General features: G+C 48.0%; 1 protein-coding gene and 1 long non-coding RNA gene across 6 annotated transcripts; both read right to left on the bottom strand.

Annotated features, from left to right (window-relative positions):
• Window positions 1–25,593: 25,593 nt before the first annotated feature.
• On the bottom strand, window positions 25,594–37,434 carry LOC119968613. Its single transcript, XR_005461153.1, has 2 exons — window positions 37,396–37,434; window positions 25,594–26,566 (listed from the first exon to the last, which is right to left on the bottom strand). It is a non-coding gene; the product is annotated as an uncharacterized LOC119968613 (long non-coding RNA).
• A 310-nt stretch (window positions 37,435–37,744) lies between these two features.
• Window positions 37,745–128,550, bottom strand: LOC119969043. Of its 5 annotated transcripts, none has more exons than XM_038802200.1 (6): window positions 128,397–128,550; window positions 117,760–118,101; window positions 66,361–66,441; window positions 64,607–64,696; window positions 61,509–61,584; window positions 37,745–38,034 (listed from the first exon to the last, which is right to left on the bottom strand). In XM_038802200.1, coding segments are annotated over exons 1-6 (639 nt in total). In that variant the 5' UTR covers window positions 128,446–128,550; the 3' UTR covers window positions 37,745–38,033. The 5 variants fall into 5 exon arrangements, with proteins under 5 accessions (XP_038658128.1, XP_038658127.1, XP_038658130.1 ...); XM_038802199.1 differs by having other exon boundaries at window positions 61,509–61,577; XM_038802202.1 differs by having other exon boundaries at window positions 117,802–118,101.
• Between the last annotated feature and the right edge of the window lie 15,629 nt (window positions 128,551–144,179).

Raw genomic sequence — 144,179 nt, 5'->3', positions numbered from 1 at the left:
CTTAATTCTCATTTTTAATCTCTGTGAATGTTTATGCATGTGGTTTATCATTTTCCTCACATTTAGTAGCTAATAATGTCACTCTTTCTTCAACTCAAGAAAGCCTGGTTAAATTGGTTCCTTTCCGAACATAAATATTGGGTTGGGAAAAGGGATCTGCAAGGAAGGGATCATGTTAAAATTAACCTTGTTGAATAACGAAAGGGAGCCAGTTCCTTCAACAACCGGTGCATAACAATTTGGGATATTCATCCAGGATAATAAATTCTGGGAACCTTACCTGGGGACTGGTCAGCAATGTGGCATTTGAGACAGTAATGAAATAACGAGAAAAACATGTTTCGAAGAAGGGCAAGAAACCCTTAAAACTGACCGAACAATGGGTGGTCAAGGTCAATGAATGTGTCTTCATATGGTATATCATACCCACCAAAATATCAGCCTCTGATGCTGTTCAATGCACCACACCCCATTACTCACCCATAAGCATGCACTGGCATGGGGCGGGATTCTCTATTTGGGAGACTATGGGCTGGATTCTCCGATTTTGCAGCTAAGTGCTGATGCAGCGTGGGAACTGTGGCATATTACAACACCAAAATTGGCGCCGAACCCCACTGATCCTGGGACCGGTGAGGGGCTAGCAGTAGCGCAAGATAAAACTCGCAGCTATCGCGCCAAAAACAGCCGGAGAATGGCCACGTCCGTGGCAGCGCGTGCACACGGCAATGGCACGCAGCTTTGGCGGACCCGACCTTCAAAATACTGCCCCACAGGACAACCCCTGGCCATCCCCAAGCCACCCCCCACCAGCCCCCCCAGCCCTCGCGGAAGCCCCCCAGCCAGCAACATGGCTCCTGGCTCACAGTCTGCGGCTGCCACACCGGGTTGCCGGCTGCTCGGAACTCGGTCCATCGGGGGTGAAGCATTGGGGGAGGGCCTTCCGATAACGAGCCAATGCCATTCCAACGCTGACGCGATGATGTAATTGCGGAGGGGGTGGAAATTGGAAAACCAGTGTCAAATCATCACCGCCCCCAATTTGGCTATCAGAAGGGATTCTCTGCCCGATCACCGATTACGAAATCGGTGTAGGGCAACGGAGAATCCCGCTGGAGGTGAATTGGAACCGATTTCCACTCCGGTTAGGCAGCGCATATCAGGAAGTAATTCAATACACCTTGCCTTGCACATTTATGCATGGCAAGGAATACCTGGGATTCCAGAGGGAATCCCACTATTTGGCCCCCATTTTGAGCGGATTGCCCAGTAGCGAGGTCCCACAGCTGGCCGCCTTCCACGCATTGCAAAACAGCCCTCTACAGCGCGGATCAGCCCATACAACCAGATTTTCTGGGTCCCCCCAAGTATGTGGGGTGACCCGACCTGCCCCCACCCAGAGACCCGCGGAATAGGGGAACCTCCAATTGGGACCCCCTGAATAAGGGGACCCCAGAGACCCCCTAACTAAAAGTAACCCCCCCCCCCCACCACACACACCACCACCACCACCACAGACCCCACAAAAAAGAGGCCCATGTCTGGATGCTAGAAACAGACAGGGTCAGTGAAAAAATTCATCAGGGCACGCACCTGCTGGCTCAGATAGAGGATCAACCATAGGCTGGATTCTCTGATTTGAGACTAAGTGCTGACGCCGGCGTGGGAACAGGGGTGTTTTATGACAGCAAAATTGGCACAACAGCTGCACCTATTCTGCAACTCTAATTGGGAAAGCACTAGAGCTACGTGGAACGCAAACATTTCCAAGCAAAATGGCGCCGGATTCGCCGGGTCCATGATTGCCGCACATGAGACTCATACGCCGCAGCTACACTTAAACGATCCATCCCTCCACAGACGCCCTCCCACACAACAAGATGGCTGGAAGGAGAAGAGTGCCACGGTTCAAGGACGCTGAGCTGAACACCCTCCTGGACGCCGTGGAGGAGAGAAGGATGACCCAGTACCCTGGACCGGGAGGAAAGCCACCAGGCACCGCCGTTCACCGTGCCTAGGTGCAGGTGGCAAAGGGGATCAGCGCCATGGGCAACGTCGTCTGGACTGGCTAAACCCCCACCCTGCCCCACATGCCAGCACCCATGCCAGCCACAATGGCCGGGTGCCTTGGTCACTGATACCATCATCTACACACCCCCTGTGCTGCATGCGTTACACCATCTAACAGTGTCATTGTTTGTGTCTGCAGGACTCCCGCCCCAGGAGAAGGCTGCACACAACCACCGCGAGCGGCCCCTCACCGTGCCCGGGCAGAGGGCTCTGGACATGGTAGGCAGCCCAGAGGAAAGGGAGGTTGCCGACGTGGAGGCTGGTGACGGGCGAGCAAGTGAGACCCCGAAAGGGAGACCCAACCAAGGGGGAAGTGCCGGGGAAGTTCTGTGGGCAGGTGGTGTTCCGTGGTGGGTGGGGGTTGCATGGTTGGGTGGTGGAGAGGTCTATTTTTATTGTTTTATATAGGGTTTAATTCAAAATGGAGTTTTAAAATGTATGTTCTGGCACCCAGTTTAGTTTATAAAAGGTTGAGGATGTTATATTCCTTGCCCCTTCTGTTTTCCCCCCTCCCAAAGTAAAATCATGATTCCTGAAGGCAGTGGCTGTGACTTCAAAGGTGAAGTCATCCGCTATATATAGAGAAGGTAGCTTATGTCCCTGAGCAGCCAGACCCTGGTTTCTTTCGGAAGTCTTGGGACAGTGGGTAGGCCTGACTGTTGCAGGATGAATACATGATGCTGGAATCTCCGTTCCGCCGCGCCAGAGTTCTAGTTCAGCACACATTGCGATGCTCCATTTCGCAGGCTGGTCAATGGGGTTTCCCATTGTGGGGCAGCCCCACGCCATCGGGAAACCCCCGGGCTTCAGGCAAAATGGAGCATCATGACGGCGGAGAATCCAGCCCATGGTGACTGCTGGGATAGTGGGCCTTTCACCACAATGAAGGCCTTGCCAGTGATTACATACCAACTGCACATTTCTGGAATAGAATCCATTATGGTCCTGCACCTCCCTCCTTTGCCATGGAGGCTTGAACATCATGTGCATTGAAGAACCCCACTCTCCTGACAAAGTCACATGTGCTCTTTGTCACGGGTGAGGGAGAAGACAATATAATTTTTTTTTTTTTAATTTAGATTACCCAATTATTTTTCCCAATTCAGGGGCAATTTAGCGTGGCCAATCTACCTACTCTGCACATTTTTGGGTTGTGGGGGCGAAACCCACGCAGACACGGGGAGAATGTACAAACTCCACACAGACAGTGACCCAGAGAAGACAATATAATAATTGGTCCATAACATTCGGGTTCTCCAGCATCGCATTTCGGAGGTACCCCTATGATATGCTGGGAACTCCTCTCGGAAGTTTCCATGTAACGGTTTACCCAGCAATTGCCCACAAATTCTAACCATCCTACAGACGTGATTTAAATCACTAACTACACATTGTTCTGCCAGTTTTACCTTGATAATTACTCTGAAAGAGTTAGAAGGAAACAAACTCTAATTCCAGACTAACTATTTAAAAAACCCAGAGCCCCCTTGTGGTGTCAAAGATTCGGGTTCGATCCCAGTCCCGGGTCACTGTCCATGTGGAGTTTGCACGTTCTCCCCATGTCTGCGTGGGTCTCACCCCCACAAGGTAGGCGAATTGGCCACACTGAATTGCCACTTAATTGGAATTTAAAAAAAAATTTAAAATCCCAGACCCGGCCTCTCACGGGCCCCACCACACCACCCCCACACTCCACACAAAACAAACCTCCCCCCAAACCCGACCACCCCCGACCTAATTCTCCCCTCCCAATGCGATCCGGTGTGACACCCCCCCCTTCCTCCTGGACTGACCTTCCTCCTGAACTGACACCTATCCTGGACTGACCCCTCCTCCCTCTCTCACAGACTGACCTCCCTCTGGGACTGACCTCTCTCCTGAACTGACAGAAGTGCTCTTGTAACTGATGGATGGGGCATTCTGTGTGGAGCCTTCCTCCATCTACTTTTCTTCCTCTTTGTGGAGTGTTCCCTCTCTGCAGCCTCTTCTCCAGCGAATGGTCATGTTGTAGATCAGGAGGCAAGGCAACCACAGCCCCCATACCTCGGCGAGCAGTACCTGGTCCTCCTCAATTTTAAGCACCAGCTCTCAGAAAAACCTCCAAAAGCACTGCACGATATTTCCACAAAATCAATCTGTCGAAGTAAATCAAAAACATCTCACCTGCTTATTGCGGCCTGGCCTTTTAAACATCACCAATGCAGTTGAACTACTTTGTTAGAGTGACAAGTGAATAAATTGAATGAACCCACTGTGGTGAATGTGATTCACACTATATATAGTTGCCAATATCACTCCATGTATATATGTTCGTTATCTACCCATTGTAAGTGCAGTTGCACTATCCGGCCACCAGGGGGAGTCGCTCTGGGAGTACGCGAGAGTTTGTACTGGGCTCCTCCCTTGGCTCTGCCCAGGACTCTTCTCCCTGGGACCGATGTATAAAGATCGGTGCCTTAGAGCCAGCCTGCCATTTCACCTGAAGTTCAACGACGAATAGGCTGGCTCTATTGTAAGTGTATTAAAGCCTCTGTTCAGATCCAACTACACATGTTCGCTGAATTGATGGCTCCATCAATTTAATACACTTAAGAAGCTGCCGAAGTAAAGCATGGAATCCGCTCTAAAACCAGGACGTCTAGAACTCGATCCGCAGGATGCAGAGGCGAAAGAAACCTTCTGCCACTGGCTGAAATGTTTTAAGGCCTACCTGGCCAAAATCAGCACCGCTGAAACTACGGAGGAACAAAAGCTCAGCCTACTGCACGCGAGGGTAAGCCACAGAATTTCTACACAACTAAATCCAGCCGGTTCCTACACCGCTGCGCAGGCGATTTTGGACAAAATGTATATTAGGCATGAACGAGGTATTTGCCCGCCATGTGTTCACGACTCGCCGACAACGGCCTACAGAAACTTTAGCTGAATTTGCAAGCGAGTTGAACAATCTCTCAAATGACTGCAATTACCAGGCCGTAACCGCGGCTGAACATAGGGAGCTTCCTGTGCGGGATGTTTTTGTAGCGGGCCTTCAATCTAGCTATGTACGCCAGAGACTATTAGAAAATGGGGCCCAGGGCTTAGAGACTACCGTAGAGGCTGCTATCACAATGGAAGTTTCCTTCCGCAGCCTCAACTCGTTTCCCGCTAACCCCGCATGGGCCCCCGACCTGAGGAACCCCCAAGCCTGTGCCACAAGGCCCTCGAGCTATCGCGCTGCCACAGCCAATCACCCTACTGTCCCAGTCAACTACTCAAGCTATCCAGCTGCTCCAGATAATTACTCAGCTCCCTCAGCCAGCTACTCAGCTCGCCAAACCAGTTATTCATCTGCTCCAGCCTGCCACTATTCAGCTCCCCAAACCAGTTATTCAACTGCTCCAGCCTGCCACTTCTGTGGACAAAGCCAGCACCCGCGGCAGCACTGCTCAGCCCGATCCGCGACCTGCAGCAGCTGCGGGAAGAAAGGCCACTATGCTAGAGCGTGCCTCGGCAGAAGGGCCCCAGCCCTCAACACCCCAACAGTCCAAAAACATCGCCCCCAGCACCAGCAGGCCCGCGGGGCCCGAAACGCTGCGGCCTACGCTCAGGCTCTGCCCCCTCCCACCACGTGCTATCTATGGGGGCCGCCATCTTGGCAAACCTCCACCATGCGGCCGGCCACGTGTGATGCATGGGGGCCACTATCTTGGACGCCATCTTCATCACCACCCTCCACGTACGGGCCCTAGCTGCATCCCCAAACTCAAACAGCTCATTGGAGGAGTACGACCTCCCCGGGCACCACATGGCCCGCAACTCAGCGCAATGTTCCTGCATCAAGCTCGCCAGAACGCAGCGGCATCTATTCGACGCCCGATCGGAAGAATTCGACTCCCCCGCGCACCCACCACGCGGCCCGCAACTCAACGCGGTCACCCTCGACCAATCTCGCCCCAAGCATCTGAGAAATTTGATGACGGAGGTCCAGATCAACGGGTACAACACGTCGTGCCTCTTCGACTCTGGGAGCACAGAGAGCTTCATACACCCAGAGCTGGTAAGACGCTGTTCCCTCCCTATTTATCCCGTCAACCAAACTATCGCCCTCGCTTCGGGCTCCCAATCCATCCAAATCCAAGGCCGCACTACAGCAACGCGAACGATTCGAGGCGCTAGCTATTTCAAATTTAAACTCTATGTCTTGCCCGACCTCTGCGCGCCACTCCTCTTAGGTTTGGATTTCCAATGTAATCTCAAGAGTCTCACCCTCAGCTTCGGCGGGCTTCTGCCCCCACTCACTATCTGCAGCCTCGCCACGCTGCGCATCACCCCCCCTCCTCTCTTCGGCAACCTCACCCCGGATTGCAAACCGGTAGCCACCCGCAGCAGGCGGTACAGCCTGCAGGATAGGGTATTTATCAGAACGGAGGTCCGAAGGCTGCTCAGTGAGGGGATAATAGAGGCCAGTAACAGTCCCTGGAGAGCTCAGGTGGTGGTCGTCAAGACCGGGGAAAAATTCCGCATGGTCGTCGATTATAGCCAGACCATCAATCGCTTTACGCTCCTAGACGCATATCCCCTCCCCAGAATTGCAGACATGGTAAACCAGGTCGCCCAATATCAGGTATTTTCCACGGTGGATCTGAAGTCTGCATACCACCAGCTCCCAATCCGCCCGGAGGACCGCCACTACACAGCGTTCGAGGCCGATGGCCGCCTCTTCCATTTCCTCCGGGTTCCCGTCGGCATCACTAATGGGGTTTCGGTGTTCCAACGAGCAATGGACCGAATGGTAGACCAGTACGGGCTGCGGGCCACGTTTCCATATCTGGAGAATGTTACCATCTGCGGCTATGACCAGTAGGACCACAACGCCAACCTCCACCGTTTTCTCCAGACGGCCCAAAAATTAAACCTTACATATAACAAGGAGAAATGCGTGTTCCGCACAAACAGACTAGCCATCCTCGGCTACGTCGTGGAGAACGGAGTCCTGGGCCCAGACCCAGACCGCATGCGCCCCCTCTTAGAACTCCCCCTCCCCCATGGCCCCAAGGCCCTCAAATGGTGCTTGGGGCTCTTTTCGTAATACGCCCAGTGGGTCCCCCAATATGCGGACAAAGCCCGCCCACTCTTTAAGGCCACACGATTTCTCCTGTCTGCTGAGGCGCGTCAGTCCTTCAGCTGCATTAGGGACGACATCGCCAAAGCAGCCATGTGGGCGGTGGATGAATCCACTCCCTTTCAGGTTGAGAGCGACGCCTCAGAGGTAGCGCTAGCAGCCACTTTAAACCAAGCAGGGCGGCCCGTTACATTTTTCTCCCGTACCCTATCCTCTTCAGAACTCCGACACTCCTCAGTCGAGAAGGAAGCACAAGCCATCGTGGAGGCTATCCGACACTGGAGGCACTACCTCGCAGGTAGGAGGTTCACCCTCATTACCGACCAACAGTCGGTCGCCTTCATGTTCGACAACTCGCAAAGGGGCAAAATTAAAAAGGATTGAACTCTCCACCTACAATTACGATATCAAATATCGACCGGGGCAGCTCAACGAGCCCTCGGATGCCCTATCCCGCGGGACATGCGCCAGCGCGCAAATCAGCCGCCTAAAAGCCATCCACGATGACCTCTGCCACCCAGGTGTCACCCGACTCGCCCACTACATCAGTGCCCGAAACCTGCCTTTCTCCAACGAGGAGGTAAAAGCGGTCACCAGGGACTGCCCGATCTGTGCGGAGTGCAAACCGCACTTCTATAGACCAGACAGGGCCCACCTGGTCAAGGCTTCTAGGCCCTTTGAATGCCTTACGATCGATTTCAAAGGGCCACTCCCCTCCACTAACAAAAACATTTACTTCCTTGACATTATTGATGAATTCTCCCGATTCCCCTTCGCCATCCCATGCCCCGATATGACCTCCCACACAGTCATTAGGGCCCTGCATAGTGTCTTCACCCTGTTCGGTTTCCCCAGCTACGTGCACAGCGACCGAGGTGCGTCCTTTATGAGTGACGAGCTGTGTCAGTACCTGCTCGACAAGAGCATCGCCTCAAGCAGGACTACCAGTTACAACCCCAGGGGGAACGGACAGGTGGAGAGGGAGAACGCGGCGGTCTGGAAGACCGTCCTACTGACCCTCAGGTCCAGGAAGCTCCAAGTTTCCCAATGGCAGGAAGTCCTCCCTGATGCGCTCCACGCAATTAGATCCCTCCTGTGTACAGCTACTAACCAAACCTCCCACGAGCGGCTCTTCATTTTTTTCAGGGGCACTACCACAGGGGTCTCACTTCCGGCATGGCTGAGGACGCCAGGCCCGGTTCTCCTAAGGAAGCACGTCAGGGCGCACAAGACCGACCCCATTGTTGAAAAGGTGCGCCTGCTTCATTCTAACCCACAGTACGCATTTGTTGAATTCCCGGACGGTCGCCAGGACACAGTATCCCTCCGGGACTTGGCAACCGCTGGATCCAGCCCCCCATCTACCCCCACCGAGGAACTCCTTTCCCTGTTCCCTATGCGGCCGCCCCCTTGCGCCCCCGATTCTTTGAGCTCACCACATCAGTCCCGAGTGCCAGCACCAGCCTGCCCCCCGCGCCCCCAGTCTCCATTCGACCAGGAGGTGTATGAGGCTCGGACAAGACTCGCCCCGGAGCTGGCAACTGTACCCCAGACCTCGACGCCCACCTAGCCACCGCAAGAGGCTGCAACCCCGGTGCTCCGCAGATCAAAACGGACAATTCGTCCACCGGTCAGACTGACTCTTTGAGCCATCACCTCCGCCGGACTTGATTTTTTTAACAGGGGGTGAATGTGGTGAATGTGATTCACACTATATATAGTTGCCAATATCACTCCATGTATATATGTTCGTTATCTACCCATTGTAAGTGCAGTTGCACTATCCGGCCACCAGGGGGAGTCGCTCTGGGAGTACGCGAGAGTTTGTTCTGGGCTCCTCCCTTGGCTCCACCCAGGACTCCTCCCCCTGGGACCGATGTATAAAGATCAGTGCCTTAGAGCCAGTCTGCCATTTCACCTGAAGTTCAACGACGAATAGGCTAGCTCTTGTAAGTGTATTAAAGTTTCTGTTCAGCTCTAACTATACGTGTTCGCTGAGTTGATGGTTCCATCACCCACTAGATCCAAGGACACCAAATCAACTGATAGGACTGCGTGGCAACATGGCCATTCAAATTGGTAGGTTTTTTATATATTCACGGCAGAGCACTTCCCAATATGAGTGCTACAGAGCCGAATTTTACACCCATAGAATCAGGAAGAAGAAGTGAACATACTATAAATGAATGGACTCCAAAGCCCATTATTCACTCATAAAACCGTTATAAAAATCAACAGAATTATCCAAAGCCTTAATAACCGCAGTTCTGACTGTGAAGCCTGCAGCAACAAATACCTATAGATCCTCTAGCTCAGGGCTCTTGCTAAAGTTTGTATTGAAGCTGACACTTGCTGGAGGCTCAACAGCATATCAGTCTAAATATCTATTATTGCCATCATTAATCCAAGTAGTGGAATTCTCCACCAGAGCTACCATCTGACACCCATTATGCAACACATATTACAACATCAACATGGGTTGAACCTTCTCTAAGAATCGGCCTTTTGAATGTAGAACATTTGAGGTTATAGATCTGTGGCTCATCAGCCACCATCAGTCAATTTTGGTTCCTCCAGACAGTTCAGCTCCTCGGCAGCCTTGCTAACCTTTTCACCATCTGTACTCTATCCCACATTCTCTCATTAGCACCAATTCATTTCAGATGAACATTATTACACTGCTGCTTGGTAGAGGCAAAATATTAATGCAATGAATCAGGCCATTATGAGGGGAGGGGTGAATGGAATCCCTGGTCTTATGGATGCTCCTCCTGGTGTTCCTAAATTTGATCTGGAGGAAAATAAAAAGAGTAAAGACTGACATGCATAATGTGATTGGTAAATGACAAAACTACTTTTTGAATAAGATGCTACAAGAGCAGACCAGAGCCTAGTGTTTCTGCAATAAATTACTCCTGACTCCCCAAAACCTGTTAACCATCTACAAGGCACAAGTCAGGTGTGTGATGGAATGCTCTCCACTTGTCTGGATCAGGGGAGCTCCAACAACATTTTGGACAAGTTGGACACCTGGGTGTGCCAGTGCATGAGTCACAGAAAGTTGGTTTACAGGTGCAACAGGTGATTAAGAAGGCAAATGGAATTTTGTCCTTCATTGCTAGAGGGATGGAGTTTAAGACTAGGGAGGTTATGTTGCAATTGTATAAGGTGTTCGTGAGGCCACACCTGGAGTATTGTGTTCAGTTTTGGTCTCCTTACTTGAGAAAGGACATACTGGCACTGGAGGGTGTGCAGAGGAGATTCATTAGGTTAATCCCAGAGCTGAAGGGGTTGGATCATGAGGAGAGGTTGAGTAGACTGGGACTGTACTCGTTGGAATTTAGAAGGATGAGGGGGGATCTTATAGAAACATTTAAAATTATGAAGGGAATAGATAGGATAGATGCGGGCAGGTTGTTTCCACTGGTGGGTGAAAGCAGAACTCGGGGACATAGCCTCAAAATAAGGGGAAGTAGATTTAGGACTGAGTTTAGGAGGAACTTCTTCACCCAAAGGGTTGTGAATCTATGGAATTCCTTGCCCAGTGAAGCAGTTGAGGCTCCTTCATTAAATGTTTTTAAGGTAAAGATAGATGGTTTTTTGAAGAATAAAGGGATTAAGGGTTATGGTGTTCGGGCCAGAAAGTGGAGCTGAGTCCACAAAAGATCAGCCATGATCTCATTGAATGGCGGAGCTGGCTCGAGGGGCCAGATGGCTTACTCCTGCTCCTAGTTCTTATGTTCTTATGGAAGAGCAACAATCCTTCACTGTCTTTAAGTTCACAAAAGCCAATCCAATAGATAGACTTTTATTCCGGACGAGCCCCCAATTATTATGGGAGCGGCGTTTTCAGAACCCCAAAATGTATCATGGAGTTCAACCAACCTCTCCCTTTAATGTATTGTTGCTTTTGAAGCACATGGCTTGGTCTCCAGGAATGGCATTACAATTATGGACACGTGGGTTTTTAATCACAAAACATTGTTTATTCCATGAATTCAACTTAACCTTTTTAAATAAACATTGGATCACTTACCACCCCTTACTTCAAAGAACCCTGAAAATAATACAACACTAAATAATCCCTCCAAATGTTCCTTCATAGAACATAGAACGATACAGCGCAGTACAGGCCCTTCGGCCCTCGATGTTGCACCGACATGGAAAAAAAACAAAAAAAAAAACTAAAGGCCATCTAACCTACACTATGCCCTTATCATCCATATGCTTATCCAATAAATGTTTAAATGCCCTCAATGTTGGCGAGTTCACTACTGTTGCAGGTAGGGCATTCCACGGCCTCACCACTCTTTGCGTAAAAAACCCACCTCTGACCTCTGTCCTATATCTATTACCCCTCAATTTAAGGCTATGTCCCCTCGTGCTAGCCACCTCCATCCGCGGGAGAAGGCTCTCGCTGTCCACCCTATCTAACCCTCTGATCATTTTGTATGCCTCTATTAAGTCACCTCTTAACCTTCTTCTCTCTAACGAAAACAACCTCAAGTCCATCAGCCTTTCCTCATAAGATTTTCCCTCCATACCAGGCAACATCCTGGTAAATCTCCTCTGCACCCGTTCCAAAGCTTCCACGTCCTTCCTATAATGAGGCGACCAGAACTGTACGCAATACTCCAAATGCGGCCGTACCAGAGTTTGGTACAGCTGCATCATGACCTCATGGCTCCGGAACTCAATCCCTCTACCAATAAAGGCCAACACACCATAGGCCTTCTTCACAACCCTATCAACCTGGGTGGCAACTTTCAGGGATCTATGTACATGGACACCGAGATCCCTCTGCTCATCCACACTACCAAGAATTTTACCATTAGCCAAATATTCCGCATTCCTGTTATTCTTTCCAAAGTGAATCACCTCACACTTCTCCACATTAAACTCCATTTGCCACCTCTCAGCCCAGCTCTGCAGCTTATCTATGTCCCTCTGTAACCTGCAACATCCTTCCGCACTGTCTACAACTCCACCGACTTTAGTGTCGTCTGCAAATTTACTCACCCATCCTTCTGCGCCCTCCTCTAGGTCATTTATAAAAATGACAAACAGCAACGGCCCCAGAACAGATCCTTGTGGTACGCCACTCGTAACTGAACTCCATTCTGAACATTTCCCATCAACTACCACTCTCTGTCTTCTTTCAACTAGCCAATTTCTGATCCACATCTCTAAATCACCCTCAATCCCCAGCCTCCGTATTTTCTGCAATAGCCGACCGTGGGGAACCTTATCAAACGCTTTACTGAAGTCCATATACACCACATCAACTGCTCTACCCTCGTCTACCTGTTCAGTCACCTTCTCAAAGAACTCGATAAGGTTTGTGAGGCATGACCTACCCTTCACAAAACCATGCTGACTATCCCTAATCATATTATTCCTATCTAGATGATTATAAATCGTATCTTTTATAATCCTCTCCAAGACTTTACCCACCACAGACGTTAGGCTCACCGGCCTATAGTTACCGGGGTTATCTCTACTCCCCTTCTTGAACAAAGGGACCACATTTGCTATCCTCCAGTCCTCTGGCACTATTCCTGTAGCCAATGATGACCTAAAAATCAAAGCCAAAGGCTCAGCAATCTCTTCCCTGGCTTCCCAGAGAATCCTAGGATAAATCCCATCCGGCCCCGGGGACTTATCTATTTTCACCTTGTCCAGAATTGCCAACACTTCTTCCCTACGCACCTCAATGCCATCTATTCTAATAGCCTGGGTCTCAGCATTCTCCTCCACAATATTATCTTTTTCTTGAGTGAATACTGACGAAAAGTATTCATTTAGTATCTCGCTTATCTCCTCAGCCTCCACACACAACTTCCCACCACTGTCCTTGACTGGCCCTACTCTTACCTTAGTCATTCTTTTATTCCTGACATACCTATAGAAAGCTTTTGGGTTTTCCTTGATCCTACCTGCCAAAGACTTCTCATGTCCCCTCCTTGCTCGTCTCAGCTCTCTCTTTAGATCCTTCCTCGCTTCCTTGTAACTATCAAGCGCCCCAACTGAAACTTCACGCCTCATCTTCACATAGGCCTCCTTCTTCCTCTTAACAAGAGATTCCACTTCTTTGGTAAACCACGGTTCCCTCGCTCGACCCCTTCCTCCCTGCCTGACTGGTACGTACTTATCAAGAACATGCAATAGCTGTTCCTTGAACAAGCTCCACATATCCAGTGTGCCCAACCCTTGCAGCCTACTTCTCCAACCAACACATCCTAAGTCATGTCTAATGGCATCATAATTGCCCTTCCCCCAGCTATAACTCTTGCCCTGCGGGGTATACTTATCCCTTTCCATCACTAACGTAAAGGTCACCGAATTGTGGTCACTGTCTCCAAAGTGTTCACCTACCTCCAGATCTAACACCTGGCCTGGTTCATTACCCAAAACCAAATCCAAAGTGGCCTCACCTCTTGTTGGCCTGTCAACATATTGTGTCAGAAAACCCTCCTGCACACATTGTACAAAGAACGACCCATCCAATGTACTCGAACTATATCTTTTCCAGTCAATATTAGGAAAGTTAAAGTCTCCCATAACAACTACCCTGTTACTTTCGCTCTTTTCCAGAATCATCTTCGCCATCCTTTCCTCTACATCTCTAGAACTATTAGGTGGCCTATAGAAAACTCCCAACAGGGTGACCTCTCCTTTCCTGTTTCTAACCTCAGCCCATACTACCTCGGAAGAAGAGTCCCCATCTTGCATCCTTTCTACCACCGTAATACTGTCCTTGACTAGCAGCGCCACACCTCCCCCTCTTTTGCCCCCTTCTCTGACCTTACTAAAGCACCTAAACCCCGGAACCTGCAACAACCATTCCTTCAAACCTCCAAAAGACTTAACACCTTTAAACAGAAACACATCAGGTTAAAGCCATTACTATTATGAGTTTAAATCACCCAAATGATTCAGAGATATTCTTTCCTGGCAGACATCACCGCAGATCCAGCTCACTGCAAACACGGACACACCCAAGCTCTTTTCCTCAAAACTGGCTTTCTCCTTTGAAACAGCTCACAGCAAACCAGCCAGGCACTTTTCAGCTGCTCTCTCTCAAACTGAAATTAAAAGTAGAAGTGAGCTCAACTCAGCTAACCCCACCCTCTGACATCACTTCAGTAATAGGAGCTGCTTCATTTCTTAAAGGCACTCTCACATGACAGCAGACACATTACCCGAACTGCAATGGCAGGTGGCAGTGCAGAATGAACAGCTGACTGTGAATGAAAGAAAACTATCTGATAAAACCCAAAATATATAATCCTGTAAAATAAAATAATGTTGGAAGATGTTTACATCAAAGCTGAATTGGAAGATTTGAAACACACAATTTAAGCTGAGTATGTACTTTTGAATATGCACAATAAAGTAAAGCCTTCAATGAACTAAAGTCTTCAATGTTCCAAATCTGAACAAACAAACTTTCATGTATGAAAGATGAGTTTGTAAGGAAAAATTAGAGCTGATGAGAACACTGGAATGTCACTTACAGAAAGTATGTGAAATGCTTAAGTAATGAAACTGTAGAAGCAAATCCAACGAAGATAGATTTTCAATTAAAGCTTGAAAAACTTCAAGCATCAGAAGTCTCCAGTAAGTATCAAGGAAATTGCGCGGAACAGGAGAAAGAATTGCTGATGTGTGGAATAGTTGCTTAAAAGCAGAATTAACAACCAAAACTGATTAACTTCTTCTGAACAACATAAAGCTCGAGGTACACAATATGGAAGAGTAAATCCAGCCTTTCAAAGCACACAAGATTCATAAAAGATTCATAAGCACAAAAAGTAAAAGAGAAGGCAGTGCTCAAAGATTGGTTAAAGTTGTGAAACAGGTGGGAACAAGAATTCCATGTTTGAAACGTAAACTTCCACATATATTGCGATGACCCACATGGCAACAGAAGAAGTGAAATAAACGTCAAGGAGATGAACACAATATTTGTCCACCCCACAAGAAATGAGTTACAATGGCAACCATGGACAAGTGCACCAGCCGAAACGACCAAGAATAAAAGAACGAAAGCACACTCAGATGGTAGAACAACATGTGCGTGTATGTTTTTTGCTGAAAGCAAAGCTGAAACTAATACTAGATCACATGACACACTTCCTTTCCACTGATGTGATGGTGCAACCCTTTAAAGGCATATTACAACAGATATGGAAGGGTCATAAGACCTCCAGACCAACTGAACCTTTGAGGTGGTGATGGACTAGTGATAATGTTGCAATAACAATGTAAATGTATAACAACAGTGTGGTTGGTTTGACTCAGTGGGCTAGACAGCTGGTTGAACAAGGCCAGCATAGAATCATAGAATTTACAGTGCAGAAGGAGGCCATTCGGCCCATCGAGTCTGCACCGGCCCTTGGAAAGAGCACCCTACTTAACCCCACACCTCCACCCTATCCCCGTAACCCAGTAACCCCAGCTAACCTTTTTTGACACAAAGGGAAATTTAGCATGGCCAATCCACCTACCCTGCACATCTTTGGACTGTGGGAGGAAACCGGAGCAGCCGGCGGAAACCCACGCACACACGGGGAGAATGTGCAGACTCCATACAGACAGTTGCCCAAGCCGGGAATCGAATGTGGGACCCTGGAGCTGCGAAACAACAGTGCTAAGCACTGTGCTACCCATCAGCAATGCGGGTTCAATTCCTGTACCGGCTAAGGTTATTCATGAAGGCCTGCCTTGCTCCTCGCCTGAGGTGTGGTGATCCTCAGGTTAAAGCACCACCAGCCAGTTCTCTCCCTCGAAAGGGAAAGAAGCATATGGTCATCTGAGACTATGGTGGCTTTACCGTATCTTACAACAACAGTTAAGACTTCATGTGAACTATAATCATTTAAAATACATTGGATAAAGACTTGGGGAAAATGTAATATAAGGACCTGGCACATATAGGATTAATGTGGGTAACTGAGTAGAGTGCCACCCACACAGTGATGTAAGCAAGCACATGACTTGTAGCCGGTCTATCGTTAGACAGAACCATGTGTACCAGCAAGCATATAGATAGCTCCTAGCTTTTATCCTTTACTGTACAATGTAAATAGTTCAAAGGGTCAATTAAGACTTCCAGTTAACCGGTGTATGATTACAGAGACATCTTCAGACCTACCAAACTGTAGCCAACACCCTATGCATTTCAAGCCCACAACCCATCCATCTTGAAGTACAAGGGAAGCAGGTTCCTGGGGAACGCCACCACCTGCAAGCTCCTTTCATGGCACACACAATCATGACTCAGAACTATATCACTGTACCTACACTGTCCCTGGCCTAAAATCCTGGAACTGCCTGTCGATGTCCCTACACCTCACCACAACAGTTTAGAAAGGTGGCTCACTACTTCTTCTCAAGGACTATTAGGGATGGACATTAGAAGCATTAGCCAGCAATGACCACATCCCATGAATGAATAAGTAAAAGAAGAAAAAAGAACATGACAGATTTTAAGCAATGGATTGGCAGGAACTGATGATAACATCTGTGATAAGGGGAGGGATTTCCTGTTGGCTGACGCCGAAATTGAGAAACGTGATTTGGCGGAGAATCAGTTTTGACGCCAAAATCGCAACAGGGGCCGTTTCACGCCAGATCGCAATTCTCCGTCGCCTCGACAGCGCGCCAATACATTCTGGAACACATGTACAGTAAACCCTGTTTGCAAATCATTAGCGGGCGAGACCTGGTGTTCTCCGTAGCCGCTGCCTCTGGTGGGGCGAATTCCCGATGGCGAGGTTCACTTGTGCTTTTAAAATTTGTGAAACAGCATTGTGACTGATGAGGGAAGGAGAGGAGGTAGGACACAGAGATGTGTGACCCAAGGCACCCGGACAAACATACTAACATGTCGGCCTTTCACCTCCTGCAGACAATGGATTTTGGAATTCAACCAGCAATGGTGGCCTTCCTCCTCGTCGCTGTAGCCCGAGGGGTTGCCCTGCAGCCGTACGACCTGAAGCTGCTTGAGCAGGAGGAAACTGCAGCAGCCGAGCATGCAGCAGCCTAGCATGCAGTAGAGGAACAGGAGGGAGTCACTCAGGATGAGGAGCCAGCCAACCAACAGGGCGAGGATGAGAAGGTGCAAAGGATGCGCCACATGAGGCCTCGTACCGGCAGCATCAGTGGTTCGAGGAGCTGCCAGACCGGGCACGGCATCGAAGATTCCGGCTGAGCAGAGAGACAGTGCCAGATAATGACACACCTGGCACTGCGGGGGAATGCGGAGGACACCTACCCCCGGAGGCAATCAAGGTGACGGTCACCCTGAAGTTTTACGTGATGGGGTCCTTTCAGGACCTTAGTGGAGACCTGTCCGGAATCTCACAGAGCTCAGTGCACAGGTGCATCCGTGCCGTCACGGAGGCCTTATATGCCCGGTCAGCACAATACATCCATTACAACGTGGACCTAGCCCACCAAGTTGTGGGGGCAGCAGAGTTTGTCACCATCGCTGACATACCCCTGTCCAGTGGGTGATCAACAGGATGCATATCCCCCTATGAGCACCTACAGATGACAGGCCGCTCTACACAAAACAAAAGGGGTTCCACTTAATGAACGTGCAGCTGATATGTGACCATCAGATGCGCATCATACATGTCTGCGCCTGATACCCGGGCAGTGTGCATGACGCCTTCATCCTGGCACACACTACAATTCCTGGGATGACCCCCCACCCTCCGGCTTGGGGGTTGGCTCTTGAGTGACATGGGGTATCCACTGCGGTTGTGGCTGATAATTCTACCCGGATGCCACAGACCAATGCCGAGACTCGCTACAATGACGCCCATCCAGCGACCAGAGGTGTGATCGAGCAACGGTTCAACCTCCTGAAGATGCGCTTCAGGTGCCTGGACCACTCCAGGATGACGCTGAAAAAGGCGCCTGCATCATGGTGGCCTGCTGCGTCATCCAAAACATTGTGAAGCAGAGAGGCAATGTGCTGAAGGAGGAGGATGAATGCCAGGCCTCATCCGATGAGGAGGATACGGGGAGGGCGAGTACTGACAGGACATAGGGCCCAGACAGGCCCAGAAGGCCGCACGATATATATGCCAGGGGCAACGCGCACTGGACGCTCTGATCGCCTCCAGGTTCACCGACTGGGAGGAGGGAATTGGCCAGGGGACGGACACCACATCCTAGCCCCACAGGGATCTGACAGAGCACCGATGCAGGTTGTGACAGTGTGAACAGGTGTTTAATGTGCACAAATAGTTACAAATACGTGCCCTAGCCCCTATAACTAAACTGTGTCCTTCACCCGTGCTGTCTTAACTGGTGTCTAACTTTCTGACCTTAAGGGTCCTAACGTTACGTCTTGGTGAAGTCCCAGATGGTATATCAGGAGTGGAGGTGCCTGCTGTGCTTCCAACACTTGAGCCTGGGTCCCTGTTTTCTGGGACGACCGGGCCTGAATGGGCCCAGCTGCTGCTCCGGTGACCCTGTTGGCATTGTACTGCCCTGTTCTATCCACTGCCCACCAAATGCGCCAGGTGCAGGAAAGGGGGAGTCTGAGTTGCTACGGTGTGCCAGCACCTCCCTTGCAGGAGTCGCTGGCATGGGCCCCATCATCTCCTCATGTCTTGGGGTGCTCGGTAGCCCCCGGGCTACTCCTTGGGACGGGGGTGCGAGTGGAGCTATCCCCTGAAGCACCCCCCTCCCCCCCAACCTGGCACTGCCAGTCCTGTAGGCCTAATCTCATCTCGATCAGGGTACGCATGCTCGCACCAAAGGAGCACAGGGAGTGGACCATCTCCATCTGGGTCTCTGTCACATCACCTATTGACTGCGCCACCACCTTCTGGACCTGTGTCACATCAGCTAGTGACTACGCCATCTACCTCTGGGGCTGGGCCACTTCCCTCTGTTTCTGCACCATGTCGACGGGTGCCTGGGTAATTCCGCTGGCGTTCCCAGCCATGGCCTGCTGTGACTGGGCTACACTCAGGAGCACCATTGCAATTTCCATGTTGTTCTGGCACATGGCTGACTGTGAGGCTGTAACCCTATCCTGGGCCTTTGCCAGCGCCCATCAGAATGCCCCAGGCCTTGTCCATCTGATCCATAGCCAAAACCCTTGCCCCCAGCGCCTCCACCATGGATGCCACCCCTGCGGTGTTGGCCTGGGTAGCATACATGTTTGGCACCACCTCCCGCTCTTGCACGTGGTTGGACTCCTTCAACTGAACCTGCAGGTACTGGATGCTCGCTGACAACCCCTCATGTAGTCCTTGACTCCGTGACTGCAACTCCATGATCGATGAGACTGTCAGTTCCAGAAGCCTGAAACCCGTCTGGACGGTAGCTAGTTCTTGGGGTTGGCAAGCCTCTGACCATCTGCCCCCTTGGGTGTTTCTACCTCCATCTGATGTATCGGAGCATTTGTGTGGCACGCACCAGAGGGTGTCCCAGGAGCTTCTTCAATAAAATGCCCAACCCAATGAATGGAATGGGAGCCAGATGTGATTTGGAAATCTGTGGCATCCCCAGACATGAGCTTCAGGTTGTCTTGGGTCATTTGTTGAGGGCTGCCATCCTGCTCTCCTCATCACTGGTCAGCACGGGGGCGGGAAGGGGGGGGTTGGGCGCCTGCTGTGCCACTGTACACAAGATGGACCCACCCCATCACCAGCAGGTCCTGCAAGACACAAGGCAAGAGGCATGGTTAGACTGCAGGCCAGAGGTCGGGGGGGGGGGGGGGGGGGGGGGGGGTTGATGTGAGTGAGGGTGGTGTGGGGTGAGGGTGGTGTCTGGGTGAGGGAGGGGGTGAGGGGGTGAGGTTGGGTGTGAGGGTGGTGCGGAGATGTTAGTGGGGGTGAGGGTGGTGTGGAGGTGAGGCTGGAGGTGAGGGTGAGGGTGGATGTGCGGGTGGCGTGGGGTGAGGGTGGTGTAGTGGTGAGGATGGGAGTGAGGGTGGGTGTGAGGGTGATCTGCGGGTGAACTTGGGGGTGAGGGTTGGGGTGAGGGTGGGGCGGAGATGTTGGTGGGGGTGAGGGTGGTCTGCGGGATTACTTGGGGGTGAGGGTGAGGGTGGGGGTGAGTGTGGGGATGAGGGTGGTGTGGGGGTGAGGGTGGTGTGGAGATGAGGGTCGGGTGAAGGTAGGTATGAGGGTGGCCTGCGGGTGAGATTGGGGGTGAGGGTATGGGTGAGTGTGGGGGTGAGGGTGGTGTGGAGGTGAGGGAGGGTGGTGTGGGGGTGAGAATAGGGGTGAGGCTGAGGGTGGTCTGCAGGTAAACTTGGGAGTGAGGGTGGGGGTGAGTGTAAGTGTGGGGATGAGGGTGGTGTGGTGGTGAGGGTGGTGTGGAGGTGAGGGTGGGTATGAGGGTGGCGTGCAGGTGAGATTGGGGGTGAGGGTGGGGGTCGGTGTGAGGATGATGGTATTGTGGGGGTGAGGGTAGCAGAGGCGGAAGCAGAAAATTACAGTGTTAGACAGTCCGGGGTGGGTAGCTGGTGGTGTCAGTGCCGTTATGGGTGCTGGCATGTATTGCAGGGTGGAGCTTCGGACTCCCTCCGGGTGGGGCTTGGGCGGGTTCAGGATGTATGGGACGTGGGTAGATGGCAGGGGCACAGTGTTGCTTACTCACGCTGAGCAGGTTGTGCAGTTTATTACGGCACTGCAGTCCTCGTGGCGCTGACAGCCTCTGCCACCTGCGCCCAGGCATGGCGAACAGCTGCCAGCCTTCTTCCCAGGCCAGGGTACAGGGTCGCTCTCCTCTCCTCCACCGCGTTCAATCGGGTCTCCAGCTCGACATCTGTGAAGTGTGGAGCTGCTCTCTCCACTGCCATCATGTTGGCTGCGATGGTGTGTGTGGGGAGTGAAGAGTGTGTATGCGGCTGCAGCTTGTCAGCCTCCTGAGTATCAATCGCGATTACACCAAACCCGGCATGGTTTCTCATTGGATTTGATTGTGTTCAACCTGGCGCCGATGCTAGGCCCTTAACAGTAGCTGAATCGATCCAGGTGTGGCACCAGTTTTGCTGTGGTGGAAATCCACTAATCCTACGCCGGTGCCAACACTTAGTCTCAGGTACGGAGAAACAAGCCGGAAGTCTTTCCGGATTAATCTATAGCTGATGTAAAGGAAAGCAAATTTTCAAACTGAATTTGTATGTATTTTAGGTGGACCCTACCTCAGAACAGAAACGGAACGAAGAAATAAAGTTGAAAAAGGAGCAGAAAAAAGTAAACCCACAATAAAACTGAACTTCCCAGCTTCTAAAGAAACCACAAATCTAACTCGGGAAATTGAAACTGAAACCTTGTTGAAAGATATGAAAGGACACAGATCAGGCCAAGCAGAATAAGCAGTTGTAGACTCACTGATGCAGCACAAACTAGCAATCTGAAGAAGACAGTCCAGATCCAGAAGCTGAGAATATGTTGCTGCAGCTGTTTCTGTTACTGGAAGACAACAGTTGTGGGCCTATCCCATCCAGACCAAGTTGAGCAGGTTCTGCAGATGTGTGCCATTTGTGGTGAAGATCGTGGGCATGGGTTAGTTGTGCGTTGCTGTCATCTGGGGATCAAATAAGCTCCAAGAAGAAGGGGAGCTAAAATTCCTTGTCAGGAAGTCAACATTTGAGGGACTTTGTGACTCATTGTGATCACTAAAACCTGAGTGGATTGCTGAGCCAATTTGTAAGCATACAAAATGGTGAGGATTAGTGGAAAGCCAGAGGATTGGGAAGCCTTTAAAAGTGAGCAGAGGACAACTAAAAAAGCAATAAGGGGGGAGAAGAGGACGTACGAGTGCAAGCTAGCTAGTAATATATAGGAAGATAGGAAGGGTTTTTTTCAATATATAAAAGGTAAGAGGCAAAAATACACATTGGACCACTGGAAAATGTGACTGGAGAAATAATAATAGGATACAAAGAAATGGCAGAGGAACTGAATAGTTACTTTACATCAGTCTTCACGGTGGAGGACGCCAGTGGGATGCCAGACTTCCGGGAGAACCAGGAGGCAGAGGTGAGTGCAGTGGCCATTACTGAGGAAAAGATTCTGGGGAAACTGAAAGGTCTAAAGGTGGATAAAATACCTGGACCGGATGGACTAAACACCAGGGTTCCAAAAGAGATAGCTGAGGAGATTGTGGAGGCATTGGTGCCGATCTTTCAGGAATCACTGGAGGCAGGAAGGGTCCCAGAGGACAGGAAAATGGCTTATGTAACACCACTGTTTAACAAAATGGAGGGAAGCAGAAGATGTGAGATTATAGGCCGGTTAGCCTGACTTTGGTCATTGGTAAGATTTTAGAGTCCATTATTAAAGATGAGATCGCGGAGTACTTGGAAGTGCATCATAAAATAGGAATGAGTCAGCACAGCTTCATCAAGGGGAGGTCATGTCTGACAAATCTGTTAGAGTTCTTTGAGGAAATAACAAGGAAGTTAGATGAAGGAGAACTAGAGGACGTGATTTATTTAGATTTCCAGAAGGCCTTTGACAAGGTGCCGCATAGGAGACTGTTAAATAAGTTAAGAGCCCATGGTGTTAAGGGTAAGATCCTAGCATGGATAGAGGATTGGCTGACTGGCAGAAGGCAGAGAAGGGGATAAAGGGGTCTTTTTCATGTGACTAGGGGTGTGCCTCAAGGGTCAGTGCTGGGACTACAGCATTTCACAATATACATTAATGATCTGTAAGAAGGAACTTAAGGCACTGTTGCTAAGTTTGTAGATGCTACAAAGATCTGTAGAGGGACAGGTAGTATTGAGGTAGTAGGCGGGGTGCAGAAGGACATGGACAGGCTAGGAGAGTGGGCAAAGAAGTGGCAGATGGAATACAATGAGGAAAAGTGTGAGGTTATGCACTTTGGAAGGAGAAATGGAGGCATAGACTATTTTCTAAATGGGGAGATGCTTAAGAAATCAGAAGCACAAAGGGACTTGGGAGTCCTTTTCACGATTCTCTTCAGGTTAACGTGCATGTTCAGTCGGCAGTTAGGTAGGCAAATGCAATGTTAGAATTCATGTCGAGAGGGATAGAATACAAGACCAGGGATGTTCTTTTGAGGCTGTATAATGTCTGGTCTGACCCCATTAAAGGGACAATCCTTTAAATCAGAGATGAGGAGGAATTTCTTCAGCCAGAGGGTGGTGAATGTGTGGAACTCTTTGCCGCAGAAGGCTGTGGAGGCCAAATCACTGAGTGCCTTTAAGACAGATAGATAGGTTTTTGATCAATAAGGGGATAAGGGGTTATGGGGAGAAGACAGGAGAATGGGGATGAGAAAAATATCAGACATGATTGAATGATGGAACAGACTTGATGGGCCGAGTGGCCTAATTCTGCTCTTATGTCTTATGGTCTTATTGTAACATCTGCCTTGGTTGCATCTGCTATTAAAGTTACAATTTATAGTTTATATTTGGCCATGATCCACCAGTTGATTCATGTTTAACTCAAATTATTTTTGAATGTTAGAGCACAGGATTGATAATATTCGTTGTTTGTTTTGTTGATTCTTGTACAGTAAAAAAAACCTCCAGATTTTAAACCGTGGAATCTTATGGCTTCATTCTTTTTGCAAATAACTGGGACTTTGATATTTTTCTATTTTGAAAAAAAAGGTTACTGACAAGATCATAACATTGCGACATACTGCAGTTTCTCCTTCCTCCACTGATTCTACCATCCACCCAGCAACAAAATGAGATCCCAGAGGGGGGATTTTCCTCCCACAGGTATGCTCTTTTAACTCAGATTGGAAACAATTTTCTTCTTCAAGAAGAAATGACTCAATATGAATGTGTTCTGTCAGCTATTCATGAGCTGTACAACACAGATGTCCAGCAAATCTTCCTTAATGGGTGAAAGTAGAAGTGAAGGATTGCATATTTATGAGACTTTTACATCTTCTGAACATGTGAGGGCATGACTCCTCAGCGGCATTTCTGGGAAGCAGGACACGGAAGAAACACTGAAAGTACAAAAGGGGAGGGGGGGGGGCAGTACTGCTCTCCATTTAACAATGAACAATGAATTATGTGAGATGATTAATACTTACTATTAATATCTACAAATCTAACCATGCTACCCCTGACACTAGATGGATCACCATTGGACCACAGGATACCTATGAACAAGAATCGACTATTACGCAGGGAATTGTAGTATTCCTCATCCCTCCCAAAAGTTTCTTTATAATGAATTTCTTTATCTTGGAGCTGAAAATATTTCTTCCTCTCTCTCGTTTGGTAGTTTGGTATTTCCCAGATGAATGCTCAAGGGAATCTTGCTGATGTAGTCATTGAAGTTGCATTAGAGTTCCCTGCCATCAAGAAATTAATCATCAATAAAGGGCCAAGTGTGCTGAAAACACACCCATAACTGTGCAAAGGATTTGAACCAGGGAAATTAGATAGGTTGGTATTAGTTTAGCACAATGCCAAATAAAGAGGACAAATGCAGCTGCAGACTCTTAGGATATGTTATAATCCACAGTATTTATACATAAGTGCCTGCGGCACAAACTCCATATGCCCGATAAAATCAACCAAAACGCTATTCTCAACACTGGCCTCAGCTTGAACTCAGCCGCCTAAATATCAACCCATTCTTCTTTTGCTATATTATTCTGCCCTATCCTAAGTAAAGTCTTAAGATACCATTGGGGTGAAAGAAACCCACTTTACTCACGCAAAGTACAAAGCTATGAAGCAGAAGAAACCAATCGTGACCTGCTGATGGATGCCACTTTATGCTCCTCAGGAGGAAGACAGTCCAGTATCTCCTAATGCACAAGTTATGGAATGGAACTGCTGAATGTCCTCTGTGCTATCTAACATGGTGCCAGTCATTTCACCCTGACAGACATCTCCATTATTAGTTCCAACTCCTGACAGACCTCTGCTTCTGGCAATTCTTTCAGCAGCTCTGGTGATTTATGTAGGAGCAAACAGCAATTTACTTCCTGAAGCCTTGGATAAAGGTTGTGTCCAACAAATCTCCTGCACCGTTAATCTAGATATTTAGACTAATGGGTGTGGAAGACATGACTATGTCCATTCAATATATTTTTCACCTCCTCCAGCCCTCCGAGAATGCCAAGATTCCCCAGCTTCGGCCTTTGGTGCATGCTGAAACCCTTTCACCACACTACACGAGGCCATGCCTTCAGCCCTCTCGGCCACTCTGAAGTTCCCTCCCTAAACCTCCTCACCTTTCCAAATCTGCCTCAACTTTTAGGACAGTCTTTAAAATCGGCCATATCATTTTTGTCTTTACTTTAGAATCAATTTTCATCCGGTTATATTCCTGTGAAGCACCTTGGGATGGTATATTACATTAAAGTGCTATGTAAATGCAAGTTGTTGTTCTAACGAAGTAAATAATGCAGTAAAATAAATCAGATAACTAAAGTTAAGCAATTGCAAATTTAATGTAACAAGATGTGGCATGATTAGGAAACCACACAGGCAGTTGCTTTAGCAGCTTGCTGAAATGGCTTCAGGCAAGACTTGGGAAATCATTATTCTCATTAGTCTGAATTTCATTGTCTTTTCTTCTGCTCATCCACAAAAGTTAACAGAAATAGATCGGAAACCCAAGCAAACATGAAGTAAACATCATTTGTGCTGTTTTTCTGGGGTTTCCATGTTTTTTCTTGTGGGAAGAATTTCTAAATTGCATCGGAAAATCTGTCAGGGCTGATTGCGCAATCAGGCAGACATGGCGAGGAGTTGGTAGGAAAATCTCAGGCCTATGGTGTGAGATTTTCTGATTATTTAAATTAAATTAGGTCATGAAGACCTGCCTTTTTCCAGGAAGTGCTTCTTGCAAGTGCTATTCCTTGACAAGTGTGTCCAATAGGTCAATGAGTCCCTCAGTATAACCATTTTGGTGTAAGAATTCTTGAGGTAACAACGCCCATGTCTCGGAGACTGGGTCAATCTGTCATTTCTGTCCCTTTTTCTGTGTTTTATGCTTCAGACAAATTTTAAGGAAAAACAGTAGATTAAGCAACTGGATAGTGATAGCAAATCTTCGTGTCTAGGTCTTGGCAGCAGCATGCCAATCTTTTTCACCAATGTTGCATGACAGTAACCACCAACAGACAACAAAGAAACCACGACAGGACTTGCAGAAGAAGTACACAGCCATTTCTTATTATTGCTTCTTTTAGTGGTCTGTTTTCTAGCTCAATTTTGCTTCTATTACCGGCTCTATAGAGAAGATTGTACATATCTGCAGCTAGGTTTACAGAAATCGTGGCGTATTCATCAGGTCATATGAGGCTATAGCATCAGAAATAAGCCAGGGAAACACAGTTTTAAGTTGCTTGTAATCCACTGTGTGTTTGTGCTTGCTAGTCTAGTAGGAAATGATGATTTCCGATCTGAAAATGCAGTGAATAACCAGATTAATCCTGGATTCAAATTAATTTGCGCTTATTGTTCATTTCAAAAATCAATCTTCGTTCTCCAGATAGTTCAAAGAATTTCAGTGAAAAGTAAAACTTGGTGGTCGTGTGAAGCAAATCAGTCGCCTGTTCTAAACACTTTAGTTTTGATGCTGTTGCCAAAGACCAGCTTCACCATTATGAATGCATTACCATAACTAAATTACATTTATATTGGAAAAAACACTTAAACTGTTTTAAACTCTGAAATAACTTGGTAATATTCTTCAGGCATTTCAAAGGTTGCCTGGCTGATTAACTGGAATTTGCATTCTGCCAAATAGAAACACTTGTGTACTTCAGTAAGTTTGGATTCCTCACAAAAAACATCAATAGAACCACATAAGTGGTGTGGAAATGTGTTTCTCATTAAGTTGGGAAGAAAATTACATGAGATGTAATTTTGTAGAATGACCATAATTCAGTCAATTTAAATTCCTGTCTTTTAAAAAGGAGGTTAGCCTTTGTTATAAAAGAATTTCAAATATTTCTAAATTTCAATTTCCATTAGGGCAACACACTTCACAAATGTTGAAGAGTGACAGGAAGGTATTGGGCTGAATCTTCAAGACTTTGAAAATGTTGGGCAATTGGCCCTATTTTCAGGTCCAGAATACGTTCACAGCCGCAATATGTCTCCTGAGCACGTTCTTACTGGAGGCAGCTAATGAAGAGAGCACTTCCAAGATTGCTATCCAGTTGGGGGTGGTGGTCAGGTTGTGGAGGCTGGAGACCAAGTTAGCAGAGAGGCAACAGGAGTGGCTATTGGCCCTCACTGTATGTGCTGTGGAAGAGTTGCTGGTGCGCATGGGATTCCGGAGAACTGGACAAAATGGAGGATTCTCCATTCAAGCGAAATGTCGGAGGCATGGCCTCCATTTCCACTCTGCAGAAACTATTCTGTACTGCGGCCTGCAGGAAATTGTAAGTAAATTACAAACCTGCCTCTGGAGGATGTCAGGCTGGCTGATTTTCATCTTATATTTAGATACATTTATTTGTCATGGAGCTCTGACCTCTTGCTCTGCGTGTACCTCTGTTACTGGATAAGCTACAGAGCTAAGGGGCAGGAGGTTTCGTGGGGATGTGAGGAAAAACATCTTTACCCAGAGGGTGATGGGTAACTCGCTGCCTGAAAGAGTGGTAGAGGCGGAGACCCTCATAACATTTAAGAAGTTTTAAGATGTGAACTTGCGATGCCAGGGCATTTGAGGCAATGATCCAAGTTCTGGAAATTGGGATTAGAATAGTTAGCTGGTTGTTTGTGACTGGTTCAGATGTGATGGGCTAGAGGGCCTTTTCTGTGCTGTATGACTCTATAATTCAATGACAGAGGGCAGAATTTAATTCTGGGCGCAAATGTAGAACCAGGGCCAGGATTCTCCCCTACCCGGCGGGGCGGGGGGTCCCGGCGTATTGGCGTGGCCTCAACCACTCCGGCGTCGGGCCTCCCCAAAGGTGCGGAATTCTCCCATTGAGGGGCTAGGCCCGCGCAGGAGTGGTTGCCGCTCCGCCGACCGGCGCAAACGGCCTTCGGTGCCCCGCCAGCTGGGGATGAAAGGCCTGGCCGGCGGAAGTCCGCGCATGCGCCGGCGGCTGCTGACATCATACCGACGCATGCGCAGGGGAGGGGGTCTCTTCTGCCGCTGCCATGGTGAAGGCCATGGTGGGGTGGAAGAAAAAGAGTGCCCCCACGGCACAGGCCCGCCCGCCGATCGGTGGGATCCCGATCGCTGGCCAGGCCACCGTGGGGGCACCCCCCGGGGTCAGATTGGCCCGCGCCCCCCCCCCCCCCCCCAAGGATCCCGGAGCCCGCCCGCGCCGCCAATCCCGCCGGCACCAGAGGTGTTTTGATTCCCACCGGCGGGAGAGGCCTGTCAGCGGCGGGACTTCGGCCCATTGCGGGCCGGAGAATTGCCGCAGGGGTCTGCCGACCGGCGGGTGGGGGGGGGGGGGGCAGCTGACCGGCGCGATTCCCACCCCCGCCGATTTCCGGGTGACAGAGAATTCGGGCCACAGCGGGGGCGGGATTGACGCCGGCAACGGGCGATTCTCTGACCCCCTGGGGGTCCACTAGTGTCTTGGGAGCTGACACAAAATCACAATGTAAATTTTACGGGTGGCACAAAGGGAATGTGTAATCACATGGTGGGTCACGCAGGAAATGCCCAAACCTGCCATCAGCTGACTAATCTGAACATCCAGGTGGCCTATAAAAGAGCCACCTGGACAAACAGGCACGCTGTGCAGACAGGGAGAATTAGGAGTCACGTGAAATTAAACAGTATTACCATCAAGCATAACAAAGCTATTCTTTATGGACTCCCAGCCTGTATTCCCTTTTCGACCTTATTGACTTAAACCTCCATCAGTTCCACTTCATGCATTGGATGCTTCTCCTGGGACCTTCATCATTAACCCTCATGAGCACAATGTTGGAGACAAGACAATACTCAGCCACAAGGTTCAACGATGCCTCCCTGAGGGTTCTCCCCTGGGCTACCCAGGAATGACAAGACGCACTCTTACCAGACGATATCAATAGAAGACCCTCCTGCCTGATGACCAAGAGACTGGACAGAGATTGGACCAAAGCAGTTGTGGGGTTCAACAGCGCGTCGGGGGCAAGTGGCACACAATGGGTCAACGACCTCCTGCCAATTTAAATGGCACAGTGGCAAAGCATCAACCGAGCTCTCATGAGGGCATAAAGCAATGCTGCTATGTGAGTGGTCATCCTCAGTACAACATGGCACATGTGGTAGTTTTCCATGAGAAAGCGATTGGGTACCAGTTTCAATGTGGGGTCAATATGTGCCAGGGGGATGCATGCAGATAAGGAGGTTAGGCATCTATTATATTTCTTTGTTGCCACAAAGAAAAAAAAACTTACGGTGGTGCCCACGTTCTGAGTTCCTGTAAATATGAAGAGAGGTTTTTTTAAAGAGATTTTGCACATACAATCAAGATGGTGATCTGCAAAGGCCACACAAACACTCCGCTGATGTCACTGCACACCACATTATGTATAACCAACAAGAATGTATTCCCAGATATGTAACACCACTCCCTCTTCACCTCTTTCGTGCAATGACAACAATTAACATTTATACAACAGATTCACTGATATAGCATTTCTATACATATATACAATTTAATAAGACAGTCTCTGTGTTGGACATCTATTCCTTTCTGGTAGAATTCGACATTCTTGAACTTGGTTACTTGCGACCTCAGAAGTGTTCTCATTCCTTTCTGAAGATGGTACTTCTTCAGTAGTTATTTCAGTATCTGTCACTGTACAGGCATTGAAATGTCCTCAGAAACAGAATCTGAACTCGTCATTGTCTCTGGTCCCTGTTCCAAAGTATTGCTCTCTAGATCTTCTAACGGTGGAACCGCTTGAGAAGTTACTGCAAACTCACTTTGTGAAGCAAATAACTGATCAGCATGACGTCGTCTAACTCTTCCATCATCCGTCTGTATGATGTATGATATTGGACCTGTCTCCTAGGCTCACAGCTGGCACCCATTTCTCGTTGGTGATGTAACTCCTAGCTAACATTCTGTCTCTTCCTGGTTCAATACTCGCTTTGTAGAGGTTTCCTCCCTCCCAGCAATTAGCGCTTGTTGTTGTCATTTGACATTCTCTGAAGTATCAGGTGGAGATAACAAATCAAACTCATAGTCCCCTTTTTGCCACGGTTCTTGCATGTATTTGATTTCTTCTAGCATTCCCCCGCTGAGTGTTTAACCTGTGTACAATGGTGACATGGTTGCAACTTTGCAGGCTTGCTCCTTGAGGTTTCCATTTTGTGGATCTTTGCTCCGCCACTATCTGTGCAACTTGTTTCACTGCAAACTCTATAGAGGTGGCAACTTGACAGCAGCATTTAGTACTAAAACACAGTAAGCAACTTCCAATGAATAGCTGCACTGTGGAATCCACAAACTAGCCTGTCTCGAAGAGTGTCATCAAGTGTTGTACCAAATTCACAATACCTAGCTAATCTTCTTAAAGACACTAGAACTGTAAAATAGTTTCACCTTCTTCCTGACCATGGTGCTGAAACCAAAACCTTTCTGAAATCAATAATGGGCTTGGAGAGAAATGCCCCTCTAAGATTTTCATTAATTCACTATTGAGATTAAGAGATGTTGCTCAATACAATCAAGATGGTGATCTGCCCAAAGCCCATATAAATACTCTGCTGACATCACTACACATCACATGATGCACAATCAGCAGCAATGTATTCCCCTTGATTTGCCACTAAACTTCTACTTTGTCCTGCAGGAGAGGTTCATTTTTAATGACAGAGGGAGGGCTAAGACGGGTGGAGGTGAGCCAGAATTGAAGGACATGATCCCATCTGAGGAGGAGGCCATGGAGGTCATCAGGGAGCAGGGTGAGCATGTTATTGCTGAGGGCAAGACAATATTTGCTAGGCAGCAGAGTGAAAATGCCTCAAACCTACCGTTGAGACATAGGCACACAAGATCAGACTTGTGAAATGGTGGTGTGCTGATAGACTGTGTTGAAGATTAATGTCTTTCTTTCTGTTTTCCACTGCAGATCCTTGCAATCTGGAGCCACGACAACATACCATAGATGATAGTCAGGCTTCCACCTCTGAGGATGCTTTCCAACAATATCCAGAGGATGCACCATCCCCTGTATCCTCCAACAGTACAGTGACAGTCATACAGCTTTCAGAGCAGTCGCATGCAGATTCATATTGTTTGAGAACATCACAGAATCATCATCATAGAATCATAGAATTTACAGTGCAGAAGGAGACCATTCGGCCCATTGGGCCTGCACCGGCCCTCACACACAGCACCCTACTGAACCCCACATATCTACCCTATCCCCGTAACCCAGTAACACCCACTTAACATTTTTTGGACACTAAGGGCAATTGAGCATGGCCAATCCACCTAACCCGCACATCTTTGGACTGTGGGAAGAAACCGGAGCACCCGGAGGAAACCCACACAGGCACGGGTTTAACGTGCAAACCCAGCCCGGAATCGAACCTGGGACCCTGGAGCTGTGAAGCAACGGTGCTAACCTCTAAGCTGCCATGCTGCCCCCGATGCTACCGTGCTGCCCCAAAATGTGCAAGCAACCTATGGAGACTTTGTCCATCAACGTTGGAGGAACTTTGGGGATCAGGGCCATGCTGAGCCTCAGGTTGATGATATTCTTTTGGTCTTGGCCACAAGAAGCCTGCTGGAGATTCATATACTGGTAGCGGAACACTTAAGCTGCCAGAGACACTGGGCAGCCTTGCATGGACAATGGAGGAGAATATCTAATCTATGAGATATACTTAGGCATGTGAGCACATGGCTTCCTCCAGATAGTAAGTATACTATGTTGGAGGAGAGGTGTGTGACAGCGACCCCTGAGGTTTCCCCTCAGTGAACTCAGTGGCCAGTCACCATCCCCTCTGCCCCAGTGCATCCAGTGGTGGGGCTGAGGATGGTGCCCCTGCACCATGCAGGAGACTGCCAGTAGGATGGAGCCCTCAAGGTTTCAGTCCACGAAAACCATCACAAACATTATTGCAGACAATGGAGCATATTGACTCAGCAACCTGTATCCACCACAGTTGTTGATGTTGGGGCCACATCAAAGCATAATAGGCGTAAGAGAGCATTTAAGAACTGATGAGGGAACAAAGGTGGCATGGTATTTACATTATATGTGTTTTATTTGATACACGTGTACATCAGTTCTTTGAGGAGGTAACAAGAAACATGGGCAAACAGGAACCTCCGAACCCAAATTGCCCTGCCCCAACAAAGACCCGTCTCCTGTGAGCTCAATTTGCATTCACAGTGATCTCCACGGACACGTCCAGTGTTACACCGCAACTACCAGCCATCCTCCAGCTTCTCAATGTCACCATCGAGGTTCTCCCTATTGGCCTTGACCCTCCCAACATCCCAACGGTGCTCTATCCCTCCCATCAATCATCCTTAAACCTCCCATCATCACCCTGAAACCAGTGTCAGTGGTCCTCGACATGCCTGGTGTGATCCTGAAGCATCCCTCCATCACTGAACTGCCCTCACTAGCATGTAACTTTCTTTCAGAAATCTTAACCTTACCTGACGATGGATCTGCCCTCCACCAAGCCTGATCTCCCCTCTGTCTGGTACAGTTGTCTACTTTAGACCTCAGAAAAGACAGATGCCACCCAATTGGCCAGAGCCTTGTTCAAGTCAGACAGCTCCACTCCTTGATCCCCCACCGCACATACCAGCCCCTCCCCCACACCATCCAGCAGCATGCCAGAATCTTGCTGTACTAGATGCCCCATCTTGGAAAAAGGGAGAAAATGGGGAAATACAGACCTGTTAGCTTGACATCAGTAGTAGGGAAAATGGTAGAATCTATTATAAAAGATATGATAACTGGACATTGAGAAAATAATGGTAGGATTGGGCAGTGTCAACATGGATAAGGGAAAGGGGAATCATGTTTGACAAACCTGTTGGAATTTTTTGAGGATGTAACTAGCAAAATAAGTAAGGAGGAACCAGTGGATGTGGTGCAATGCAATTTTAGAAGGCTTTCAATAATGTCCACCGAAGGCAAGATCCAGATTGTGAGAAGCCCCTCGTGAGATTTAACGGCCTTGTCACATCACTGAGTCAGATGTGATGAGGCCGTTTGATCGCGCCTCAACCCTTGGCGGCATGGTGGTCAGAACTGCTGCCTCACAGCTCCAAGGAATCAGGTTCGATTCCGGCCCCGGGTGACTGTGTGGAGTTTGTACTTTCGCCCCCTGTCTGTGTGGGTTTCCTCCGGGTGCACCGTTTTCCTCCCACAGTCCAAACATGTGCAGGTTAGGTGGATTGGCCATGCAAAATTATCCCTTAGTGTCCAAAAGGTTAGGTCGGCTTACGTGAATAGGGTGGAGACGTAGGCTTAAGTAGGGTGCTCTTCCCAAGGACTGGCGCAGATTCGATGGGCCAAATGACCTCCTTATGCACTGTAAATTCTATAATTCTATGTATGCAGTGTATAGTTTTGCTCTCCTTTTTGAAAAAGGATATAATTGCATTAGTAGCAGTTCAGAGAAGGTTAACTCAACTCATTATTGGGATAAAGGACTTATCTTATGAGGAAAGGTTGAACCGGATTGGTCTATATCCATTGGTGTTTAGAAGGGTGAGAGGTGAAACATGCAAGGTCTGAGAGTACTTGGTGGGTTAGACATCAGGAGGATGTTTCCATTTGTGGGGGTGACTAGAACTAGCAGGACAAAGTTTAAGAATAAGAGGTCCACGTTTAAGACTGAGGCAAGGATAATTTGTTTTCTCTCAGAGGGTTCTTAGAATGTGGAATTCTCTTCTCCAGAAAGCAGTGGAGGCTGGGTCATTGAATTTATACAAGTCAGAGTTAGACAAGTTTTTGATAGACAAGGGAGTCAAGTGTTATTAGGTGGGCGTGGGTGTGGGGTACGGCCAGATAGGTGGACTTGAGACCACAACCAGTTCAGTCATGATTTTATTGAATTCTAGAGCATGCTTGAAGGGCCGAATGGCCTACTCCTGCTCCTAAATATTATGTTCCAATGTTATGCCTGTATTTGATGCTGATATTCTTATTATGATGGGGAGATGCCGGCGTTGGACTGGGTTGAGCACAGTAAGAAGTCTTACAACACCAGGTTAAAGTCCAACAGGTTTGTTTCAAACACGAGCTTTCGGAGCACTGCTCCTTCCTCAGGTGAATGAAGAGGTATGTTCCAGAAACATTCATAGATGCCAGACAATGCTTAGAATGCGAGCATTAGCAGGTAATTAAGTCTTTACACATCAAGAGATAGGGGTAACCCTGGGTTAAAGAGGTGTGAATTGTCTCAAGCCAGGACAGTTGGTAGGATTTCGCAAGCCCAGGCCAGATAGTGAGGAATGACTGGAAGGGAACATTCCTGCCTGGTGATTGTCACGCAATGTCCGTTCATTCGTTGTCGCAGTGTCTGCATGGTCTCGCCAATGTACCACGCTTCGGGACATCCTTTCCTGCAGCATATGAGGTAGACAACATTGGCCGAGTCGCACGAATATGTACCGCGTACCTGGTGGGTGGTGTTCTCTAGTGTAATGGCACATCTTGCAGAGATTGCCATGGCAGGGTTCTGCGGTGTCGTGGTCACTGTTCTGAAGGCTGGGTAGTTTGCTGCAAACAATGGTTTGTTTGAGGTTGCGCAGTTGTTTGAAGGCAAGTAGTGGGGGTGTGGGGATGACCTTGGCAAGATGTTCACCTTCATCGATGATGTGTTGAAGGCTGTGAAGAAGATGTCGTAGTTTCTCCGCTCCGGGAAAGTACTGGACGACGAAGGGTACTCTGTCGGTTGTGTCCCGTGTTTGTCTTCTGAGGAGGTCGGTGCGGTGTTTTGCCGTGGTGTGTTGGAACTGTCGATCGATGAGTCGAGCGCCATATCCCGTTCATGTGAGGGCATCTTTCAGTGTCTGTAGATGTCTGTTACGCTCCTCCTCATCTGAGCAGATCCTGTCTATATGGAGGGCTTGTTCACAGGGGATGGCCTCTTTAATGTGTTTAGGGTGGAAGCTGGAGAAGTGGAGCATTGTGAGGTTATCCGTGGGCTTGCGGTAAAGCAAAGTGCTGAGGTGACCGTCCTTGATGGAGACGAGTGTGTCCATGTATGGCGCTCGACTCATCGATCGACAGTTCCAACTGGATCTGTAGCCTGGAGAAGCGATTTCCAGGTCAAGGAATCTGCTGAAGAGGCAGTCTTCTGGACCTAACGTGGTCCAGATACTTACACTGAACATGGCCCTGAGCTTGCACCTGGTAAGAGATTTGTCCCATTTGTTGAAGGATAACACCGGAGACCCACTGAGTGCAAAATTGCGAACAAACACCAGGTTTCCGAGCGCAAACTGTCAAACAGGCCGAGTCGAGAATGGCAATGCTCCTGCTATTCCTGATTGCGACGTACCTTTACACAAATGTCCAGAGAAATCATGCTGAGGTAGGTATGACGTCTCCGGCCCATTAGGAGCTCTGCAGGAACTACCCCAGTCACTGCATGCAGAGTGGTCCTATAACAAAGCAAAAACTGAGCCAGTCTAGTGTCCACTGACCATAAAGACTGTTTCTTGATGCCCCGTTTAAATTTGCACTGCCAATCCGTTGGAAACCGGGTGACATGGGACGGTGCAAATACTCCATCCTTGTCGCAAGCTTTGTGAGGGTCATGGAGAGTCCAGTACCAGTTTGTAGAGTCAAACACAAAGTACTTTTATTTACAATATTTACACAGCACCAGTAGTTCACTACTGGTTCCCTCTCTGTGGCCAGTACCAAACTGTCCAGTTCTATTCATACATCTGAAAGGTTAAGGATTGCCCTTCCCCGATCCCCACCCCCCTCTCCCCCCATTGGAGGATCCCATATTCCCCACGAGTAGTCATGGGCTAATCAATTGTCCACAGCCAATAGGATCCGGACACTTTTCAAGGGTATTTGCTTCAGACGCAATCATTGATCGGCATACAAATTATGCTCACAATTGGCACAGTTTTAAGAAGTGTTTTGCTCCTACATCTGATCCCCTAGATGGGAGAACTCGAATCCCCCCTCTAATACATCCTCCCGGTCCAAGCGGATGAAAGCCTTGCGCTGGAAGGAGTAGATGTGCCTGGAGGGGGGGCAACCTTCAGGCCGAGAGGGAGTGGCGCTACCTCAGAACGAACCTCTCCCAGTAGTTGGAGGTGGGAGAGAAGGAGCTTGGTAGGGAGGTAAGGAGGGACATTGGAGGGTCCACAGCCACGTAGGTCCCACCCACCACGAGCCCCTGTTCAAGGACGAGGTGAACCGCCCTCTCAGCCCTCAGGAAGAACACGACTTTCCCATACATTCGAGAGAGGCCACAATGGCTATAGAGCCAACGACCCCGGCCATTGCGCGAGCGCAGCCTCCATGGTAACGGTGGGGTGAGCGTAGCACTTTTCGCCCAGCTTTTGGGTCAGCTACCGGAAAGTTGGTGGGGCTGCAGGAACAGTGGAGGCCAAGGAGGCTACCACCCCTGCATAGGCAGCTCTGATTGGCCCTGCCACCGACGTAGGTGGAGTGGCCATCAGGGCAAGTGCCACGGCCACCCCAATGAGGGCTTTGTCGCGTTGGAATTTAATTGATGAAATAGATAGTGGGAAGGGGGTTGTCAAGGGAAAGGTGAAATGGAATGATGTACTCTCCCCCTTGGAAGGTACACAGGGGAGCAAAGCAGGAAGGGAAGAGAAGAAGGAGCACTGTTGGAGGAGGTCAGCAACACAGGAGGGTGGGGCACCGTAGATGGAATGGTGCCCAAGGAGATAAACTCCTGAGACTCCGGGTAAAGCTGGAGGGTGGGAGGATTGGGGATTTTCTGCCCAGGAGGGGGCCCAGCAAAAATAAAAACACAGTCCATGTTCCCACCCTGGGTCACCACACTGAAGTAACTGACACTGGTTTAAAGAAGTCTTTAGCCCAAGTAGGGCTCAGCAAAATACAGCCAGTGCTCCACCCTGGAATGACCACCCAATGGAACCGATCTCCTCCCTGCTGGTGTAAGGGATCTTCAGTCCGGGAGGGGCCCAGCAACCACTCAATGTCCCCGTCCTGGAACAAGCTCACCAGATGGATTGAGGAAGGCCTGACAGTTGGGAGAACTGGGCAGGGCTGGGACCTCAGCCTGGGAGGGGACCAGCAAACAAACAGTACAAAGGGGCTTTACTCCCACCTTGTTTTTGCAGCCACCTTCCTGTTTTTGTTGTTTCTCTCTCTCTCCTTCCTGCAGGCAAGTCAGCAACAGAGACAGAGAGCAGCTGCAGCCACTCAAGGTGGATTGGCCATGCTAAATTGCCCATTAATTGGAAAAAAAATGAACTGGGTACTTTAAATTTATATTTAAAAAAGAAATAAAACTGTCATACTCTGGTTCCAGCAGTAGGCGTGAAAAGCTAACTATTATACACTGTGGTAGTGTGATATAGAGGTGGCATGCACAAAACAGGACGTGTTATATTAAATATGAAATATTCTGAATTGGGCAAAATGCAGATACTGTGAATCCATCAGATTATCCAGTCATGAAATTAAGTTATTTTTAATTATCGCTTTGCAATATTTCAAATTCAAAAAATGATTTTGACATTTCAGTGGTTTTCAGTATATTCCTCAATTTAGGTTAAACAATGAGGTAAACTACCAGCTCAGGAAGATTACAAGCACAATTACTGAGAAGCTTGTTCAGATTGTTCCATCAGACAGTAACAAGAGACTGCAGAATTTCCTGTCAACGTATGCCTTCGTCATTTGTAGCATTTTGGCAAGTGGCATCATTAGAAAGATTATCGAGGATCTGCTTCACCCTTCCTTTCTGTGAAAATATAAAGTTATAACATTTAATTTTTTTGCCCACCAAATGGAAAATGTTTGCTGTTGACTAAAGACTCAGTACCACTTCATTCTCTGTATATTCCTGCACTTCACAAATAAAACACAAACTGAAACACTGGTGCAGTGAAACCGCACAGCTTCTTTTATCTACTCTATTATCATAAATGGGTTAACATGGTTATTAAAATGTTGGATAACAAAATTTCAAATGAACCTCTTAACCTCCTCAGAGCAATTTTAGCGCAAATGTTTCTGAGGACTGGTTCTATCTAGTTCTGTTACTGTCAGCTCATGTAGCTGACCTATTTTGGAGCAGCTGCATGAGTTGCTATTTCGAGAGACATGGGGCTGGGGATTCTCTGCCCCACCACCCCACATTTCTGTTTCAGCACGCCAGCGAGTTGCTCCGTTTCACTGGCTGGTCAATGGGGTTTTCCATTGTGGGGCAGCCTCACAATGTTGGGAAACCCCGGGCTACCGGAAAAATGGAGCATCCTGCCGGCGGCGAATCTAGCCCATGAAGCCCACATTGAACACCGCCAATCTGGTTAACAAACGCAGAAACTCCCGTGGAAATGGACTCCATATTCACCTGACAGGGCTGCTTAATTCATTCAAAATTACCAGAACAGACAAACCAGGCTGCACCACTGTAGCAGTCCATGATGTGGATGTGGCAAGATTCCCATCATCTGGGTCTGGGAAAGTCGGCCCAGGTTCGGGAGAAGATTAACTGCGCATCGCAGCACCAACTAATAAAGCCTTGCAACAGTAACTGGGCCACCACCCCCCCCAGTTGTACTGATGCCAAGCTGTCACCCCCACGACAATCAAATTAAAACCCAATAATCTCCTGGCGTTCAGATTGGAAAAAATGCCTGGGTTCAAGCAGATATTTAGGGCAGCATGGTAGCATGGTGGTTAGCATAAATGCTTCACAGCTCCAGGGTCCCAGGTTCAATTCCCGGCTGGGTCACTGTCTGTGCGGAGTCTGCACGTCCTCCCTGTGTGTGCGTGGGTTTCCTCCGGGTGCTCCGGTTTCCTCCCACAATCCAAAGATGTGCGGGTTAGGTGGATTGGCCATGCTAAATTGCCCTTACTGTTAAAGTAAGGTTAATTGGGGGGGGGGGGGGGGGGGGTGTACTGGTATAGGGTGGATATGTTAGGCTTTAGTAGGGGGTGATCATTGCTCGGCACAACATCGAGGGCCGAAGGGCCTGTTCTGTGCTGTACTGTTCTATGTTCTATGTTCTATATGTTCACAGGTCACAAAGGTGGGCAGGGAAGATTTAAGCTTGACCAGAACAGCTTAGCCCTACAGTTAAAAGCATTTCCATTTCCACAGTGAGATGCACTGCCCCTGCAGGTTGCCAAGATCAGCTTGACCCATGTTAACAACCTGGGTGCTAACCATCATGCAAACAGCTAAACCCTTTAATGGATACAAAATCAGGATTTGAAGAGGCAGTGAGTTCTGACATCAATATTACTATTTATGTTTGACACCAAAGGAAAATCAAAATCAAGACACATAAATAATCTTTCCTCAATAAAGACAAGTTTTGAATGGAACCAAGTCACCAAAACAATACCCATCTCACAGGAAAGGACAATGTCATTATTGATGTCCTTTTCCAAATTTAAACCTCAGAAATGAAGGGTGCGATTTACTAAAAGAAATCAGAGTCCATTCTGTGCGGGTTTTGCGCCGGGAACGATCCCGTTATTGAAAGGCCACACTCAGCACCATTTCTCAACCTCCCGAAGTGGTCCCCGGACCCTTCCAAAACCCAAACTCACCTGTAAGGGGGTCTTCGGAACCCCAAACCCCACCTCACATGTGCATGAATCTCATGACATGTAACTACCATTGGGGATCCCAAAAGAGGCCTCTCCCGGGATCTACCAACCACACCCAATCCCAATTCTGGCAGGATGCGGCCATTAAATCGCGCCCAAAGTAAGGATATCACACTGCCCCTGCGAACTGTGTGTTAACTTACCAGTGTGAATGAGAGAATAAATGTGGATCTATTTACTTTATTGTTTGCTTTTGCAAGACCACATGAAAAAAAATGAAATAGAATTCATTGTTTGCCAGAGAGCGAAAGTATTGTGATATCAATATGACATGGACCGCGATCTTCCTGGCCTGATCACGGCAGACACAAATCTCGTTATGGCTGCTAAATTGAGAGAGGGCCAAAATGGAATTTTCACTGGGGAGATCTCAGAATGAGATCTTCCCCATCCCCCGCCAGCGATGTAATCAGGTTCATGCCCAGCGAGAACCTGATTACCATCAATTAGAATGAATTGAAATATTGAAATGTGCATAAATGCATGAATGCTGTTTTTTCAGGAGCATCCAATGTTCCCCTTCGCCGGTGTATTGGCACGCTAATGAGAGTCACTCCTGCTGTCCAACAGTTGCAATGTCCACACCAGGGGTGCAGAGGCCAGTATAGCTGGGTGGTTAGGTGCATGGCTCTTGCACCTTGGCAGTGCCAGGTTGGTACTTCCAAATTGGCACTGACAAGGGGGGGTGCTGGGGAGTGGGGTGACAATTTGGGAGAATGTTGACGATGATGGATGGTAGTGGGGGGGGGGAGATTGCGTAGCCACCTGAGTTGGCCACTTCCCAAGTTAAAATGGAGAAACACAAGAAACGCAGGGAAAATTGGACAATCCCAGAGAAACAAGCAGTTTGCAGACTTTTCCTGTGTATGCATATTAATGAGCGATTCCCGGGCATAATAGTAACAATCAAAGGTGATCGAAGTAAAGCTAGACTCCTCGGCGGCAGCAGGAGTACAAGACAAAAGAAGCAACCGGGCACCCAAGGACCGTCCAGCGATCGGGAAACAGTCCCAGTATTGGGGAATTCAAACCAATCAATTGGTATGGGATCCAATCGATTGGAAGTAAGCTCGGGGTGCGCCCAAAAGGGCGCGAAGCCCCTGAGGACTATAAGATAGAGCCCCAAGGTCAGTTCGCTCTCTTAGCCGGCCCTCCCAGCAGAACATCTTAGCGGCTCTCGAAGAACTTGACCGTAAGAAGGAGAGGCCTGGCCAACTGCTGCACCATCAAGTAAGTGTCCAGTCAACCCACGCTACGAGATAGATGCTCCTGACCCCTAAGTCCATACCAGCTGGAAGCCTGCAGACTCAGGGTCGGGCAAGAGGCCATTGTTCCCTGACCCAGCGGGTTCCCTTATCCTGATAAATATTGGCCTGTTAGTGGTAGGAATAGCCTAGTCTTTTAGTATTGTACGCATGAGTAGCGATTAACTGTGTATTAATAAACGTGTTTTGATTTGAACTTACTAATTGGTGTATTGAGTCATTGATCTGAACTTGAACTTGAACCTCGTGGTGGTATCATAAGGATACCTGGCGACTCTAGAGCTAGTAATAAAACAGAGCCAATTGAGTGTAAAGCGCACTCACCAGAACGAGCAACATTTAGTGGCGACTCCGCCGGGACTCGACTAGAGGTGGCACCCCCACTCCGAGAGAACCCAGCAATTTGAAATTAGAAATCCAATTGGGAACAGAAACAATCACAAGTGTTCAAGCAGTTCTGATCAATCCTGATAATTCGGAAGTGTGTTTTTGCATGCGTAACTAAAAGGGTTATATGGTAAAACTGATAGATTTTTGTTGCGAAAAACTGTCGGGAGTTTATATTCCGGAAAATAGCGAAAGCCGTACCCGTGTCTATAGCACCGCCTTAGTATCCCTCGTTCTAAATTTAAAGAGAGCACAGATAGGAAAGATGGCCATGCAGGCTATGGAACGCCTCATGAACCCTCAAGAGTTTGTGGTCGCAGCGACCAGCAGAGTAGGACAGTGTCCCATTTGGGAAGTCGAGATCAGAAAGTACCTCAAAGGGAAGAAATGGCCCCTTTGGAGCAGATTCTGTTCAAATGAGGAAACAGGTCCCGGGAGTATAGGACATACTTGGTGGGAGAACCTGAGTGAGATTCACAAAAAGAGTTTAGGGAAAGCTCGTAAGCCGATGGCAATCGTGTCCTGTTTGGCACAATTGCGAGGCACAGAGGAGGTCGTTCGGACGCTCCGCGCAGAGTTAGAGGAAAGAAATAGGATGAGTAAGGTTGATGTCAGCGATGTAGAGAGAGAGAATATTGAATTGAGATGGAGGTTAGCAGCAAAAGACGTAGAGGTGGATGATGCCAAGAGGGCACACCAGTCTTGTCTGGCGCACTTAAGCAGCTCCCAGACCCAGTATGAAAAGGCCTATCAGGACATGCAATGCACAGTCTTGATAAGAGAGGGAACCAAGAAGCAGGTAGAGGCATTGCAGAAGCAATGCAGCGACTTAAAGGCAGCTTTAAGAGCACTCCATGCTGCCATCACAGAGCAGAGGCAAAGCTCAGTGGACCACGTGAAATGCCGGAAGCAGGTTGCAGAACTGCAGTCTCTGCTTTCCGTACAGAATGGGTTCCAAAGCACCTTTGGGACACAGTTAGATGAGGAAAACGGCCCCGATTGGCAGGTATTCAATGAAACTGCACAGAGATACGTTCAGGGAACATGTGCGCAAGAGAAACCGCAGAAGAGGAAAGCACCCCAATCCCCCACAGAGCAGATAGCACCAGCACCCATGAATCCAGTCACCACCCAACGCAAAGCATCCTCAGACGGCGCACCAGATTTCACTTATACCACCCCCTTAACCGTGACCCAATTACGGGACGCGTGCGACAAAATCACACCGTTCCTCCCCACCGCAGACCCCCACCAATTCTTCGCCAGAGTAAAGCAACAGACGACCATGTACGGCCTGGATGAGCGAGAGCAAGTGAAGCTCACGGTTTTAAGTTTAGACCCTTCAGTAGTAGCAGCCCTTCCAGACCCACAGAACATCGGAGGAGGCACCGTAAAAGAGATGCACACAGTGATCCTCAATGCGATCGGATATAATAGAGGTGACCCCGTAAAAGGGCTGAACAAGTGCAGGCAGAAAAAGACAGAACACCCCAAAGTGTTTGTTGGACACCTGTGGATCCATTTCACAGCAGTGTTTGGAAATTTAGACCGCGCCCATTTGTCCCCAGACAACATGGCAAAATGGACCCGCACCCTTATCTCCCATGCCACAGAGGCAGGACAGAAAGCATGCATGAATTATGACCCCTCAGAAGACGCCCACAATGAGAAATGTGTATTAAAAAGGTTGTCCCACGCTTGGGAGTAATCTGTGTGTAGCAAACCCACGTTTAAGAAGCCCGAGGAGGCACAGGCAGAGGCAGACATTCAGGCAGTCAGAGCGCACCAAAACCCCGCCTGGGTGAATGAAGGAAAGAACAACCCCCCACAAAAGCCACAGGAATGTTACAACTGTGGACAATTAGGTCATTTTGCACGAGAGTGCAACGCCCCGCAGAAATCACAGAGAGGCCAACAGACAGGCACTCTGAACAGAAATAGGACAAAGCCTATTCATAGTGTCAGCACCCGTTCAGACTAAGGAGACATGAACGGCACGGACTGACGGTGTTCGGGCTCCCCCACTTGGGTCTGTGACACCCTTTGGAATACGTCCTAACGACCGGTAGTCACAGCAAAGATACGGGACAGCCCATTGAATTTCTCTGGGACACAGGAGGGTCCCGCACGATCATAAATTCCTCCAATATGTTTCAAAAGGACACGTGGCCCACTACAGCCACAATCACCCTCAGCGGCTTTACAGGCCACTCACAGCAGTGACACATCACAGCCCCTATACCCGTTCAGCTAGGGAACATTACCACCAAACACCCCGTTGTTTTAGTAGATCTGCCCCACACAGCAGAACACATTCTAGGCATTGATTTTATGAACACACACAACCTGTCATTTGATCCAGTGAATCAATGTGTCTGGAGGATGGCAAGGTCAGAAAGAGCCCCCGCAATGCTCACAGTAGGTGAGTACGCAAACAGGATTAGCGCAGTCGGAGAGTATTGCTTTGATCCGACCACGCTCAGCACGGACAAACAGGTTAAGGCAGTTTTGCAAAAGAACAGATCAGCATTTGCCAGTCACAGGCATGACTGCGGCAGAATGTCTGGACCGGTTCAAATGACAGGACCTGACCCTAGACCCTAACGGCAATATGGATTTCCCCAAGAGGCAGAGGGAGAAATCACGAAAGTTATCGACAGCTTATGAAAAATGAAATGAAAATCTCTGATTGTCACGAGTAGGCTTCAATGAAGTTACTGTGAAAAGCCCCTAGTGGCCACATACCGGCGCCTGTCCGGGGATGCTGGTACGGGAATCGAACCATGCTGCTGGCCTGCTTGGTCTGCTTTAAAAGCCAGAGATTTAGCCCAGTGAGCTAAACCAGCCCCTAGAGCAGGGTGTACTTAGATCAGTAGCCTCTACTAATAATGCCCCAATTTGGCCAGTGAGAAAGCCCGGTGGATCATGGCGACTGACCATCGATTATTGGGAACTCAATAAAGTCACCCCCACAGTAGCCCCCACGGTAGCCACAAGTCCCGAGACCATGCTCAAACAGGGACTCAACTCACAATACTTTACGGTTTTGGATATCAGTAACAGCTTCTGGTCCATTCCATTGGCAAAGGTGTGCGAGTACAAATTTGCCTTCACATTTAAAGGTCAGCAGTACACGTGGACATGCCTTCCACAAGGATTCCACAACTCCCCCTCCATTTTCCACCGACAGCTGGCAAATGGTTTGTCAAACTTTTCTCGCCCCGATTGTCTGGTCCAGTATGTGGATGACCTATTACTGCAGACAGACACCAAGGCAGAGCACATCACGCTTCTGTCTGAACTCCTGGAACTCCTACAGACAATTGGTTCTAAAGTTAACCCCAAGAAGGCCCAAAGTTTGGACGAGAAGATGATATATTTGGGAATAATTATCACACATGGTAAACGTGAGATCGAGCATAAAAGGATTGACTCGATTGCTAAATTGCCCCTTTCCCAGAATGTTTCAGCCCTCCGGTCGTTTTTAGGACTGGTTGGCTACCGTCGGAACCACATTGACAGTTTTGCTACCAAAGCAGCCCCCCTCTCAGACCTCCTGAAGAAAAGAGCCCCTTGGGAATGGCTTCCGCAGCATACGGATGCTGTGGACGATTTAAAAAGAGCCCTTATCGCAGTCCCCGCACTCCAAGTTCCAGACCCACTTTCCCCCTATGCTATTGAGGTAGCAAGCACAGACCGCATCCTTTCGGCCGTGCTCCTTCAGGAACAGCACAAGGAGCTAAGACCAGTGGCTTATGCCTCCAGAACCTTAGGTCCTGTGGAGCAAGGATTTTCAGCCTGTGAAAGGCACCTACTCGCAGTTTTCTGGGCAGTGCAGTATTTTTCCTACATAACCGGATTGAACCTCATCACGATTCTGACCGAACACATCCCCACACAGCTTTTGTTAGACGGACGACTAAAGGACGGAACTGTTAGTCAAATTAGAGCAGCTAGATGGACCCTTCTTTTGCAGGGACGGGACATCCCTGTAAAAAGGACAAAGACTCACACTTTTTTGGCAGATAATCTCCAGTACCCAGGCACCCCCCATGAATGTGAAATCATCTCCCCACTTAATAACACAGGCCCCTTTATCGCAAAGACACCCCCCAGAAAGATAGGAAGTTCACCCCAAAGCCCCACGCACACAGACACGTGCGCACCCTTAAGGATTTATGTGGATGGTTCGTCCACCATTTTAAACGGACAGCGCATTACAGGATGTGGCATCTATGTTGAGGATGCGCACTAGATGAGATTGCATTGAAATTACCAGGTCACTTAGGCGCGCAGGCAGCAGAGCTCGCGACTATTGCGTACATTGTTGAGCACCCAGATTCCTTCCCCAGCCCGGCAGACATTTACTCAGATAGCCTTTATGTCATAACAGCCTTATGGAATTCCTACCCCTGTGGAAAGCAGGAGGTTTTGTTTCCGCAGACGGTAAACCCCTTCCTTCAGCCCCATTGCTCCGCCACATTTTAGAGAAAGCGAAAGATAGGACTTTTGGAATAATTAAAGGAAGAAGTCACCACCGTTCATCCCCCCCTGGAAATGTGAAAGCCGACGCACTGGCTAAGGCAGGTTCCAGACATGGACATTTTTGGAATCCCCCCGAAAGCGCCCCAGTGAGTGCAGTTCAGGTCTCGCAAACTAATATTGAAGATTTAGTACAGGCCCAGAAGCAGGACAGCAATCTCAGGGAGATTTTAAACAGAAAATTCCCAGCCCCATTTGATAGGTTCAAGAATGCACTAACCACACATGATGGTGTGGTTCTCAAAGACACCCTTTATGTGGTTCCTGAACAGGACAGGAATCAACTAATTTCTTTGTTCCATGATGGTCATGGACACCAGGGAATTGACCCCACTACAGCCCACCTGAGACAGCTCTGTTGGTGGCCACATCTGAAAGAAGACGTTACCCATTACATAGAGAATTGCCTTATCTGTGCCTAGAATAATCCGGACAGATATTCCAAGAAAGCGCAGCTTAGCCACACCCGCCCCGTTAATGGCCCCTGGACTAACCTCCAAATTGATTTTATAGGACCATTGCCCCCTTGCAGGGATGGTTATAAATATGTCTTAATTGTGATAGACACTTTCACGAAATCGGTAGATGCATTCCCATCTAGGACCAAATAGAGAAACAGAGCTAGATTTACCAGCTCCGAGATTGATACTCGGGAAGCTGACAAGCTGCAGCAGCACATACACATTTTGTTTGCCACACACACACTCATGCCAGCCAACAAGATGGCATTGGGAATGCTAGAGCATGCCCATACATCGGATGGGTCAGCTGGGATCAGAGGTTACTGGGTTGGGGGGGGGGGGGGGGGTGGCCTGGGGCAGACAACCAAATGACCTGCAGTCCTAAGTTCACAGTGGGAAAGTCAGTGGCGTGCACAGCTGCATGGCTGCCTCGCAGGTCGCGGCCATGGTGTTCTGTGCCCAACCACCCCGACCTCAGAACCCAGTTCTCTGTTACTTACCCTGGCCCTGGCAGAAGCCCGTGGCCAGCGGCATGACTGTCAGCAAATTGTGGTGATGTTGGACACTTTCCATACCTCCTCTCTCTCCTTCAGCAGCCACAGCACCTGTTTCATGATTTTTAAAAGCACAAGTGAACCTCATCATCGGGAATTCGACCCAGTGGAGGCAGACAATTACGGAGCCACGGACAATCCTGGGTCGGGCCCGCTGATGATATGCCAAGGGTGTTCCCGTACCAGCCTCCCCGAAAAGGCGCCGGAATGTGGCGACGAGGGGCTTTTCACAGTAACTTCATTTGAAGCCTACTTTTGACAATAAGCAATTTTCATTTTCATTTTTCATTACTGTACGTGCGTCTGGAATGCATTGACGCCGCTGTCGAGGCAACGGAGAATTGTGATTTGGCGTGACATCAGCACCCGCCACGATTTAGGTGTCGGAACTGATTCTCCGCCCAATTGCATTTCCCGATTCCGGCATCAGCCAACGGAAAATCCTGCCCATTCAATTTCAGTCAGAAGCTGGCACTCTGCCATTTTTGGGGGAAATTCCATGAAAGGTAATTGAAAACTGTTTCAGTTTCAGAAAACCGATCAAAACTTTTTTTTTGTTGCTATTTTTAAGATCGTCCTTCTGCTGAACTGAAAAGATGGCTACCACAACATGACCAAAGTATTAGTCCTTTGTTGCAGAACTACCAACAGGTTATACAAAAACAAAATAATCTTCCTCTCATCATCATGGAATTTCACACCCAATTGTAAGAATATTTCAAACAGGAAACCAGGGGATTCACAAATCAAAACCCGTTCGGCTAAATTCACCACACCCTCGCGCCGAAATCGTGGCTGGGGAGTACGCTGCACCGCCTGGGACCTATCTGGGGCCATTGCCAGAGGCCCGCTCCACCATTCTTGACCCCCGACCGGTCGAAGTCCTGACAGCATGAAACTAATGTGTTCTAGCCGGTTGGGATACTCGCATAGCTCTGGTCGGGGACGAGCTAAGGTCAGGCACCCGGTAAATGCTTATGCGGGCATTGAGGGTCGGGCGCACGGGTGGGGGGCAGTTTCCTTTTTTGGGTCAAGCTGCTGGAGACCACTGTTGTGCGCATGCGCGGCCTCCGGCCCGGAAGTGCTGGGCCCCATTTCTGCAGCAAAAGCTGCGAGATCTATTCCGGGTTCCTGCTAGCCCCTGCAGGGCTAGGAATTTGTGTCCCTTTGATGCCAGTTTTTCTGGCGTAAAACACGACCATTTTGATGCCAGCGTGGCGACTTAGTCCCAATAATGGAGAATCCAACCCGTTATTTCTGCTGAGACTCATCTGACACCTGGAACTTTCCAAATCCATTTCAAAAGAGGACTCTTGAGGGGACAATGGTTGTTACTTGCACCTTGATAAGCTTACCCCTCTAGCGGAGCCTGAGGGTCTGTCTGGAAAATGGCTTCCCAACGGAAGAAAACTCAATATGGATGGTGACTCTTTCAAAAGCTAATGACTGGGACATTATCAATCCTGAAATAAAGCCAGCCACAAAAAATGGATAAGGATCCCTTTTGACATCATTGTGAAGAAAGAACCTCACATGACTCAAGTGACCGTTTAAAATATCTATGTGCCTTTGAGAACTGCTGCTTTAACACCAACCAAAAAGAACTCCAGCAACTCCCGGCTAAGAAAATGACCAACAACCGTATCTTATTGCCTCAAAGCCTGTTCTATTTTCAAAGTCTCTGCTCATTGCCTACCAAGTGGTCTAAGCACATAAACATCATTGTGCTGCATTGTCATTCATTTCAAGGACTTTTGTGTTGTTGTCTTCAACCAGAAACTCATCTGACTAAACTTCGCCATGAAGGAAACAGTCTGGGCTTTGACTTCTTGGGTTCTAGAAATATTAAGTTCACTGGCTATTTAATTGTTGTTACCGATATTTGTAAATCTTCCTTTCCTATACCCCCATCATTATATATGTGTGTAGCCTTCTGAGTTAATCATAGCATGGCTTTTCTGCTGGTGATTGTTAATTGAGTCACACAAACTGAGGGATTGTGGAAACATATCACAGCCGACATTAAAAATAATTTTTAAAATCTCCGCTGACACACAGGGAGAGGATACAGAAATTCAGTTCTTCTCTCTCTCTCATCCATAACAGAATAAATAATGTTGCTGAAATTCTTAGTCAATAGATCGTGCCAATATTTGAGATAATCCTGCGGAGTTCTATGGACAAACATTTGAACCAGAAGGGATTCATTTTCAACTTGCCTTTCAGGCGTAAAGCTAACATTACTGATCTTTTACCTGTTGCAGAAACCTCCCGGTCTTCATCTCCATGGAGAATATCAATTTGTGCATTAGCTAATTATTATTTTATTTTAACCAATGGGTCAATTTTATTAGTCCACTGAGAATGCCAAGGTAAAATTGTATAGTATAGATATTTGACTTCTTCCATGTAAACGGTTAATTGTGTGGTGTGAAATTTCCTGTAATTTACTAGGAAGCTTCAATTTGCACCTAAATAAAATAAGAGTTCTGAAGCAATTTATTATAATTTCAATTCCAACCGAATCGATTAAAGTTCAACTTTGACAGGCAGTACATACAGGGGCTGATGCTTCTGTTCATTTAAGTCAATACCCCGGATTTCTGTGGAGTCAGCTCAAGCCAGGAGGCCTTTCAAAGTGGCAGGCAGAACCCAATTCTAGGGTTCCTGCCCTCATTCCCTTTTCCTGCAATTTTTGACAAAGCAATATAAGGTTGCAGTTAGTAAGCCTGCACGCAGCACTCCTGCCTTTGCAGGCTCCATTGTGGGGGTGAGCATTTTGATAGAATCAGACCCATTCTCTAAGCAGGCATGGGGCATGGGAGTCTTGAACCATGGGGAAGCTCTAGTTCTCAGTTGGGAACAAAAAACAACCAGACATTCTGCAGAGTCTTTGAATACATTGTCCCAATTACTTTTGTATAAAGCTGCAAGTCACTCACAGCCATTTGTAGTATCAATGATAACACCTTGGGCTGGATTCACCATTTTAAAATCTAAGTGTAGAGGATCTGCGGCATTTTACTTGAAAAAAATCGGTCCGCTCCCTCACTGATTTTGTGACCGATGAGGGGCTCGTATCTGTGCCGTGTAAAATTCCTGGCTTCCACGATATAAACGGCCGGCGAATGGCCGGGTCCATGGATCTGACCTGCCAGATAGTGCCACCCCAGCCTGCAGCATGGCTCCCACACGACTGTGGCAACGCTGGACACAGTCCACGTCCGCCATGCCGGTTTCTGACCACTGAGACCACACATCAAATGCGCAGTCGGGAACTCGGCCCATTGGTGACGGATTATCGGAGAGGGCCTTCAGGTGACGTGCTAAGGCCATCCCAACGGCGTGCAGTTTGCGATGTCGCTTTTTCGGAGGGGGAGGAACATACAAAACCTGCGTCACACAGGCACCGTCCCCGATTTTGGGGTCAAAAGGGATTCTCCGCCCGATCTCCGATTGCGAAATCGGCGTTGGGGAACAGTGAATCCCGCACATTTTATTCACTTCACACTTCTTAACCTTGTGTAAATAACATGCAGAAATTGAATTACATTCTTCAGAGAAAGGTCAGGTAATAAAGATGCTAATCAAACAAAACTAACATTTCCATGCAGGTTCTGTCAACAGTTCATACTGGGCTGAGTGCATTAGCCTTTCTCGGAGCTTACCCGAGCATCCAAAATGAGGCCATCTGACAATAGTATTAAGAGAGGAGAGCATTTTCAACTTTTAAGAGATTGGGTGAGCACGGTGGCACAGTGGTTAGTACTTCTGTCTCACAACGCCAGGGACCGAGTTCGATTCCGACCTCAGGTGACTGTGTAGAGTTTGCACATTCTCCAGTTGTCTGCGCTGATTTCCTCCGGGTGCTCTGGTTTCCTCCCAGAATCCAAAAATGTGCAGTTAGGTGGATTGGCCATGTTAAATTGCCCCTAAGTGTCCAAAGCTTAGGTGGGGTTACAGGGATGTGGCTGTGAATTGGGCCTAGGTAGGGCACACATTCGGAGGGTCGGTGCAGTCTCGGTCGGCCAAATGGCCTCCTTCAGCACTGTAGGGATTCTATGATCCTCGGAGCAGATTTTTAAAGAGGATATTTTCAAAACCCCTTTGCTTACTGTGGCTAATGGTTCTTTGTTTCTCCTCATAGTGGATATTGAAGCAGTCAGTATGGTGGATGAACGGGGGAATTGGCGGGCATGGGCATATAGGGGCATTAGGGAGAAAAGGAGCAATAACGTTACATACTTTGAGGGGGCATGGGTGATATAGTGTGTGAGTTGTGTCAGGAGAAGGGAGAGGGTTTAAGGGCCTGACAGTCATAATTACAACTGGGCTGGCGTCCCAGTGGATGAAGGCGGACGTTCTAACCTACTGGCCTCGATATCTGCTTGCCTCTGTGGCCACTTTGGGCCTACCTCTGGAAATGCCAAGGCTGACACCATCCTACTCCCGCCTCCCTGAATTGAATTTGTTGTGGGTGGGTGGCGGTCTCCTAAATAGAGACGGATGTTTGGAGTCAGAAACTTTCCTGACTCATGCTTTCCATCTGCTTCACTAAAATCTGGCACACTGTGTCTAAAATGCTGTTTGATCCACGGCTATTCAGTTTACACTTCTCTCAAAGTCTTGTTGGTTGATCCACAATTGTGCTGTTTTCCAGCCTTGAACGTAAATGTGAATAACTCAGTTGGCCTGTCAAGGAAAGGGGAGCAATCCTCGTAAATAAGGAGGTGCGAAATGCATGTGCCTGGTGTGCTAGGAACGGAAATAATTAGTTTAAAGCAGATAATACCAATCAGCCCCCGCAACGTGAAATCTGTCTCAGATAAACCATCCACTTCAGGAACCTCTCCCCCTCTGTTCAGTATCAAAAAACATGGGGTGCATGAGACCCGTCCTGACTGATTGAAGGGAACTGTAGACAGAAGACAGGCAAAGAACTGCTCAATTCACTGTATTTTGTCCTCATTCCTGACTTGAGGACTGTGCACCAATAGGAAACCTAATGATGACTATGCACCAATAGCCCACCACCACCAACTCCACAGACCATCTGCCACTTGCTGCGAAGAGGAGAATGAAACTGGCAGTTCAAATCTGCAAGTTGTCAGATGAAGACTCCCAAGAGGGATTGTCACCTGATCCTGCAAGCTCTTTGGGGTGATGGGTAATTGCATAGAGGAACTGGCAGTTAATTTGACTAAAGGAAATTGAATTACAGCATCACAGAATTTAAGGATTAGCATGGTACACAGCAAAATAAATGTATGGACAAGAATGAAGATTGCAAAGTGGCATGGTGACAAGGTAGGTAACAGAAACAGGTTTGGAGTACAAGGCAAACAGTAAGACAGGCAGCAATAGCAGGAATACAGGAACATCGGAAAGTAATCAAGGTTCCTTTAGTTACTTCTTATAGTACAATAAACTGTTGACTAACAATCCCGGTCAATTAGTCCGTAGCGTTTTAAGAAATGATGGGAGGAAAACGCCAGTGACAGATCACTTCAGGAACCATGGTCCAAACTTTATCCATTTGTGACAAACCAATAAGAACTCTGATTTTGCAATTTGGTTCATTTTGATCAAATTCTGGAAGACCAGAATCAATGAGTTGGCTGCCCATGTTCACAGCACTAAATCAACTCTGTTGACTTGGTGCCTGGAAAATTGGACTATGTCTTTTATTAGTTTATATTCCTGTTGTTGGGACAAGGAAGCTGGATTTTGCCATCAATTGTAAGGAGCTGCCTCCTGGATGCCATTCTCCTGAAATCGAAACAAACAGACAGCAGGACAAAAGCAACAAAGGCAAAATCACAGCATATAAAAACTAGCATGAGACTAATTTATGATACTTACCAAGGTAGTATAAAGGCACTGGAGCTGAGCCCTTTCTGAACATTCAAAGGAACAACGCACATAGCACATTCAGTCCTGCCACAGATTTGTTGAATCCCCAACAGACTAAGCAAACATCTTAACAAGCATAACACTGGAATTTGTTGTTTTTCCTGTGGCTTCAGATTTCAGAATGTTCTTAGCTACTCAAAGAACCCGTTCCACAGGAGAACAAAGCAGTATTTACATCAGCTCTTTTCAAAGTGGCACATTATGTTGGCAAAGCTAAAAGACCCCTCAAGGTACAAACCAAGGGATACATCTGCTATGTTAAACATGAAAAGAGAGAATGTCTGCCTCAGACATGCTTCACATTCAAAGCACAACCTTTCACGGGAACCACAAAGCTAATAACACTGTGATACAGTGACAAACAAAAATGATAATTCAAATCTAAGGAACTGACTTAGGCTGAAACAGAGAGAACAGCCACAAGTTTGAATCCATTTTAAACTGCACTCTGACTATGTAAAAAAAGGCTCTTGAAAATCACAAGTAGGCTTCAAATGAAGTTACTGTGAAAAGCCCCTAGTCGCCACATTAGAACTTAGAACAGTACAGCACAGAACAGGCCCTTCGGCCCTCGATGTTGTGCCGAGCAATGATCACCCTACTTAAACCCACGTAACCCGTATAACCCAACAATCCCCCCCATTAACCTTACACTACGGGCAATTTAGCATGGCCAATCCACCTAACCCGCACATCTTTGGACTGTGGGAGGAAACTGGAGCACCCGGAGGAAACCCACGCACACACAGGGAGGACGTGCAGACTCCACACAGACAGTGACCCAGCCGGGAATCGAACCTGGGACCCTGGAGCTGTGAAGCATTGATGCTAACCACCATGCTACATTCCGGCGCCTGTTTGGGGAGGCTGGTTCAGGGAGGCTGGCTCTTGATGTAGATCAGGGTGCAAATGATACTCAACATTCAATGATGAACCACAAATAATCACTCTAATTTGGTTTAATGTTTTAAGTTTAATTTGTGATTATTTGTTTGTTTCCTGCAGTATCCTTTTAAGGGGCTGCACCAAATTTGTCCCTCAGTATATTTGATTTAGTTTAATTGATTATTTGATTGATTCAAGATAGGAATAATCGCTCTGACTTTCAGCTCACATCAAAATGTGAGACACCTACATTCTGGAAAGGTGGTAATGGTGACTATATGTGTTCTAGTCCTCCTGATACGGGGAACTTGATAACTCTAGGTAAACTCTGATTGTTGTCATTTACATTACAAGTTCTCTCACTGTCAATTTTCTCAGCATCTGTGGATGAAGAAGCAAAGATTATGGACCAAATTTAATAGTGAAAAGTTGGTCAAAACCATGACCATTTCCATGAGCCCTGATGTAAATAAATGGCAAACAGACAATCTGCAGCCTGCTATCATGTTACTGTGCCTTTGAAAGTGAAGGGCCCATCTGTCCATAACATGGACAGCAGCTCTTCAGTCCCAGAAGGGTTACAGGGTGTGTTAGCCCTCCTATTAAATGCCCTCTTGATTGAACAGCTCAGATGGACCCAGTGTGACTGATTCTGATACATTCGCCATGGGAGTGGCATTATTCCCGTGAAAAAAACAATTTTTTTCAAGCATCTAACAATTCCAGTCTAGATCGCGCCAATGGGGCTGGGAGCATCATGCCCAATTTGCCCAACCTGGGCGTCATATGCAAATGCAGTGGCTCAATTAAAATGGCACTGACCAAAGCACTTTGGAATCCTTTTACTGTCATAGAGTTTTACAGTGCAGAAAAAGACCCTTTGGCCCATCGTGTCTGGGCTGGCCATCAAACACCAATCTATTCTCGTCCCATTTTCCGGCACTTGGTCCATAACCTTATATGCTGTGGAGTTTCAAGTGCTCATCTAAATATTTCTTAAATGTTGTGAGGGTTCCCACCTCTGCCACCCTTTTAAGCAGCAAGTTCCAGATTCCCACCATCCTGTGGGTGAAAAAGGTTTTCCTCAAATCCCCTCCAAACCTCCTGCTCCTTATCTTAAATCTATGCCCTCTGGTTATTCATCCCTCTACTAAGGGGAAAGGATTCGTCCTATCTACCCTATCTATATCACTCATAGTTTTTACACCTCGATCAGCCTTCTCTGCTCTTAGGAGAACAACCCCAATCTAATCACCCTCTCTTCATAGCTGAAACACGCGAGCCCAGGCTACAACCTGGTGAAACTCCTCTGCACCCTCTCTAATACAATTACTTCCTTCCTATAGCGTGGGGAGCAGAACTGCACACAGTACTCTAGCTGTGGCATAATGTGTGGTCTATTCAATTCCATGATAACCTCCCTGTCCTTACTGTTAGCACACTGGGCAGTAAGAAAACAGTTCACATTTACAATAAAGGGTAGGCGAGAATGCAGGTGACAGAGGGAGAGAGAAAGAAAAATTACAAATTAAGAGATTTCTTGCTATACAAACCAAATGTTGATATTTAGTGAATAACTCATATGTGCAACAAGTTTCGCTTGGACTAAAGGACATGAGATTTGAAGCAACCAGTCCAAATATAATTTCCAGCATGTATGGTGGATCAGCCAATAACAGAGTTCACAGGAGGTATCTGATATCACATACACCAAGAAAGGATTATCAATTTTGTCTCCCAGGAGGCTACCACCCTCCCATAGGCCGAAGAGGCTCACATCGCCATTAGAGTTAGTTAGATCAGATTGTATGACTTCCTGGAATCATTGATAAAGCTGTGAACATATCAGTAATATGCTCAACTAATTGGTCTTTTAGGTAAGAAGGTTTAGGGGGAGGCAGTGGCATAGTGGTATAGATCCGGGTTTCAGTCCCACCATGTCAGATGTGAAATTTGAATCCAATACAAATCTGGAATTAAAAGTCTATTGGTGACCATGAAACCATTGTCACTTGTCAGAAAAAAAAAACCCCATTTCGTTCACGAATGTCCTTTAGGGAAGGAAATCTGACATCTTTACCCGATCTTGTGACTAAATGGGAGTTCCGGTCCACAGCAATGTGGTTGAGTCTGAAATGGAGGACAATAAATGCTGGCCCAGCCAGCGACACCCACATCCCATAAACTGAATTTTTAAAACAATCATAGAATCGAAGAACACTTACAGCACAGAAGGCCATTCAGCCTCCCATGCCTGCGTTGGCTCTCAGGAGGAGGAATTCACCCACAGTCAATCCCCACTTTCTCCTTGTTCACTTGCTCAATCTTACTTTTCAGCTATTAATCCAATTCCCTTTCGGATGCCTCAATTGAACCCGCCTCTATCACACTGTCAGCAAATCCTAACCACTCTCTGCAGAAAAATATTTTTCCACATATTGCCATTGCTTCTTTTGCCGATCATCTTAAATCTGTGCCCTCATGTTCTCCAACAGTTTCTCTCTCTCTACTCTGTCCAGACGCTTCATGATTTTGAACACATCTATCAAATCTCCTCTGAATATTCTCGTCTCCAAAAAGAACAGTCCCAACTTGTCTAATTCATCCACATAACAGAAATTCCTTATCCCTGGAGCCATTCTCATTAACAGTTGGCATCATAGCTAGCACACAGGCAGATGGTTGTGGTTGTCGGAGGTCAATCACGTCAGCCCCAGGCATTGCTGCAGGAGTTCCTCAGGGTAGTGTCCTCGTCCCAACCATCTTCAATTGCTTCATCAATGATCTTCCCACTATAAGGTCAGAAGTGGGGGTGTTCACTTATGATTAAATAATGCTCAGCATCCTTTGTGACTCCTCAGATCCTGAAGCATACTGTGTTCATATGTAGCAAGACCTGGGAAACATTCAGGCTTGAGCTGATAAAGTGGTAAGTAACAGTCACACCACATAAGTGCCAGGCAATTACCATTTCCAACAATAATCTAAACATCTCCCCTTTTCATTCAAAGGCATTACCATCATTGAATCCCCCACTATCAACAACCTGGGGGTTACCATGGACCAGAAATTGAACTGGACCGGCCATATAAATACTGTGGCTACCAAGGAGGTGAAAAGCTGGAAATTCTGCAGAGAGAAACTCACCTTCTGACTCCCCAAAGTCTGTCTACCATCTACAAAACACAAGTCAGCAGCATGATGGAATACACTCCACCTTACTGGATGAGTGCAGCTCCAACAACACGCAACACCATCCAGAATGAAGTATCCTATCCACATCCACTCCCTCTATCATTGATACACAGTGGCAACAGTTTATACCATCTATGATATGCATTGCAGCAACTCATCAAGGTCCCTTTGATAGTACCTTCCAAACACACAACCTGCACCACCGAGAAGTACAAGGGCAGCAGATGCCTGGGAACAATGCCAAACTGGGATCCTGGCAGTGCTCCTGCCAGTTCCACTTGAGCACCTTGGCAGTGCCAGGCTGGCACACAGGTGGCACTGGCAGGGTGCAAGGATGACACTGCCAGGATACCAGACTGGCAGTTTCAGGGTGCCCAAGTGGTACTAGCATACCACCCTGCCCAAAGGGCATGCACCTCTGATCCCCTGGGAGACCCCCAGTAGTGCGGTTCCTTCTGGTACCAGTTGTGCTGAATGGCGCTCTACCAAGGTCTCCAAGGTGAAGGGGCTAGATCCCTACACCTCAGTTACCTCAGGAATCTGCACATTAAAGTGAGACTAGCTGTCTTGCTCCAATATATGCAGGTTTGCTAAAAAGTGATCCTGCCTACAATGTGTGGGATTTACATTGCAACATCTCATGAGATCGCGTTAGATCTCATGAAGATTTGCGAGCCAGGTAGATCCCGGGAACGGGGTCACCTGGCTTTTGTCAGCCATGCTGCGCTACGGCAAGCTGCTTTTTGGGTTCAGCATGGCCATTGGATCGCACCCATAGTCACTTTTATGGGCCCCGGGGAGTTTCTCACCGGATTAGCCCACACATTAGTGGCTAAAATCTCCATTCCTGAGACTAAGTGTGGACGCCGGGGCAGGATTTGGGGATTTCTACGAAAGCAAAATTGGCGTTGAACCTGGACTGATTCAGGGCCTATGTAGGGGCTAGCACCGGCGACACTTGGAAAAACAGTGCGGGATTCGCCGGGTATGTGATTGACACTTGGGAGGCTGACAAACTGCAGCCGCATATACACACTTCACTTCCCACATACACTCATCCCAGCCAACAAGATGACACTGGTTGTGCTGGAATACATCTATACAGCTGATGGGTTGGCTGGGGCCAGGGGGCATCTGGAAGGGTGGCCTGGGGGGGGATACTTATACGACCTGCGGCCCTAGCTTCACAGTGGACTGTCAGCGGCGTGCACAGCTGCATGGCTGCCTCTCCAGCTGCAGCAATGGCGTACCATACCTGAACTCTACGACCCCACAGCACACCTCCTTGGCCACTCCACGCTACTCCCTGGCACTGGTCAAAGCCCACCAGCCAGCAGCACAACTGTCAGCAAAGTATGGCGATGTTGGACCCTTTCCGTACTCTCTCCCTCCCTCAGTAGCCATGGCGCCGGTTTCACGATTTTGAAAAGCACAAGTGAACCATGCCATCGGGAACTCAGCCCATCGGAGGTGAAGAATTGTGTAGGCCCCGGAGAATACCGGGTCAGGCCCATTAATGATATGCAAATTGTATTTGCTGTATGTGCGTTCTGGACCACATTGATGCCGCTTTTGAGGTGACGGAAAATTGCGATTTTGCGTCAAATCGGTGCCCGCCGCGATTTTCATGTCGGAACCTATTCTCTGCCAAATTGCGTTTCCCAATTTCAGCGTCATCCAACGGAGAATCTCACCCGAGAATTTTTTTTTAGCACTGGGAAGCTGAATGGGGTTGCATTCTCTGTTTCAGGGACTATGCCCCCACACCATCGTGAAAACTGTGGGACGGAATTCTCTGATAATGGGGCTATGTCCCCACGCCGGTGCGAAAACAAGCAGGGATCAGAGTGATTCTCCTACCCGAGAGAGGCAAGCAGGGCCCCGGAGTGCTCCTTGCAGCTCCGGCTGCTAATACGGGGCCCTGCGGTTCCGGCCGGGGTCGCGCATGCGTGAGGCGGCGGCCTGCAGCGTTGGCCCCGCGCAACATGATGGACTCACACCGCGGACAATCCCCGACAATACAGGCTCACCCCAGATTGCGTGGACCCGCCGATCAGTGGCCCCCGATTGCGAGCTTGGCCATCCTGGAGGCCCGCCCTGGTGACGGATCCCCCTGCCCCCCCACCAGGGTGGCCACGTATTGAGTCCACAGCCGCCACTCCGAATGCCCACCGGATGGAACTATAAGTGAACCACCCCGGCAGGAACTTGGCCAGTTACTGGCAGAGAATCGCCGCGGGTGACTCTTTCAATGGCCCCCTACAGGCTCCATGTTGACCGCACGCACACGATTGGCGGCGAATCTCTGGTGCCCAGAATCAAAAGGCCACAGATTCACAGTCTTGCAGGAGGCTAACGGAGCCGTCGCGCAGCTTGCGTCTCCAGCTGTCGCAACGGCCTCCGCACATCCGGGTCAGAGGCCGCCAACACGGCCACCAACGGCCACGCTGTGGTCCATTGCAGCTTCAAACCGCGGACCTGGACTGTGGTAATAGTGCCCCTGATTGGCAACAAGCCAGACCCGGACTGCCCGCACAAGAAAAGCCCAGTCCCAAATGAGGGCCACCCTGCCCTCTGATCGGCCCGCTTTGTGTGGGCGCTGACTGAGTCTGCAGCCGCCTCGCGAGTATCCCAAACGGCAGAACTACATTAGAAATATGCCATCGGGAATTCGGCCAGTCGGGGATGAAGAATAGCGGGGCGGGCCTAAAGCAATGGCCTCAGGTGGTGGATACACGGCGCGGCGTACTCCCCAGGTACGGTGCTTTTCGGGGGGCAGAGAATCGCGGAAGCGGTGCCAGTCCCGATTTCATGCATGAAACTAGATTCTCTGCCCCTCACTGAACGCGATTTCAGCGTCGGGGTGTGGTGAATCCAGCCCCAGACCGTCATTTTGAAAGGGTGCCCCTATTTCTAAGTGAGCTTGTGGTCCCACACGAGTCACCACCCCCCCAACCTCCCAGGGGCCCCTACTTATCTGCCATGCACCCTCGGGCCCTGACCCTTGGTATGCCACCCTCGCACATGGGCACCCTTGGACTGCCAACCTGGCACCCAGGTAATGATTCCTGCCAGCTTGGCAGTGCCATTTGGACACCCTGGCAATGCCAGGTGGCAGTATGAAGGTACCAACTGGGCAGTGCCAAGGTGCTTGTGTTCCAGCGGTAGGGACAGGAAACCAGCCTGCACTATCCCTGGCCACCCAGGGGTCTCCAATAACCAGGGCGAACCCCCAGGTACCTTTCCACCTTGTCAAAGTTTGTGTGGACCAGTACTGAACGATGCCAGGCTGCAGACCTCCTGGGGAGGCTGCTAGACCCTGGGAGGCCAGTAGATATTGGGGAAGCATGCCTCAGTAGCTTTAAACCAAATTTAGCCGCGCACCATTTGGTCACGCCTCTTTTGGGCGTGCTTCAGATTCCGACGCTTTGTGGAACTTGGGTCGGTCCTGCGAGGCGTGATGGCTGCTGGTTAGCCAGCGTGAGGTGTCTCTCACGATCTATCAGTCATATCGCGCTCTCGCTCGTGTGCGATGCGTCCATAAAATCACCCCAATGTCTGCTTATCAATATGTTAATCATGGGCTGGATTCTCCCCTATCCGGCGGGGCGGGGGGTCCCGGCGGGATGGAGTGACGTAAACCACTCCGGCGTCGGGCCGCCCCAAAGGTGCAGAATCCTCCGCACCTTTAGGGGCCAAGCCCTCACCTTTAGGGTCTAGGCCCGTGCCGGGGTGGTTGGCATGCCGCCGGCTGGCGGGAAAGGCCTTTGGCACCACGCGGAAGTCCACGCATGCACGGGAGCATCAGCGACTGCTGATGTCATCCCCGCGCATGCTCGGGAGGGTCACTCACCAGCCATCGCCGAGTTTGATGCCCGACGTGGAAGCAAAAGAGTGCCCCCACGGCACAGGCCTGCCCGCGGATCGGTGGGCCCCCCTAGGACCCCGGAGCCCTGGTCCCGCTGGTAAATACCTTGTTTAATGCACGTGGGCGGGACCAGCATGACAGCAGCGGGACTTCGGCCCATCGTGGGCCGGAGAATCGCCGGGGTGGGGCCCGCCGACAGGCGCGGCGCGATTCCCGTCCCTGCCGAATATCCGGTGCCCAGCGGGGGGTCGGAGAATCCAGCCCCATGTCTCTTTTATTTCTACATGAAAATTAAGTTTAATTCTTTGAGGCATTGCAACAAGAATTATAAATTTCCAATAATATATCTATTCCTGATCTGTTCACTCTGGAGGCTCTTTAGACATGGACTTCACTGCTGCTGAAGTCCAAAGCATTTTATCCATTGTTACCAACTAATTCACATTGCCCTTCTGACCTTTAACTTACAGTAATCTCACTCCAACATCCAATTACAAAATCATCTCATAAAGTGAAATACTTACCAGACACCTCTTGGGTTTTTCCAATTACCATAAATTGGATAGGACGTAGACTGGTTTGACAATGAAGTTCTATTTTCTTCCAAGAAAAAAACAAAACTAGTATATTACCAACACACTGTAAAAAGCAGGTCATTACTGAACACAATGTAAAGTCTTAATTTAGTTAAGGTTACCCTTCACCAATGTACAATGCACATTTTACAGATAGTTAATATAACATTGCATTCAATGAAAAAGAAAATTAAGGGAGGTATACAAGGCGGATGGCCTATTTACTTACATTCATATTGCAATACCAACCATATCCCATATGGTCAGAACATTTAAGAACAGAAGAACATTTGTAAGACTTACTATTCAAGCTACTCTTAATTAAATTTTCCTAAAAGGTGACCAAATACATGTAAAGTTTTCAAGAAAGCAAATGTGTTTCTTGACAGTGTGCCGTTCACTGACAACAGGATTCTATTCTCCCACTACTTGTTAGCGCAATTCCCATTGAAGCCACGCCATACTGCCAGGAAACTCATGGGCAGGGATGCGTTGCCGGCGGGAAAAGTGAATCGCAACGGCTGGAGAATTTCGGCTATGGTCTCACTGAAATGATTTTCTCCCATGTGTTCCATTCATGCAATTATTTAATATAAAAAAGTAAAATTTGCTCCAAAGTAAATCATTACTTCACCCATTCATAGTGTAGCCGTGCCTGTTTTCCAAAGTTAAAATAATCTTCTTAAATTTAAATCTCAATGTGCACTAGATGTTTCTGAGGAGCCATTTTACCACACCAACAACACGTATTGGCTGGATACTTTTCAGATGATTTTACGCCATTGATGTTTTAGCTCAGATTTTGGAGGCCTGTATCGATGAATCAGATCCTTATTCCAGAAGGTAGACAATTAGACCGTTCTGGGTCTATGATTCTGCCAAATAAATAATGCAGCATAGAATCATAGAATTTACAGTGCAGAAGGAGGCCCATCGAGTCTGCACCGGCCCTTGGAAAGGGAGCACTCTACCTAAACCCACACCTCTACCCTATCCCCACACATCCATCCTATCCCCGTAACCAAACCTAACCTTTTTTGGACACCTAGGTAAATTTAGCATAGCCAATCCACCTAACCTGCACATGTTTGGACTGTGGAACTGGAGCACCCGAGGGAACCCACATAGACTTGGGGAGAATGTGCAGACTCCGCACAGGCAGTGACCCAAGCCGGGAATCGAACCTGGGGCCCTGGAGCTGTGAAGCAACTGTGCTACTGTGCTAATACATTGATCAAGAGCTCCCTGGAATCTGAACTAAGCAGTGCTACTACAACTGTGGTTTTAGTGTTGGATGCAGTGAAGACGTTCCTACATGCACAATCGCACCCATTCTTTTATTTTCATTGTTATTGATGGATATTTAGTTAAACTTAATAAGGACATTTAAATCAATATCTTATGGTGTTTTAATCATTGCAAAGACTTATATCATGCTGGCTCCCAAATTCCACGAAACAAATCTTAGCTAAGTCAAGGGATTCTGGGCGGGATTCTCCGACCTGGCGGGAGGTCGGAGAATCGGCGAGGGGTGGCGTGAATCCTGCCCCCGCCGGCCACCAAATTCTCCGGCGCCAGAGATTCGTCAGGGGTGGGAATCGCGTTGCGCCTGTCGGCGGCCGCTCGCAGCGCCCCCTCCCCCCCGGCGATTCTCCGACCCACGATGGACCGAAGTCCCGCTCGTTCTATGCAGGTCCCGCCGGCGTAATTTGGACTAGGTCCCTTACCGGTGGGACACGGCGGCGCGGGCGGGCTCCGGTGTCCTGGGGATGGGCGCCCCAAGGTGGCCTAGCCCGCGATCGGGGCCCAACATTCCGCGAGCGGGCCTGTGCCGTGGGGGCACTCTTTTCCTACATGCCAGCCATGTAAGCCTCCGCGATGGCCGGCGCGAAGGACTCGCACCAGCCGGCGGATTCCCTTCGGCCCCGGCTGGCGGGGTGCAAAAGGCCTTGCACGCCGGCCGGCAGGGCACAAACCACTCTGGTGCCGGCCTATTCCCTGAAGGTGCGGAGGATTCTGCACCTTTTGGGCGGCCCGACGCCGGAGTGGTTCACGCCACTCCGTCCCGCCGGGACCCCTGTCCCGCCGGGTACGGGAGAATCCTGCCCTCTCTTCCTCTGCCATTTGTCAGTGTGATTTCGCATTGAAATATTCATCCATTGTATTAACATGAATCTTGTCTTTTACTAATATGCATTACTCTATGTTAAAGCACACTTAAATACTCTCATTGTCACTTTACTAAATCATATTGATTGTGGACATTTTATTCACTTTAAGTCACAGAGAAAAACTAGCCCTAGTGGTGGCATTGAATGTTTAAGATGGTGGACCACGTGTAATCAACCTGAGGTTAAGGTTAAAGTCAAATGGGGAAAGATTTCTTGTGTTGTTTTTCCATTAGCAACATCAGAAACAAAGGGGGAAGGTTTTATACAGCGTTTATTTCTGCATCAGAAAGACAAGGGGTCAAGATTTTGTAAGAAATAGTGATCAGAGGCAAACTTTCCACTCTGTCTACAGTTTATAACGCATAGGAGATCATCCACTATGATTTACTATATTAAAAGCAGAGCAAATTTTTGCTCTTTCCTGGGAAAGCATAGCAAGAGTTTTGGCCTGGAAATATCTGGTGATGGTACAGGATTTTTGTTCTTCACCATGTAAGTTATTTCTATAATATTAATTGTGATTTTCATTTGATGGAGAAATCTTCTCTGATGGTGTCCAAAATGGAACCATTCCATTACGTTTCAAGAAATGTCTAACCCCATTTAATACCAAAATTAACTACATTCTTTTCCAGAAAAGTACATTTGCAAAAAGATATGTTTGGATGTTTTCCTTATAGTGTCACTTTAAGGAAATTTCAAAGTTAAGCCCATATTCTCTAACTACCTGCTGCCTATAACTTTAAGGCAAAACTCACAGGAACAAATGACAATGAGACATTTGCGACTAAGAAATACAACTCAACTGTTAATATTTAGAAATATTTTATCAAATAAATCAGTGCATTTCTCTTTTATAGAACTTCACTTGCTTACCTGACAATGTTGCTTTTCCAGTTAATTTTCTTACAATCCAAATAATCAGAACAAGTATTATCACTCCAAATATTGGTCCAATGATTGACACTGTCATTATAGATAACATATACAACAATAATGAATAATACTCCTTATTTATCAATTAACATTCAAAACTCACTTCAGGAAGGAAACCTTATTCAAAAACTTAGCTTTAATAATTAGTTTGTCATATATTCCTGATCTATAATTAAGAGCTTCTTCAAAATGGTTTCCTAATGTAATAAAATGTATCACGAGTGTTCATGGTTGCTAGGTAAAATGTTAGTAGTGTCTCTAATGTAAAATAATCTATTATTGAATGCCTGAAAACTATTCTTGAAAGACCAAAGATGAGGGATGTAGGCCTGCAATACAGGAAGCAATTACAGTTCTAACTGTTTATGACAGAAGATAATGAAGTAAAGCTCCCTTGAGTATAATTGTTTATGTGATCATTATGTCAATGTGTGTAAGTAAGTTTTGAATGCTCAATACCACAGGCTATATAAAGCTTGGTGCAGTCAGGCCTGTGGGTAGGCTGACTAGCAGGGAAGCAGGAAGAATTGGTTGGGAAGTCTGGAGCCTGAAACCACAGCAGATCTGACTTCACACTTCAACATTATTTTTCCCCCTGCTTTTCAGCCCCATAGTCTGGAACTGGTTCCTCTGTTGCAGAAATAAATAGAGTTCTGTCCTTTTCTGCTATAAATTAATATATTCAAAATATATTAAAATACGCTCAATTATGCAAATAAGTAGAGGACGCAGTTAGGAATAAGGGAGAATTTATTTTGCATCTGCTGGTTTGGTTTTTAAATATTTGTAGTTGGTAATAATTTTTAAAATTAAATAACTTTCATGAATGTAATTTTAAACTTCTGATTTGACCAATTAAATTAGGCAATGCAGCACTTAAATAACTTTCGGCCCTGATCGGGCTGATATCTTGAATTGCAATGATATGACTGACAGAAAATAAATGGTTTAACATATTTCTATCATGTGGCCGTAATCTTCATGCATCTGCTCAAAAACAGGTGGGCATAATTAATGTCGACCATGATTTTGGGGCCTCACGGTAGCATGGTGGTTAGCATCAATGCTTCACAGCTCCAGAGTCCCAGGTTCGATTCCCGGCTGGGTCACTGTCTGTGTGGAGTCTGCACGTCCTCCCCGTGTGTGTGTGGGTTTCCTCCGGGTGCTCCGGTTTCCTCCCACAGTCCAAAGATGTGCGGGTTAGGTGGATTGACCATGCTAAATTGCCCGTAGTGCAAGGTTAATGGGGGGATTGTTGGGTTACGGGTATACGGGTTACGTGGGTTTAAGTAGGGTGATCATGGCTCGGCACAACATCGAGGGCCGAAGGGCCTGTTCTGTGCTGTACTGTTCTATGTTCTATGTTCTAACTCCCAGAAGCGGCAGTGTAAGTTGAGAGCTGGTAGAATGTTCCCCAGATATTCCATTTCCATCGATTCAGGTACTATATGGAAAAGTAAGGTAAACCTCGTGAAAATCTAGGCTTGGGCACAGACTCAAAATCAGAATCTCATCCAACATTGCAAAAGCTTCCAAAACAGCCAGATTTATTTTTCCAGACCTCTTTTGTCTGGTTGGCCCCAAAAATGTAAAAAATATGTTACAGCGACAATAAATGAAACCAAAATATCTGTCTGACGGTTCATGAATCACACTGAAAGGAAAATAAACCTTAAACATATGTATAGCATTACCTGAAATATATATTATTGTTCTTGAGTGATTGACTTCTACATTCGGTTGGTTTATTTCAAAAGTCTCTTCCTTTTTGGATTCTAAAATATATCAAGAATGAACAAAAGTGTAGTTGTGAAGTTCGCATCAAAATCTCTTTAGTCATTGTATCATGAGAGAACGGTAACTGAGAAAGAAAAAGGAAAGAAGAAAATGCTCAGTTCCATCTTCACACACGAGGAATGAGCTAAAAAAAATCACTCTAATTTGGGGGGAAAGTATAGACTTTTTTATCCTGTTTATTTTTGTTCAACCACAGACTGTGACATTTTGTTTCTTTAAAATTGTTTTCCTGTCATCAGAGCCATCAGACTGTCATCAGCCTTTCCTCATCTATTACATTGTGGCGTTGTGATCTAATAAACAAAAAACACCCGCTATGTTTTTTCTCTGACAGAGGTTCATGAATTCAGCATTTGAAGCACAGCCTGTTCCACACAACAGGGATATGTGCCATCTGAAAGTTCACCATCAAGGAATTCTGCTACCATATATGTAAAGCGTTGCTTTTCTTATGCTAGGCAATAAACATGAGGGTCAAGGGAGCTGTACCCTAGCATGGGTCAATGTCTTGCAAAAGAAGCTTGTAGGCTATGACCTTGATCTTACACCACTTGTATATGTTGCCTACCATTTTGCAACAGAAATGTGGGTTACACATGTTGACAATTGTGGATTCCTGTAGGGACTTCAAATTGTTGGAAGATGTACATAGTTTGGTAGGTCTCATAAAGACATTCTGAGTCTTGTAGAATTTACCACTAAATGTTTATTAACTACTTGTACTTATATATGCATGTGTGCAATGTCTAACTATGGAGCTGTTGCCATGCTTACCTCTACACATGTCTCTGTCCAGTACAAGATTGCTCCCTAGACTCAGGTCATGTGCTCTTTTATTTCACACTGTGGACACTAGTGTACCCAGTCCCACTTTAATCCTTTCTATGCTCGACCTTTATGCTACAGAAATTGAGATATATAACATCTAAAATTGTTTGTATCCCAGTAGGATATTTATTGGAAAAATCTGTACGAAATCCCATAAAAAGTAATTTATTTTAGAAAATGAACATTTGCATATTGTTGCAAAACAATGTCGGGTTGAAATGACTGCAGTTGGTTCATCCTATGGATTGCCATAAGACTGAGCTTCATATCAGCAATGTAGATATCATAGACATTTTCTAACCTCTAAAAAATTAGTTTGGGCATGATTCATGATTAAACCATGCTTGTTCATTGCGTTGAAAGAGGCATGGTAAATTGGTGCTGCCTGCTCATTTAAATGGTGGCAGTGTTAACCTAGTGCTCCTTGCACTGTGCACTGGCTACAACATCAGCAATGGCTGGGCGGCATGTGGCTCAGTGGTTAGCTGCGGCGCTGAGGACCCGGGTTTGAATCCCGGCCCTGGGTCACTGTCCATGTGGAGTTTTCACATTCTCCCCATGTGTGGGTTTCACCTTCACAAGCCAAAGATATGCATGTTAGGTGGATTGTCCATGTTAAATTGTCCCTTATTGGGAAAAGAAAATCATTGGGTACTCTAAATTTATTAAAAAATAACCATCAGCAATGGCTTGCCATTGCGGGCGGCTAGCACTAAAACGTCACCTGAAGCTCTGAAAGGGGTGATGGGTTCTGGCTGCAAAGGGGTGGGAGTTTTTTCAAATGTCAATCTTGGCCATGTTACTTTGAGCAATTGCTGAACATGCGAGAGAACAAGCACCCATGGTTTTCAAACATGCATTGGATGTCTTTGTGGAAGAAGTGGAAAGGAGAGGCATCCTGCATTTCTAGGAGAGCAAAGGAGGAAATGGGAACAGGTAAGGGCAGGAATCAATGCCAGGTGTATTGTTACAAGAAAATAGATGCACGTCTAATGATCTGATATGTATTGTCCAAGACAGTAATTTCAATCCTCAAATTAGATTTTACACAAGCTACATCATAAACTTCATTTGTCGCTCAATTCGCAATATCCTCATTACTCACCTACTAGCAATTCCTTATCAACCAGTACTCAAACTTTCAGTTCGCATGGCTTACCTTAGCCTCTAATTCTTAGCATAGCTGTAAACCTCATATGCATAACTCACAGTTCACACACTGGCAGCTAGTCACCATGACAACCACATCACTCAAACATATTGCAGGACATTCACTGACACAGTTTTCTCTTTCTTGCATGAGAAGCTGACACATAACATGAGGCAGATACAAACAAGCAGCAGAGGAGGGCAAGCCTAACTGCCCATAGAGGAGACAGTGCTGCCCATCATAGGAAGGAGCATTACTGGCCCTGTAGACACTGGCAAGGCAGGAGGAATTGATGAAGAAAACATCTAGCACACCTAATCCTTCTTCTCTCATTGTGCGTCTCCTTCATCTCACAATTCCTTCTCACTCACAAGTTGTAGATGATGTAATCATGCACTTTCTACTTTCTCCTCTCGCCACATCATTACCCTTGTCCCTTTGTCATTTCAGATGCCCAAAAACTGAAACCTTTCCAGTCAGTGGAGGAAGAGGAAACAGACATTGAAAATGAAGAAACTCTGGCACTTAAATCTGCATTCACCTACTAGTCTGGGACTGCACAGTAGCTCCGTTGCTGAAAAGTCAGGCAAGGGTTTTGATGAACCAGGTTTCAGAATGCTTGGTGTGCTGGAAAACCTGCCAGAAAGTATGTACTGGTTGTCAAGGTGCATGTTGGAGTCCAACACAAATTTGACATTGGACTTTGCACAGAGATTGAAGCTCAACCTTTCCAGAATAGAAGATAATCCCACCATCAGAACAGTTGTGGAACCAATCATGATGGATTGTGTGACGGTTGATGTTGCATCTTCCATTGCACAGCTTCCATAAAAGTTGAACTACCGTACATGAGGGCAGCACTGTGGCCCAGTGGTTAGTACCGCTGCCTCACGGTGCCTAGGACCCTGGTTCGATCCCAGCCCTGGGTCAATGTCCGTGTGGAGTTTGCACATTCGCCCCATGTCTGCGTGGGTTTCGCCCCCACAACCCAAGGTGTGGAGGATAGGTGGATTGGCCACCCTTTGGACAAAATGAAATACCAAGAACTACTTTAAGTGAAGCTCAAACTACTAACATCATGTGAGAATGCTGCCGTTGGACTGATGTGGGCACAGTAAGAAGTCCGACAATACCAGGTTAAAGTCCAACAGGTTTGTTTGGAATCACTAGCTTTCGGAGCACTGCTCCTTCCTCAGGTGACTCAGTGGGGGGGGGGGGGGGGGGGGGGGGAGTGATGGGGAGGGTGCCTGCCGGGGAGGAGGGGGGGGGCGGGGAGGGCGAGTGATGCGGAGGATGCGTGCCAGGGAGGAGGGGGGGTTGGGAGGGCGAGAGATGAGGAGGGTGCATGCCGGGGAGGAGGGGAGGGGGTTGGGGAGGATGCGTGCCGGGGAGAAGAGGGGGGGCCGGGGAGGGCGAGTAAAGGGGAGGGTGCCCGCCTGGCCAGGTGCCAGCTGGCAACAGTCGCGACCATGCAGCCCATGGTACCTGGCTGCGGAGTGGGGGGGAAGGTATGGGCAATGATGACATGTTGTCTATCCCTCCTGTCCCGGCCCCTAACCCCCTGCAGGCTGTTATATTTGGTCATCACCCAGCGATGTTGGCCGACATGGCGGGAGCGGCACTTCTACATGTTGCCCTGGTTGCTGGAGGAGGAGCGTGCCAGGGAGGCGGCAGAGGCTGCCGCAGAGGGACGTGCCACAGAGAGGCAGGTGGCAGCCGTCCAGGCTGGAGGGCCGCCCGCCCGAGATGCCTGATGAGGCCCTGTGTGTACCAGCCCAGCTCGTTGTACCAGGACCTCACGGACCGGGCAAGCAGGAGGAGACTCAGGATGAGCTGGGAGACCGTCGCCCATATCTGCCATCTCGTGGCACTGGGGGAGGACACCCTCTCCCCGTGGCCATCAAGGTTACGGTGGCCCTGAACCTTTATGCCACGGGTCATTCCAGTCACCAAGTGCGGACCTGTCCGGTATGGTGCTATGCATCACTGTAAATACACAAGGGGTTAATGTAAATACACTACAACTAAGTAAACACTAGATAGAGCACCAGAGACGTCATGACATGCAGACATACAGCTAATGAACACATAGAATAGGACACGACCAATGAGCTGTCAAGACACCCAGAGGTGACACGACCAAAAGGGGGCATTACACAACCCATATAAAAGGACAGGCATCCATGCCCTGGCTCTTTCCACAGGTGACACTTAGAGAGTATGACAGGGGCAGATCAGTAGCATCACACCCACCACGTGGCTTAGAGCAGACTGGTTAGTTAGACTGAGTTACTATAGCAAGATTAGCAGGAGAGTCGAACTCAAGTAGGAGAATTGTTAACTGTTCAATACATGTGTCAAACCTATCTCTAAGTCTGAACCTTCCTTTGTCAGAGCATACATCAAGGAAGCAGCTTATGCTAAATGAAGAAGCATAACATAACATCCAGTATCTCGCAGACATCGGCGCACTGGTGCATCCATGCAGTGACAGACGCCCTGCTTGCCATTGCGGTCCGGTATATTCAGTTCCCTGTGGACCGCGCCCACCAGGATGCCCGGGCAGCGGGATTCGCTGCCGTGGCCAGGATGCCCATGATCCAGGGGGCGATCGATGGGAAGCACGTCGCCGTGCGGATAACAGAGCCGTGTTCATGAATAGGAAGGGGGCCTACTCCATCAATGTCCAGGTGGTCTGTGACCACCGCATGAGGATCCTGCACGTCTGCGCCCGGTACCCAGGCAGTGTACATGACTCATTTGTGTTGGCGCAATCTTTCATCCCCACCGTGTTCGAGGGACGCCCACCCCCCGGCAACATAGCCCAGCAGAGGGACGATGGGCTGGAGGAGGAGGAGGGGGGGAGCAGCAAGACGAGGCACAGACCTCCCCAGATGAGGAGGATGGGGCCAATGTTCAGGATAGATGGTCTGTACATGGACAGGATGCTGCCCACTGTTACTGGCTAGGCCAGCAGGCACGGGGCAGGCTGATAGCCACCCGGTTCACAGACTAGGTGGGTGTGGGAATCGTCGAGTATGGGCACAGACTGCACACTACGGCAGCAGCCGACCACCCTCCCCCTCACCCCACCCACCGACCGCCAACCACCCTCACCCCACCCACCCAACACCAACCACCCTCATCCCACCCGCATGCGCACCATCCCTCCATTGCACATCATCCTGCGGCACAACGGGCCGGGCTCACACGGTCGCTGGTGGAAGCGTGTCTATTGCAGCCCATGAAGGATGATGACAACCCGCTCTGCGATAAGCTCTGGGTTCTACATCGTTGGACAATGTCCGACCCATGGCCACAGTACCACCCTCCATCCGGACTGTCCCTGCATGCGGCCATGACACTGCAGTGCACGGTCCCGTTGTCTGCCGGGGGGGTGGCAAGGGTAACCCGCAGGGAGGGAGGGCACACTCACCTGAGGCCGACGTTCTATCACCCCTCACACACTGGCGCTCACCTCACACTGCACCCCCGCATGAACCGGACAGAGCTTCAGTGGGTGTGAAAGTGATTTTAATAACAAACAGTTCATACATGTGCCCTAGCCCCTATAACCATCATGTGCCCTGCACTCATGCACACAACATATGGGCATATGGGGAAGAGGTATTTGGGGGAAGGGGGATATGGGGGAGGGGGAAGGGGGAAACGGGCTAGCAGGCAGTGGGGGGTCTCATTTGGTGGTGCGTCCCCGACCTCTGTATCCGCAACCTCCCGGTCCTCGGGTCCGCCTGTAAGGTCCATGGCCCTCTCTTCATGGATGGTGAGTGGTCGCAGTTCAGGTGGATCCCCTCCGGTCCTCTCACGCTCCTGGTTGTTGTGAGCGCTCTTCTCCTGTGGGGGGGGGGGGGGTGGGATGGTGGCAGGGATAAAGGACAACAGTGAAAGGCAGACATATACATTTGGACCAGCAGTTGTGTGTGTGTTGGCAGAGGTTCACAACCCATCCTGCCACTGTAGCCTGCATGGGTGGGTGCAGCCTGTTAGTTGCATCTAGGGCTGTGGCAGCCATCGGGGGTGGGGGTACTCATCCTGGCTGCCCTGACAAGGTCATTGACCTTCTTGTGACACTGGACACCTGTCCTTGCTGTTACAGCCATGGCACTGACGGCCTCTGCCACCTCCCTCCACAGGCGCCGACTGAGGCGTGGTGTGATCCTGTGGCCGTGTCCGGGGTACAGGGCCTCCCTCCTCTGCTCCACTGCGTTCAGCAGCGCCTCGATGTCCCGCTCTGGAACCGCGGCGCTGCGCAGCGGGCGGCCATTTTGAAGGTTCTCCCGGGGAGAACTTTTGTGCTGCGATGTCGTGCGCGTCCGTGACGGGTGACGCCGTCGCGAATGACGTCATGCCACTGCTAGCCAATTCCCAGCTGGAGAATTTACAACGTTCTGGGTTGCCCCGATGCCGGAGTGTTATGCGCCGTTTTTGCCGCGGCGCCGGACTATCGCGCCGATTCACGGAGAATCTCGCCCAAGTTGTCTGGCATTCATCTGCATGATGTTTTGTTTATAGTGTCACATTCAGGGGGTAGAATCACTTTTTGTTCAAGAAAATGGCTAAGTTTACATGAGATGCATGAAAGACAATTTACCCACAGCTAATATCACCCTGTATCATGGGGAAGTCTACAAACCAGGCAACATTTCCACTTGTTTGTCTCAGTCAAGTAGAAATGAGATGAATCTGTCTCTCTGTGTACCGAGTCTCAGTGACCTACCAAGTCTCAGTGACCTCCTTTGTACAAGAGCACAGTGCAGGCTGTGAGATGCTGCTTTTATCTTCAGCAGGAGCCTGCAAGGAGCCTGACACATAAAAATGAAGAGCAATGGTCACCTGGATAGCCACTACAGGGGCTGGTTAGCACAGTGGGCTAAACAGCTGGCTTGTAATGCAGAACAAGGCCAGCAGCGTGGGTTCAATTCCTGTACCGGCCTCCCCGAACAGGCGTCAGAATGTGGCGACTTGGGGCTTTTCACAGTAACTTAATTGAAGCCCACTTGTGGCAATAAGCGATTATTATTATTAGCCCTGCATTGAGTTGTGACTGCAGCTGTTAGTAGGTTTCAGTCACAGCCTCTTTAGGTGAAGCAAGGACATCTTCTGCATTAGTCCTTGCTGAAGTTGAGGTCGGGGAAATGCTTCAAGGCATTCAACAGAGAGGGCCTCTCCTGTTGAGACCCTTCTGCCTCATCTTCACTTCTTGCAGCTTGTCCTGTTCTGCGTGGTCTCTCTTCATTCCTACAGTCATGTTCTATTCCTAGACAAAACTATGCTGGGAGAAACGTTTTGCAACGTCACTTTAAAATGGGTAAAAAGTACTCCAGCACCAGCCAGAGTATTCCCTATGAATTAATTAAACTTCAGCCAAGGGTACAAAAGAACCAGAAATATGTATGAACATGTGAACAAGAGCAGTAAGACATTCAGCCCCCGGAGTCTGTTCCACCATTTAATAAGATCATGGCTGGTCTGATAGCAACCTCAAATCTGCATCCCGCCTGCTCCTGATAACATATCTCCCCCTTGCTTACCAAGAATGTCTCACCTCTGCTTTAAAAATATTCAAAGACTCTGCTTGCACCGCCTTTTCAGGAAGAGATTTCCAAAGACTCACAACACTGGTTCCCCTTGATCCACAGCACAGGGTACTTCCTCAAAGAATGCCAGCAAGTTGGTTACATATGATTTCCCTTTCATGAAACCATCATCACTCTGCTTGATTACCATGAGCTTATCCAAGTGCTTTGTTAATAATAGCTCCTAACCTTTACCCCATGGCAGATGTTAAACTGACAGGCCTGTAGTTTCCTGCTTTCTGTCTCCCTCCCTTTTTGAATAATGGAGTTACATTTTCAAATCTAATGCCGTTTTCCGGGCGAAATTCCCGCCACGCTGGTGAGGGGCTGTTGGCAGTGGCACCCCCCCCCCACGGCGAGTCTTCAGGCCCCGATGGGCCGAGCGGCTGTCCATTTTTGGCCAGTCCCGCCGGCGTGGGACCTGGCAAGTGAGTATGCGTGGGCGGTCCTCGGGGGGGGGGGGGCAGGTTATCCGACCCAGGGGGCCCCCCATGGTGGCCTGGCCAGCGATCGGGGCCCACCGATCTGCGGGCGGGCTTGTTCCAAGGGGGCATTTCTTCCTTCCGAGCCAGGCCCCTGTAGGGCTCCGCCATATTGCCTGGGGGCCGGCGTAAATAAAAGAACCCCCCACGCATGCGTGAAAATACGCCGGCCAGTCTGCGCATGCATGGAATCACGCCGGCTGCAGCAGCGCCAACCCCTCTGGCATCCACCTAGCCCCTAGAAAAGGTGAGGAAGGGCCGTTGACGCTGGAGTTGTTGACGCCAGTTTTCCCGCCGGCATGGGGACTTAGTCCCCAGAAGGGAGAATCCCGGCCCAGATTTATAACTGCTTGTATCCTCTATTGTGGACGCTGATGCAAACTGCCTGTTCAATTCATCTGCCATCTCCTTATTTTCCATTATAAATTCTCCAGACTCATTTTCTATAGGACCAAGGCTTATTTTGTTAACTCCTTTCATTTTAAAATATTTATGAAAACTCTTACTATCTATTTTTATATTTCTGGCAAGCTTTCACTCATACTCTAACTTTCCTCCCCCATACTAATCTTTCAGACATCCTTTGCTGCCCTTATATTCTGACTATTCTTCTGACCTGCCACCTGTCTTTGCCCAATACTGGGTGTCTATCGCCTGCTCCCTGGTTGGCTCCAGAACATGCTGTTCTAAGAATCTATCCCTAAAACATTCATTTAACTCCTCAACTGGGCTACCTTTGCCCACTTACCTTTTCTAGGTGATATGCATATTTATATCTCCTATGATAGCACCATGCATTTCTGACTATCTAGAATCATTTCTTCCTTTTTACTCCACCCGACCATGTGGTTACCATTAGGGGCCTTTACCATTTCCACATCCTGGTTTCCTGAAAGTAACTCCTCCTTTTGTATTATGCTACTACTATCATTAACTAACAAAGCCACCCCTTCACCTTTTCCTTATTTCCTGCCCTTCCTATATACAGTATTCTGTAGCCTTCAATATTCAGGTCCCAATCCACATCCTCCTGCAGCCATTTCTCCGTAATGACTAACAAATTATACTTATTTATTTCTATTTGCGCTCTCAATTCAACTGTTTTGAATGATACATGTATTCAGATACAGAGCTCTTAGTTTTATCATTTTATTCTTTTTAGAACTTCTGGAGTCATCTGTTGATTTACTGTTGGATTTGCACTATATCCCTTCCTGTCATGGTCTGTTTTTCTTTGCCCGCAATAATACCTTTCTCTTTTGCCTGGTCTTTGTTCTTTCATTTACCACATCTTTCAAAATGTGATCCCTTGGGCCACTTTTAGTTTAAGACCCTCTCTATTTCCCTAGTTATGTGGCTCACTCGATCAACAACCCCATCATAGTTCGGGTGGAGCATCTGTCAGAAGTGCACAGCGAAAGGAGTTGTAAGAGAGTTGAAATACATATCTTGATCGAGTTAATTAATTAATGCAAAAGTATCTTTTCTTTAGTTTGATGCATTAGTTTACTGTTTGATGTATGTTGATTTTAGTTTGTTCGTTACAGTAAGAATCTTAAAACATAAAATCTTGTCCCTCCATTTATTTCTGTTGGTTTCTGGGCATTTAATCTTTTTTTAAGCTCAATGGGGATGGTAACAGCTAGCAAACCTCATTCTCAAAATTGTGCTTGGCATATGTCTTGTCAGAAGTATGCATATGCATCTCAGAACTTCATTTCAAGAGTTAGGGCACAGCTCAGCATATAAAAATTGGATGCTACACATTCCATTTTCTCCCTCTGATATCTTTGTTACATAGAACAGTACAGCACAGAACAGGCCCTTCGGCCCTCAATGTTGTGCCGAGCCATGATCACCCTACTCAAACCCACGTATCCACCCTATACCCGTATCCCAACAACCCCCCCCTTAACCTTACTTTTATTAGGACACTACGGGCAATTTAGCATAGCCAATCCACCTAACCCGCACATCTTTGGACTGTGGGAGGAAACCGGAGCACCCGGAGGAAACCCACGCACACAGGGGGAGGACGTGCAGACTCCGTACAGACAGTGACCCAGCCGGGAATCGAACCTGGGACCCTGGAGCTGTAAAGCATTTATGCTAACCACCATGCTACCCTGCTGCCCCTTGTTCTTGGATTACATGATTTATTTTTAACAAGGCCTCATATATGTTTCAAACCAGCAGAGGCCTGAAGATGGGCCTAGTCTCAGGTTAAGTTCTAGAGATTAAACATTCATTGAAGGCTATCATGAATGCTCCCCTATGCAATTAATTCTAAGAGGTTCGCTGCGGGTGGTTAGGATTTTAGTACAATAGTACTGCTAATTAGGAATAGCACACTTCAGAAGAGCTGATATTCAGTGTGTATAAACATGAATGTTAATATTGGAGACTGTCTTTCTGTGGTTTTCGTTGAATTGTGTAGAAAAAGAAAAAGGTTTCCATAATTCAAAATGAATTATTGGAGCTTTTCCAAACAAGCTTTCATTTTAACCCATGAATATTTTGATTGTTTGGATCTTCATCTAAGGAAGTAGCCTAGAAATCCATTGGTGGTCATTTTCCAAAATTTGTTGGACTCTGCAATGGTTCCTACAGATTGGAGGGTAGTTAATGTAACCCCGCTATTCAAATATTGAGGCAAAGAGAAAACGGAACTGTGGACCAGTGAGCCGAATGTTTGTAGTGGGGAAGTTGCCAGAGTCCATCATCAAGGATTTCACAGCACAGCATTTGGAAAGCAATGGTACAATAAGACAAAGTCAGCACAGATTTGGAAAGGGAAATCATGTTTGACAAATCTACTGGAATTCTTTGAGGATGTAACCGGTAGAGTTGACCAGGGATAACCAGTGGATGTGATTTATTTAGACTTTCAGAAGGCCTTCGACAATGTCTCACATAGCACATTACCTATGTAAAGTTAAAGCGTATGGAATTACGGTAGCGCCTTGAGATGGATAGAAAGCTGGTTAGCAGACAGGAAACAAAGAGTTGAAAAAGGTTTTTTTTCTGAATGGCAGGCAGTGACTAGTGGGGCACCACAGGGATTAGTGCTAGGACCCCAAATGTTCACATTATATTTTAATGACTTGGATGAGGGAACTAAATGTATTATGTCCATATTTGCAAATGATACAAAGCTGGATGGAAGGGTGAGCTGTAAGGAGGCTGCAGTGATACATGGTAGATGCAGTATAATATGGATACATTTGAGGTTATCCACTTCGGAAGCAGAAATCAGAAGGCAGATTATTATTTGAATAGGTGTGGATTTAGAGAAGTGAATACTCAGCAAGACCTTGGTGTCCTCGTGCATCTGTCGCTGAAAGTAAGCACGCAGGTACAGCAGGCAGTAAAGAAAGCAAATGGTATGTTGGCCTTCATAGCGAGAGGATTGAGTATAGGAATAGCGATGTTATACTGCAACTCTACAGGGTGTCCTTATCTGAGAAAGGATGCTCTTGCTATGCAAAGGTTTACCAGGCTGATTTCTGGGATGGCGAGACTGTCATATGAGGAGAGGTTAAGTCGGTTAGGATTATATTTATTGGAGTTTAGAAGAGTGAGAGGGGATCTCATTTAAATTTATAAAGTTCTAACAGGATTAGACAGAGTAGATTCAGAAAGAATATTCCCGATTGTGGGGGGTGTCCAGAACTAGGGGCCATAGTTTGAGAATAAGGGGTAAACCTTTTAGGACTGCGGTGAGGAGAAATTTCTTCACCCAGAGAGTGGTAAATCTATGGAATTCACTTCCACAGAAAGTAGTTGAGGCCAAAACGTTGTGCGATTTCAAGAAGGAATTAGATGTAACTGTTGGGGCTAAAGGGATCAAGGGATATGGGGGGAGAAGGTGGGATCAGTGTATTGAATTTGATGATCAGCCATGATCATAATGAATGGCAGAGCAGGCTCGAAGAGCCGAATAGCCTCCCCACTTCTATTTTCCATGTATGCTTCTTTGTATGTCCCTATATTTGACGCAAGTACTTTTTCATTCCACATTCTATAAATATTACTTCCCGTTGCAATCAAAATTCAAAAAGTTGGATGGATGATATCAACTGGGGACAGGGCAAATGTAAGTGGTGCCAAGCTGGACAGCAAACATTTCAAGCCTCCATAACATGAGGCCTGAGAAATTGTAGCACCAGGGGTTCTTTTGCATATGGCTCGTCAATCTCCAACCCAAATCTGACAGAAAGTGGTTGGTTGTTGGCAGGCTGGAGTGAGATGTTGAAGAGTAGGAGGCCACACCCAGGGACCTGAAGGAGAAGAAACTGGCTCTCAGGTAAATAGGTTAGACAGAAGACCCTTGATGAGCTGAAGTGGAAAACCCAGGGTAGGAGGTGACCCAAGAATTCCTTATGGGGCCTGGTGGCTTTTGAGTGGGTATCTTACCTACTTGTTCAGAAGAACAGATTAAGACTGCAGTTCACAGAAAGACGGCAGGGTTGATATGGATTAAATGCATGGCACTTATCATTTATGCTGACCTTGGTGAAAGCTGGGAAGGAAGGGTGAATCTTGATTCTTTAAAACCTAACATTTTTACCGAACTACAGAGAGACAGGATTTCTTTAGCTATATTCATTAAATTGTGGGAATGAAATGAAATGAAATGAAAATCGCTTATTGTCACGAGTAGGCTTCAAATGAAGTTACTGTGAAAAGCCCCTAGTCGCCACATTCCGGCGCCTGTTCGGGGAGGCTGTTACGGGAATCGAACCGTGCTGCTGGCCTGCTTGGTCTGCTTTCACAGCCAGCAATTTAGCCCTGTGCTAAACAGCCGTGGAGCTTTTAAGTGTGAAAATTTGTTGGAATTATTTTGTTAATAGTATCGAAAATGTAACAACTATAATAATGATCCGTCAGCACATCTGAAAGAACGAACCATTATAAGCATCTAAAAGATCAAAATTTTAGTTGTGGAGTTTGCAGTTGTGAGTATGAACGTCAGTAGAGAAAATTACAATTTGACAATGAGGACCTGAATGTGTTGTAAGCACAGTAATGGAATAATACATGTAATTTTTCAAAGGGATAAGGGACAGACAGACAGAGGGTGTGAAAAATGGGTCAGACATGTAAGGAGTGTGAAACATGTGCCAGACAAGGTCATCTGAGTCCTCAAATAGTCTGGAAGGATGTGCACAATGTATGGAAGAAGATGAAAGTAAGGGTTGAACATTATATGCCGACACAGAGACAATAGACTAAATGGTCATTTTCGGTGCTGTATCAATCTATGATTTTCTTTTTTTTTAAAGTGTTTTTATTGGTTTTCACAGTTTTATGTTACACATTCCAGTTCGCACTTTAAATTTAAGTTTCATCACCACGCACAGTATTAAGGAAACCAACCAAAGAAAAATAAAAAATTACAAGTTAGAAATAAGCCGAAGAACGAGACAAAAAAACAAAAGCAACACAAATAAACAATGATCATTATACATATTTACATGTTTCATCTCATTATACATATTTACATGTTGGCCCTAGCATGTATTTGACGGTGTATTATTGCTCCCTCTGCTTTTCCTGCTTAGCCCTTGCATGTATTTCACGGTGTATTGTTGCTCCCTCTGCTTTTCCCGCTTGCCCTCAGGCCTGTCTTCTGCAGCTATATCACTTGTGCCCCGTGGCCTTTTTGATGGATGTTAGCGCACCATCCCTGCTCTCCTGCTCTTCTTCCCTCCCCCCCTTCTTTTTCCTTTGCGATCCGTGACTCTTCTGTGCCTTCCTCCCCTTCTCCCCTCGCCATCAATTCCTCAACTAGCGAGTATCCTGTCCTCTAGGGGTATGTCATCGTTTCCCCATGGGGGAAGTTTTTGATCTGCACCTCATTTTGTTCCCTTTAGGCAGTTGGAAACTCTCCGTGAGTTCCTCCAGGGTCGCTAGTCTGTCACTTGTGCTCCGTCGCTAACCATCAGTGATCCCTCGTCCTGTCCCCAGCTTTTCAAGGTGGCGTCCATTGTTGTGGGCGTGAACCTGTGATTGTTACAGATGGTGGCCATAGTGAACATTTCGATTAGGCCGAAGTGTTGTCTCATTTGATACCTTTTTAAGAGCGTGGTTACTACCACTGGGCTTCTTGAGTGTTTGGTCAGAGGTGTTAGTATGTGGTCGTGACTAGGGCTCGGAGGGACGTCCCTTTGCAGGGTCCCTCCTCCATCCCCACCCATTCTGCTCCGGGATCCTTCACCCATCCCCTCAATATTTCTGCTGCAGCTGTCCAGCGGTAGAACTATAGGTTTGGGAGGGCTAGGCCTCCCATACTTCTTTTCCTTTGTAGGACCCTCTTTTGGAAACTCGGGTTCTTCCCCCCTCCACCATATTAAGGAAGACCTTGGGGATGTCGATCGGGAGGGATCTGAACAAGAAGATGAACTTGGTCAGTATGTTCATTTTGATTGTCTGCACTCTCCCTGCCAACGAGAGTGGGAGTGTGTCCCACCTCTGCAGGTCAATTTGAACTTCCTACACTAGACGTGACAGGTTCAATTTCTGAATCCGTGTCCAGTTGTGGGCAATTTGGATCCCCAAGTAGCGAAATTTGTTTTGGGTTTGTTTGAATGGTAGACCCTCCAGCTCTGCCCCTCTCCCTTGTGGGTTCGCCAGGAAGACTTCACTTTTGCTTGGGCTGAGTTTGTAGCTCAAGAAGGCTCCACACTCATTTAAGAGATTCATGATCCCTTCCATATTGGCTTGGGAGTCCAAGATGTAGAGTAGAAGGTCATCTTTATATAGAGTTAAACTCTATGGTCTCAGTCCCCACTCTGGATACCTCTCCAGCCTTTCGCCATTCTGAGAATAGCCAGGCAAACAGCATAGGGCACAGCGGGTATCCCTTCCTCATGCCTCTGCGCAGCTTGAAGTTTTTAAGAGCTGGTGGTGCTTGTCACCATGGAATCGCTGTACAATAGTTTCATCCAGGCAGTGAACCCTGAACCAAGCCCAAACCGCTCCACTACCTCTAAGAGGTACTTCACCTGACTCGATCGAAGGCCTGTTCTGCGTCCAGGGAGATGATCATTTCTGGTGTTCTCTCCCCAGATGTGGTCATTATCATATTCAGCAGGCACCTGCTGTTCGATGTTAGCTGCCTTGACAGAGCACATCTGGTCCTCTACGACCACCTCCGATACGCAGCTCTCCAGCTGCCTATCCACGATTTTATCAGGAATTTCGCATCTACATTGAGCAACAATATAGATCTGTGGAACCCGAATTCAGTTGGACCTTTGTCCTTTTTGGGTATCAGCAATACCGAGATTTGTGCCAATATTGGTGGCAGGGAGACCCTTACCAGCGAATCTATGAACATCTCCCGCAAGTGCGGGGCCAGTGTTGGTGCGAATCTTTTGCAGAGGTCCGCTGGCCCCAGCACATTCCCCGCCCGCATGGAGTTGATACTCTCTATGACTTCCCCCATTCCGAATGGTGCTTCCAGGCACCGTCTCCTACCTTCCCCCACGAATGGCATGTCCAATCCATCGAGGAACTGCTTCATCTTTGAGTCCCCCTCGAGGGGCTCGGATGTGTACAGCCACTGGTGGAATGCCTGAAAGGCCTTGATGACCTTTTCCGGCTCGGCCACCAGCCTGCCATTCTTGTCCCTAACCTGCGCTATGGCACGGTGACACAGTGGTTAGCACTGCTGCCTCACAGCTCCAGCAACCCGAGTTCAATTCCTGCCTCGGGTGACTGTCTGTGTGGAGTTTGAAATTCCTCCCTGTGTCTGCATGGGTTTCCTCCGGGTTCCCCTTTTTCCTCCCACAGTCCAAATATGTGCAAGTTAGGTGGATTGGCCAGGATCAATTGCTCCTTAGTGTCCAAAAGGTTAGATGGAGTTACTGGGTTAAGGGGATAGGGTGGGGCCCTGACCCTAGGTAGGGTATGCTTTCAGAGGGTCGGTGTTGCCTCGATGGGCTCAATGGCCATCTTCTGCACTTTAGTGATTCTATGATTAAATTTCCCTCCTGGCTGCCTGCTTTCTCAGCTGGTGAGCCAGCAGGCGACTAGCTTTGCCTCCATACTTGTAAAAGGTCCTGTGCCTGGCGGAGTTGGTGCACTGCCGGAGTTGCTTTCCTCGTGGAGAGCAAGTCATTTGTAGCTTTTTTCTCTCCATCAGAAGCTCCACAGTCAGGCCACGGAGTACCGCTGGACCCCCTCTCCTTCCTGTCTCTGCACGCTTTGTGCCCAATAATCTCTCCCCTGATCACAGCCTTCAGCGCCTTCCAGAATGTGAAGAGGAGTACTCTGCATTCTGATGGTTGGTAACGTACCAGTCTATGCCTGTGATATTGTTTCACAAAAAGACTTATCGGCAAACAGGGTCGTGTCCAAATTCCATGAGGGGCATTGGGCCCGGCCATTCTCTAATTTCACATCCATGTAGTACGGTGCATGGTCAGAGATTATGATTGCGGAGTATTCTGCTCTTACTACTCCTAGAAGCATGGATTTCCACATTACAAAGAAGTTGATCCTGGTGTAGACCCTGCATACTGGGAAAAGAAGGAAAACTCCTTCTCCCCTGGGTATTCTCTCCCCCCCCCCCCCCCCCCAATGATACGTCATTGTGTGTCTATGTCAGGGATTTCCGCCATGGACTTCTTTATGAATTCTGTGTCATCCAGTAGGGAGTGTACATGTTAACAAGGACCACTGATGCCCCTTCCAGGACACTGTTGGCATACATGGCATACCATCTCCCTGGGTCCGTAATCATCCTCGTCGCTACAAACACCGTCCTCTTGTTGAGCAGTATGGCTATCCTCAGCTCTCATCCCGTAGTATGAATTGTACGTTTGGCCCACCCAGCCCTTTCTTACCTGCAGTCGCTCCTTCTCTCTCAAGTGTGTCTATTGGAAGAAGGTTATGTTGACCTTCAAACTTTTCAGATGGGTGAAGACTCTGGATGTTTTCACTGGGCAGTTAAATCCCCTGAAGTTCCAGGTGATTATTCTGCTGGGTTTTCTTTTGCCACTTTGACCTCCTGCAGGGTCAACCATACTTACCTTGTGTATGCTTCCCTGCACTCAGGGGTTTGCCTTTGTTCGGGGCCATCCATGATGGCCACCGTCACGATACTCACCATGAGGTCGGGCCCCTGCACTCTGGGTTTTCCCTTTGTCCAGGGGCCATCCAAGGTGGCTGCCAATTATGTGTATGCAATGTGGTTGAATCCCTGCACTCGGAGTTTCCCTTTGTTTGGGACCCTCCAAAGTGGCTGCTTGCAGTGCCTTTGTGTGATCCGTCATAGCTAGCCGAGAGCCCTTACATCCCCCTTGTTGTTCTGTTGTCCCGCTGAGTCTATTTCCCTTTTCCCTTCCCCCCCTTGCCCCTGCAAACTCCACACGGACAGTGACCCAGGGCAGGGATCGAACCTGGGACCTCGATGCCGTGAGGCAGCGGTGCTAACCACTGTGCTATCATACTGCCCCAACTCTTTCTATTTCTGGCAGCTTGGGGAAACTGTCTCTTCCCACCAGGTTACCCAGCATTTGAGCCACATATTCCGTGGGGTTCCTGCCCTCTGTTCGGCCCACTATGAGGAGGTTCTGGCACTGTGATCAATTTTCCTGATCCCCGACCTTTCCCCTTAGCGCCCTTGTGCCGCCACCAATCTTGCCATTTCCATCTCTAATGCAGCAATCCGGTCGGTCTGGTCTGGCGAGGCCTTCTCTAGCTCCCTTTCGTTATGTTCTGGGTCTCCAGCCACCTTTTTCAGAGCCACTTGCAGGGTGATCAGTGTCTCTGCCACCACCACCTTGACCGTTGCCCTCACCTCCATCTTAATGGCCTCCTTTGAACTCCTGGAGTTCCTGTGTAAGGAACTCCCTCCATCCATCCATCCATCCGCAGGGGGGGGGGGGGAGCTATGTGTGCAGTCTGGCGGTCTGACTCATTCAGGTGTGGCTAGAGCATCATCCCCCACACGCTTGCTGTCACCTCATTTCTTCTCTCCAGACCTTTGCAGCCTTTTCCATCTTTTCTGCTCCTGGAGCTGCTGCCGCCTGGCATTTCTTGTCCTGATGGTGTTGGAGGAGGGTGAGGGGTGTTTTCTCCCGATTACAGGAGGCTATTTTGGACTTAAGTGCCTAATTCCAAGTTTTCAGGCGGAGATCCAGGTTCCTCAGTTCGCTCAGCAATCCCCGTCACCGGAAGTCCATTCTGTGATTTTCTGAAGGTTAAAGTTTCAGCACAGGATATATTTAACTTTTTAGGAAGCTACTAATTGTAAAGGGTATTTGCAAAACCATTTGGCGGGTTTCTCCGCCCCGCCGGACCAGATTTCTGGTTCAGCACGCCATTGGGATTCTCCATTTCTCCAGTTGGTCAATGGGGTTTCCCATCGTGGGGCAGCCCCACGCCATCGGGAAACCCGCGGGCTGCAGGCAAAATGGAGAATTCTGATGGGCGTAGAATTCAGCCCATTGAGAATCGTTAGCAAGTAAGTACAAAGAAGTGAAAAAGCAGGTATATCCAAATTAAATTATAAATGCAAAGTTGAGATAGAGAGATAGACATTTTTCTGTGCTTATTTTGGGCAGCACACACCTGAAGCAAAGGGTTTAAAGCTGGTTTAGCTCATCAAAATCACTGACAGTGCCTGTGGGCTGCATCTACACAGGCTCCTCTTACTTCAGGAGGATTGAATTTTGGGTTGCTTGCCTCACAGGCGGTGCCCTCAGCTAAGGAGATGGAGAGAACAGTGGATGGTTTAGCCATCTGCTACAGGCAGTGGCCTGGAGCACTCTTGAGCCAGGAAGAACTCTCCTGCGCCTCCTGACTCAGAGTCAGAGAACTATTATGGCGCAGAAGGAAACCATTTGGCCCATCGTGTCTGCACTAGCTCTCCAAATGCGCATCATCACTTAGTGCCATTCCCCTCCCTTTTCCCCGTACCCCTGCACATTGTTTCTATTCAAATAATCATCTAATGCTCTCTTGAATTCTGTGATTCAGTTTGCCTCCACCACACTTCCAGGCAGAGCCTTCCAGACCCAAATATTTTTTCTCACATTATATTTGCTTCTTTTGGAAATCATTTTAAATCTGTGCCCTCTCATTCTCAATCTTTTTACAAGTGGGAACAGTTGCTCCCTATGTATTCTGTCCAGTTCCCTCATGATTTTGAACATCTCTATCAAATCTCCTTTTAGCCTTCTCCTCTCCAAGGAATCCTCATAACTGCATTTCTCATCCCTGGAACAATGTTTGTGAACTTCTTCTGCACTCTCTCCAATGTAATCACATCATTCGCATAGTGTGATGCCCAGAACTGTACACAATATTCCAGCTGAGGTCTAACTAGTGTCTTGCATATTTTCAGCATACCCTCCTTGCTCTTCTACTCAATGCCCTGCACACTATGGCCGTGATTCTCTGCCCCCACACCGGGTGGGAGAATAGCGGGAGGGCCTCCCGACATTTTTCATGCCCTCCCGCTATTCTCCCCCCCCCCCACGCCACGAATCGCCGCTCGCCGTAAAAAACGGCGAGCGGCGATTCTCCGAGGCCGATGGGCCGAGCAGCCGGGCCTTCACGCCCGTTTCAACATGGCAGCAAACACACCTGCTCACTGCCGTCGTGAAACGGGTGCCAGATGCCCGTTTGGGGCATCTGGGGGCCCGTTTGGCACGACTGCACCACGGCCGTGCCAAAAGGGGCATATGCCCACGATTGGTGGGCACCGATCGCAGGCCGTGCGTCCGTAACGGACGCACTCTTTTCCCTCCGCCGCCCCGCAAGTTCAAGCCGCCACGTCTCGCAGGGCGGCTGAGGGAAAAGACGCCAATTGCGCATGCGCGGGTTGGCATTGTCCAACCTGCGCATGCGCGGCTAACGTCATCGGCCCTGTCAGCCGGCGTGACGCTTGACGTGCGGCCTTGACGACTGTCGTCAAGGCCGCGCTGCCGTGACGCACAGGGCCGCGCTCCTAGCCCCTGCCGGGGGGAGAATCGGCCCCGGAAGTGGGCGTGAAGGCTGCCGTGGGTCACGGCCTGTCCCATGGCAGCCTTTACGATTCTCCGCATTTGCGGAGAATCTCGCCCATGCTTTATTAACTGCTCCCTCCATCTATCCTGCCACCTCCACTGATCTATGCACCTATACATCCTGGGTCTCTCTGCTGCTGCACTCCCTTTAAGAATTTTACCCCTGGTTTTATATTGTTTATCTGTGTCCTTCCTACCAAAATGCATCGCCGCACACTTCTCTGTATTGAACTTCATCTGCCACCGAGCTGCTCACGCCACTAACTTAAGCGGAATTTACTGGCTGTTCATGACGGCGGTAAATTCCGGTCCCATGCCGACGCAGTTTCCCAGCGGCGAGGCTGTTGTCAACAGGAAATCCCATTGACAATGGCGGGATCGGTAGATATAGCTGGCTAGCCACCTCCCCCACCGGAAAACGTGTGGCGGATTGGTCTGTAAATCCCACCCGTTGTCTATATCCTTTTGAAGTTCTACACTGCCCTCTTCACAGTTTACAATACTTCCAAGTTTGTAGCATCCATGAACAACGATCCCTGCACACCAAGATCGAGATCATTAATATATATCAGGAAAGATAAGGGGCGAAATTCCCCCAAAGGCCCGACGCCGTCGTGAAACCCGGAGAGATTCACGACGGCATGGGAGGCCTCTCCCGGCCCCCTATTCTCCACTCCCCAGGGGGATAGGAGGGCCGTGCCAGGTGACCCGGCCGTGGGGCCTTGACGCCAGCGACAAGGCCCCACGCGACGCAAATGACGTGGCTGACGCGCCTAATGACGTCAGTCACGCATGCGCAGGTTGGCCGGCGCCAACCCACGCATGCGCGGTTGCCGTCTTCCCCTCAGCCGCCCCGCAAGACATGGCGGCTTGACCTTGCGGGGCGGCGGAGGGGAAATAGTGTGTCCGATTGAGACGCCGGCCCGACGATCGGTTGGCACCAATCGTGGGCCTGTCCCCTTCCGAGCACAGTCGTGGTGCTCATTCCCCTCTAGGCGCACCACAAGCCCCAAACGGCATATCACGCCGTTTTCACAACGGCAGCGACCAGGTGTGGTTGCCGCCGTCGTGAAACGGTCGCGAACGGCAGGCCGCTCGGCCCATCGGGGTCGGAGAATCGCGGGCTGCCGAGAAAAACAGCGGCCCGCGATTCTCCGAGTGGTGTGTCGCAAAACGCGACATGCCATTTTGGGGAGGGTGCGAGAATCGTGGGAGGCGCGAGAGCGGACCTCCCGCGATTCTCCCACCCAGCGTGAGGAGCGGAGAATTCCGCCCAAGGGGCGTGATTCTCCGCACCCGCAGAAAATCGCGAAGTCGGCCGTTTCCGACGGCCCGACACGGCCCAGTTCCTGACGTATTCACGTCCGGGAAATGGGCTAGGAACGGGGCCGCGTTAATCACGTGCGTGATGACGCCGGAACGCGACGACGATACGAACACGCCCACGTGACGCCGTCCGACGCCGTAAAAAGGCGCGGGCGAGCACAGAAACTAGGCCAGGATGTCGGATCTCAGGAGAGCAGCCCCGCGATTCGTTGAGGCTGACGTGGAGACGCTGCACGAATCAATCGAGCAGAGCAGGGGCATCATCTGCCCGCGTAGAGGGCATCGCCACCCTGCCGGCGCGGTGCGCCAGGCCTGTCGTGAGGTGGCTGCTGCCGTCAGTGCTGTGGGGCAGACCCCTCGCTCTGCTGACCAGTGTCGGAAGAAGATGCACGACCTCACCAGGGCTACCAGGGTAAGTGCCAAGAGGGTGCCCCCGGGTCACAACCATCCCTCCCCCCCCTTTACTTAACCACCCACCTCCTCCCCCCCCCCCCAATGGAGGGGGATTGGGGCAGAGTGAGTTGAGGGTGGTTCACAAAGTAGTCACAGACCCAGCGCTCTGGCCCCCGTGGAGAGATGCAATGGTCTTATTACAACTTGACCCCCAAACTGTGCCAGTATCTGAACGGACTGCTGATACCTGCCGTATTGTAATGATCTACCTATGTCCCCTCCCCCAACAGGACAAGACCGCTCACAACACTCGTGAGCGGAACAAGACTGGAGGGGGTTCGCCCATCCTGCACCCCCTCACCACGTTTGAGCAGAGGTCACTGGACCTTGTTGGGGGATCTGCCACCCGGGAGATCGCGCAATGCGAGGTTGGCGGAGCTGTAACAAGTGAGACAACCCTGCATGACAAACACCCCCTCCTCCCCCATCCTATGTCCCTTCACACCCTGCCCACTTGGACACCTCCCCCACCCTCTGTCCCTTCACACCCTGCCCACTGGGACACCTCCCCCATCCTCTGACCCTTCACACTCTGCTCACTGGGACACCTCCCCCATCCTCTGTCCCTTCACACCCTGCCCACTTGGACACCTCCCCCATCCTCTGTCCCTTCACACCCTGCCCACTGGGACACCTCCCCCATCCTCTGTCCCTTCACACTCTTCTCACTGGGACACCTCCCCCATCCTCTGTCCCTTCACACCCTGCCCACTGGGACCGTCCAGCGCCCGGCCGAGCGTATCTAAATAACCCGTTTCATTCTCTTCCCTAGGACGTAATGCCGAACGACGAGGGCCGTCTGCCTCCAAGCGGACACAGGCATTTGCCCCCACCTCACCCAGGGCCGCAAAACAGAGGGTGCCCGATCAGCGGGGAGTCCCATCCTCCCCAACTGAATCTGTGGAGCAGGACGCCCAGAGGGCGGCGAGAGAGCAAGAGAGAGAAATGGCCCGCGAACGCCCTGCGGCCTCTCAGCGGGCCGATGACATAGAGGAGGCGTCAACCCGAGACGACCTCGAGCTTGCGGCACAGCTATCTCCCACACCATCCACCATCCCAGAGACACTCACCCCGGTTGGCCTATTTAGTGATGAGGCTCCTGGGTCACAGTCTGGGTCGCACATCACAGCTGAGCAGGTACAGCAGGTGGAGGTCGGAGCAGCCGAGTGTCCGGACTGGCGGAGGCCAGGCCAGGCCCAGCATGCAGCTGGCTCCCAGACGTTTTCCGAGTTCCTGGACTTTCTCAACCCACCCGCACAGCCAATGCATCAAGAAACCCAGGGACTCAATGACGGGATGAGGGCTGTCTTCCAGACTCTGCAGATGCTGTTAGAGGAGTCGAACCGCGTCCACGACCAGGGAGTGGTGCCGCTCATGGCAGCAACCCAGGCCGACACCACACGGGTGGCATCCGCGGTGGAGGCAATGGGTGAAACGGTTTCGGCCATGGGTCAGGTTATGCAAGACGTTGGGCTTAATGTGCACGCGTAATCCTCGGCCCTGGACAGGGTTGCCCTCTCACAGGCAGCAATGCGCCATAGCCAACACGACATTGCCGGCGCGCTGCAGGCCTTGGCCGAGTCTCAACAGGTCATGGCCCAGTCGCAGCACACCATGGCACAGTCACAGCAGTCGATGGCACAGTCCCAGCAGTCGATGGCACAGTCCCAGCAGTCAGTCGCGGAGAGTATCAACCGCCTGACACATGTGCTGGATGGCGTCGTACACTCACAGGTTGAGATCGCACAGTCCCTGGCGGGAATGTCTAACCCCCTGGACTCCGTCTCTGCAAACCTTCGGATCTTGGTGGATACCGTTGCAGGCCTCCAGGACTGGCAGCGCCAGGTGTTGGTGGCGCGACGGGGCCCCTCCCCGCTCGCACCTCTGTCCCAAAGTGAGGCCCGGGGGCCACCGGGCTCCCCGAGGGAGGAGGAGGTTTCGTAACTCCATCACGGGACGTCCCGGAATTCTCGGCCTCCCCCTGTCCCATCCATGGTGCATCGGGTGGGCAGCAGGCAGAGCAGGGTGGCACAACGTCACCCGAGATGCCCGCAGAGCAGCCTGGCCCATCAAGGCCGGGTCGCCCCAGGAAACGCTTGCCGAAGGAGAAACAAGTCGAAGGGGGCGATTTGCAGCAGTCCTCCTCCACTCCTGCTGTATCATCTGGGGAGTCACTTAGACGTAGTGGTAGGGCCCGTAAGGCAACAAAGAGAGACACTGAGTAAGTTGGCACGGGTGAAGGGCAGTTTAGTTGTAGGGGCTAGGGCACCTGTAAATTATTGTTCACATTAAACGCACTGTTCCACCTTACTTGTAATACCGTGTGATTGTTCCACAGCCACAGGAATCGTGATGGTGACCGAGTGTCGCTGGGGTTGACGAGCGGTGAAACTTCGGTGCCGGGTGTGCAGTCCCTGCCCCTCCCCCCACCCCCTCCCACAGCTAGCCCACGTGGGCACGTGATGGAGTGTCCGTGACAATCTCAGCGGCCACCAAGGTGGATGGTTCAGCTATTGCCATGGGTCAGACTCTCTCTAACGATTCTGAGCTCACAGCTCATCGCAGAGCGGGCTGTCATCATTCCACATGGCACTGATCACACCCGCTGACACAGCCATCAATGTTGTGCCATACCATCTGGACCCAGTGGTAAGAGTGATGTCGAAGTGGAGCAGGGTACACTGAGAGGGGGTGGGGGGGGTTGTGGTGGTGGCAGTTGTGTGTTGATCCTCTGCACGACTAGCGATGCAGGTGGTGGTTTGGTGTTCAGCGGGGACGTTGCATGCGACGCGTGAACCGTGCTGCCACCAAGGCGTCGCGTGCCCGCCGTCCTCGCCGGGTCCGCCGTGCCGCCTCCTGGACATCACCAGCACCTGGGTCGTGTCTGCGTGCTGCTCCCGCCACTCCACCAGCCTCCTCCTCCTCATCCTCCTCCCTCTCCTCCTCCTCCTCCTCCTCCTCCTCCTCTGTGCTGGCACCACTGCCACTGGCTTCTCCCTCCGCCTCCTGCAGCAGGTCATCTTCCCTCTGCATTGCGATGTTGTGCAGCGCACAGCAGACCACAACAATGCGAGCGACCCTGTCGGGCTGGAACTGCAGGGCCCCTCCGGAGCGGTCCAGGCACCTGAATCTCATCTTCAGGAGGCCAAGGCAGCGCTCCACTACACCCCTGGTTGCTGCATCGGCATCGTTGTATCGTGTTTCCGCATTGGTCTGAGTCCTCCGTATAGGCGTCATCAGCCAAGACCTCAGCGGATAACCCCTGTCTCCTAGCAACCAGGCCCTCAGCCGGGGGGGACGTCACTCAAACATCGCAGGGATGTACGACTGCGGCAGTATGTAGGAGTCATGCACACTCCCTGGGAAGCTTGCACAGACGTTCATGAACGTCATGTGGGTGTCGCATACCACCTGGATATTCATGGAGTATGTCCCCCTCCTGTTTGTGAACACCTCCCTGTCCCCTGCAGGCGGGTACATGGGGACGTGAACACAATCGATTGCCCCCTGCACCATCGGTATCCCGGCCACGCTGGCAAATCCACGAGCTCGTGAGTCTTGAGTTGCTCGTTCCTCGGGAAAGGTGATGTAGCGGTCCGCGATGGCATAGAGGGCGTCGGTTACATCCCGGATGCACCTGTGGACCGATGACTGGGAGATCCCGGAGAGGTCCCCGCTCGGAGACTGGAAGGAGCCGGTCGCATAGAAGTTATGAGCGACCGTCACCTTGATGGCAACCGGGATCGCCTGTCCTCCCCCCGTTCCACGTGGGGCGAGGTGCGCCACGAGGTGACAGATATGTATTACCGTCCGCCTACTCAGCCGGAGTCTCCTCCTGCAGGTGATGTCCGTCATTGTTAGGAAAGAGATCCGGACACGGTACACCCTCGGCTTTGGTCGTCGCCTCTGGCGCTGTGGCTGCACCCTCACTCTCTCCTCCTCCCCCTCCTCCTCCCCCCCCCTATGCTGCTCGACGACTGGCAACTCCTCGGCCCTTCCCTCTGCTGCTGCAGCTGGCCCTGCATCCACTGCGGGTTGTGGGTGTGGATGCTGCTGCATCTCCAAATGCAGTACAGCGGCCCCAACCACTGTGCAGAACATAGCCGTTCTGTTCACAGACATTGTGCTAACCTACAGAAGGGTGGTGGGGGGCAGAGAAACGGGACATGTTAGACGAACGTTAGTCGACACCTCGGTAGCCGCCTGCCACGGGATACCTGTGTGACCCGGTGGCCTGGTAGCACTGCTGACACGCGGGCAGCCTAACCCCTGATCACTTTCTGCATCCAACGGGCAGTAAACTACGTCCTCCTCACGGGTGCGTCAGTGGCCTGTGGCCGTAAGCCACAGGGCAACCAGCGGCCGTGTCCTCGTGACCAGCACGCCATGGCACCGGGGTTGGACGGGTCACTCGCTCCTCTCTGCCTACCCCCCCCCACCCCCACTCCCCCCCTCAGTCTCCCCCACTCCCCCCCTCAGTCTCCCCCACTCCCCCACTCCCCCCTCCATCTCCCCCACTCCCCCTCAGTCTCCCCCACTCCCCCCTCAGTCTCCCCCACTCCCCCCTCAGTCTCCCCCACTCCCCACCTCAGTCTCCCCCACTCCCTCCTCAGTCTCCCCCACTCCCCCCTCCATCTCCCCCACTCCCCTCCTCAGTCTCCCCCACTCCCCCCCTCCATCTCCCCCACTCCCCCCTCTCAGTCTCCCTCACTCCCCCCTCAGTCACCCCCACTCCACCCTCAGTCTCCCCCACTCCCCCCTCCGTCTCCCCCACTCCCCCCCTCAGACTCCCCCACTCCCCCCTCCGTCTCTCACACTCCCCCCTCCGTCTCCCACACTCCCCCCTCCATCTCCCACACTCCCCCCTCCATCTCCCACACTCCCCCCCTCCATCTCCCACACTCCCCCCTCCATCTCCCACACTCCCCCCCCCTCCTCCTCCCCGCTCTGGACCCCCTCCCGTTCTCGGGGATGCTTTCCCCGTTGTGGCCAGACTCCAGCAGTGCGCTGAGCGGTGCGCTGAGCGGTGCGCTCACCTACTCGAAGCTCTCGTCAGCCAGCACGACTGGTTGACGAACTTGAAAAGCAGGTGTGTTGGCCGGCATGAAAACATTGCGTGATGACGTCGGGACTTCGGCCCATCCGGGCCGGAGAATAGCGGGGGTCCAATAAGTTGCGATTCTGGTCATGTCGGGGGGGCTTTCGAGGCCTTTGCTGGGAATGCCGACGTGTAGTTTGTGCGGGGTTCGGAGAATAGCGGGAGGGCGTCGGACCGGCGTCGCTGTGAAAATATGCGCGGCCCGCTATTCTCCGAACCGGCTTGAGTGTGGAGAATCGCGCCCAAGAGTTTTAGGGAGCGATTCTCCGCTGCCCACGACGGGTCAGAGAATAGCGGGAGGGCCTTCCCGACATTTTACCCGCCCTCCCGCTATTCTCCCCCCCACAAGGCCGCCCCACGACATGAATCGCTGCTCGCCGTTTTTACGGCGAACAGCGATTCTCCCCAGGCCGATGGGCCGAGTTCCCAGGCCTTTACGGCCGTTTTCACGAACGCAATCACACCTGCTCTCACCGTTCGTGAAAACGGCCGCAAAGTGCCGTCCGGGACAACCATGGCACCGATTGGCACGGCCGCACCAAGAGTGGCATGGGCCTGCGATCGGTGGGCACCGATCGCGGGCAGCGGGTCCGATACCCGCGCACTATTTGTTCCTCCGCCGCCCCGCAGGATCAATCCGCGGGGCGGCTGAGGGGCATGACAGTCCACGCATGCGCAGGTTTGGCGCATCTGCGTGATGACATCATCCGCGCATGCGCGGGTTGGAGCCGTCCAACCCGCCCGGGGGGGAGAATCGGGTCCCGGGAGGGGGCGCGGAGGCTGCCGTGAAACACGGCCAGTTTTATGGCAGCCTTTACGACTCGCCGCATTTGTGGAGAATCGCGCCCCCAATACCTGGAAAACACCACTATAAACCTTCCTCTGATCTGAAAAATATCCATTAACCATTACTCTCTGCTTCCTATTATTCAGCCAATTTTGTATCCATGTTGCTACTGTCCCTTTTATTTCTTGAGCAATGACTTTACTCACAAGTCTATTGTGTGACGTTGTATAAATGCCTTCTAAAAGCCCATATACACCACATTAACAGTGTTACCTTCATTGACCCTTTCTGTTACCTCCTCAAAAGACCAGCAAGTTAGTTCAACGTGATTTCACCTTTAGAAATCCAAGCTGGCTCTTCCCATTCAACCCACATTTATCCACGTAACTGCCAATTGTAATCTGAATAATTATTTCTGGAAGCTTCCCCATCACTGATGTTAAACTGGCTCCTCATTTAAATTTTTTAAAGAATCTTTTACTTTCTGTGTATCCGTAGCCACACTAGTAAAACCTGAACATGCCTGCTCAAAGGCAGTCTAGTTTCCCCAAGTGAACTTAAATAAACATTTTGCTCCCCATTAGCTCAGGCAACAAGTCTAACAACAGGTTTAGGAGGTTTCTCCAAGTGCTTGAAAAGTGTCTGCCTAATATGGGTCTCCCTCAAAATATTCCACAGCAAACATAATTTCAAACTTCCAAAAAATGCCAGAGATATTCAACAGATATGGTAGCCTCTGTGAAGATATGATGTGGAGATGCCGGCGTTGGACTGGGTAAGAAGTCTTACAACATCAGGTTCACCTGAGGAAGGAGCAGTGCTCCGAAAGCTAGTGTTTGAAACAAACATGTTGGACTTTAACCTGGTGTTGTAAGACTTATTTCTGTGAAGATAGAAACAGAGCTAAGAAACGAAGCTAACAATTCAAGTCCAAGTTTTCATGATGAAAGTCTCCATCCTCATTTTCTGACGCAATAGTGTATACAGAGTAGTTCCCTGATCGGCCAACTTGCCATTAGTGATGAAAGGTCATCAAGATGAAATGTTAATTCTGTTTCTCTCTTCACAGCTGCTGCCTGGTCCGCTCAGTACTTTTCCTTTTTATATCAGTTTTGCAGCATTTGCAGCACTCTGTGACCATTTTTCCAAGTGCTGTATGAATGATTATTCAATAGTTTGTCTGTGTCTGAGTGTTCGTCAGGAACACTGCTCATTTGTTTCCCTTGCAAAAGTAAACATTTCTATTCAACACACATAAGGAGTCAACTGGCAAGTACATCCAATGGCATTCTTCCCAATGCTTTTCACACCTGACTTCACTCCATCAGTGTTAGAGCATTTTTTTTTAAACCAATAAGCAATTTCCTGTTTACATTTTAGCTTTCTTCAGTTAGTAAAATAAACCGTTCTTGTGCATTCTAATTATAATCAAATACCAAAAAATGGCATTTGCATTAACACTACAGCTGGTTGTTTTCTGACATTCCCACAACAACAGCTATTTGTTTTTTATTTTGTTCCCTTGACAACCCAACAGTAGCTAGGTGGTTGTCGGCAGAAATTGAAGAAAGTATTCAGATTGGCTAGAAGCTGCTATGGTAGCTAAAGGTTAGGAAGCCCAAAGCTAATGTGCACAAATGTTTAACCCAATTGAAATATTGCGACAGTCCAAGCATCAATGTGATTTTGATGCTTATAAACTAAATTTAATGTAGAAAATTGTCCCAAGGCTCTTCACAGAGGTCTAATTGGACAGATATGGATGCCAAGCTGTAGAGGTGCATGTTAAGAATGATGATCAAAAGCTGAGTCAAATAGGTTTGTTTCAAGAAGAAGTTGAAAGAAGGCATGGGCGGTGGAGAGACTGAGGGATTTAGGGAGGAAAAGGCAGAATGTAAGATATAGATGGATAAAGGCATGTCTGCTAATGTCTGTTTGTACACAAGAGGTTTTCCAATGGCAATATGGAATGGAAAGCAAGTTACTGACCTGGTAGGGAAATTGGATAAGCAACATGCCATAAGGCAAGATGGGCAGATTTCAATGTGGCCCTTAGGAATGGATCAAGAGAGGTGGGGTGGCCGTAAACTGATGAGGGCAAGTGAGGGTAGAGTGTCTGTTGTCTTCCTGAAGCTGTGGAATTTTAGCAGCTGGCGGGGGAAGTGGAGGATGGCCCTCTCACCGTAGGTCTAATTGAGGCCCTTGAGTGGCCATTTAAGGGCTTCCTGCTGTTGCTGCTGGCATTTTACCCGGGGGCGGGGGGAGAGGAACTCTCCAGTGCATGCGATGACTGCCCAGGAAAGGCTGATGGCCTCCTTTCAGCTTTTTGTTTGCAGGGGGAACCCTGTGGCCCACAGAGGACCCCCCCAAAAACAGTGGCTTCCTCCACAATAACAACCCCCCTTGCACCCATCAACAACTATACCACCACCACTCCCTCGCTGGTCCTGTCTACAAGCCTGGTGACCCTGTCCCTAATTACCTTCGTCTGAAGGCTGCAGCACTCACACTGGGTGCAATGCCAGAGTAGCCTCTTGGAGTAATTAAAAACTCATGGAGGGGGGATCTCATCCCTTAAAGGATTGAAAGCCCCAATAGCAGCTCATTAAATCTCTGATTGTCACAGAATTGTCTGGGTTCTCAGAAAACAACAGAGACTGGATTTCCAGAGCTTTCTGGCATGTTATTGTGGTCAATACAGCCCCAAAAAGATCTAGCCTGATGTGCTTTGTGGTGTTTGTGTTATAGTCTCAGCTACTCACCAATTTTATTAATGATGATGGGATAGAAAGCTACAATTCCAGATTTTCTAACGGCACTAAGCTAAAAGGTTTACTCCTATTCCAATGTTTCTGAGTCATTTCAAGCAATGTAGCTGGAAGGATAAATAAATGAATAGGAAAACGCCAACAAATGAATTCAAGATGGCGCCGGAGCGAGGCGACGTTTTGCAAGCTGTGCCCAGCATATCCTCTAATTCTATCTTTTACACATTGCTATAACTGTAACAATTCTGCAGTCTCTCTTTCCTTCCCTATGCACGGTATGCATTGTTTATAGAGCATGCAAGAAACAATACTTTTCACCGTATGCTAATACATGTGACAATAATAAATCAAATCAAATCAAATGGATTTCAATACAGGAAAAAAGTATGGAACAGTGCACTTTGCAAATGGTGAAAAACTAGAAGCAACGAAGGCCCAAAGAGACTTCAGAATTCAGGCACACTGATCATCAGAATTTTATAGATGGTGCAGAAAATAATCAAAAAGTCTAATAGAAATGACTAGAATAGAGGACTAGAATATGAAGGAGTAGAAGATATGCTTCAGGTTTACAGGTCTCTAGTTAGATCAAACCTGGAGCACTGTGAGCACGTCTGGGCACCAGGAAGGATATATTGACTTCAGCAAGAGTGGACTATAAGTTTACCAGAATAATACCGGACTTCAATACAGTCAGTCATAGACGTACAGTGCAGAAAATGCCCTTCAACCTATCGAGTCTGCACCGACAATAACTACCCCTAACCTCATGCTAATCCCACTAACCAGCCCTTGTCCCATATTCCTGAATGTGATGGTGTTTCAAGTGCTCATCCAAGTTCTTTTTAAAGGTTCAATGGTTTCAAGCCTCCACTACCTTTCTAGCCATTGAATTCCAGATCCTCCCCACCCTCGGAGTGAATCTTCTTTTTTTCATATCCGCTTGGAAACTCCTGCCACTACCCTAAAATGATGCCTTCTTGTGATTGATCCCTCAAACAAGGGGAACAGCTGCTTCCTGATCACCCTGTTCAAACCCTAGTCGTCAATTTACAAGGAGAGATTAACCAACAAGCAAAATTAAAATTTCATTGCAAGGTTAAAGGGTGATCTGATCACAGCTTTCAAGATATGAAGGGGACAAATAGGGTAGAAAATTGCATCTGCTGGTTGGGGAGTCTAGCATCAGGAGACATAGTCTAGAAATTAGAAGCATGACCTACCAGGAATGAAATCATGAAATATGTCCACACAAAAAAGGTGATAGAATTTTAGAACTCTCTTTTGCAAATGATAATTGATGCTAGGTCAATTATAAATGTTATATTTGAGATCGAGTTTTTTGTTAGCCAATGGTATCAAGGGATAGAAGGCAAAGATGTATATATGGAATTTAGTCACAGACCAGCCTTGATAGAACATGGAATTGTACGCAGGATGTTACATTAATAATAATCTTTATTAGTGTCACAAATAGACTAACATAACAGTTGCGGAAGTTGCTGTGAAAATGTAATATTTGTATCCATTTTTTTAAAGAAGTATGATACATTTTCTAATGAGCAAGAGTCAGCTGCCACATAGGGTAGGTTCAGCAGTCGTGTAGATTTCTTTTTGGGACCAAAATAGAGAGTTGCGAGGCAAGAGTTGTTGGAAGTAAGAAGCAGATTTCAGCTGACAAACTTGGCAGGACTGTTTGTTTATATGTCTCTGAGCTGTTAGCAGGTTTTAAAAGGGAGCTCTTTTCATTGAGTGCTCACCTCACTCATCCGTGACTCTGCTGGGTGCAGGAAGGAAGGATGCGCTGAAACTTGGCGTGCCTATGTCAAACTGCCTCAGGGAATAGGGGCCAATAGGTCTGCTGAAAATACTGAAATATGACCAAAATAAGAAGAATTCTTCAAAGCAAGTTTTCTGGAATGACTTTCCATTAAATCCTTTTGTTAAAAGTAACTGAAATAATGGAATCTTTGTCATGTGAAATAATGGATTACCTTACAAATCTTGAGTTTTAATCTTCTCACAATCGATGTCAACGAGGAGATAAGAGCTGGTATTATCCAGTCCAATTAACAAAAACAGTACAAATGACTGAGAGGCTAACAAATACAGAATCAAATGATAAATCAAGTGGAGTGTCACGAGGTAAATACCGATAAACAGAGTTTAAAACATTTTCACAACCTTTCTCAGAACCAGCAAAACAAACATACTGCCACCTTGAGGAATATATTTTAATCACAAACGATAACTTTAAAACAGGATAGATTTATGGAGAAACAATTCTAATACAGCTATACTGCCACCTGCAGTGAATTAGCACCAATGACAGGACTTCCAGCTCCTAATTGGGGAATATGCACACTAAATTATCGGTATGGTGAATCAGACGTATGCTTGTTTATTTCATAGCTTATGCTACGTAGGGAAAAATATCAGAGCCACTGATTTCTGTTGAATAAGTCTGATCCAATTTTCATGTGTTCAGAAACTATGGGAAGGCAGACCTGCGCTTTAGTTACAATGGGAACAGTCCATTCCCCAGTGCCACCAAAACCGTGAAAGTTCTGTCAGTGCAAAATGATTCTTGGTATTTTATGGCTCATTCTTCCTCTGCCCTCCCTTTTTACCATTAAATATTAACTGCTTAATTTCCTTTGTTCAACATTCGATTTCTTGCTGAGTTGCTACTCAATTTTTCCTCAACATGCCCAGGAGAGGAAACTTTAGAAATGTGCCTCACATCCCATCTGAAAGCGAATGGAGTAGCACTGAGTGCCACTTTCCTTATCCTTTAAACTACGTACCAGTGTGCGGAGAAAGATCAGCATCTGGATGAGGAAATGTAACAGACTCTCTCCCTTATCTTCCTTGGGCAGCTTGAACACCAACACACCATTTAACCTCTAAAATTATCGACATAAATTACATTCACACTACACTATAGTTAAGGGATCAAGAACAACAACTTGTATTTATATAATACCTTTAGTGTAATAAAACGTCTTGAGACACTTCACAGGAGAGTGAACAAAATTTGACCGAGCTCCATAAAAAGATATCAGGTAGGATGTCCAAAAGTTTGGTTAAAGAGATAGGCTTTAAGAAACATGAAAAGAAAAAACATTAGAGAAGCAGAAAGGTTTAAGGAGGGATTTTGAGAGTTTAAGGCTTTGGCAGCTGTAGGCAGGGCTGCCAGTGTTGAAGCAATGTGAATCTTTAATGATTGTGCAGATATCCCTGTAGATTGTTACGCTGAAGGAGATTGGTGAGATTATGGAGGGATTTGAAAACAAGGATGAGAATTTTCATTTCAATGCATTGCTGAACCAATTTAGGTTTGCGAGGAGTGTAAAGTGAACTGGACTTTGTGCCTTACTCAGCACTTAGCTGTTTTGGATGACCTTAAATTTGTGCAGGCTAGAACATTTGTGCTGTTCTTTTCTTGGTTCTTTCAGAAGATTTTAGTTTAGACAGGCAGCATGTTTGCCGCAGGCTTGGAGGGCTGAAGGGCCTGTTCCTATGCTGTACTTTTCTTTGTTCTCTTTGTTCTTTGTATGAGAGGCCAAGTAGCAAAGAGGTAGCAAAGATGTGGGTGAAGATTTCAGCAACCAATGAGCTGAGGTAGGAAGGAATCAGAAAATGTTCCAAAGTTGGTGTTAGTGATGGCACGAATGAGGTCAGAAGCCCATCTTGGGGTCAAATCACAAGTCTAAAATAAGTTGAATGGTCATGGTTCAGCTGGTACCACTCTTACCTCTTCGGCAGAAGGTCCTGGGTTTGAGCTCCACTCTTGAGACTTGAACATAACCAGAGAACACCTGTGGTGGTATGATTAGGAGCACTGCCATTGGTGCAGAGCACTGGTTTCCCATTGGCTCTGGCTGGTCATGTGCCTCTCGGCTGATTGGCTGGGATTAGTCATGTGACTGCTCACCAATTGGTCAAGAGGCTAGTAGACCCCGCCTCCGAGGCGGGGTATAAGTACCCAGAGTTCCTGGCGGTCGGCCTTTCACTGTAGTCGACCACCGGGCTAACATCTAGCTGATTAAATTGATGTACCATCAATTGGACGCGAGGCACGATGAAGGTCCAAACTTAGGCTTTAGTCAGCCATCAATACCAAAGATAGATTCACAACCCTTCCTCCTTATCTTAGATCCCTTATAATGTGACTATTCCTACTGGTTATAAACATTCCAGCCAGGGAAAACAGTCTCTCAGCAACTACCCTGTCAATATTTTACAGGTTTCAATCAGATTGTCTCTCATTCTTCTAAATATCATGCAGTACAGGCCTATTCTACTTAATATCTTCATCTCAAGCAACCTTCTAACACCAGGAATCAATCTAGTGAATGTTTGTTGCACTTTATCTAAGATATGTGTATACCAAAACTGTACATGATATTCCAGGTGTAGTCTCAGCAAAGCGCTATATAATTTCAGCAATGCTTCATTACCCTTGTAATAAAGAATAACATGCTGTTTGTCTTTCTAATTCTTGCTGTACCTGAATGTTAACTTTCTGCGAGCCTATTTAAACTTTTTGCGGGTGTGTTATCATAGAATCATAGAAAGGTTACAGCACAGAAGGAGACCATTTGGCCCATCTTGTCCATGCCAGCTCTAGGACACCGAGGTGCCCTTTCTAATCCCACATTCCTTCACCCAGTCCATAGCCCTGTAGCTTAGAGCACTTAAGGTGCAGATCCAGGTACATTTTAAAAGCGTTCAGGGTCTCTGCCTCCACCACCAACTCGTGCAATGAATTCCAGACACCCATTACACTCTGCGTAAAAAAGCTTTTCCTCACGTCCCCTCTATAACTTCTGCCACTTACCTTGAATCTATGTCCTGGTTCTATAATTCTTCACCAAGGGAAACAATGTTATCCTGTTCACCCTATCTTCCCCTCATAATTTTGTACATCTCAATTAAGTCACCCCTCAGCCTTCTTTGTTCCAAGGAAAATAACCCCAACCGATCCAATCTCTCCTCGTAGCTACACTTTTCCAGCCCTGGCAGCATTCTTGAAAACTTCCTCTGCACTGTCTCCAGAGCAATAACATCCTTCCTGTAATGTGATGACCAGAGCTGCACACAATATTCCAGTTGTAGCCTCACCAGTATTTTATACAATTCTAACATTATGGGCTGGATTCTCAGATTTTCAGGCTAAGTGCAATGCCGGCTTGGGAACTATGGAGTTCTGAACCCTCACCGATCTTGGGACTGGTGAGGGCTAGCAGCCACGCTGGGTAAAACTCCCGGCTCCCACGGAGAATGACCGGGTCTGTGGCCGCGCATGCACACAGCAAACCTGCAACGGTTGTGCCGTAAAACATGGCGCCGGACATCCGCGGACCTGACCTACCAAATACTGCTGCCCTGGCCACCCCTTGGCCACCCCCGGCCAACCCCCACCAGTCCCTCCAGCCCTCGTGGAAGCCACCTCCCCTCGTCCGGCCAGCTGCATGGTTCCCAGCCGACTGTGGCGGCACTAGGCACCGTCCGCTGCCACCACACCAGGTTCCCGACCACCGAGACCCGATGCGGTTGGGAACTCGGACCATTGAGGGAGGAGCATCAGGGGAGGGCCTTCATGTGACGTGCCAACGCTGTTCCAATGGCTTGTGGCGCACGATGCAATGACGCCATTTAGGAGGGGGCGGACAATAGAAAACCGGTGTCAAACTGGCGCCTCCCCCGATTTGGGGGTCGGAAGGGATTCTCTGCCCGATCGGCGATTACGATATCGCCGTCAGGCAATGGAGAATCCCGCCCTATAGCTTTACTTTTATATTCTATATGTCTGCCAATGAAGGAGAACATCCCACATGCTTTCTTAGCAACCATGTTTACTTGAACTGCTGCCTTTAGGGACATGTGTAGTTGTAAGCCAAGATCTCTCTTAATCTATCCCTCTCAGTATATTCCCATTTATTGGGTACTGCCTACAACTGTTCAACCTCCTTAAATGCATGACCTCACACTTTTCTGTGTTAAATTCCATCTGCCACTTTATTACCCACTCCATCAATCCATCTATATTGTGTTGATGATTATAGTTATCCTCTACACTGTCCATCACTCGGCCAATCTTTGTGTCATGATTATCAGGCACTGGTAGCTCAATCTAGCACCTCAATTCAGGAAATACTGATCTCTTATTCTTCACTTTGGCTCTTCTCCATGAGTTCTGTTTTTCTTTGTATGTCCTCTTCTGTCTCTTTCTGTCTCTTTTTCCTCCTTTAGGGGAGGTGTTGGTGGGGGGCATGATGATGTGGGGCCTCACGGTAGCATGGTGGTTAGCATCAATGTTTCACAGCTCCAGGGTCCCAGGTTCGATTCCCGGCTGGGTCACTGTCTGTGTGGAGTCTGCACGTCCTCCCCGTGTGTGCGTGGGTTTCCTCCGGGTGCTCCGGTTTCCTCCCACAGTCCAAAGATGTGCGGGTTAGGTGGATTGGCCATGCTAAATTGCCCGTAGTGTAAGGTTAATGGGGGGATTGTTGGGTTGGGTTACGTGGGTGATCATTGCTCGGAACAACATCGAGGGCCGAAGGGCCTGTTCTGTGCTGTACTGTTCTATGTTCTATGTGGTGGGGAAAGAGCCACCAGCAGGACAAATATTGCAGGACAAATTTGGTCTGCCACAGCACCATCTGCATCCTCTCCATCATCTTTCCCCCACCTCCACAGTACTGTTTTGTCCTTGATGACTTCATATTAGCCTCTGTTTCCCTCCACCCCTCAAAACCTCACTGACTCTTTCTCTGTCCATTTGAGCTAATCACTCAATCCTGCATCCTCTCCACCTTCCACTGCCAACCACCTTGCCTCCAGTGATTGCTCTACTCTCTCTCACTACTCTAAAGGGTGGATGACAAGAGCCAAAGAGTCCCTCACTTACACTTTCCATCCTCCTTCTCTCCATCGCTGGCCCTCACTTCCAATATGCTCCCCTGCGAGAAACTGTTTACTTTGGAAAGTTACTAATTCTAAGCCACATTTAATCTTATGCCTATCGCCCTTTCATTTCTCAATTACTGGAAACAGTTTGTTTCTATTTATCCTGTCCCGTTCCTTCTTAATGTTAGACCTTTCTGTTTTAGAACCCTGGAATTTCTGTTCTTCCAATGATCTATTGCTCAAACCTTCTTTGTATTTGTTCATACCAGCTAACATATGTGTATCCAGGTTGTACCTTTCCCATTTTGTGCAGCCTGATACGTGACATCTGTACCAACTGATTCCTATTAAAAGTCTTACATAAATTCATCATTACATCCTGGCTTTGATCTCCTCAAACTTTTGAGATTAAACCCAAAATTCTGCTGAGGATGTTGGTCTCTTCACCCTGAAGGGCTGAATATTCAGTATATTTATACCTATGTCTCTCTACTCTACAACAGCACCGAGCCATTGTGAATCATTTTTCACATATAATGGAAAGTCGTATTAAAAGCAAAACATTGTTGGTGGAGATATTAAACTACATCTCCTCTTTCGAATACTCTGAGAAGCTATTTTAATATCACTGAACAGTAGCCCAAATTTCACAGTCAGTGGCAAAGTAACAGCACTCGCCACTAACCTCAAAGAAAGCTATCCAGAAAGATCGAGCAATCTCTGTGATGTGAATGTTTCCTTTCCTGAAGTTACACCGAACCTGGTGCCAAGTCAAGGGGATCTCCAGGCACCCAGCAACAGTGATGTCTTCAAACAGGGTAAGCAGTCCAACACATGGAAGTATCCTCAGATTGCAAACCAGAAATAAAAAGCACTGAATTTTTCACTTTGAATTAAAACTTTACAGAGAGCAAGGGTTGGGACATAGGAATGGGATTAAAATGGAAATACCATAGACAAATTTGAAAATAATATTATTCTACAACAAGTCTTTATCATAATGGGAATAAAATGATATTTGACAAATATAGAATTAGTTTAATATGGCCTGTGAAACTATTCAGTGGCAATTATATATTGAGCATATTGTAAATACCCAGATACACCTCATTCACCAAGATATATTTTCAAGGTTTTTACATTGAGACTATCGGTCTAAATTTACACATTCTCAGCCATTCAGCAATTTTTACTTGTTTGCAGTCTGGAAGTACCTCAACAAACACCCAATGGGGAAGTTCAGAATCACTGAAAGCGCTTTCTGGATTTCCATGTTTAACTGTGCCTGTGTGGATTCTTGAAGTTGTCAATTTCAGAGGGTTAATGATGGCAAATGCTGATAGTTTTGCCATCATTACAACTGCAAAATCCAGAACAATATGATTGGCACCAGGTCAATTAATCTGCAAATTTAAAGCGGTACTAATGAGAGAATAATGGATAATCCAGTCTGATCACAGAATCATAGAATCTACAGTGCAGAAGGAGGTCATTCAGCCCATCGAGTCTGCACTTGGAAAGTGCACCCTACCCAAGCCCACACCTCCTCCCTATCCCCGTAAACCAGTAACCCCACCCAAACTTTTTGTTTAGACGCTAAAGGCAATTTAGCATGGCCAATCCACCTAACATGCACTTCTTTGGACTGTGGGAGGAAACCGGAGCAGCCGGAGGAAACACATGCAGGCACGGTGGAGCACGTGCAGACTCCGCACAGACAGTGACCCAAGCTGGGAATCGAACCTGGACCCTGGAGCTGTGAAGCAATTGTGCTAAACACTGTGCCACTGTCCTGATTATCGGATATGAACTTCATTGTGGAGTTCCAGTGACATCATAAACCACAAGAGTGATATTCAGGATGTTCCTGACTGCTAACGAAAGCCCACAATGAAATAATGGTAATTCTCAGTGGATAACATGACTATAATTCCCTGCCAAACTTGCTAATGTCCACTTAATGTACTCGCGGGAGGGATCTCTGAATAAGGTAGAGTGGGAATGATGAAGTATAAATTTCCCTTGGTTGGCAGTGAAACTGGGTGAGAGCAGCCCTTTTCACATTCCACACCAGGCCCTTTCCCAGTGATATGCGGATTTGCTATTGCCAGCTTTGTGGTACTGTTCAGTTAATTTATATTCTCCTGGCTGTTTTAATTTCCCCATCCCTGCTCAAGGACACTCAGGTCAATCATGGTGTCTCACCATCGTCCCGATAGAATTGAGACATCCCAGCCAAGCACGGAGACTGAATCTGGAGCTTTCCAAACTTGGGTGATGCTTTCTGCCATTTTCTCAAGCTGGGGTGGTATGGCATTTTTGGACACATTATATATTTACCCCATATTAGATGATGGATTCATGAGAGCAGTTTAATTTCATTTTAGGTTTTGTGCGCAGGCACCAGTAGATTCACTCTGTACAGTTATTTTGTGATGATATCCTCACTAAAGAATGAAGAATTAATGATCATGAAATAATCACTGCATCTTATGGAGTGATAATTTGCTGTTGATTACCAGAAAATAACAGCATATTATAAGGGAATTAAGCCTCCAGTGTGTATCAGATCCGATTATTTTCTTCCAACTGCTACAATTAGACTGCTGAAAACAGGGTTCTGGTTGTTTTACTAATGCTGTCAATGGAATAATATAGCTGTGTGCTGAGTGAGGAAGGTTCTTTACTTCCTTCAAGTCAGATATATCTGAAAGTATTAATAACTGTAAAGAGGAGTGAAAAGCAAAATTGTTCTGAGGGTTTGAGCAGTCTGATTGCAGCTTCACATTGTTGATGGGGTATGCAGTTCTGGAAATTTTAAAACCAAATAGAGTCATACAGTCAGAGAGTAACAATGAAACAGAAGGAGTCCACATATCACTAAGAATCCATGTATGGTGTCTCTCTGTAGAGCAAGGTGGTCAGTCCCATTCCCCAGCTCTATTCCTGTAATAAGAACATAAGAACTAGGAACAGGAGTAGGCCATCTGGCCCCTCGAGCCTGCTCCACAATTCAATGAGATCATGGCTGATCTTTTGTGGACTCAGCTCCACTTTCAGGCCCGAACACCATAGCCCTTAATCCCTTTATTTTTCAAAAAACTATCTATCTTTATCTTAAAAAAATTCAATGAAGGAGCCTCTACTGCCTCACTGGGCAAGGAATTCCATAGATTCACAACCCTTTGGGTGAAGAAGTTCCTCCTAAACTCAGTCCTAAATCTAACTTCCCCTTATTTTGAGGCTATGCCCCCTAGTTCTGCTTTCACCCGCCAGTGGAAACAACCTGCCAGCATCCATCCTATCTATTCCCTTAATAATTTTTATATGTTTCTATAAGATCCCCCCTCATCCTTCTAAATTCCAAAGAGTACAGTCCAAATCTACTCAACCTCTCCTAGTAACCCAACCCTTTCAGCTCTGGGATTAACCTAGTGAATCTCCTCTGCACACCCTCCTGTGCCAGTACGTCCTTTCTCAAGTAAGGAGACCAAAACTGAACACAATACTCCAGGTGTGGCCTCACTAACACCTTATAAAATTGCAGCATAACCTCCCTCGTCTTAAACTCCATCCCTCTAGCAATGAAGCACAACATTCTATTCGCCTTGTTAATCACCTGTTGCACCTGTAAACCAACTTTTTGCGACTCATGCACGAGCACATCCAGGTCTCTCTGCACAGCAGCATGCTTTAATATTTTATCATTTAAATAATAATCCCGTTTGCTGTTATTCCTACCAAAATGGATAACCTCACATTTGTCAACATTATATTCCATCTGCCAGACCCTAGCCCATTCACTTAACCTATCCAAATCCCTCTGCAGACTTCCAGTATCCTCTGCACTTTTCGCTTTACCACTCATCTTAGTGTCATCTGCAAACCTGGACACATTGCCCTTGGTCCCCAACTCCAAATCATCTATGTAAATTGTGAATAATTGTGGGTCCAACACTGATCCCTGAGGGACACCACTAGCTACTGATTGCCAACCAGAGAAACACCCATTAATCTCCACTCTTTGCTTTCTATTAATTAACCAATCCTCTATCCCTGCTACTACTTTACCCTTAATGCCATGCATCTTTACCTTATGCAGCAACCTTTTGTGTGGCACCTTGTCAAAAGCTTTCTGGAAATCCAAATATACCACATCCATTGGCTCCCCGTTATCTACCGCACTGGTAATGTCCTCAAAAAATTCCACCAGATTAGTTAGGCACGACCTGCCCTTTATGAACCCATGCTGCGTCTGCCCAATGGGACAATTTCTATCCAGATGCCTCGCTATTTCTTCCTTGATGATAGATTCCAGCATCTTCCCTACTACTGAAGTTAAGTTCACTGGCCTATAATTACACGCTCTCTGCCTACCTCCTTTTTTAAACAGTGGTGTCACGTTTGCTAATTTCCAATCCACCAGGACCACCCCAGAGCCTAGTAAAATTTGGTAAATTATCACTAGTGCATTTGCAATTTCACTAGCCATCTCTTTTAGCACTCTGGGATGCATTCCATCAGGGCCAGGAAACTTGTCTACCTTTAGCCCTATTAGCTTGCCCATCACTACCTCCTTAGTGATAACAATCCTCTCAAGGTCCTCACCTGTCATAGCCTCATTTCTATCAGTCACTGGCATGTTATTTGTGTCTTCCACTGAGAAGACCGACCCAAAAAACCTATTCAGTTCCTCAGCCATTTCCTCATCTCCCATTATTAAAACTCCCTTTTCATCCTCTAAAGGACCAATATTTACCTTAGCCACTCTTTTTTGTTTTATATATTTGTAGAAACTTTTACTGTCTGTTTTTATATTCTCAGCAAGTTTACTCTCATAATCTATTTTACTCTTCTTTATAGCTTTTTTAGTAGCTTTCTGTTGCCCCTTAAAGATTTCCCAGTCCTCTAGTCCTCTATCCAGTAATCCTACTCTATCCTGAAATCCTGTTCTGTCCCTGTAATCTAACTTGATCCCTGTAATCCTGCTCTTTCCCTGTATTCCTGTCAATCCCTGTATTCCTGCTCTATCCCTGTAATCCTGCTCTTTACCTGTATTCCTGCTCTATCCCTGTAATCCTGCTCTATCCCTGTAACACTGCTCTATCCCTGTAAGCCTGCACTTTCGCTGTATCCCTGACAATCACTGTAATCCTGCTCTATCTATGTATTCCTGCTTTATCCCTATAGTCTTGCTCTACCTCTGTAACACCGCTCTATCCCTATAATCCTACTCGATCTCTGTAACACTGCTCTATTCCTATAGTCCTGCTCTATCCCTGTAACACTGCTCTATCCCTATAGTCCTGCTCTATCCCTGTAACACCGCTCTATCCCTATAGTCCTGCTCTATCCCTGTAACACCGCTCTATCCCTATAGTCCTGCTCTATCCCTGTAACACCGCTCTATCCCTATAGTCCTGCTCTATCCCTGTAACACCGCTCTATCCCTATAGTCCTGCTTTATCCCTGTAACACCACTCTATCCCTATAGTCCTGCTCTATCCCTGTAACACCGCTCTATCCCTATAGTCCTGCTCTATCCCTGTAACACCGCTCTATCCCTATAGTCCTGCTTTATCCCTGTAACACCACTCTATCCCTATAGTCCTGCTCTATCCCTGTAACACCGCTCTATCCCTATAGTCCTGCTCTATCCCTGTAACACCGCTCTATCCCTATAGTCCTGCTCTATCCCTGTAACACCGCTCTATCCCTATAGTCCTGCTTTATCCCTGTAACACCACTCTATCCCTATAGTCCTGCTCTATCCCTGTAACACCGCTCTATCCCGATAGTCCTGCTCTATCCCTATAGTCCTGCTCTATCCCTGTAACACTGCTCTATCCCTATAGTCCTGCTCTATCCCTGTAACACCGCTCTATCCCGATAGTCCTGCTCTATCCCTGTAACACTGCTCTATCCCTATAGTCCTGCTCTATCCCTGTAACACCGCTCTATCCTTATAGTCCTGCTCTATCCCTGTAACACCGCTCTATCCCTATAGTCCTGCTTTATCCCTGTAACACTGCTCTATCCCTATAGTCCTGCTCTATCCCTGTAACACCGCTCTATCCCTATAGTCCTGCTCTATCCCTGTAACACCGCTCTATCCCTATAGTCCTGCTCTATCCCTGTAACACTGATCGATCCCTGTAGTCCTGCTCTATCCCTGTAACACCGCTCTATCCCTATAGTCCTGCTCTATCCCTGTAACACCGCTCTAGCCCGATAATCCTGCTCGATCTCTGTAACACTGCTCTATCCCTATAGTCCTGCTCTATCCCTGTAACACTGCTCTATCCCTATAGTCCTGCTCTATCCCTGTAACACCGCTCTATCCCTATAGTCCTGCTCTATCCCTGTAACACTGCTCTATCCCTGTAACACTGCTCTATCCCTATAGTCCTGCTCTATCTCTGTAACACTGCTCTATCCCTGTAATCCTGCTCTATCCCTGTAACACTGCTCTATCCCTATAGTCCTGCTCTATCCCTGTAACACCGCTCTATCCCTATAGTCCTGCTTTATCCCTGTAACACTGCTCTATCCCTGTAACACTGCTCTATCCCTGTAACACTGCTCTATCCCTATAGTCCTGCTCTATCCCTGTAACACCGCTCTATCCCTATAGTCCTGCTTTATCCCTGTAACACCGCTCTATCGCTATAGTCCTGCTCTATCCCTGTAACACCGCTCTATCCCTATAGTCCTGCTTTATCCCTGTAACACTGCTCTATCCCTGTATCCTGCTCTATCCCTGTAACTCTGCTCTATCCCTGTATTTCTGCTCTATCCCCGTTTTCCCGCTCTATTCCTGTATTCCTGCTCTATCCCCATATTCCTGCTCTATCCCCGTATTCCTGCTCTAGCCCTGTATTCCTGCTCTATCCCCATTTTCCTGCTCTATCCCCGTATTCCTGCTCTAGCCCTGTATTCCTGCTCTATCCCCGTATTCCTGCTCTAGCCCTGTATTCCTGCTCTATCCTCGTATTTCTGCTCTATCCCCATATTCCTGCTCTATCCCCATATTCCTGCTCTATCCACATATTCTTGCTCTATCCCCATATTCCTGCTCTAGCCCTGTATTCCTGCTCTAGCCCTGTATTCCTGCTCTATCCCCATATTCCTGCTCTATCCCCATATTCCTGCTCTAGCCCTGTATTCCTGCTCTATCCCCATATTCCTGCTCTATCCCCGTATTCCTGCTCTAGCCCTGTATTCCTGCTCTATCCCCGTATTCCTGCTCTAGCCCTGTATTCCTGCTCTATCCCCGTATTCCTGCTCTATCCCCGTATTCCTGCTCTATCCCCGTATTCCTGCTCTATCCCCGTATTCCTGCTCTATCCCCGTATTCCTGCTCTATCCCCGTATTCCTGCTCTAGCCCTGTATTCCTGCTCTATCCCCGTATTCCTGCTCTATCCCCGTATTCCTGCTCTATTCCCGTATTCCTGCTCTAGCCCTGTATTCCTGCTCTATCCCTGTATCCCTGCTCTATCCCTGTATTCCTGCTCTATTCCCGTATTCCTGCTCTAGCCCTGTATTCCTGCTCTATCCCCGTATTCCTGCTCTAGCCCTGTATTCCTGCTCTATCCCCATATTCCTGCTCTAGCCCTGTATTCCTGCTCTATCCTCGTATTTCTGCTCTATCCCCATATTCCTGCTCTATCCCCGTATTCCTGCTCTATCCCCGTATTCCTGCTCTAGCCCTGTATTCCTGCTCTATCCCCGTATTCCTGCTCTATCCCCGTATTCCTGCTCTATTCCCGTATTCCTGCTCTAGCCCTGTATTCCTGCTCTATCCCTGTATCCCTGCTCTATCCCTGTATTCCTGCTCTATTCCCGTATTCCTGCTCTAGCCCTGTATTCCTGCTCTATCCCCATATTCCTGCTCTATCCCCGTATTCCTGCTCTATCCCCGTATTCCTGCTCTATTCCCGTATTCCTGCTCTAGCCCTGTATTCCTGCTCTATCCCTGTATCCCTGCTCTATCCCTGTATTCCTGCTCTATTCCCGTATTCCTGCTCTAGCCCTGTATTCCTGCTCTAGCCCTGTATTCCTGCTCTAGCCCTGTATTCCTGCTCTAGCCCTGTATTCCTGCTCTATCCCTGTATTCCTGCTCTATTCCCGTATTCCTGCTCTAGCCCTGTATTCCTGCTCTATCCCCGTATTCCTGCTCTAGCCCTGTATTCCTGCTCTAGCCCTGTATTCCTGCTCTATCCCCGTATTCCTGCTCTAGCCCTGTATTCCTGCTCTATCCCTGTATTCCTGCTCTATCCCCGTATTCCTGCTCTAGCCCTGTATTCCTGCTCTATCCCTGTATCCCTGCTCTATCCCTGTATTCCTGCTCTATTCCCGTATTCCTGCTCTAGCCCTGTATTCCTGCTCTATCCCCATATTCCTGCTCTAGCCCTGTATTCCTGCTCTATCCCTGTATTCCTGCTCTATTCCCGTATTCCTGCTCTAGCCCTGTATTCCTGCTCTATCCCCGTATTCCTGCTCTAGCCCTGTATTCCTGCTCTATCCCCATATTCCTGCTCTAGCCCTGTATTCCTGCTCTATCCTCGTATTTCTGCTCTATCCCCATATTCCTGCTCTATCCCCATATTCCTGCTCTAGCCCTGTATTCCTGCTCTATTTTTGAAATACTGTTCTGTTCCGGTAAACTGTTCTATCCCTGTTGCCCTGCTCTATCTATGTGGCCCTGGTCTATCCCTGTATTATTGCTTTATCCCTGTATTCCTACAACATCCCTAAAATCCTGCTCTGTTCCTGAAATCCTGCTCTATCTGTGTAATCCTGCTCTATTCCTGTACTGCTGATATGTATGTGATATGTATGTCCCTGTCAGACAGGGAAGAGATGGTCGAGTGAGGGAACCATGGTTGACAAGAGAGGTTGAATGTCTTGTTAAGAGGAAGAAGGAGACTTATGTTAGGCTGAAGAAACAAGGTTCAGACAGGGCGCTGGAGGGATACAAGATAGCCAGGAGGGAACTGAAGAAAGGGATTAGGAGAGCTAAGAGAGGGCATGAAAAATCTTTGGCGGGTAGGATCAAGGAAAACCCCAAGGCCTTTTACACATATGTGAGAAATATGAGAATGACTAGAGCGAGGGTAGGTCCGATTAAGGACAGTAGCGGGAGATTGTGTATTGAGTCTGAAGAGATAGGAGAGGTCTTGAACAAGTATTTTTCTTCAGTATTTACAAACGAGAGGGGCCATATTGTTGGAGAGGACAGCGTGAAGCAGACTGATAAGCTTGAGGAGATACTTGTCAGGAAGGAAGATGTGTTGCGCGTTTTGAAAAACTTGAGGATAGACAAGTCCCCCGGGCCTGACGGGATATATCCAAGGATTCTATGGGAAGCAAGAAATGAAATTGCAGAGCCGTTGGCAATGATCTTTTCGTCCTCGCTGTCAACAGGGGTGGTACCAGAGGATTGGAGAGTGGCGAATGTCGTGCCCCTGTTCAAAAAAGGGAATAGGGATAACCCTGGGAATTACAGACCAGTTAGTCTTACTTTGGTGGTAGGCAAAGTAATGGAAAGGGTACTGAGGGATAGGATTTCTGAGCATCTGGAAAGGCATTGCTTGATTAGGGATAGTCAGCACGGATTTATATGGGGTAGGTCTTGCCTTACAAGTCTTATTGAATTCTTTGAGGAGGTGACCAAGCATGTGGATGAAGGTAAAGCAGTGGATGTAGTGTACATGGATTTTAGTAAGGCATTTGATAAGGTTCCCCATGGTAGGCTTATGCAGAAAGTAAGGAGGCATGGGATAGTGGGAAATTTGGCCAGTTGGATAACAAACTGGCTAACCGATAGAAAACAGAGAGTTGTGGTGGATGGCAAATATTCAGCCTGGAGCCCAGTTATCAGTGGCGTACCGCAGGGATCAGTTCTGGGTCCTCTGCTGTTTGTGATTTTCATTAACGACTTGAATGAGGGAGTTGAAGGGTGGGTCAGTAAATTTGCAGATGATACGAAGATTGGTGGAGTTGTGGATAGTGAGGAGGGCTGTTGTCGGCTTCAAAGAGACATAGATAGAATGCAGAGCTGGGCTGAGAAGTGGCAGATGGAGTTTAACCCTGACAAGTGTGAGGTTGTCCATTTTGGAAGGACAAATATGAATGCGGAATACAGGGCTAATGGTAGGGTTCTTGGCAATGTGGAGGAGCAGAGAGATCTTGGGGTCTATGTTCATAGTTCTTTGAAAGTTGCCACTCAAGTGGATAGAGCTGTGAAGAAGGCCTATGGTGTGCTAGCGTTCATTAGCAGAGGGATTGAATTTAAGAGCCGTGAGGTGATGATGCAGCTGTACAAAACCTTGGTCAGGCCACATTTGGAGTACTGTGTGCAGTTCTGGTCACCTCATTTTAGGAAGGATGTGGAAGCTTTGGAAAAGGTGCAAAGGAGATTTACCAGGATGTTCCCTGGAATGGAGAGTAGGTCATACGAGGAAAGGTTGAGGGTGCTAGGCCTTTTCTCATTAGAACGGAGAAGGATGAGGGGCGACTTGATAGAGGTTTATAAGATGATCAGGAGAATAGATAGAGTAGACAGTCAGAGACTTTTTCCCCGGGTGGAACACACCATTACAAGGGGACATAAATTTAAGATAAATGGTGGAAGATATAGAGGGGATGTCAGAGGTAGGTTCTTTACCCAGAGAGTAGTGGGGGCATGGAATGCACTGCCTGTGGTAGTAGTTGAGTCGGAAAATTTATGGACCTTCAAGCGGCTATTGGATAGGTACTTGGATTAGGGTAGAATAATGGAGTGTAGGTTAACTTCTTAAGGGCAGCACGGTAGCATTGTGGATAGCACAATTGCTTCACAGCTCCAGGGTCCCAAGTTCGATTTCGACTTGGGTCACTGTCTGTGTGGAGTCTGCACATCCTTCCCGTGACTGCGTGGGTTTCCTCCGGGTACTCCGGTTTCCTCCCACAGTCCAAAGATGTGCAGGTTGGGTGGATTGGCCATGATAAATTGTCCAAAATTCTATGATTAACCTAGGACAAAAGTTCGGCGCAACATCGTGGGCCGAAGGGCCTGTTCTGTGCTGTATTTCTCTATATATCCCTCTATCCTTGCTCTATTCCCTGAAATCTGGCTCTATCCCTGCTTCCATGCTATAATCCTGCTCTATCCCTGTAATACTGCTCTATCCCTGTATTCCTGCTCTAGCCCAGAAATCCTGACCTATCTATGTATGCCTGCTCTAGCCCTGCATCCCTGAAATCCTGCTCTATCACTGTACTCCTGATTTATCCCAGCATCCCTGCTCTATCCCAGAAATCCTGATTTACTTATGTGTCACTGTTCTGTTCCTGTAATCCAGCTCTATTTCTGTAACCTTGCACAATTCCTGAAATCTTGCTCTATCCCTGTATCCCTGCTCTATCCCTGTATCCCTGCTCTATCCCTGTTATCCTGCTCTAATCCTGTAATTCTGCTCTATCCTGTGGCCCTGCTCTATCCCTAAAATCCTGCTCTATACCCATAATCCTGCTCTATACCCATAATCCTGCTCTATACCTGTATTCCTGCTCTTTCCCTGTAATCCTGCTCAATCCCTGTATCCCTGCTCTTTCCCTGTAATCCTGCTCTTTCCCTGTAATCCTGCTCTATCCCTGTATCCCTGCTCTTTCCCTGTATCCCTGCTCTATCCCTGTTATCCTGCTCTAATCCTGTAATTCTGCTCTATCCTGTGGCCCTGCTCTATCCCTAAAATCCTGCTCTATACCTGTATTCCTGCTCTTTCCCTGTAATCCTGCTCGATCCCTGTACCCCTGCTCTTTCCCTGTAATCCTGCTCTTTCCCTGTAATACTGCTCTATCCCTGTATCCCTGCTCTTTCCCTGCAATCCTGCTCGATCCCTGTATCCCTGCTCTTTCCCTGTGATCCTGCTCTATCCCTGTAATACTGCTCTATCCCTGTAGCTCTATCCCTGTATCCTTGCTCTCTTCCTGTAATCCTGCTCTATCCCTGTATCCCTGCTCTTTCCCTGTAATCCTGCTCTATCCCTGTATCCCTGCTCTATCCCTGTATCCCTGCTCTATTCCTGTATCCCTGCTCTATTCCTAAAATCCTGCTCTATCCCTGTATCCCTGCTCTATTCCTGTAATTCTGCTCTATCCCTGTATCCCTGCTCTATCTCTGTAATACTGCTCTTTCCCTGTATCCCTGCTCTATCCCTGTATCCCTGCTCTATCCCTGTAATTCTGCTCTATCCCCGTATCCCTGCTCTATCCCTGTAATACTGCTCTATCCCTGTAATTCTGCTCTAACCCTGTAATAGTGCTCTATCCCTGTATCCCTGCTCTATCCATGTTATCCTGCTCTATCCCTGTATCCCTGCTCTATCCCTGTATCCCTGCTCTATCCCTGTATCACTGCTCTATCCCTGTAATTCTGCTCTATCCCTGTATTCCTGCTCTTTCCCTGTAATATTGCTCTATCCCTGCTCTACCCCTGTAATACTGCTCTATCCCTGTATCCCTGCTCTATCCCTGTATCCCTGCTCTATCCCTGTAATACTGCTCTATCCCTGCATCCCTGCTCTATCCCTGTAATACTGCTCTATCCCTGTAATACTGCTCTATCCCTGTATCCCTGCTCTATCCCTGTAATACTGCTCTATCCCTGTATCCCTGCTCTATCCCTGTAATACTGCTCTATCCCTGTAATACTGCTATATCCCTGTATCCCTGCTCTATCCCTGTATCCCTGCTCTATCCCTGTAATACTGCTCTATCCCTGTATCCCTGCTCTATCCCTGTATCCCTGCTCTATCCCTGTATCCCTGCTCTATCCCTGTAATCCTGCTCTATCCCTGTATTCCTGCTCTTTCCCTGTAATCCTGCTCTCCTCCTGTAATCCTGCTTTCTTCCTGTAATCCTGCTCTATCCCTGTATCCTTGCTCTATTCCTGTAATTCTTCACTATCCCAGGAATCCTTCACTATCCCTCTAGTCCGACTCTATCCCTATGCTCCTGCGCTATTCCTGTAACCCAGCTCCATCCCTTTGCCCTGGCTCCATCCCTCTGATTCTCTTCTACCCCAGCAATCCAGAACTATCCCAGTAATCCTGCTCTATCCCTCTGTCGCTGCTCTATTCCTGTGATTCTGGCCCATCCCTTTAGTCCTGCTCCATTCCTGCGGCCTTGCTCAATCTGTGTAATTCTACTCTATCCCTGGAATCCTGTTCTATCCCTGGAATCCTGTTCTGTCCCTACGGGCAGCTTACATCCCTGTGTTCCTGCGCTAACCCTGTGGTCTTAAAAGTTTATTTCCTTCAGGTATCCGATCCAAATTCCAAATGGCTCATGGCGCTGAGGTCCCAGGTTCGATCCCAGCTCTGGGTCACGGTCCGTGTGGAGTTTGTATATTCTCCCCGTGTCTGCGTGGGTTTCACCCCCACAACCCAAATATGTGCAGAGTAGGTGGATTGGCCACACTAAATTGTCCCTTAATTGGAAAAAATAATTGGGTAATCTAAATTTTTCAAAAAAAACTTTCTGGTTTAGTAAATCGCATGAGTCCTGGAAATGACTGAAAGAAGAAGAGTACAAAATGAAAAAGAAATCTACAAAAATGCATTTCCTTGAGCTTTTCCTGGTTTGTCACCATGACATTGATGGACGTCAAGGAAGAAAGTCTCTGCTGAAGTTAATGGCAAAGCATAAAAAGCATTGAGCAAATGAATCCCTGCACGGGACAATCCTTTAGCTTCACAGTTACTTTCTTACCCATCAATTTTCCAAAAAACCCCACTGATTATCAACTGTCTGAGAGTCCTCCAATTCTATTTGTTAAAATAAGTTCTTAATATAAATCCAGTGTTTCTGAGAGAGTACTGAGATCTTACCTGCATATACATTAACTACTATGCTCACACATGTTTCCGTACCGTTCAAATCTGTAAACGTTCGGATATATTTTCCAGTATCATTAAAACCAACAGATGGAAGTCGTAAATAAAAGCCATTGTTTTCAATATTCACTCTGTGTTTAAATGCACCAAAGACAGTTTCAGAATTCATCCCTTTTTTGATAACAGAGGAAATGCGGCGGCTCCCTGATCCTGAAGAAAACGTCCATTCAACTGAATCTGCTTCACAATCTCTGTAGTTTGGATTCAGGACGATGTTTTCCCCAAAAGTTGCATTTCTGTTCGGCTCATTCACACATGAAAGTACAGTCAGTAAACCTGGATCAAACATAACAGCAGTAATTAAGCATCATTGGTTGCCAGGACTACATGCAAATTTGATAATTTTCATTCCCTTCTTAGTGCTTCTTGATGTGGCACGTTTGAACAGTGGTTAGCACTGCTGCATCACAGCGCCAGGGACCTTGGTTCGATTCTGACCTTGGGTGACTGTGTGGAGTTTGCACTTTCTGCCCGTGGCTGCATGGGAGCTCTGGTTTCCTCCCACAGTTCAAATATGTGCAGGTTAGGTAGATTAGCCATGATCAATTGCCCCTTAGTGTCCAAAATTGTGTAGGTTAGGTGATAGGGATGGGGCAGGGGAGTGGGCCTAGCTAGGGTGTTCTTTCGGAGGCTCGGTGCAGACTCAGTGGGCTGAATGGCTTCCTGTAGACTGAATTGACTGCAGGTACTCAATGGTAACTTGCAACACATTGGCAATCTCAGGAAGGTCACAGCAAGTACATGAACTGGGAAACATTTGATGCAATAGTCGATGCTCTTCTGAGTTTTGTATTTGCTTCTTGGGCAGGGAGAATTACTCGATCTGTAATCCATACAATATATGACCTCCAGAAACAGTGATACATTTGGAATTGTAACTATAAGCAAAGCATATTGTGAATCAAACAGTTCTGTTTATCGCTCTAATTCCAAATGAACATTAAGTTGAGACCTCAGGTGGAATTAAAAGATCCCACGGCACATTTTCAACGAAAACCAGGAAGGTTCTCTCCAATTTTCTGATCAATTAAAAGAAGGAAGAGCAGATGTAAGCCATTCCGCCCCTCAGGCCTGCTCCACAACACAATATGATCTGGTTGTTGCCTCAACTCAGATTTCCTGTTTGATCACACCCGTGACTCTTGACTCTCTTGCTGATCAAAAACCTACTTAGCTCAGCCTTGAAATTATTTCATGCCCCAGCCTCCACTGCTCTCTGGGGAATTCCACTGATGAACAATGTTTTCAGAGAGAAAAAATATCCTTGTTCTAATCATAAATGAGAAGCCTGTAATTTTTTAATTCTGTCTCTTGGTTCTAGACTTTCCACAATGTTGTTAGGTGAATTGGACATTTTAAATTCTCCCTCAGTGCACCTGAACATACACGTGTGTCGACTAGGGGCTTTTTACAGTAACTTCATTGCAGTGTTAATGTAAGCCTACTTGTGACAATAATGAAAATTACTATCATGATTAAGGTGAAACATCCTCCCAAATCCACCCTATCAAATCCCAACAAGATGCATTTCAATAAAGTCATTCTTCTAAACTCCGAGGATTGACCCAACCTGCTCAACCTTTCCTCATACTGTGGGTAGCACGGTAGCACAAGTGGATAGCACTGTGGCTTCACAGCGTCAGGGTCCCAGGTTCGATTCCCCGCTGGGTCACCATCTGTGTGGAGTCTGCACGTTCTCCCCGTTTCTGGGTGGGTTTCCTCCAGGTGCTCCAGTTTCCTCCCACAGTCCAAAGACATGCAGGTTAGGTGGATTGGCCATGCTAAATTGCCCTTAGTGTCGAATGAGATTAGGAGGGTTAATGGGTTATGGGGATAGGGTGGAAGTGAGGGCTTAAGTGGGTCGGTGCAGACTCAATGGGCCGAATGGCTTCCTTCTGCACTGTATGTTCTATGTCTAACATTACCCCTTCACCCAGGAATCAGGGGCGGGATTCTTCGGAAACCGGCGGGGCGGGCAAATCCGGCGCGAAGGAGTAGCGTGAACCACTCTGGCGTCGGACCACCACGAAGGTGCGGCTTCCTCTGCACCTTCAAGGGCTAGGCTGGTGCCGGAGTAGTTTGCGCCATGCTGGCCGGCGCGAATGGGCTTGGTGCCCGGCACGAGTTGGCGCATGCACAGGAGTGCCAGCGTTTGCTGGCGTCATCCCAGCGCATGCGCGGGGGGCGTTCATCGCCGCGCCGGACATGGTGGACCGTTACACCAACTGGCGCGGAGGAATAGAGTGCCCCCACGGCACAGGCCCACCCGCGGATTGGTGGGATCCGATCGCGGGCCAGGCAACCATGGGGGCACCCCCCCGGGCCAGATCCGCCCCCCCGAGGACCCCGGAGGCCGCCCTCGGAGCCAGGTCCAGCCAGTAAGTACCTTTCGTAACATACGCCGGCGGGACTTGCCGAAAACGGGCGGCCACTCGGCCCATTGCGGGCCGGAGAATCGCCGGGGAGCAACTGCCAGCGGCCACCGACCGGCACGGCGGCCCCGCCAAATCCCCGGCGCCGGAGAATTCGGCAGCTGGCGGGACCAGGATTCATGCGCCCCCCCCCCCCCCCGGCGATTCTCTGACCCGGCGGGAGGTCGGAGAATCCCGCCCCAGTTAACTGCACATTCTCTGAATGCTATTATATCCCTCCTGAAGTAAACAGACCAGAACTGTACACAGTGCTCCAGATATGGTCTCACCAGTGCTTTGTACAACTGTAGCATAACTTCCCCACTTTTATACTGGACTCCCCTTGTATAACTTTGCATTTGCCTTCCTAATCACTTGTTGCAACTGCATATTAACTTTTTGTGATTCATGTACCAGGACACCCAGATCGTCGTACAATAAAGTTCTGAAGTCTCTCTCTATTCAAATAATATATTTCTGTTACAGACAGGAGGGGGATTAAGTTTAAAAAGCCCTGATTGCTACTCTCCCCACCTGTCCTTAATCAGAAAAATGTTTTGATTTTGATTTCCCCCTTTAGAAGTGGTGGGATATTTCCCCCAAACCCTCAGTTTTGGGTTGATCGGATTTCTCAACAAAATCAAGATAGGGTAAAATTAGAGTTTAATTTTACACAAACTCAAAACATGGCGGAATGGGATATTGCTATGTAGTCGCGGTACATTCGTACAATAAAAGAGGGATGAAAAAGGGAAAGAGGTGCAGGGAAAAGATCACAGAGGATAAGAATTATTGTTTCATGTGAATCCAGAGCCCAGAATCAAAAGTCCAATGGTGTATTCTTTCACAGCGACAGCAGGTTGTCAACTGTGCTGGATAATTCACTTTTCCAGTAGAGATGGCTTCCACAATGGGCTCAGCGTGTAGAGATGAATTAGTCTTGTGAGCTCTGGTACAGAGTTCAGAAACGATATAGATGGGACCAAGCATTCATCTGGACCAAGCCCTTGCTCTGAGCTGCTGCTTGATCAATGGGGCTGGTTTAGCTAAATCGCTGGCTTTGAAAGCAGACCAAGCAGGCCAGCAGCACGGTTCGATTCCCGTACCAGCCTCCCCGGACAGGCGCCGGAATGTGGCGACTAGGGGCTTTTCAGTAACTTCGTTGAAGCCTACTCGTGACAATAAGAGATTTTCATTTTCATTTTCATTTTCATTTTTTTCAGATGGCAGATGAAATTTGCAGTTCCATAACTGGTTAACTGGTTATCCCATCTAGAGTGATGGGGTGGGTGCAGTGGGGTAGTGGGGGGATGTGATGTGATGTGATATGATTCCAACTTTGCCACTATAGTTTGGGCCACTAGTAATTTCAAAAGAGATTTCAGGGTCCTTTGTCCTGACAACTCCATTGATCAGGGCCTGACCTTTGAAATGTACGATTCATTTCCTCTGCAGTTGCTGTGATCATTCGTGGTCCTTCAGGGTGGCAGTTGCTTCGAATGCAAGAAGTTCCTTTTGTTTGAGTCACAGCCAGTCATGGTTTTAGTCATTTGAAAGTCTTTTCCAGTTTTTAAAATGTATTAATTAGCCACAATGAATGACAGGAACACACACAGGATTCTGTATTTCGAAGTTCATTAAGTATGCACAGCTGACTATGGGGCCAAATCAATTGACATATTGGGATCTAATTCGTCTGCCTGCTATCAGCAGGTGCCCTATTTAAGTGCCAGTCCAAAACATACATTTCACCCTCTCCAGCTCACCTGTCTTCAGAAGACTGTCAAACATGTCAGCAAGCCAGAAGGAAAAGGCTAGCAGCCTTAAGAAGAATGCAGAACCCCACTTCAGCCACCAGACCCTTGAGGCATCAACCTAGCAATGTACATACAGGCATACCCTGTAACCAAGGGATGGTTTGAGGAAGTGCTGCAAACCCATGTCTCCAGCCTGGGATGCCACTCCCAGATTGGCTGGCAACCATGCCTGAAGCACCATCCAGTGCAGGAAGAGGAGAAATGATCTGACCCACTCTGCCAAGGTAAGTCATTTCTCAACTCCCTCCAATATCAAACTCTCAGCATGTACTCAGTCAGCGATTCTCTTCACAGATCCTAGACATCCATTAGCAGGGGACACACAACAACATGCATACTTTCAAAGACACTTTCACATCACCAACACCCAACTGTCATGTTGTTCACACTCCATCCTCTGTCCTTCTGGGTTGGGCTCACCACACACAGGGGACAAACATTTAACCCAAAGTCTGCGCTAACTCCTCCGGTCGCCTGCTTTTATTTTGTCTTCAACAGGCCAAGCTGGTGCACCAGAAGTGGTAAGGATCGCGGACGGGTAAAGGGACGGCAGAGGTCATTGCCCACACAGAATTCAAGGGGAGGGGGAGAAATTGAGAACTCCCAACAACCAAGTGCAGATCACAGCCCCATCCCTTCATTAGACCCTGACAATCACAGTGCGTTTTCCCCAGGGCCTGATGGGATTTATCCTAGGATTCTCTGGGAAGCCAGGGAAGAGATTGCTGACCCTTTGGCTTTGATTTTTAGGTCATCATTGGCTACAGGAATAGTGCCAGAGGACTGGAGGATAGCAAATGTGGTCCCTTTGTTCAAGAAGGGGAGTAGAGATAACCCCGGTAACTATAGGCCGGTGAGCCTAACATCTGTGGTGGGTAAAGTCTTGGAGAGGATTATAAAAGATACGATTTATAATCATCTAGATAGGAATAATATGATTAGGGATAGTCAGCATGGTTTTGTGAAGGGTAGGTCATGCCTCACAAACCTTATCGAGTTCTTTGACAAGGTGACTGAACAGGTGGATGAGGGTAAAGCAGTTGATGTGGTGTATATGGATTTCAGTAAAGCGTTTGATAAGGTTCCCCACGGTCGGCTATTGCAGAAAATACGGAGGCTGGGGATTGAGGGTGATTTAGAGATGTGGATCAGAAATTGGCTAGTTGAAAGAAGACAGAGAGTGGTGGTTGATGGGAAATGTTCAGAATGGAGTTCATTTACGAGTGGCGTACCACAAGGATCTGTTCTGGGGCCGTTGCTGTTTGTCATTTTTATAAATGACCTAGAGGAGGGAGCAGAAGGATGGGTAAGTAAATTTGCAGACGACACTAAAGTCGGTGGAGTTGTAGACAGTGCGGAAGGATGTTGCAGGTTACAGAGGGACATAGATAAGCTGCAGAGCTGGGCTGAGAGGTGGCAAATGGAGTTTAATGTGGAGAAGTGTGAGGTGATTCACTTTGGAAAGAATAACAGGAATGCGGAATATTTGGCTAATGGTAAAATTCTTGGTAGTGTGGATGAGCAGAGGGATCTCGGTGTCCATGTACATAGATCCCTGAAAGTTGCCACCCAGGTTGATAGGGTTGTGAAGAAGGCCTATGGTGTGATGGCCTTTATTGGTAGAGGGATTGAGTTCCGGAGCCATGAGGTCATGTTGCAGTTGTACAAAACTCTAGTACGGCCGCATTTGGAGTATTGCGTACAGTTCTGGTCGCCTCATTATAGGAAGGACGTGGAAGCTTTGGAACGGGTGCAGAGGAGATTTACCAGGATGTTGCCTGGTATGGAGGGAAAATCTTATGAGGAAAGGCTGATGGACTTGAGGTTGTTTTTGTTAGAGAGAAGAAGGTTAAGAGGTGACCTAATAGAGGCATACAAAATGATCAGAGGGTTAGATAGGGTGGACAGCGAGAGCCTTCTCCCGCGGATGGAGGTGGCTATCACGAGGGGACATAGCCTTAAATTGAGGGGTAATAGATATAGGACAGAGGTCAGAGGTGGGTTTTTTACGCAAAGAGTGGTGAGGCCGTGGCATGCCCTACCTGCAACAGTAGTGAACTCGCCAACATTGAGGGCATTTAAAAGTTTATTGGATAAGCATATGGATGATAAGGGCATAGTGTAGGTTAGATGGCCTTTAGTTTTTTTCCATGTTGGTGCAACATTGAGGGCCGAAGGGCCTGTACTGCGCTGTATCGTTCTATGTTCTATGTTCTATGTCACATGCAGTCTGATATAGCTCAGCGACTGAAACTCAATTCTCTATTTTCTTGGCCCCATCAGACTGAGGCTTATGAGGCAGCAGAGCAGCAGTCCAAGCAGTCTAAGTGAGAGAGGGATTCCCAGACATGATCTACTCAAGCTACCACAAGAATGCACTGGAATTCTGGGTGGTTGGTGAGAGAAAATCAAGTGACAACCCAAGCTCTTGTGTGTTTTAAGCAAGTGCTTTCTCTGCAGAATAGGATGAGCAACTGTGGTGAATGTATTGCATTAACCATTCACCATATATGTAACTGTAACATGCTGTTGCCCATGTGGGCTCCACCTATGGACCTTTGTAAGATATTACCTGGAATGTATCATGTTGGTACCTTTGTGGGCTCCGCCCCTGGTTCCGCCCCTTGAGGTGAGGTATAAGGAGCAGTAGCCCTGAAGGCAGCTCTCACTAGCAGAGCAGTCACAGACAGGCACTGTTCTAGTCGATTAAAGCCACAGTTTACATCTACTCTCTGTTTCGCGTAAATTGATGGTCGCATCAGCAACCAAGACGTTGAAGGAAAAAAAACCAGGGTGAGTTCATTCTTCTCTCACTCACTTTCCGCATCCAAGTTACAAGCTTTTGAACCCTGTCTGCTGATTGTGACAGGCCCAGGTGCCGTATACAGAGCTTTCATGAAAAGGATTTAATCCAGCACTACTGGCTCCGGAAGAACAGATAATTCATCCATCTGCGTCTTTAAATCACCTCAGTGCCAGAGGCCTTAGGACCACCAAGTGAAAGAAGCAGGACTGCCAAATTCAGTCTGAAGTCAGCAAAGCCACCAACCTCTATGAACTTTAATTTTACTGTAATTTTACTGGACTGCAACTTAGGGAGTGGGCAATAAATGCTGGCCTCGCCAGTGACGCCCTCATCCTGTAAATTAATTTTAAAACAAGCTTGCTTAATCTATCCTTCCCCACTCGTAACCTATTTGTGTGTGTGTGCAAAATCAGAGCACATTTTATTATTTTACTTAGAATGGACTACGTGCAACAACAGCTCACGTCTTTTCTTTGTTGTAGCTCAAGGAAGCCTGTCTGATTGTGTTTTCTATGATCACAGCACATAAACAGTTAAACATCTGCTGAAATGGCAAGTGTATTCATTTTTCTTGCAATTTCTGTTGTGGTCAAATGAGGAGAGGGAAAATAGGGCATCCCACAAACCCCTCTTCGCCTGATCATAACAAAACATACATAGAACATAGAACAGAATGGGTGATTTCCTTAACTGATAAAACTCTTTCTGCAGCTTCGTCTTTGACCACGACACGTCTTGTTCCGAAGTACTGTTACTGACCACAAAGTGCAAACATTCTTCAGCTGAGATGGCATTCATGTACAGTACATGAAAATGAACCAGCGCCAGTACATGTGAACATCTGGCTAATTAAAATTTAGGCTAGAACTAACACTGTATTCAAAACCGTTTCAAATTCAACACTGAAAACCAACATCTGGCCAATATTATAAATCCTGCTACTTTATGGGGATTTTAATTTAGCAGGTTTTATGGACTTTTTAAAAAAAAATCAACAAAACTGAATCCCAGCAAAATTGAATTAAGGTCATCAATTGCTCAGCTCTTTGTTAAAAATGAGATGAAAAAAAGCAAATGTGTTCATATTCTTAAACACATGTGTTTCACGGTCTGTTCAAGTGCAAAACGTTAACTGCTGGAACGACTCCGAGATATCAGGACTTCATCACATCGGGTTTCATCTGCATAGGTGTGATCACGGAATATCATGGGCACTGTCATTCTCCAGCTGCCCTCAGCTGTTTCAGGAACCCAACTAAAACCCTGCCAAGATCCCATTGTTCATGTCATTATGCGTGCCGCAGCAACGAGGAGCTAGATTGAATGGACATCGCCCTTGAATAGCATTTAAGTTAGCTCCCAGTGCGACTGATTATAAGTGAGAAGAGTGGGAATCAGTTGAGCATGTAACACCTAGAGTGTCGCATTTTAATGTTTAGGGGGTGTGGCCACTTAATGGGAAATGGCTGCAGGAGAGGCCAAAAGGTGTGATAATCACTTTAAAGGCTCAGAAATTATTTTAAATGTTTTGAAACTTTGCGGAGGCTGTATGGGATATGTGTTGGAGGGAGGTGTTGGATGGGATGGCAGAGGGCAGTGTTGGAGGAGGTTGTGGGTTCGGTGGGTGTTGTTGGGGGGTTGATGTAGCGGGACATGTGGAGAAAAATTAGGTGATGCCGGAGAATGGTATGAAACTCAGAGACCGAAATCAAACTTCCCCACTCAAAATATGGGGGAGGTTATTGGTGTGGTTTCTCCACCATCTCTTTATGCTTGGGTAAGAACTGATCCAAATTTAGGCTCAAGCCTCCTTATTGCAGCTCACCAGCACCGGGCAATCAAAGATTAATGGAAGTTAGTGAAAGGGAGTTCCAGGGAGGTGGGGGTGAAGAGAACAATCATGAACAACAGCCTGAGTAGACAGCGCTGCAACTGACATTATTCTTGCAGAATAAAATAAAGGAAGGCGTGCATTAATAGAGCACTTGACCACAGGATGTTTCAAAGTACTTGACAGCCAACTAAGTACAATCACTGCGCAAAACTGCATTCCTATTCCACATTTTACTGATCTTGCTGGAAATTTCTTTTCAGAAGAGTGGGTTTTTAGGTAGTCATTTCATTCTACTTCATATTTTGATATGAAATTTATCTTTATTTGCAACTGTAATGGATCCTGGGGTTAATTTCAAGAAGCTAACCAACTTGCGGGGCTCCGATAATATCAGAAATTTTGAGCAGATTGCAGCTTTCATCTGAACCCCAGTAAAGAGGACCATGATTAAATCAGTGTCTCTAACAATACAGAATTTACAAAATACATTGATTAAGGTATATTTTCCTGTTCAGAGGGCATCATTTATATTTAAGGGTTTATGAAGAGCTAACGGTTGCACTGATTAATGAAAGGGTTATTATGCTGGGTATATTCCATAATTTAACAACTCTCTATATTTCTCATGCAACCATAATTTTACTGCTTCTCTTCTGGATACTGGTCTCAGGCCAGGAACTTAGAGTGTGATAATGAGTTGAAAGACCCACACTATGCTATAGGTTGCATCACACAGGGTACATTTATGCCCAAAGTCATGTGCAGAATTCCACTCTTTGGGTAGTTGTTATTTTTTTTATATTACGAGAGTAGAGGTAGCATCATCAACCAATGAACAGTAACATAAATACATAGCAGCATTATAGAATAAATGATGTACTCCCTACCTCCATCCCAACATTTGGTGACCAAGCTTTCACCTAGTGTGGTCCCAATGTCTGGAGTTCCCAACAACAACTTCTTTCTGTTCCTAATTCTCTCCTTTAAAATTTGGCGCATTGAGTCTGCACGGACGCTCTGAAAGAGCACCCTACCTCGGCCCACTCCACTGCCCTATCCCCGTAACCCCACCTTTGGACATTATGGGACAATTTAGCATAGCCAATCCACCTAACCTGCTCATCTTTGGACCTTGGGAGGAAACCAGCGCACCCGGAAGAAACCCAAACAGGCACGGGGAGAACGTGCAAACTCTACACAGATAGTCACCCAAGGACGGAATTAAACCCGGGTCCCTGGCACTGTGAAGCAACAGTGCTAATAACTGTGCCACCGTGCAGGAACAGACATTTGGTATTATCTATCCAACCTATCGCTCAGTTTATAAATGCACCAAGTGGCCCAGCCTTAACACATTTAGAATGTCGGTTTGCACTGTGCTGAACTTACATTATGTCTGATTGAAGCTAAAGTGGTGTGATAATATCTATAGAAGTGATTCCCCAGCTCTTCTGTAGTGCACTTGGGAGTCAGGTTGGGACTTATCATTTACACCTCCATGCTTACCTACAACCACTTTGCATCAATGCAAAAGTTATAGAGTACTTGTACCTTTTGAATTTCTGCTCTGCACAGCCTTGACAGAGTTTTTGCACTATCTCTACATTATCACTTCACTTTTGCACCCTTCTCTACTCTTAGTTATTTTAATTTGTACCTCTAACGTAGGAAACATCATATAATCAATTGTATAAAGTACTTACCATTCATATTTAATGCCAAAAGAGCAGTTGCATGATTAATGAAACCCATCCTGACAATGCCTACTGGTTGTATTTCATAGCATTACTTGTTCCTTTATACTGGGTGTAAATGTTACAGATAAAAGTGTTACTTTACAGACAGGGAGGAGACAATGATAAAATGCGTGTTATTTCCGATGTCTTTTTACATCTGTTGCTAACCACCAAACCACCCACCCACATAACCTAATTTACACCTTTAAGATGATATTTACTTCAAATTAAAGTACAACTTTCACAAATGTTAACCATTTTGTATCTTTGTTCTATCCATGTCCATTAGCAAAACTTCAGTTACTCGTTTTTAGAATCAAACATTCAAGGGATTAAACCTTGCAAAAGAGGTTGGGTTAATGCATAACCCACTAACCTGAGCTAACCCGGACCTTTGACTGTTACCAAATCATCCTCCCTGCACAAGGATTAAACTGAATTGATGCTGTTTTCACTTTACCTGTTCTGTCCATCATATTGTTAATCAATCCATGTAAGACCTTAAATTCAGGACTTTCAATTATTCACCAATTTTCATTACGCACTGATGAGGATGATGGAGTATCATTAATAAGGCCAAAATGGGAAGTGGATTTACATTTTATCATAATCTAGTTCACATTTAAATATATGATACTAATTTATATACAGAAATGTATATGAAAGTTTGAGTTAAAGGCTGATTGACCTGATTAATACAACACTCCTGCATGCTTCACCAGATGGCGATGTCTATGTATTTACATTGTGTACTTTGTGTTGCCCTATTATGTATTTTCTTTTTCTTTTCTTTTATTTTCATGTACTAAATGATCTGTTTGAGCTGCTGGCAGAAAAATATGTTTCACTGTACCTCAGTATACATGACAGTAAGCAAATCCAATCCAATTTTTGGCATATTCTTGGTTGGGTGAACAAAAATTCCAAAATATTTAAGTAATAATAGAAAATACTTAGATCTTGAAAGGAAAAAATTCCAGCGCATTCTGATAGGTCAGGCAGCTTCCTTCTCTGCTAGATCGTTCAATGAATTTTTTTTTATAAAACAAGAAGCAAAGATAATGTGGTAAATAAAAAGATGAGTTTAAGCTGCTTATTGTTTTTGTGGCCGTCTTTAGCATTATTTTGCAAATTGCGAAGTCACATTGACTTAATGATTTAATCCTGATTTTTATTAATACAAAGATGTGAATTCTGTAGGTATTATCTTGCTTAAAATTACAATGGTTTTTCTATCCTAAATGATATTGGATGAACATATCACAGGTTATAACCACAAAGTGATCCACTTCCTACCACTGATTAAGGTATTCATGCAGCAGGAAACTGGTTGCTAAGTAACAACAAGAATAGGTGAGATGTTGTAAATCTTTTTATTGATGAAGTAATGGATGATGTACCTCACTCAGCCTTTACACTGTTTTATCAACTTGAAACTTCCTCCAATAATATCTGTCAAAGAGCTGAACTCAGCATCTAAATTACTACCTCTCCTTTCAGTTGAAAACCATTACACCTTCGGAAAATTACCAAATCAAAATCCCGACAGTGTTAATTTTTTAACCTTTCTCACAACGTGATAATTTCTTATCTGGTATGTTAATGCCGAAGTCTGCTGATGCCATTTATTTCATAATCAGTTTATTACTTTGCAGATATAGGAGATGATTTTCATGTTCACACGAACAAAACAAAGAACAAAGAAAATTACAGCCCAGGAACAGGCCCTTTGGCCCTCCAAGACTGCACCGACCATGCTGCCCAGCTGAACTAAAAACCCCTACCCTTCGGGGGACCATATCCCTCTATTCCGATCCTATTCATGTATTTGTCAAGACGCCCCTTGAAAGTCACTATCATTGGGCAAGAAAATACAAACAAAAGTCACTATCATGTCTGCTTCCACTGCATGCCCCGGCAGCGAGTTCCAGGCTCCCACCATCCTCTGTGTAAAAAAAATTTCTCGTACATCTCCTTTAAACCTTGCCCCTCACACTTTAAACCTATGCCCCCTAGTAATTGACTCTTCCAACCTGGGAAAAAACTTCTGACTATCCACTCTGTCCATGCTGCTCATAATCTTGTAGACTTCTGTTAGGTTGCCCATCAATGTCTGTCGATCCAGTGAGAACCTACCAAGTTTCTCAAACCTCTCCTCATAGCTAATGCCCTCCATACCAGGCAACATCCTGTTAAATCTTTTCTGTACCCTCTCCAAAGCCTCCACATTCTTCTGGTAGTGTGGCGACCAGAATTGAACACTATTCCAAGTGCAGCCTAACTAAGGTTCTATACAGCTGCAACATGACTTGCCAATTTTTAAACTCAATGCCCCGACCAATGAAGGCAAGCATGGCATATGCCTTCTTGACTACCTTCTCCACCTGTGATGCCACATTCAGTAACCTGAGTACCTGTAAACCCAGATCCCCATGCCTATCAATACTCTTAAGGGTTCTGCCATTTACTGTATATTTCTCATCTGTATTAAACCTTCCAAAATGCATTACCTCACATTTATCCGGATGATACTCCATCTTCCATCTATCCACCCAAGTCTCCACCCGTTCTGCATCCTGCTGCATCCTCTGACAGTCCTCATCGTTATCCGCAATTCCATCAACCTTTGTGTCGTCTGCAAACTTACTAATCAAACCATTTACATTTTCCTCCAAACCACCTAGATATATTACAAACAGCAAAGGTCCCAGCACTGATCCCTGAGGAATGGCACTAGTCACAGCCCTCCATTCAGAAATGCATCGTTCCACTGCTATTTTCTGTGACCAAGCCAGTTCTGTATCAATCTTGCCAGCTCACCTCTGATCCCTTGCGACTTTACCTTCTGTACCAGTCTGCCATCAGGGACCTTGTCAAAGGCCTTATTGAAGTACATGTAGACAACATCCACTGCTCTACCGTCATCAATCATCTTCGTCATATTCTCGAAAAACCCGATGCGGTTAGTGAGACATGACCTCCCCTTCACAAAACCATGTTGCCTCTCGCTAATCCGTCCACTTATTTCCAAGTGGGAGTAAATCCTGTCTTGAAGAATCCTATTCAATAATTTCCCAACCACTAACGTAAGGCTCACTGGCCTGTAATTACCTGGATTATCCTTGCTACCCTTCTTAAACAAAGGAACAACATTGGCTATTCTCCATCCTGTAGGACCTCCCCTGTAACCAGTGAGGATACAAAGATTTCTCTCAAGGCCCCAGCAATTTGATCCCTTACCACTCTCAGTATTCTGGGGTATATCCCATCAGGCCCTGGCCCAAACTATCTACACACTCTTCCCCAGACTCATCATCCACCAAGTCCGTCTCTTTGATGAATACTGACGCAAAGTGCTCACTTAATACCTTGCTCGTTTCCTCTGGCTCCACGTATAGATTCCCTTCCGCATCCTTGAGTGGGCCAACTCTCTCCCTGGCTCCTCTCTTGCTCTTTATATATGCATAAAAAATCTTGGGATTTAACCCTAACCCTAACCCTAATCCTGCTGGCCAATTACTTTTTGTGATTCCTTTTAGCCCTCCAGACTCCTTGCTTAAGTTTCTTTCTTCTTTCCTTGTATTCCACACTGGTTTTGTGTGTTCCTAGCCTTGACAAATGCTTCCTTTTTTTGACTCGGTTCACAATATCTCTCGTTATCCAAGGTTCACAAAATTGCTATACTTATCCTTCCTTACAGAAATGTGCTGGTCCTGAATTCTTATCAACTTATACTTGACAGCCTCCCCCATGCCAGATGTTGATTTTCCCTCAAATATCTGCTCCCAATCTACATTCTTCAGTTCTTGCCTAATAATGCACTTTTATCAACCAAAAATGTGTAATCTTGTGATCAAAATCTCCAGTAGGATTGAAGCATTAATTTACTGCTTATTGTTGTGGCCATCTAAAATGGCCTCCTGCAAAGAATGCTGGGCAATCTGGTCAAGCCTGAGCACAGACAGGCTGCAACCTGTGAATATACAAAAGCTACAGCTCAGACTTATGCAGAAACTAACACAGGAGAAAGGCCGTTAAAATGCATTGCATGAACAATAGAACTATCCTGTCAATCACATTGTTTACCAGACACAGTGGCAGCCAAGCCCCTGCTCCCAACACTTCCAGGCATTACTACTGAGTGCCCACCCCAAAATCGATGTGGCAGTCCATGATTGGACTTGATCGATCAGGATGACAGAGCCCTGATGAATTGATTGGCAATGAACCAGAGACTGCCCTCAAAAGGGGCATGGAAATCCAAGCAGGTTAAAAGGAGCTGCATCACCTTGGAAGCTCTCTCTCGACTACAGCTCGCGACTGCAGTTTCGACAGTCAAAAACAAGTGAATCCATCACCAGCCAAGCAGAGCACCATCCACGCCAACCACAGAGGGACCAGAACAGAGGAGGCAGACAACCAGCAACAAGAACTCCAGCACTGCCAGACTACCAGATCTTAGATAAGGTCATATCTGCTCTCCACTTGCCAGTCACCTGGAAGTTAAGTTACGGTCGTTTTTAAGTGTATTAGTTTATAGTCTAATGTGCATGAACGTGTGATTGATTAAGTAAATAACCGTGTGTATATTAATAAGCTATTATTGTACTAAATAACTTGTGTGATCATTTGTCCACCGTGTACGGGTTAAACACACACTTTGGTTTAGATAAAGAAGATACAACATTGTTCTTCTTTTCCAATTTTGGGGTGGATCTAAATCTAGGCGATGGAAGCAGTAATGGCAAAATGCAGAGGTCTCAGCAATTAAAACACAATGTTGTACTCCCAACATTCGGTTTGTTTTTGCTCCCGCTCGATATCACTCGGAACAACATCAGTTGAGTGCCTGCTATTTTCTAAGCTAACTAAAGGGAATCCCCAATTGTTCAAATGCTAGAAGGTTTTATGACATTTTGTGGTGTTAAGTATTGAGTTTTTGCTACTTGAACAAGTTCAAAGTGCTTGTCGTTGTATAGAATGTTCTAAACCTTGAAAGGTGATTCTGGCATCACACTTTTTTCTTTATTATAGTCTTTACAGCTAAAAAGGAGGAGGAGGAGCATCAAAAGGAAGGAGAACACAGAATTGACAATAGCAGGGAGAATAAATAGTAGGAGGCCTGCTTGCAGGAATCCTTACCCTCCCAACACAATGATCAGGTCAAGCAGCATAAACCTACAGTTCTCTGACAGTGCATAAGGAGACTATGGGCTGCCTTCCGATTGAATCGCAATTGAGTCAGATTGTCACTCTGCTGAAAATTATTGACCTGGAAATCCAGACAATCCTATCTCACCCGATCTTCCGATTCAGGCTGGGTGACATCTGTGTAGTGAAGCTCAATCCCGGGGCCTGCCATGAGAGGGCAGCTCAGTCACAGATAAGTGATCAATGCCATAAAACAGATAGGTTTAAAGGTCCAACCAGATTTAAAGGTCTTTGAGAAGCCAGGGAGAAGTGTCCAAGGTCAATGGGTAGGATTTGGCGGTTGGTTGTCAGGTCAGGTTGGGAGGAGGTGGGGAGAGTGGCAGTCTGGGATTGGAGTGGGAGAGAGAGATAGGAGTTGAGCCTGGTCAATTGCAGGGAGTTGGGGAGAGGTGGTAGCAAGCAGTGGCGTGTTTGTGGGGGCAGGGAAGTAATTGTGGCCTGGCAGGCTGGTGGGGAGGTCAGCAGTTGGGCCTTGTGGGTGAGGGTGGGGGGGGGGGGGTGGAGTAGTGCATCTGCCAGGCCTTTGGCAGGGAGGGGGAGTGGAGTTGACAGCCTGGAATTGGATTGGATTGGATTTGTTTATTGTCACGTGTACCGAGGTACAGTGAAAAGTATTTTTCTGCAAGCAGCTCAACAGATCATTCAGTACATGGGAAGAAAAGGGAATTGAACAGAATTCAAGAAAATACATGAGAATACATAATAGGGCAACACAAGATATACAATGTAACTACATAAGCATTGGCATCGGATGAAGCAGACAGGGTGTAGTGTTAATGAGGACAGTCCATAAAAGGGTCATTTAGGAGTCTGGTGACAGTGGGGAAGAAGCTGTTTTTGAGTCTGTTCGTCCGTGTTCTCAGACTTCTGAATCTCCTGCCCGATGGAAGAAGTTGGGAAAGTGAGTAAGCCGGGTGGAAGGGATCCTTGATTATGCTGCCTGCTTTCCCCCGGCAGCGGGAGGTGTAGATGGAATCAATGGATGGGAGGCAGGTTTGTGTGATGGACTGGGCGGTATTCACGACTCTCTGAAGTTCCTTGCGGTCCTGGGCCAAGCAGTTGCCATACCAGGCTGTGATGCAGCCCGAGAGGATGCTCTCTATAGTGCATCTGTAAAAGTTGGTAAGGGTTAATGTGGACATGCCAAATTTCCTTAGTTTCCTGAGGAAGTAAAGGCGCTGTTGTGCTTTCTTGGTGATAGCGTCGACATGAGTGGACCAGGATAGATTTTTGGTGATGTGCACCCCTAGGAATTTGAAACTGCTCACCATCTCTACCTCGGCTCCGTTGATGCTGACAGGGTTGTGTACAGTACTATGCTTCCTGAAGTCGATGACCAGCTCTTTAGTTTTGCTGGCATTAAGGGAGAGATTGTTGTCGTTGCACCACTCCACTAAGTTCTCTATCTCCCTCCTGTATTCAGACTCATCATTGTTCGAGATCCGGCCCACTATGGTCGTATCGTCAGCAAACTTGTAGATGGAGTTGGAACCAAGTTTTGCCATGCAGTCGTGTGTGTACAGGGAGTAGAGTAGGGGGCTAAGTACGCAGCCTTGCGGGGCACCGGTGTTGTGGACTATTGTGGAGGAGGTGTTGGTGTTCATTCTTACTGACTGTGGTCTGTTGGTCAGAAAGTCAAGGATCCAGTTGCAGAGTGGAGAGCCAAGTCCTAGGTTTTGGAGCTTTGATATGAGCTTGGCTGGGATTATGGTGTTGAAGGCGGAGCTGTAGTCAATAAATAAGAGTCTGATGTAGGAGTCCTTGTTTTCGAGATGCTCTAGGGATGAGTGTAGGGTCAGGGAAATGGCGTCTGATGTGGACCGGTTGCGACGGTATGCGAATTGAAGTAGGTCAAGACGTTCCGGGAGTATGGAGGTGATGCGCTTCATGATCAGCCTCTCAAAGCACTTCATTACAACTGACGTCAGGGCCACCGGGCGGTAGTCATTGAGGCACATTGCCTGGTTCTTCTTTGGTACCGGTATGATGGTGGTCTTCTTGAAGCAGGTGGGGACCTCGGAGTGGAGTAGGGATAGGTTAAAGATGTCTGTGAAAACCTCTGCCAGCTGGTCCGCGCAGGTTCTGAGTGCACGACCAGGGATCCCGTCCGGGCCCATCGCCTTCCGTGGGTTCACTTTCAGGAAGGCCGATCTGACTTCGGAAACTGTGATGGTGGGTATGGGTGAATTATGGGTTGCTGGGGCACTCGATAGCGGGTTGTTGGTTACCTGCTCAAACCGAGCATAGAATGCGTTAAGTTCATCGGGGAGGGGTGCACTGCTGCCAGAGATACTGCTCGGCTTCGCTTTGTAGCCCGTTATGTTGCTTAGTCCTTGCCACAACCGCCGAGAGTCTGTCTGTGACTCTAGCTTAGTTTGATATTCTCTCTTGGCATCTCGGATGGCTTTGCGGAGGTCATACCTGGATTTCTTGTATAGGACAGGGTCGTCTGCCTTGAACGCCTCAGATCTGTCCTTCAGTAGGGAGTCAATCTCGCGGTTGAGCCATGGTTTCCGGTTGGGGAACGTACGTACTGCTTTCTTTGGCACGCAGTCGTCCACACATTTGCTGATGAAGTCTGTGACGGTGGTGACATACTCATTTAAGTTAGTCGCTGAGTTCTTAAATATGGACCAGTCCACTGTCTCCAAGCAGTCACGTAAGAGCTCTTCTGTCTCCTCAGACCAGCACTGCACAACCTTCTTAGCTGGATTCTCCCGCTTGAGTTTCTGCTTGTAAGCCGGGAGAAGGAGCACAGTCTTATGGTCTGATTTCCCAAAGTGCGGTCGGGGGATGGAACGGTAGGCGCCCTTGATTTTTGAGTAGCAGTTGTCAAGAGTGTTGTCGCCCCGGGTGGTACAGGAGATGTGCTGGTGGAATTTTGGCAGTACACTCTCGAGGTTGGCTTTGTTGAAGTCTCCGGCCACAATGAACAGGGCCTCCGGGTGTTCTGTTTCATGGTTGTTTATGACTGTGTACAGTTCATCCAGCGCCTTCCTCACTTCTGCCTGGGGTGGGATGTAGACCGCTGTGATAATGGCTGAAGTGAACTCACGTGGAAGATAGTATGGGCAGCACTTTACGGTCAGGTATTCCAGGTCTGGGGAGCAGTAGGTCGCCAGGGTCACCACATCCAAGCACCAGGAGGAGTTGATGAGGAGGCAAACCCCTCCACCCTTCGCTTTGCCTGAAGATGCCGGGCGGTCCGCCCGGTGAATAGAGAAGCCTTCAGGTTGTATGGCACAGTCCGGTGAGGCGGGGGTGAGCCATGTCTCTGTGAATTGGGTATGGCGTGGGGGGAAGGCGGGGTGGAATTAGTAGTTGGGCATTGCGGAGGGCAGAGGTTGGAGGTTGGGTCTTGGGGGAGGGAGTTCCCATGGATAGGGTGAGGGAGTCCTGCGGGGTGTGGAGTCTCATGGGGTGGTAGTCAGGGGGTGAGGAGTCCCGTGAGGAGTGCACGGGGGGGGTGGGGGGGGGGGGGGGGCGCAGTTGTCGAGGAAGGTTGGGTGGAATACCCTGGCGATTCGGGAGGGGTGGCATTTGGAGGGGGGGGGGGGATCAGTGGGGCTGGTGTTGGTCTGGACAAAAGTTCCTCAGAAACTAGAAATGGCTAATTGTAACTTTTCTGGGTAATTATTGATGTAACACAGCTGAAACCATCCAAATTTTGTGATTTAATTCGTGCAGGGATTTGTGGTGCAATCTTTGCTTGGGAACTACCTCCAGGGTGAGGATTTTCTGCAGCGCCCCCCCCCCCCCCCCCCGCCGCCCTTCAGTTACGCTGCCCTGGACCCTGAAGTTACAGCACATTGTGTCTTTTCTATAAGGCTGTCACCTCCTTCAACAAAATCCAGAACAAATAGCTTGCATGCCAACTCTCGCCAATCTATTGTCATAGATCTGCTGATCTTTAAGTAAAATTGAGCCTCATTCATTATCTCAGGAGAGTGCTCTCACGCCTCATGATTTTTATTATGGTGCACAAGGCTGTATCTGGTGTCTTAAATGATTAAATTATTACTGGTGGCCTGTGGATCCTAAATACCCTGTGCTCAAGCATTTTGATAATCCTGAGCTGTGATAAATTGTTTGTAAAGCCTTTTTGAATGCAACAATAGAGCTGATGTACAGAACTCTGACCTGTTCGAGTTCGAAGTAAGCCGCAAATGAGATTTATAAACCAGTTGTCAATCAATATTGCTTTAATGTTTAACAAAATAAATCTGATGATTTTAGCACTAAATTCGTGATTTTTAAGTGTTTATCTCTTATTTAGAACATGGGCGGGGTGGGCGGAGGGGGTTGTGTCTGTCACAGTGAACACAGTGAACACAGCATTGCCTGTTATAGTTAAGCTCACTGTAGCCTCTGGTTGTTGACTTGCTACCACAGGGGCTTTCAGTAATATGTTTAGAATTGGAGAGATAGATAGAAACAGATTGTTTCCAGAAGGGTTATGCTTAAGAAATAGTGCACAAGATTAAATAACGGGGTGGGATCTCCACCAAAACAGAATCAGAGGCCCCCTGTCAGAGACCATTCTATATCGGAGGCCACAACCCCCCCCCCCCCCCCCCCCCGCCCCCACTCTCCATCAGTCACCTCTGCCTGAAAGACAATGAGCAGTCCAGGAAATAATCACTGCTTTTTCATTTCCCTGTCACTGACAACTTCTGCCTCAGATACAAGTGTAGAAAGCAGCAGCTGTACTTCATCGAAGGCCAAAATACATCAAAGGCTTTAAAGCCCCTCAGATCCTTGAATCTGTGAGGCTTGTATTCATTCTCAAAGAGAAATAACTTTTAGTGAGCTGTAACTGACGGGATCCTGGGGCAGGATTCTCTCAGCCCGGGGCCGGGCCGGAAAATCACCGGGGACTGGCACGAATCGCGCCATGCCGCCCTGACGCCGGGATGTAATTCTCCACAGAGTGGAGAATCGGTACAATTGGCGCTGGCGCAGTCGGTGCGGCGCCGCCAGGGGGCCGCTCTATGGGGCCCCCCGGCGATTGTCCACCCGGGATCGGCCGAGCGGCCATGCAAAAACCCGAATCCCGCCGGCGCCGTTCTAACCTGGTCTTACCCGGCGGGACCATGGCGTGGAAATGTCCGGGGATGGCCTGTGGGTGGGGAGGGGGGGTCCGACCCCAGGCGGGGGAGGCCTCTGCTGTGGCCTGGCCCGTGATCAGGGCCCACCGATCGGCGGGCCGGCCTCTCAGGCTGGGGCCCTCCTTTCTTCCACTTCGGCCCCTGTAGCCCTACGCCATGTTGTGTTGGGACCGGCATGGAGAAGGGAGCCACTGCGCATGAGCACAATGGTGTCTGTGCTACTGCGCATGCGCGGACCCCGCGGCACTCAGTTGACGCCGGGATCGGCAGCTGGAGCGGTGTGGGTCGCTCCGGTGCCATGCTGGCCCCCTGTAGGGGACAGAATGGCTGATCCTGAGGCCATGTTGACGCCATCGGGAAACGCGATGGCGTTTACGACAGTGTCAACACTTAGCCTCAGGATCAGAGAATCCCGCCCCAGGTGTCTGGATTGTTTATTTGAATCTCCCTTCATGCTTGAATGTATCTCAAGTACCCTGCTGTGAACCTAAACACAATGTTTAAAAACATCCAGGAGATAATCTAAAAACATCGAAGATATCTGGGCAGCACGGTAGCATAGTGGTTAGCATAGTTGCTTCATTGCTCCAGGGTCCCAGGTTCGATTCCCGGCTGGGTCATTGTCTGTGCGGAGTCTGCCTGTTCTCCCCGTGTCTGCGTGGGTTTTCTCTGGGTGCTCCAGTTTCCTCCCACAGTCCAAAGATGTGCAGGTTAGATGGATTGGCCATGCTGATTGCCCATAGTGTCCAAAACATGTTAAGTGGGGGTGACTGGGTTACGGGGGGATTAGATACATGCTCTTTGTAAAGGCCGGTGCAGACTTGATGGGCCGAATGGCTTCCTTCTGCACTGTAAATTCTATGATTCTATGATAAGTGTCTCTTTCTCAACAAAAAGTAGTAACTGCTTTTGATGAGATGATGACCTGTCAATCACAGCTAGAGGATTCTAAATATTGTGGTTGGCTTCTCGAATATTGGACATTTTTGATATGGGAATCTGATGGAGTGTCTGATGATGGGGGCTCTGACATGGGGGCATCTCTGATATGGGGGTCTGGTGGGGGATCTGATGCGGGGATCAATGGGGAAGGTCGAGTCACCCTCATGCATGCTGAGGGGGGTGACCCAGCATTTCCCGTGGTGGTGGGTGTGGGGGGGCTGGAAGTTGCCTCTAGTTTTCAGCATAGGGGGCAGGATTTTCATTGTGGGGGGGAAAGGGGCTAGTCGCCAGAACTCGGTATTGGTCTTCCCTCTCAAAATGGCGGCCTAATAGCAGGATTCTGAATGGAATCGCGGAAGCTCCCCACCATGCATAAATTTCCATGGCAAGGGAGAGTGAATCATTCCTGGCTGATGCTCCTAGCGCCAGCACAGACCAGGAATGATTCTACTCCATCGGGAGAACCACAGTCTCCCAAACGGAGAATCCTGATCTTAGTGTCTATTGCAAATTTAACTATATTGAAAATAATACTCATTGCACTTCCAGTGGCTGCCACGCTGCCATGGAGTAAGTGGTCACATATTAGGTGGTTCCTGTCTGAGGTGGGATTGATTTGGTCCTTTTACCCTTTCTGCGGGGGTTACACAGGTGGAAAGTGTCAGAGTACAGAGAATTAAGAAGTATCCTTCCGTGGGGGAATGCATATTTAGGTTTAGCACAGTGTGCTAAGGCATCTGGATTGTAATGCAGAACAAGACCCACAGTGTGGGTTCAATTCCCATTCCAGCCTCACTGACCAGGCACCAGAATGTGGCGACTATGGGCTTTTCACAGTAACTTCATTGAAGCCTACTTGTGACAATAAGTTATTATTATTATTATCTGACCAATCAAACCAGGAGTGCAACAAACAAGGGGCAACAATCAAGCCAGGAGAACTCTCGAAGTTTGATAGAGGGAAAGGTTGGGGAGAACTCTGTGGCGTCATTGCCCGCACAATGATCAACAGAACAATTGGTGGAGTTTTTGGGGAAGGAGGTCTCAGAAGACTTTGCCAGGGTGGCTGAGAGAGTGAGTAAAGGCCGGAAGGGCAGAATGTGTTGCTCCAAAAGCCAGAGAAGTCAATGGCTGACCATGAGAATCTGTTGGAGGCAGAAATGCACCTGAGGGCGGAAAGCCCAACGAAGTTAAGAGAGTAGGTGGGTGAGCTGGAGAATCGCTCGAGGAGTCAGAATCTCAGGATCGTGTGAGGGCCTGAAGGGATCGAGGGACTGCAGCCCACAAGGTACTTGGCGAGGATGTTCGAGAAGTTGGTTGGGCGAATAGGTGGCTGAGAAGGAAGTTGAAGTCGGGAGAGTTGCCGAGGACAAGCATGCAGTTGCACCAATACCTGGATGAGGAGAAGATTCTGCGGAGGGCAAAGGAGATGAGAGAGCAAAGCTGGGAAAGCCATGCGGTTCGCATTTAGCAGGACTTGGGAGCGGAGTTGGCCAAACCACAGATCGGGTTCAAGAGGGTCAATGCAGCCCTATTCAGGAACAAACTGCGATTTAAGGTGTTGTACTTTGCTCATCTATGGGTCACGTACGAGGGCCAACAGCACTATTTTGATACGCTGGAGGAGATGAGTAAGTGTTTGAAGGAGAAGGAACTGGGGAACTTGTGAGAACATTTGGGGAGATTCACCTGTGAAATGGATGGACTGGAGGTGCTGTGCTCAGGGAGGGAAGGGAATGTTTACATTTATGCCGGGTTACAATGTTTGATGCTGTTGTTCTACCTACTGTGTTCAATTATTTTTATGTGTTAAAATAGACAACGCTGTATCTCTTTTTACCCTCCCAGCGGTGGGGCTTTCAGGTGGGTAATGTACAGTGGCGGGGGAGAGAGAGGTGGAGATGGAGGAACTTGGGAGGGCACAAAGGCCGGGTTGGGCAGAGGGGGTGGAGGGGCTCTTTGGGATGGTGGGGGTCAGCCTGCGAGCAAGTAGGCTAGTTAACAGAAGTGAAGTGGGGGGTAGAGATGTGGAGGGAAAGGGTAGGGGGGAGGGGGGTTTGGATTGGGATGGTTTCCTCTGTTTGCGGCTGTGGGGGAGGGGGAGCTTGGAGGGCAGGTCAGTTGGCGTTTTGGTTGAGGGAGAGATGGGGGAGGGGTGGGCTGCTGACATGTATGGAGTTGGTGTTGCACAGTTGGTTAAGGGAAGATGGCAGCGGACATATTGGGAGCCCCTGGAGGTGAGTAAAGAGTGGACCTGGAGGAGCCAATTACAGAGGGGGTATGGTTGATTGGTATGGCGAGGGAGCCTGGTGCCCTGGACGTAGTTGATCTCTTAGAACATTAGGGGGTTAAATGGGCCAATTACGAGGCCGCGCGTCTTTGCTGATTTGAAGAGTTTGAAGCTAGAAGTAGTGTTCTTACAAGAGACCCATTTGAAGATAGTGGTTCAGACAAGGTCGAGAAAAGGTTGGATGGGACAGGTATGCCACTTGAGACTGGACATGAAGACGAGGGTGGTTGCAGTGCTGGTTAGTAAGAGGGTGGCTTTTGTGGCAGGCAGTATAGTGACGGATCCTAAGGGCAGGTTTGTGATGGTAAGTGGGAGGTTGGAGGGTTCGCCTGTAGTGCTAGGAATATATACGCCACAAATTGGGATGATGTAGAATTTATGAAGAGAGTACTTGTAAAGGTTCCGGGCTTTGTAATGAGAGGGCATTTTAGTAGAGTTGGACCCTAGGTTGGATTGGCCATGTCCAAGGCCATGAAGGTGTCAGCGATGGCGAAGGAACTGTTGGGGTATATGGAGCGGATGGGAGTGGTGGACCAGTGGCAGTTTGGGAGGCCACGAGCGAAGGAATTCTGATTTTATTCGCATGTCCACTGGGTGTATTCACAGATCAATTTCCTCGTCGTGGACAAAGTGCTGTTGGCGGGGATGGTTGGGTCGGAATATTCGGCGATTGGGATGTCCGATTACGCGCCACATTTGGTGGACTTCTGGGTATAAGGCCATCTCATGGCCTCAGTGGAGGTCAGATGTGGGGTTGTTAGCTGACAAAGGGATTTTCAAAAAGACTGAGATGGCTATTCAAAACTATATGCAGCACAATAAGACGGGTGGGGTCCCGCCTCTCTGGTGTGGAAGGCAGTGATAAGAGGGGAATTTATTTCAATCAGGATGCACAGGGAGAAGGTGGTTAGAAAGGAAGAGGTTGGTGGAGGCCATTTTGGCGTTAGATCGATGGGACCCCATGCAAACTGAGGAGGCGCTGTTAAAAGAAAGAGGCTCCAAATGGAGTTAGAGTTTCTGTTAACAAGGAAGGCAGTGTGGCAATTGCGCTAGGTTAATGGGGCAATGTATGAGCATGGGGAAAAGGCTAACAGGATGCTTGCGCATCAGTTGAGGAGGCAGACACCAAAGAGGGAGATTGTGCGGAAGAGGGATCGGGAGGGCAGGGTGGTTACTGAGTCGGAGAAGGTAAATGGAGTATTTGCTTTTACTGAAAATTGCATAGCTCAGAGACCCCGGCGAGGCTGAGGGCATGGGGCAGTTTCTGGATGGACTGGAGTTCCTGGTGGTCAAGGAGGGGAGGGTGTAGGGGTTGGGCGCTCCGATTGGGTAGGTGTGAATAATGGGGTGTGTGGGCTCAATGCAGTCGGGGAAGGGCCCGGGCCTGGATGGGTTCCCAGCAGAATGTTATAAAAAGTTTGGTACAGAATCGGGACCCTTATTAGCCAAGATGTGCAATGAATTGGTTGGTAAGGCAGAGCCCCTGCCCATGTTGTCTCAGGCTTTTATCTCGCTCATTTTAATAAGGACAAGGACCGGGATCAACGTGGATCATGCCTGATAGCGTTGCTAAGTGTAAACGCAAAGTTGTTGGTGGAAATGCTGGCAATGCATATAGATGATTGTGTGCCGGGGTGGCAGGGGAGGATCAAACAGGGTTTGTGAAAGGGCGGCAGTTGTCCGCTAATGTTAGATTGCTAAATGTGATTATAATGTCCCCTGGGAGGCCAGGAAACGGAGGTAGTTCTGTCAATGGATGAGGAGAAAGCATTTGACCGGGTTGAATACGTGTATTGTATGAGATGTTGAGCCACTTTGGGTTTGGACAGGGATTTGTGGATTGGAATAGGTGGCTGTGGAAGGCCTCCAAGGATGTACTAATAATGTTAGTTCGGAGTACTTGGGTTACACTGGGGGACGAGGCAGGGGTGTCCGTTCTCTCTGTTGCTCTCCGCTTTAGTGATTGAGCTATTGGCAACGGCTTAGAGCCTTAGGACGGGTGGGGCAGGGGTGTTATGGCTGGGGGGTCTAGTGTGGAGCGGTGTCATGGCAGGGTTGGAAGGGTGTGGAGGGGTGTCATGGTGAGGAGGGGGAGTGAGGTGGAGCATTGAGTCTCCCTGTACCCAAACAATCTCCTGCTGTATATTTCAAACGCGGTGGACAGCTTTGACAGGATTATGGGGAAATTGGAGGGGTGTA

Source organism: Scyliorhinus canicula, chromosome 7, assembly GCF_902713615.1.
Source record: "Scyliorhinus canicula chromosome 7, sScyCan1.1, whole genome shotgun sequence".
NCBI lineage: Eukaryota > Metazoa > Chordata > Chondrichthyes > Carcharhiniformes > Scyliorhinidae > Scyliorhinus > Scyliorhinus canicula.
The sequence above is the reverse complement of the archived record's forward strand: the minus strand, read 5'-3'. Positions and strand labels throughout refer to the sequence as shown.

Coding starts and splice junctions, on each gene's coding strand:
- LOC119969043 (XM_038802199.1), bottom strand. CDS start 128,445: ATGGGTTTCATTAATCATGCAACTGCTCTTTTGGCATTAAATATGAAT. Junction 64,697..66,360: donor AACAATAATATATATTTCAG/GTAATGCTATAC, acceptor CTATAATGACAG/TGTCAATCATTGGACCAATA. Junction 61,578..64,606: donor TGGAAAAGCAACATTGTCAG/GTAAGCAAGTGA, acceptor GGAAGAAAATAG/AACTTCATTGTCAAACCAGT.